The sequence below is a fragment of the Lates calcarifer genome, linkage group LG24 (genome assembly GCF_001640805.2).
Source record: "Lates calcarifer isolate ASB-BC8 linkage group LG24, TLL_Latcal_v3, whole genome shotgun sequence".
NCBI classification, from domain to species: Eukaryota; Metazoa; Chordata; class Actinopteri; family Centropomidae; genus Lates; species Lates calcarifer.
The window spans coordinates 4,741,300-4,885,478 of NC_066856.1; the positions used below are offsets into that span (position 1 = coordinate 4,741,300).

Below are 144,179 nucleotides of genomic sequence, written 5' to 3' on the forward strand. Positions count from 1 at the left end.
TGGCTGCGAGCGCTGCGTCCACCTCCGCAAGAAGATCCTTGGTCTGCTGACGCCGCCGCCGCCGCCGCTCAGGTCGCTCCTGCTCCAGTCCCGGCCTTGGCTGCTCCAGTCCCGGCCTTGGCTGCTCCTGATAACCGCACCTCTGACATCTTCAAACGGCATTTCAGCTGGATCCTTCACTTGCTTACTGACTGACGAGGGTGGGGCGTTGGTCGTTTTAGCCGCATCTTTAGCCTTCACACGTGGCTCCAGTCTGTCTGTACAGTTTACAACACGGGTTTTAAGGACAACTTTAGCCTCTTTTGGAATCATCCATCATTTTATCTGAAGCATGGTGTTCACCTCAGCACACTGGGTGCACATACTTGCACAACATATTTTGTACAGTCTGTCACACTCCTACAGTCTGACTGCCCTCTGCCACAGCTAGCCATGGTTTGATGCCAGTTACTTTGGGTCTTCAACCGCGAGCCGACTTCCTCCTCCTCCTCCTCCTCCAACATCTCACCCTGGCACAGAGTCACCAGCCCCCCCTTGTGCCCAGATGCCCTGAATGCACATAATGCTCAATATTAAGTCCCTCTACAAAAAATCTTTTATTTGCCAGGACTTTATATGGCTAACAAATCTGACTTTTTAAATGATACCTGAAACCTGGCTGAATGTTTGTGACTCAGTGCCCCCCCCCCCCCCCCCCCAACTATTTTCACTTGCCCCAGGATATTTGATAGAGGAGGATAACTTGCAGTTGTGTATAACACCAACATTAACCTCCATCTCCTTGGGTGACTTTACATCTTTTGACTCACTGTGTTTCTCTATCAAATGGGACCTCTTTATACATGTTACCCATGGGGCATATCATCCACAGGCATGAGCTTTCACTCCTATGCAGATGACACCCAATTTTATCTCTTTTAACCCCAATGGCTCCAATCAAATTAATATACTCTGTAACGGAACAGCTTCGGTGATGATACGCTGGCTGTATATATACTGGCCTAATCCTCCGGTCAGAGAAGACGCAGCAACTTCTCTCCTTTAGATGAATTTATTGACATCTATATCCAAATGAACAGGACACTGTAAGTACACCGTAGTATATGTAAGTGTGGTTTGTGATATCTGCAAAGGGCAACAATAATAAACAATATTAATTAACCTACTATACAGTGGCATTAATAATAGAGTAACATGAATTACTATAGACATGAGTAACATGTCATACTGCAAATCACCGCTAGGGGGCCGTGTAGGATCGTTAAACAACACAACGGCTTTGGCCCAACGGGCAGGTCACATGACCAAACTAACTGACAGCCCCGTCGGTTACTGGTCCGGTCAATTTAACACGCTAGCATCAATATGAGAGCAACCTCAATGAATGACAGCTACACAGCTAAATAAACATTTGCGGAAGGAAATAAAATGTATGATAATTAACTGAGTTACATGTTGGGCCGTCCATGTTTCATGAGGTTCAGTTAAGACATACTAAATGGTAAGCTAGCAAAGCAAACGAGCATATTACACTGGTAATATCAACAGCTCTCGTCACATATGAAATATATACAATATCCGCTCATCACGTAACTTACACCATCACCGACGCACACTGTTGTACAAAGGAATAAAGAACAGCACTGACAATCGGTGGAAGATTAACTAGTTACAGAAAGTTTATCAAACACAGTGCGCATGCGCAAACAGTCAAGCATCAGTCTCTGCGTAAAGCAGCTTGACGTGTACTCCATCACAGCAGGGAATTCACAACATGCTCAATGACCACATCCTTGACCTCAATATCCTGAAGTTAAATATTAAGAAGACTGGGATAATTATTGGTCCTGACTGTAAAAATCTTGCTGTCATCTTTGATACCCACCTCAGCTTGCACAAGCATATCAACTCAGTTGTACCATCTTAGGAGATTCTTCACTACTACTACACATTACTCCCATAGCATGTCTTCATTGGCCTCGTATTCATTTTTATTGATGACTTATAAGCCCTGTTGTCTGGACTTGCACCTGTGTACATCACAGATCCTCTGACATCATATGTACCTAGTCATAACCTGAGGTCCTCAGCCAAGACTCTGCTACCATTCCACAATCATGTCCAAGGACCAAGGACCAAGGACCTGTTAGGGCCCCCACTCTTTGGAACAACCTTCCTGAGAAGGTCAGACTGACAAGCTCCTTGTCTTCTTTTAAATCCCTCTTAAACACTCATTTTTACAAGTGTGCTTTCTCAGGTCTTGCAGTCTGAATTTCTCTCTTACTTTCCCATTTTCAAAACCTATAAATACACAAAATCATTCTCCTGGTTCCTATTTTTATTTTTATTGATTGTTCTAACCATTTTAGAATGTCCTCTTTAGCTGACTCAATCCTCATTTGTAGCACATTGGTTTTTGTTTTAATTGTTTTCTAAGGTTTCCCTTCAATTTTCATTTTGTCTTGTAAGGCACATTGTAGCTGTGCTTTGAAAGGTGCTACATAAGTAAAGTATATTATTGTTAATAGTATTATTAATTAAGTCCATCATTTACATCTCAGGAATGTAGTTTAGGCCTAACTTCTCATGGTACAAAATAAGGATAATCTCATAGGAAATGTAATTAACAGGTCAAATGTAGTCTTATTTTATTCTCTTCAAAACACTTTAAAAACAAAATTCAGGGCAAAAGAAATTAATCTAATCTTTTAACAAAAATGTTTTAAATGTCCCTTGACTCAATTGTCTCTAAAGAAAATATCTATTAACTGAAGAGTTTGTAGAGAAGAAAAAAAAGAGAGAGAGAGAGAGAGAATGGGGAATTATTCAGTCTCAAGGTGATGAGACTGGAATGTGTATTGAAGACAGGGGAGAGAGAACACACTGAACTGTCTCATATTAACCGCTGAACGTTTCTTCAGTAAGATGATCCATGATTTCAAAAGGTAAAGAAGAACAGTAAAACCGTGTTTGTCAGAAACACTCATCCTAGTGTCAGATGCAGCTCAGGGATTCTTCACTCTACTAAAAGCCCGCTATGACTTAATATGAATTACAATCAGAATGGATTTAATCTTGCTTACCTTGTAGTTTAGAGTTGGCTCTAACACTCTTCCCCTGAGATGTGTCTGTCTTCTCTTTCACACACACTCCCTCACAGGTGTCAGCAATTAGCACCCTCCCTTCTGCTGTGCCACTCCCACTCTGCTGCTGTGCAGTAAAGGAGCAGTCTGCTGTTTTTTTTTTTTTTTTTTTTTTTGGCTGGCTGTTAAAAAATTTTGTGCTGTTGCCCTCTCCCATCGTTTATGTAAGTCGCTGGATTAAGTAGCACCAGGCAATTTGCAAAGGACGGAAACTGAGTGTTAAATTGTTGGCACAGTAACTGGATATTAAAGATACCGAACACTGATTGTTAATGTCATCTCCTTGATCTAACTTGAGTTCCACAAGAAAAATGTCAAAGGCAACATATTATGTGTAATTATTTGAATAAGCTCTTTTACAGTAGCTGTCAACTTAATCAAAATAATTCAATGATTTCCTAGAATCACAACATTTTGCACTGTTCACAAATGCATTTCCCTGAGGGAGCCATCCCAAGGGATCAATAAAGTCTAGTCTAAGTCTAAGTCTCTCATTTAAAACTTTAAATCATGGTATAGTTTTAGAAAAGTATGATTTCTGGGAGACAGGAAACTGGGAAAACAGAGGGATAAAAACAGAATCACTTTATACCCAGCATCATTTTAGACCCAAACAGCGCTCAGGAAACAGCAGGAATAAGGTTTACTGAGATGGATAGTCCAAGCTTTTACAGCATTTCCTTAAACCCAGTGCAACCCAGGGGGAGCCAGGTTTTCTATCAACACTTCTGACCACATCCGCAAACATGCTGCCTGCTGTGGAGAGGCCACAAAACTCTCTGCTCTGTGCTAAATATAAGTCTACATACATATGCAAGACACCACAGGAAAAAAAAGCAGGGACATTTTTACATTCTGCCGTCTGTTTGCTTTTATTTTGCCAAAACTGTTTATAACCAGTCATTTAAATGGTCTTTCACTAAGATAAAAATCAGGAAATAAATTTAAAGAATAGTTTCATTCAACATTACAATGCTATAAAATGTTGACCACTCACATCTTTTTCTTGTATTTAATGAAAACCCACTCAGCCCTGTGTGTGGTCACACTGCTCGCACAAGTGTTTATGTTGGCGTCGACAACTGTCATAAAAATGAGATTACATGGAGTATATGATCCACTAAATTTCTCTTTTGCTGCTTCACCCTTTCCCAGTTTCAACAGAATAGATTTTTCTGATCTAATTCTGTCTGAATTTTTCTCCACATGGTGCAGATGAAGAAAACCAATAAATGCCCAAAGCCTTTCTTCAAACACAGCGGCAGTAAACGTGTCATGCTCCACTGATGATGCAGCCCCCCTTTGACCTGTAATTGCAGATCCCCCCCTTGGGTGAATCAGTGTAATTTTGAATTTTGCTCACTATTACATCTCAGAGCTTGTCTTTATGCATTTCAGTGCTGCAGCTGCAGAAGACATAAAACGTGTTTGAAAAGCTTGAAAACAGGTTATACATTGCTGCATGTCTTATTGCACTGAAATGAAAACTGACCACTTAATTTGCAGGAGGCTTTTTAGTCACCTGGAGATGATGATGCAGGCTGACATGACTAAACTCTGACATCAAGTCTGCCTTAAGCTTGTCAAATTTTGATGATGCAGAGTCAAGCTTCTGGTGCCACAGGGCATTCTTACACAAATGTCCAGAGGGATCAGTAAAGGCTGTCTGGAAGGTTCATTAAACATCAACTGCTATGATGTTATATGGCTGAGTGCTTCTGCTGTTGGTCTTACTGCCTCATCCTCCTATAGGTTCTTCATTGCATCCCCAAGAGACTCGCATGAGGAATCAAAGAGGATAGAGAGGCTAAATCCTTACACATATTATATTTCTCCTCCTCAAACGGTTGCAGCATCTTTACAAGGCGTTCAGCATATGCAGCTGAGAGTGTGGCTGAGTCCCTATATCTATGCTTGTGCCCAGAGCAGTCGGTGACCGTTTCTGCTCTGATGCACAAGGAGTATTGATGTCCACTTGGTGCTGGCCCCTAGAGATGGCACTGAGGTCAAAGTTTGCTTGGGTCCTGTGAAGTTAGACAGTAGCTGTATCAGATCCATGTACAAAACCTTCCTTGCATGTTAAATGGTCAATTCATCTCAAGCGCAAAAAAGACACCACTTTCCTTCTGTGGCATCAGGTCATCCTCATGCTGGTCTGTAATGTTTAGCAATAGCAATACTAGGGGTCACAAACTCCAAAGGGAATATTTATTATAAAGCTTCAGTCCCAGTCTGATAAATCAAGTGGCTATCTTTCAAAGTTTAAGTCTTTTTAGTACATGCCCTTCTTTTGTATATCCTCTACTGCATCTTAACAAGGAAACACTGTTCAGGAAAACAGAGGGAGTAGATATTATACCAAAAAGTGATGATTACAACAAGCAAAAACTGTTTCAATTTTCATATGAGCACTTGACTTTTTTTAAAGACATACTTGAAATGACAGACTAATGTGAACCTGACCTTTATGTCAACAAGTTTCTTTTATTTAAATTTTTATTCTTATCTATTTTTTTTTTTTTCCTGTCCACTGTAGAGAAGGGCAGGCTCTCTGTCCGTGACTCATACAACAGTCCAGGACCACTTGATAATTTTGTTCATGCTTAAGAGAAAACACATGTACCATTTCAGAGCAGATCGGTTCAAAGGTGTGTTTCTGGCATGGGGCCTGCTGTCATGGTTACTCTGGATAGTCCTCAGGCCTCAGTCAATTGTGTTTTTTACTGGGGGTATCGCTTTTGTTGAAAGTAGTTTGGATGAAACCTTTAAACTTCTTACAGTAGTGTGACAGCTCTGGAGGTAATGGAGAATGGTGGCTGTAGGGTTGTCTCATGGGGAGAGACATGAATCACTTTATGGTGAGAATACGCTTTTACAGTAATCTAACCACCTGTAAATTGTGGTAATGGATGACATCTGACAAACACGGCCTTTCGTTTCAAAACACACCCTCGAACTTTGTTGCAGTGCTAACTGGAGCTAACAACGCATATGTCTTGAGTGTTTATTTTTAACACATTCAGTGTAGTCTCAGTTAATGTGATAACATTAGTATGTGTGACTGCAGTCTGAATTGGGGACTTTTTCTTCTAGCTAGCTAACGTTGACAGCTCCACTGCTACCACATTTGTTTTGTTTGTTTTGATTCACTGAGATACCATGTATGTCTATATAAAACAGACATAACTGCCAGACCAGCTGTGGGATGAGCAGCGTTAATTATGTCCATGCTGAGAAATGCTGCTAGGAGTCTATGATGTACTGCGCTGGGGCTACACTGCCATCAGGTTTTATCCATGTATCTGTAAAATAAAAAGTCCTTCTGTACTGCATACCAAGGCTTTTCCTTTATTTTTTCAATGACCTTTGCTGTCACCTTTTTTAAAGTAGTGGCACATTTTTGCAGGAATTATGTAAATGAGAGGGTACCCTATTGTGAGGAGAAACATAGCTCATGAAAACCTTTGTGTTACACTAGCGAGCGAGGCACCACATCAAGGGAAATGAGATCTCCCACAGTGTGCGTGATTTGCAGTGGGGTGGTTTGGTAGAAATACTGCTGTAGATGTGATAGGTGATATAAAGAAGCACTCGTGCTGGTGTGCTGTCGCTGTGAAATGAAGTTGTGTTTGGGGGGGCTTGGCCACAAGCCACAGTGGGATGCTTGAAACACAAGTGAGTCTGGATCGCAGATGTTGACAGATCCTCATCATTACTGACTAGACTCATAGACATTTGGTGGACGCCCTTGGTTGAAGACACTGAAAATCAAGTGCTCTCAGAAGTTACCGGTATTATGATGTTTGTTTATCAGAGAAGCAGTTAGGCAAGATGGATTCAAATGCATCTGCTTTAAGTGATACTCTATGCAAAATGTTTCATTTGAGTATCAAGCACTCACAAGGACCGAAAGGTAGCTGTAGAAACAAGCAGCTGAGGTTCAACTCCATTTTTGTGACGGACAGTATTGATTTTGACAAGAATTTAAAATTTAGTTTTATCCTTAGTCACCCAGTCACATTTAAGAATGTGATACTGACTTATCATATCATATAAAAATGAATAAAAGTCAAGTTTGTTAGAATAAGTGCAATACAATCCTCATCAAGACAGCCATCAAACATTTATTTTACCACCTGCAAAACCTGTTTGTTTTCCCAATTTACAATAACCCTACTTCAAAAATAGAAAGTACATAAAGTACAGTATAAAAAAGACAAACTAATAATAGTATTGGAAGGATATTGGTGTAATATTTAGGCCCATGTATTAAGCCTATTTGTGTCTTTCCTTCTGTTTACTTACATTCAGTTTACTTATCTTGGTGTAGTTTCAGGAGGGCACTTCTCCAAGATGACCCTTGCACTGTAATACTGAACACCTGCTCGGCAAAAGCCTGTGATGCAGGCACTGAAGGTAAATCTAGGGTCCGCAGCATCAGAATCACATGTCATTGAATTCTGAGTTAAAAATCTTAGCTTCTCTGAGGTTAAAGCTCCTCTTTGTATTTCCACATCTCTTTCTGTGCATTGGCCTTGTGTGGTTTTGACAGTTTGCATGGTGTTGACTCGGTGGACAGAAACCTAAATCACGGTTGCTTTGATGAGTGCACCTCTTCAACATCCTTAATGAAGCACTTCCATCATCTTTATCCAACTCATCCTCCCCCTGTGTTGTTTTTCTGCTTCATTAAAAAGTTCTTGGATTCCCTAAGCTCTCCACCAACTGTTGGGTCAAGAAAACAAGCAGCAGCTGCAAGTAGAGAGAATTTGGCCTCAGTGGGAATTAGGAAGCAGCTGAAGCATTGTTCCAGGTTAACTTTAATTTTGTTTGCCAGAGCTGCAGGTCTCTGTGAGCTGATCCTAGACAGGACTGGGAGAGTTGAGTGATCAAATCCGGTAGGGCTGGCATAATCAAAGATAGAGACATTGTAGAACTTTGAAGTGTCTTCGTATGGTCAACAAAGTGCAGCAAGGGATCTTAGACAGCAGTTATCTTCATCCATTCACTTGGTTGGTGACAATCCCAGACCATCTCTTCTGCAACTACGACCACAGAATCCTTCAAGGTGTGAAACCATCTGAATGTGGTGGACTATTTTGACAGTCTTATGAGAGTGTTAAAGTTTCTCCATTGCAACTGAAGACCTGCAAAACTGTTTGACAACTGCTTTCACCTTTTCCAAGACAGAGATGTCTTTGTGGATGATGTTGACAGCCAGAGTGTTTGCTCCATAATGCATCCATACCTGAGAAACAGAAAGGATTTTATTATTATTTTCATGGAGAACTCATACAGTCTTTACCTTCAAGTACAATACCTAATTATTTACCCAAAGAGAAGGTATACATCCACAGGTTGTGACTGCTGTATCTGTTTATGTAGTCACTTTGGATCATCAAAATCAGAAATGGCCACATTATTTATTTTCAGTACTATATGTATAATTACATGGGTTGTCTTATTTACTTTATGTTTTTATTATCTTGTGTGTTCTGCTGAAAAACAAATTTCTCCTCATAGGACAATACAATAAACTTAACAATACAACAAAAACAAGGGCTTAAAATCAACCATTTGTTTCAAGTATTCAAATATAATCATTGAAATGTAATAACTACATGATGCTCCCACCTTCCTCTGGTCTGAATGCAGCTAACAGGTAATTCCCATTACTAGTGATGACTATGAGAATCTTGATTTCAAGTATTCCCTACAGTTCAGTACGCTGGTTGCAGATTTTAATTTTCTTGGGTATAGCCAGCCCCTGGTTGACCACTTCCATCATTGTAATAAAGTCCTTGTCCTCCACTGTCTGTGCTGGCAGTACCCATATAACCTATCCACAAGGCTAACGCTCTCTCTTTAGTTTGTTGTCCTTTTGCATTTGGATGCCAGTGAGAGCACATTCAGAATGGTTGTCCATTCACTTCTTTCTTCTTTCTGCAGTAGGCTACAGCTATTATCTCTGGAATCTGAAGGATAAAAAAAGTTTTATATTTGTTGTAGAGCATACTTACACAAGTAAGTATGAGAACAATGAGAACAAACAGCATTACTTAGACTAAAACAGACACAACAGAGTATTAACTTAAATACCATTACAAACATTAAGAGAAAGATTTAATCAGTTATGCATTTTTTTTTACATATTTGTGTTGCATTGCACCCCTTAGCTTGCATTGCATCATTATATAATTGACACCTGGAAGAAAATCCTGATGACCCTATTGAAGGCATAAGGCACAATTACACCAGGTGTAACAAAAATAAAGTAAAATCTGTTAAGTTACAACTAATAATTTTTTACTCCAGTTAATACTGTTCAAAAAGAAAGCAGGGGGACATGACAGCTGTAACATTTAACATTTTCCTGTAAATGCCAGGTCCACATCCTAATGCTCAGGCATCAATGTTAGACTAATGTTCCTTTTTGCTGCTGTAGAAATTTAACTGTAACTAATGTTTGTTTTTATACTGTTTTATGTAGTACTAAAAGGGAATTAATGTAAATATATCGGGTTAGTCCTGTGTGTGTACACTTCTACACTGTCATTAAACAGTACACCTGCCGTCCTATGCAAACGAGGAGAACCAGATGACTGGCCAAGGTCAGGAAACTCTGGGGGCATCTCGTGGACAGGTGGAGAACGACAAAGTATGGAAAGTTGGAGAAATATATAAAATCATGTATATAAAAATATAAAATGAGTTTCTATATAACAAAAAATAATTCTGACATTTAGGGATCATGATTTCCAGTGTTTTCATTAGATAATGTCCAGTTCTGTGTATGCAGTAATTATGTATTTTCTTGTTTTTTGTTTTTCATGATTTACGTTAGGCCAAAAGGAAGCATGGAGAAGGACGAGGAGAACAGAGTGTCATGCTGGCATCAAAGTTTTAGGAAAACAGGCTGCCATTAATTCCTTATTTCCCAAACTGGATGTCCACCTTCATGTTCCCATTTTCAGGCTAAACAGAAAAGCCTAGCATGAACCAAATGTTCAGTAGAACTGGCAATTTCTGTCTCTGTAATTTCAGATAAAGCTTCTTTCCACGGGGTGGCTTTCTCTCTTGTAGTGATGACGTGTCCACCTGTGAAAAAGACACTTCAACCCTGGAGAGATGACTTTTTTTTTTAGCCACAGTCATCATGTTTCCACCTGTCACTATGACATTTCAGCCCAGGGAGATAATGTTTACTGCTGCCTTACAGTGGCATTTATTCTGATGGTGATATTAAACCTGCAGTGACAATGCTTCTGTTCCTGAAAGGTCTAACAGCAGTGGTTATATGCGCCAATCAGCCACTAAATTAAATACTGTACACACGCACAAACACACACACATATACTGTATGTAAACATTACACTTCTGCCAACAGCAGTGATGTTTACATATTTACAGCAGATCATTTCTCAGAATTCCTCAAAATAAAACTCTGGATTAGACAGCATTTTTAATATTACAATGACTCTATGTTTAAAGGGATCCTCATAGTGGCAGTAGTAGTAGTGCCCAGAAATAAAGAATTTACACTGAACTCTGCAGACCTACTGATCCTTTTTGCCTTGTTTAGCTTATCACAGGTTTACTCTATGGTTGAATGTGAGTTTCTCTTAAAAGCAGTCATTGTGAATAAAGGTCAAGTTCATGTATTACATTACCTCCTTATCCTTGCCTGCACCTTGAACTTTAATAGAAATATGAACGATGACACATAGGTCCTCAAACATTTCTGTCCATGTCTCATGTAAATGTGCATATGGCAGACTTTAGTAGTCTGTCCTCTCAAGCAATGAGGCAGACATGTCAGGTATCCTCAAACCTGAAACAACTATCTTCCTCTGAATCATAGTGGTTAATAGAGTCCTCAAACACACAACATGAAATGTTTCACATGTGAAACAACATTCAGTCAGCTTAGGTGAGTCAAGTGTAGTTGAATATAAGTACCGTCTCTCTACATTGTGACATTCATCTACGAGTACTTCAGAATTGAACTTATAATTGCCAAGGGGCTACCTGAACAAATGTACATATATCATAGATTTCACTGACTCTGGTAGGATCAGTCCCCTGCCAGGAGTAACTGTTTGCACTTGCACTTTGTATTAGCATGCAAGATAAGCCGTCCAGATACAGGTAGATTTCAACAGCAGGTGTAAGTGGGGTCATGTTGACAGGAACAAGATTGTCTGGGAAATACTGAAGCTGTTTAGCATATACATTGTCACTTTTGATATGTTATGTTATGTTAGTCTATCAATTCTCTGGACTGCAGTAAAAGATTTGCATCAAGAGGAATCCACTAGCATTCTTAAGCAGCTCTGGCAGTCAAAACTGTGTTTGGTCTGTTCTCTTAAACAACAGCTCAAAATAATATTTACCCTGGAAATGTTAAGATGCAGTTTTGGAAGCTTTCTTGTAGCACTTTCCACAGGGACTACTTTACATTATTAGCTTTGTGCTATATGGTAAGAGCCTCAATAGCTATGGTGAAAGTGTGTTAAATAATAACCACAGAGGTTTTAGGGGCTAAAATCTGAACTTTTAAGTAGCTAGCTTGGGGAAAAAAAAATGTTCATTTTGTTTATATCAATTACTAGAACAAGATACATTATGTCTATTATCTAAGGTAGACCCACCTTGTAATATTAATCCTGATTCTGACATAGCTCTGGAAAGCCTGGAAATCCTGGAACTTCACTGGAAATATGCTGCTACTCGCTGTGAAAGTCAATTCCTAGCAAATATGAGCTTACACACACACACACAATACCATCAAGTCCCAGCAAGAAGGAAACTAATTTCTCTCTGGTAAATATGAAATCTTGAATGTGTCACTCTGTGTTGTCAACCATTCAGCACCCAGCATCTGCTGATGTGGTTAACATTACTCACGTCTGTCCTGTATGACACCCCAGTGAGGGAAATAGCGGACAACATTTACATGATATGTCATCTCATTTCAACACTAAGGCATTCACTCTGGCCAATCAGCGTTTTGTGAGATCCACTCTCCTCCAGTAGGCCAACAGGCATCCTCTCTTTCTGCTGAGACAGAGAAACACACTTCACTGTACAATACAACAGTTCTCTAGCAACAACAATAAGCATCACCTGCACTGTTACCATACATTATCGTACCATACATACATTTAATACAGGGTAACTGTAGACTCTGACAAATCCAAAAAGTGTCATCATAATGTCAGTAGATGCTGAATTGCTGTTACTACTGAGTGTGTTTTTTAAAATGTAGGGAAATAGTGAATTATTTCAGGCACAGTTAAAATGTCTCCACCCAAGTGCAAATGATCCAATGGTGAATACACAATTTTCTGTTATTTTTTGAATCACTTGGGTTTGGAGATCACATACTGTATGTCAATTGGGTGACACTAAGCGAGACTAATACACTGAGTTTTTTTCTTTACTAAACCCACATTGCTCATTAAAAAGTGGAGATAATATGATGGAAGATAAAAATGGATGATTCCATATTGGGGTGTAGTTGAAGTAAACTACACTCAGTGGGAAATGTGTATGTCTCTCCTGGCACTGCTGGTGCTTTTTCTCTGTCTGATGCTAATTTATGCACTGCAGTTTAAGCAGAGACCTTGGACCACCTAGGGCAGTGCCCCATAACACAAGTCACATAGCTTTGAGGAGTCACATGGCTGCTGCCAACCAGGCATTCAGAATAACAGAAGACTCAGATGTGTTCAAAAACATAGCTTATGTCATTGTGGGCATATGGCCTCTGAAACATATGCATTACTGTTTCATTACATTTCTTGATGCAGTTGTGATGTGATTAAAGTTTTGTTTACAATACACATATGGTGATACACCATGTGTTAATAATGAACATTTCAAGCTGAGTTTTACTATGAGGATTTCTGCATAAATTATTTATTAAAGCACAAATTTAGATTTTTCCTTGGGCTTTACAATATCTTCCACTTCCACATATTCCACACTGATAATAATAATACTAATACTAATACTAATACTAATACTACTACTACTACTAATAATAATAATAATAAATGTAATATGTGGTCAGAAATGGATGCATGTGTCTTCATTCAGAATTTAAATGTCATTTGTGCACAGAGTTTGTTATTTGACATTGGAGAAGTCATAGACTACAAGGTTATCAAAACAGCATAAAACATAACACTGCTTTAAGAGTTGGAGTGCTTAGAATGAACAAGCTTGTACAACATGTTGTTCAGCCACTGTTAAAAGCAAAGTGTTTGTAACTTTTACACTGGCAACCACCCAAAGGTGAGGAAAAAGCTTGTCATCATCCTTCTGGCCGCATTACACTGCTTCCCTGAACTCTGTCTTTATATTCCTGAGGCAATGAATCATACAAATGAGGATGCAGGGGCAAACTCTCAGACAGTTAGGGATTCATGTGTTTCAAATGAAAATTTGCTGCTATTTAAATTGTGTAAAGAATGGAGAAAAAGCATGAAGAAAACTACACTACATAAAGTAGGTGTGCTTGTCCAATGTCAGAAAAGTGTAGTAAGGGGGTTCAAAGAGTCTTTGACACTCCAACAAGCACTACAAAACATGTCATGAGGTGTAAACATATCATATTTGAAAAAAGAGATAGATAGATAGATAGATAGATAGATAGATAGATAGATAGATAGATAGATAGATAGATAGATAGATACTTTATTAATCCGCACGGGAAATTCACAGTTCCAGCAGCATCAACAGACTTAAAAGATCGAAGGCATGCAATAAATATTGGGAACAATAATAATAATAATAATAATAATAATAATAAACAAACAAAGATGCTTTTATCATAACATTTTCCCTTTTTCTCTTATTCTGGCATAACCACTTCCCCTGCTCTAAAGTCTTTATTGCTGCTAATGCTGTCTTGTTTTAGATACTGTAGACAGGAGCACACTTTCTCCAATACACAATGAGTCACCATCTGCTTCATTTCACCTACCCGCAAGGAGTATCAAGGGGGGGGGGGCATAATGCATGTGGAAAGGTCCATGACCAACCAGCAAAAGTCACTAGAGCAATGCCAAGAACATGATCCCTCACTGGCTTCCCACTTTCAAACACTGCCAGCAATGTTTAATGGGATGACAAGCTGGAAGCAACACCCACTGGGACTGAACCTGGATCTGTGTGGTGGTGGGCAGGAGTTGTGTACCATGTGACTCCCAGATATTAAATTGTAACACACTGTCAGTGTGTGACAAGTATTTAAAGGCTCTGTTGCTTTTACAGATGATAGACTCCAGCAGTGCAACGGTAAGGCCTTTGAACTCCAGAGAAACCCTTTCAAACTTTGTGCATTCAATCTTCCAAACATGCTACAGTGACAATCCCCTTGATTAACTCTCAGGACTCCCCAAAGGAAATTATTGAGTTAATTATTTTCTATTTATCCATGTTGTCAAATGTATTTTCATGAAGCAACACAGAAAATACAGTTGACAGTGAATAGGCAGCCAGTGTAGGCTGTATTGATGCTGCAGCTGCATGCTGACACATATACCACTAATTCAGAGGCTGAACTCTGCAGTTCTGTTCCTCCTGTCCATATTGGAAATGGCCACATGCAAGTATATCCCCCCACAGTTTTTACCTGCACTGCCCAGCAGACAGCTCAGAACATTTCAATTAGCTGACAGATCAGGTCATGCGTCTTATTTTAAAGTATCAGGCCAAGTCAGATCTTGAATTGTTTCAGAGATAGTTACTGGGAGAGAAGTCAGTTCCAACACTTCGTTTACAAATTGGAAATATGCAGGACTCTGGACAAAAGATGAAAAATGTCTTACCCTTTTGCTCATTTGTTCAAACATTTTAAGTAGCATAATCTAATTTCTAATTAAAATTTTTTGCATTGATAAATGTCTAAGTTAAAAAAGTGAAATACAATACACATCATAATATGCATGTCCTAATGAACTGTAGGATTGTCTGATTCTTATTTTTATCTTTTTAATTTTGGCATTTTAAATCTTCTATCCATGCAGGCAAAATGATGAAACGGTGTGTTTTAACATGTGGCTGATGTTGATAGATATTTTATGTGTGAATCTCAAGCTCAAAATTCGTAGACAGACTGCTGAACTCATAACAGCCACCATGGGCCAGACACAGTGCCAACAGTGACCCTTTAAACATTAGCATTGTGAATGAAGAGGGATTTTAACAGTAACCAATCCTCCCTCATCCCTCCAGATGAATCCATTCATGACTCCATCGATGCAGTTTCCACACTACTAGTTACACAAAAACAAATAAAGTGCATCCCCAGTGCCTCAAACAAAGTGATGATTACATTGTGGCTTTGACATTTGAGGCAGCCCTTTGCCAAGTCAGCCCAAAACTCATTGCTCACCCTGTTCATTACCTCCCATAATAACCCTATTCAGAGACAGCGGGGCCCAGCCTCGGCCCAGGGACCCGGCAATAATCCCCTGCATTAATTAGATGACCCCCGGAGACAGCTGCTGCTGCATTGGTGGGCACAATGACAGGCTCTCTGCTTATTGTTTATGGCTGGCTGTAAAGTGTCCAGCAGTGGGAGAGATGGGAGAGATCAGAGAGAGGAGGAGAGGAAGCGGGCAGGGGTGGTCGGCTGGGGGCCAATCAGGCCAGAGTGAACAGCAGTGATGCAGAAACATCTTTCTCTCTAACACAGCTTTGGTTTTTTAAGTTGTGACAGTTAGTTTTTTGTCTTTTAAGACAAGATCTTTCTCATATTTCTTGGAAAAAAGTCAAATATGAGCGTATTACACAATGACTAATGCAGGTTCTGTCTACATGATTTGATTATTGACTCAGTCTTTGCTGATTCAACACACACTGAATGTGGAGCTTCATATTCACGATCTGCATTAAGTAAACTTGCAACCTTTTGACCCATGGTGAATCACTGCCCGTCTACAGATCCCCTCAGCTTTGTGGTGCATTTTAGTATCTTTCAGTTCATACTTTTCATTTTAGAGCCAACAGTTACAATCTCACCGCCTTCATGAAGTGAAAACATGGCAGAAAAAAAAGAAAGAAAAACAGACAAACAAACAACTTCAAATGAATAATAATGTCGATCCATTTTTGCTTGGATGCATGAATGGACAACTGTTTGCTAACACATTTGCCATATCAACTGTATGAGGTTATAGAGTAAAATAAAAATCCATTGTGTTTAATCATGTTTTAGCGCCATGGTCTCTAGGACCCAAAACAGAGGTCCACTAAAGATTTTCTTTGAAACATGAGACATGTTATTAGCTCAAAATTATATTTAGATGTTAAAATAAACTTAAAATAAATCGATCCTGATCCTTTCTTTACTCCATTGTGCTTTGTCCACCACAGCCTGCTAGTGTTGCATCACTGCTCTCTTTTATGGCAGCCTACAGTGTGGCATTTAGCTGCATATGCAATGAAAGTTAGAGTGTGTAAATATAAAAAATTCACTCAGCCACAATGTTGTGAATTTAGACACTGCACAGATTCGCTTAACTCAGATGCTGACATATCTATCATCTCTCTCTTTTCTTATCAGCCAAAGTCTACAACTGTTATTTTATTGTGTCAGTTACATATTTAATGAACATTTAGGCAACTATTAGACTCAACATTAAAGGACTCAGTGGCCAAACAAACTTGATTGGACATCCCTAATCCTAAGTATGTTTCTAAGATGTTAAATGGGGTGCTGGGCCTAAGCAGAACAGTAAGGTTAATATACAAAAGCAAAAAAAAATACAAAAATAAAAATGGCTCAGACAGACTTAGTGTTTCAGCCCACTGTGACTATGAGTAAGCAGGTAAAGATCAAACATGAAAAGAATTGCTCATAGTGTGAGATGGGAAATGTCCAATAAAGACAAAGGATTAGATTGTCAATGTCCACGTTTGCTTATTATCCTTCTTTTACCTGATTTTCTCAACGGAGCTCATCAGTGCAACACTGTTCAACAGCCACATTTTAGATCTCATATATTGTGTGTCAGTTGAGCGTGGAAGGATCAAAGGTCAGTGTTGGATTCTTAAAAACGAGTCCACAGATGTTAGCATATTAACATGCCAGGAAGATAACTGAAGAAAACTGTCCAATTAATTGAATGAAACTGCTGTCTGAATGGTAGGAAACACACAATCCTTAGATTCCACAATCTACAGGACTGCTGTTTGGTTTGTAAAATACCCAGTGCTCATGTAAAAATGATGTAGTGTGAATGGCTAAAACACTCCAGATGCCTGTGTGGTCTTTGAAAGAATGCAAGAAGAAAAGATTTTTAATGGGTTACAGCTTCAGGCCTCACAATACAAATAATAGTGAAGTAATTTGTAAAAACAACACATTGTATAAATCAGATTATTTTTGTTTCTGGCCTTTATATTGGGATTAGGGACCATCGCTAATACCTGACTTATCCTTGACGACAGGAATATGAGAGCATGGAAAATGGTAATTGGCCTCATTGACCAGCTTTAGTTGAAAAAGTGCCTGAGGAGAGAAAGGATGTGGGATTTGTAAAACATTAATAATACCTCTGTTTCTGAGCAAACCCTTAAGAAAGCCAAAATGTTTGTAGAAAAGTTAAATAGATTCTTTAAAATTAAATCTGATCATAAGTACATAGAACTGAATGAGGCTAAATTTAAAGAGTTAAAAATGTGCTGCAAATTTATGCAGTATTGAATTTTTGCTTTGAAACATCTTTCAGATTTTATGATTTATCGCCTAGGGGCCTGTAATGAAAACTCATTAAAAACCATTGTTCACACTTTCATTTATAACACAGGAAAAAATAATATACATAATCTATGTTATAGAGATGGGCATTCATTTTTAAAGATTAAGGATGAAAAACTACATAACTTCCTTGTGTGCACACCTCCCGTAATTGTGTTTTGTTTTGTGTTTATATTTAAATCATACCTGCATTTACAAAGTATTCAATCCTTCATGCAACATTACAAGTGCTTCATTTACTTCTCATTAGGGATCATCAGAGTGAAACACACAGGGATTCACAGAGCTGCACAGGAACAACACGCACTCTCACACACACACACACACACGCGCACCTGCTACTCCAACGTCCTCATAATTCACTACTTGTGCTATCCATCAGTGCATTATCATGATAGGTGGCAAAGACTCATTCAAGTATTAACATGAAGCTCTGGTCTTGCGAAACACTCAATGACATTTGGTGGTGCGTCCCAACATAATTGGATGTACTCAGAAATCCCTCTTCAAAGGCTAATAAAGCACAAAACAGATTTTTGACACATTTTATGATTACATTAAGTGGGAAAAAATGCTTTATGGTTGCACCTCAGCACAGGCTAAAGCCATTAATTGTTCAAGGTTTCACCTTGCAGTAATGAAGTGGTGCAGGGTTTAATGGGCTTGGATCTGCAAATGTTACAGCAGCATAAAACTGGAACGTAATTATTTTGGCCCAATTAAAATATGACAGAATTATTCTGTTGAAATTAGGCAGTGATATTTGAGAGCCCGGAGAAGTGTACAGCTCTATTCAGAAGTGGTTAATTCAGGGCTGAGGATTATGACATATAGCTGAGCTGAAACCAAGGTGTGTGGTTAGACAGCCAGCTCAAAGGAATGCTTCAGTCTCCATCCATCCTCCTTGACCTATTTAATGTAACACAGAATGAGTGTCAATTTAAAATGATCCCTTTTCTCTGTTTTGATGTTTTTTATTTAAGTTCTCACACCTACATACATTTTTTCATAAAGAGCAAATTTAATTAGAAAATACCGTTTGAATGTATTTGTCAGGGATGAAACTTACTCACTACCGAACCTTTCTGCCTTTCCAGTTCAAGGTGCTCAGTGTGTGCTCAATTAAAAAGGGAAACTAGAAAATAAGGATGATAGAATTGAAAATGTGCAAGGATAGGATAAGACAAACAGAAATACTAAATATTACAAAATACAAGGGACTGATTTTGTACCAGGATGACTGTAGGTGGTGAGGGGTGGGGGCAGTTGTTCTGAGTGTTGCAACAGGTGTATTCAAAAGCACTCCAGCAGCTTTGTCATGCAGTCTGAGACTGATCAAGGACAGACAGGGTCAAGGATGTGAAGCACCCTGTACTCCCACAATGTTCCCCAGCAGCAGATTGAAAACACTTCTCGGTTTGATTTCTGCTCAGGAACTATGGGCCGTACACCTTCTCCATCTCTCTCATGCCCGATGTGTCAGATGGTTATTTATTCCTCTGCCTCATTTAACATGAATGGTATCTGTATAAAATGTAACTTATTTGCCACAATGGAGGCAAGGCCAACCAAGTTAGAAACACTGGATCCGCACCATGGAAAAGCCCTTTCAGTGTGTGTGTGTGGGTGCGCACACTCAAACGAAGCCAGACCCCCCCAGAAATGGCTGATGGTTTGCCTCCAGTCTGCATTGCTTAATCTGTGCAGAGAGCAGTGTCGTGTTCCAATGAACTCACAATGTAAACGCAAAGAAAACTGGGTCCCTTTTTTGTTGGTGCACTTTTTGGTCCAGAGGACAGAGTTTGGTGGGAACTGTTGGTTTAATTTTATTATACTGTAAGTTCTTAAAATCATAAGGTATAAAATATTAAGTGCCTTAAAATATTGCAAGTTATGATTTGGTGCTGTAAGGTGCTTATGCAAGGAGGTCCCTCAATACAAGAAACCTGTACCTGAATGTGAGTAAATTATTGTCTGTAGCTTAGGAAAAACTGACTGATTATATACAAAGTGTTGTAACACAGACTGAATCCAAGAGCGTAGGTTTGGTTTTAACTTGGGTAATTGGATTGGATGTCTGGCATTCTTTGCCGTTCATCCAATATGCACAGTTGTGTGTGCACACTAGCTCTAACGGGTTTTCTCCTCCCTTGAGAATTTCTGCTATTTTCCTGCTTGTCCATCTCAGTCTAATCTGTCACTTCCTTTTTCGCATGCTGTCCAATCCCGTTCATTCATTTCTGACATTACCTTATCTGGCCAATGATCTCTCTGCCCGTGTTTCTCGAACTGATCAGTCCACAGAAGCCAATCTTTAAATATCACTGTGTTTCTATCAGAATGTCTTTTAGCCATAGGATTGGACAATACACCACCTCCTCGTTACCTTGTCCCTTAGCATGATCCAGGTGTTTCATGTCACTTGGCTGATGTGAGTTATATCCAGTGAAGAACCAGCCATTCATTCAACACCATTCAGATTCTACAACAACTGTTAGTACTGCAGCTAGCTGACAATGAAGTGTAGCTGGTTGCCAGATCATCAGGTCAGGTCTCTTCATTATAATAGCCCACTTTTTGCAGAAAACACACAGGCAAAGCTTTTCATAGATCTTACAAGCAACGCTGCATGGAGTTAATATGATGAGAGGCAGTTTACAGTGAAAACATACACTGATCAGCCACATCATTAAAAGCACTGACAGGTGAAGTGGATAACATCAATCATTTTGTTACTATACAATGTTCTTCTGGGAAGCCTTGGGTCCTAGCATTCATCTGGATGTCACTTCGACATGTACCACCAGACCAGACATAAGAACAACAAAGACTCCAACTCCCAGTCTCATTGATCTAGGATCTGTGGGACCTGCCTAATATTGTGTAGGTCCCCCTTTTGCCACCAAAACAGCTCTGACCTGTCAGGGCATGGACATATGACCTTAGAGGTGTCCGAGGAATTGCAACAGATCCTTAAGGTCCAGTGGGTGGCTGGGTGGGGCCTCCATGGATCTGGCTTGTTCCAGTGTGTCCCACCTTGGGCTCTCTGTTGTGTTCCTCAAGACATTTCTGAGTTTTTGTGGTGTTGTGGAAGCACTGTCCTGCTGGGGGAGGTGTTATTGCCATGGGCAGGTGTGCTTGGTTTACAATAATATCTAGGTAGGTGGGTACGTGTCAAAGTAACATCCAGATGGAGAGATTTCCCAGTAGAACATTGTATTGAAACAAAATGATCAATGTCATCAATGTCATCACTTCACCTGTCAGTGGTTTTAATGTTGTGGCTGACTGGTGTATGTAAAGTCCATGGAATCAACTCAAAACTAAATACTATTGTGGAGTCTTTATTTCTCATAATGCCAGGATTGCTTCTTCAATAGAAACACTGCCTGCTAACAATGACCTGTATAGATTTTCTAATAATATTGGCAATGTATTGGTAGTCTTAAATCTGGCAACTACAGAAACTTTAGATTGCGTCAGTGATAAAATAAAACTCAACAAACTATGATAAAATTCCACTTAATAATAATATTCCACTCTTTACTAAAGCTAAAAGAACAGCATCTGTCAATTCTGTATGATTTTGTGTGTCAACAACTACTGGCCAGCCAGCCATTAAGGCACAAAAATTGCTGTGGATGTTTTTTTGTTCACAGATGATAAATCCTAATGATTATGTCTGGTGGCCTTACCAAAATAACACCAAAAAATACCAAGCATAAGACTTAAATGCTTGTGCTTAGCACAATAATTGGAACAATAACTGTGTAATTATTTTCAAATCTTTGTGAATGCTCTTCCAATTATTAGCCATTTAAGCCAACAGAGAAATCAATATTTTACAATTAGTAGTAATTATTAGACCATTTCTGTCTTTTTTCTGACTTGCTGCTGAAAATCCCTTTGGTGTTTTTGGTGTAATTGTTGTCTAAATTTGGTCTAATTATCCAGGGTGTAATTTCCAGGGTTACCAGACTCCTTATATATATATATATCATGTATACTGTCCTGATATTAAGCTGTCACACTATTCACAAATTCCCTTGATGCTTTGTGAATGGATTAAGAGGACCATCAGTATGTGTTTAGTATGTGTTAAGTATGTGTTTGGTACCACTGGTCATTAGGAGAACCATTCACAGCTCTGGACATCATTATCACAGCTGGAAGGTCAGACCTGGGATCAGCCTCGTTAGAGGCTGAAAGATAAACAAGCAGGCGATGATTGTAGGAAGATTTAAGACAATTCAGGAAGGATTTACACCATAAACATAAGGACATAATGTCACATACATCTGCCACAGTATGAGGAGCAGACACCTCAGGCCTATCTTACCTGAAATCGACTTCCATTCCATAGATCAGCCTTTTAGCGCCAATGGCACATGGCCATCAGGATAACAATGATCAATTCAGCAGCCTAAGCCGATGCTGCTGGAGATGGCTTATTGATGTCCTCACATTGCGTGTAGCAGAGATGGTGCTGCTGGTGATTTAATGACAGATTGACTCGCTGGTTGAAGCTGGATCCTTCCAGAATGCTAAGTGGTGTAGTTAACCTTTTCACAGCTGAACTGGACTTTTTTTGTCACATACAAAAATGTTAAATAAATCTCAAAGTTCCAGAGGCAAACATTCTATGTTAATGAAACAAAGCACTCTCCAAGGATAGAGAGGCGGCAGATGATTCCGACAAGAAAGTCACTTACAGTAATTGCAGCATGAAGAAATGAACAGATGCCATCTCATGTAATTTGCAGCTGGGTATGTTGTTACTTTTCTTAACTGCAATATTCTGTTATTGTCCTCTGCTGTTTTAAGGTGAATCACCGGCTGGTGTCATGAATCATCTCTACATGCCCACACAGAGTACACACATACATATGCAATCATCAGCATTGGATGTTGAAGTTCCCGGGCCAGTTGTTTTAAAGTCAGCAGCACTGTACTCTGTGTGCTTATTATCGTGCCATCATGCCAGCCTGTCCTCCCTCTAGTTTTGCCAGCATTCAATCAGAGAGCGAGGTCCCAATCTGCAATCTTGCAGGGCGTAATCACCATGGCCACTGTAACAATCAGTTCCAGATACAGAGGCTGGGACTGTGTCAGTGTGTGTAGGTATGTGCTGATCAGTTTCAAGGAGAGAATATTACTCCTTGGTTACACTTTCACATCTAAAACAAAATAAGGGGTTTATTTTAAACATTATGTCTGTGATTATACTGTTTTAGAGGACCACACCAGTTTTGTTGTACTTGGTAGCTTATTTAGTGCACATACTACTTAATATTATCTATCAGTATGTTTCTGTGTTTTAGATTCATCATTGTTTTCCATTCATTTACACACAGTATAAAAAGACATTTCTCAAGACAATTTCTTCAAATTTTGCAAAAACTTTCACCTGGACTCAAATGATAAGAATCTGGAGGTCAAAGGTCAAGGTTACCGTGACCATGCAAAACACATTTTTTGGCTCAAGAATTCACACACTAACTAACTGCCATTAGTCACTAGGTCACTAGGATCCAATATTTCTCCTGCATTTTTATGAGGAACTACTGGATCACACAGAGTAGAATATGAGCACCACAGATTACTGTTTTAGCTCTTTTCCCAGTTGATCAGGTAGAGTTATTGCACTCGTGGTGATGCACATACATATTACTTTGGTTACCATGTTATGTTACCTGAATACACGCCACACCCAAGTCTGACGTCTGACGTCCAAAGGAATCATCCTAATGGGGTGAAACAAACTAGTATCCGGTATTGACAGTTTTCACACCGGCTGAAATGAACCGAACCAAAGGGCAAAATGCACCAGTTGGTTTGAATTGAACTGGTTAGGTGTGTGTGAGAAAATTAAGGCTGAAGAAGCCCTTAGCAAAAAGTGCACAATAAAAGATCAAGTTCATGTATTTTTGAACTGATTTTGATAAGAAAAATACTGGCTTCACTTGACACCCAGTTTTTCAAATGTAATTAGCTCTCCTGAGTGAGTTCTGATCATGCACTTTTGACAGCTAACTGAATTTGCTTTGAACTTATCTTGCATAATATCAATGAAATGACTTCAAAATAATGTCACTGGAGCAATGTCAGTGGCCTTTCATACAATTTTTGACAAATAAGGCTTTAATCAAGTCTGACTACTCTTAGGTTGAAACCAACAATTTGATATTTAATAGTTAAGAAAATGGAAGTCTGTCCACTCAAGTCAGACTTAGTCAGTACACTGTGTTAATCAGCAATGGCTTTAAATTTCATTGAGTATGTAAGGATGAAGAGGTTTTAACAGAAGCAAAATAAAGAGGTTATGTGTGATAAATAAACTGTCTGTACCTCTGGTTCTATTTGTTCCGGTGTGTTGGAGATAAGCACCATACCACTATACTGGAGAGAAACAATATCAACAACAGCTGTAACATTTCAAAAACAATATTTAGCATTTCTAGCACTGTATCATATTGTTAAATATGCTTCAAAGTATTTGGTAAGGTTAGGTTATTCTAGCATTGCCTGTAATTTAACTTCTTCTAAATGATTAAATGATTGAAATAAAGATAATAACTTATACTATAATGCTTTAAAGTAGTGACTGTTCCTCAGTCATTCAGTGTTAATAAATACTTGTAATTATATACAGCTTAAGCTCATAAGCTTATCATACACTTTAGTAACATATGTTAATGCAATGATTTTAACTCATATGGCGTCACTTTAATACAGGGTTTGCCTGATTTGTGTAGCAGGTTCAATTAAAACCTCATGACATTTTTCTGCTGCTGGCCCCAAGCTCTGGAATAGTTTTCCATCTCACATTAAGTCCTGTCCCACTATTAACAATTTTAAATGAAACTCATACACCTGCTGTTTTATCTTGCTTTTAGTCAAGTCTGAGATTGCCTTATGATTTTGTCAGTCCAATCTTAATTAATTTTTTTATCTTATTTTTAAATGTCTTTCTACTGCACTTTAATCTGTTGTTGGTTTTCCCCTTGCATTGATTCTGATTTTATCATGGCCCTATTTACACATTTACTTATGTATACTTGTACTGCTAATCCATTTGCTGCAATTGTAAAGCACTTTGGGCCAACTCCTGTTGTTTTTGAATGTGCTATATAAATAAAACCAACTTCACTTGACTTCTAATTATGCTGCCAACTCAGAGTGTGCATGGTATCTAAAGGTTCTTCACATAAAGATGAAGAGATCACAAAACAAGAAAGTGATTAAGCATTCCACTTAAAGTTAACACATCAATAGACTGATTTGTAAAAAGAATGGTCAAAATCAAGGCAGCAGAGTCTGAGAAATTCTTGACTTTTTGTTCTTTTAGTATGGCTCAAGCTCCAACAACAATGGCTTCCACATTTCCCATGATGAAACTCAATAGCATCTTTCACTTTTACCTCTAACACAGGTGTTCTGTTTAAAACATTTTAAGTCTCAAACACAAGATGACAACAGCATGGGGTTATGTTTTTAAACTCTGGAATGTTCTCTCTGAAGAGGACATTGTACACATGTTTTCACAGGCTGAGCAACATTCATTTCCTGTGTAAAATCTGTGAACTGCCCCTTTAATAAAAAGGTGAATCTTAATTGCAGGCCTGTGTCAGGACTCAAACTGGTCTTCTGCATGAAAGTCTTGAAAGCTGCGTACGCATCCACCACTCCGACCTCTACAACCTTACTTTCCACCTCACTACATAAAGGACAGACTATTTCCTTCATTGGCACTGGACATATAAATAGTGAGGTGGGTAATTGTCCATTAAGGATATATAATTCCTTGGCATACCGGGCTGGACTGCCACACACTCTTATCAGAGGACATTTCTCTGCAAGTGAAATGTTCATAGTTACCAAACATCAGGGACACCACATCCTACCACCACTGCTACATGAAGAGTTTTCAATATTGCCATAATAAATATAGCGATGGGCCGTTAAGCTTGCTGTTCAGTTTTACATGCATCACATTAGAGGCCTCAAAGTGTAGTGTTAAGTTAAAGACATTGATAATGGACTGATTTGGGCTTTTAGGGTTTAAATGTTTGTCTTTTACCATTATTTTTATTTTATTTTTTTATTTGCCGGGTAGGTGTTGGATTAACCCCTAATGTGTGACACAGAGTGTATAATAATGTATATAGGCATGTCATGCTGTGGTAAATACATAGAGATGATTCATGATCAATTACATGGTCCTTTAAGTCCTCAATCACTAGTTCCTGTGGCAAAAGTTCAGTGATACCAGAATTTAATTTGGGAAAATTGGGAAAAAAAGTGTGAATCATGACATCTGGATTAATACTGATGGGGACTGTCCTTTGTAAAGAATGATTAAGGCCTATTTTACATTAAAGAGAATCTTGCCTGGAGTGCTTCTTTTACTTTTTGCCTGATCCACTGAATCCTCGGCTTTAATGGACAGCAGGGGAGGCAGTGTGCTCAGCCTGTACTGCCGACAGTCTTCCATCTGTTTATCTGAAGCTGTGATAGATGGGCTGTGGAAATTTCCTCCCCCTTGTGTAGCTGCAATCAGTCTCCCCATCACTACTGATAACACAGCGTGCCAAAAACACAACCTCACAATGGCAGCAGGTCCTCACAACAAACTGGGTTAATGATGCAGGAGGACTGCCTGTCACCCTCTGGACTCACAGAGGTCCGGCCTCATGTTTGTCTGTCTATCACAAGAATTTGATTCTCTTCCCCATTAGTCTGCTGGCCTGATAGAAGCAAACATTAGAGCTGAGTTACAATAAAGGAGCTGTGTTAACTCTTTACCGGGGCACAGAGACATATTTTTGTTTTATATTCTTTCATACTTAGACTCACAGACTAATTTAAAAGAAATAAAACTGAAGAGATGAGTGGAGAAAACAATTATATGGCCTTCAGTGTCTTCAGATGTCAACCCAGCTGAACACCTAAGGGAGACTTTTGAACAACTTGTCAGACAGTTCTCTTCACCACCAAACATCAAGACACCAAATAAAGGAATGTCTCTCGAAGAATGCTGTTCATGCCTCCAGTAGAGTTTCACATGTCTGGAGAATATATGACAAGGAGCTCTGAAGTTGTTCTACAGGCATCTTGCAAGACACTAATTTGTCGCCAATTTATACCTGCCACCAATAAAACCTTTTTTTTTAAACTTTTTTTTTTTTTTAATTTTCAACTTAGGTTTAGTGGAAATTGTGGCATAAATCAAGTGATTAAGGAGATCTGAACTAAACATTGATGGTTTTAATTCTGAATTCTTACTGGTTTGCAATTCACCAGTTTTTTAAATCATGGTGAATTATTGTGTTCATGTAAATTACAGCCTGTCAAGACATTTAGCCCACAGTGTTTTTTACAAGATAATGGACAGTGCCAGCTTCAGTGCCTTTTGGGACTTCATTAATTAATCTGTTATGATGACTGTATATGAACAAAAAATATTTTTAGTGTTGCTTGCACAGATTCTGTAAGCATTTATAAGAATGTTGTAGCGTTTCAATACATTGATGTTGCACTGAAAATGTTTCTTGTGTTCTTTATTTGTTATAGTAAAAGCAACTCATTCATTATATTAGTTATATTTGTTAATAACTATCACCAGCAAAAGAGATCTGTCAAAATTTGGCAACCCAGAAGCTGTCTGCATTAATGACTTGTAACAGCTCCATAAAGCATTAATATTAATAAAGTCATTAGTGTAACTTATAAACCTTTATAAGAGGTGCCTTATTCTGATTGCTGCATTTATGTGCTTCTAAATCTATAAAAGCTGTGAATAGTGTTGAACAGTGTTGGCCTGATTCTGATGTGAGAAAATTAAACACAGATGACACACGCTGACCAAACGTGGGGTCTTTGCATTAATTGTAAGCTTCAGAATGGCAAGTTTTGCAGGAGAATAATTTATATACTGTATATCAATGTCCCACAAATAATCACATTCAGTTCTTCATATTACTCAACTTTGTCATTCAAACTCTCACTCATCCATTTATCTAAATCCCCTGCCCTCCAGCAGAGTCCAACCAGACAATAGTTAATCTCCCCGTAGGCACAAAAATACATTTAATTTCATTACATATTCTCATTGCCTGCTACATATTGCTCCATATTATTTCATTAAACACACACAGAGCTGAGACTTTGGGTTTATAGCATTAAATTGGCAAAATAAATAAATAAATAAATAAAAATATAGTGAGCTTGCTGAAATCCACCACGGTGAGACAGGTAATTAGCATTAAGTAAAAAATTGTGTCATGATTTTCATGCTGCTATTAATTACTTCATCACATGAATTGGCTGAGAGAAACATAATGCCTGAATGTGTCCTAGTAACTTTGCTGAAGAGATTATTTATCATCATGGGTTGTAATTATACCTGGGGCTCGGCAGATTCAAATGGATTTGCTGCGGAGCTGAAAGCATAAATGTTTGATGAGATGTTTTCACTGATGTATGACTGGCTTTGCATTATAGCCGGAGAAAGGCTTACAGGTTTCGCTCACTGATAGTGTTTGCCTCAATCACTGGTGATAAGATCAAGGACTTGTGGAGAGGGCTTTTCACAATATACTGATTCCACACAAATATACCATTTGTCAAAGGTCAACAGTGTGAAACAAGTTGTGAGCAATTACCATCTATAGCCCTGCATTCAATCAAACAGGCCCCCTGGGTCATTAATGTGCAGCCCTGTGACAGAAAACACAATGTCCTTCTGTGACTTGAGATTTGTCTCAGGTCAAGTCAATTTCATTCATATGGGACAAATCACAGATTTGTCATTTGTGCAGTATACAGCTGTTCGCCCCTTCATTTGGATAATGAAAAACATGAAAACCTCCAACAGAAAAAAGGACAAACCAGAGAACCAATCCAGAACCAATCAGTTTTTTGGCCATTTATGAATCAGATCTTTTAAAAGCAGAACTGGAGCATGGGAGTGACAAAGCTAGCTCAGATGGCATGAGCTCTGAATGACACAGTGGTCAAGATACTGGTCAAGCAGCAATGTTTTGCTCTCTCTCTCTCTCTCTTTCCTTATATCAAAAGTAGAATTTAACTTTTATTTGCCTCAGTATTTTGTCATGTCAGTTCACACAGTTCATGGTTGTTGGAAAACTTTTACACCAGCTGCTAAGTCGCTGTCCAAAAGAACATCTGCCTCAATAATATTCAACAGTGTGACATTACCAATGATGGAACACATTCTGTCATCCATCTCCATGACTGTCTCATTCCCCTGACCATCTAAGTCATGTGCCAGCTGCAGTAACATATTCTCATTTTCTCAGGTCCCTTAAGACCACTACTGAATGCTAAACCTGCTCTGTTGATGTCCATCAGCAGGAGTGAAAGCTCTGCACAGTGAAGTTGTTCTTTTTACTCTCTAGTGACACTGAATCAATGAAACGTCCCCAAATAGAGCAGAACAGCTTTTATAGCAATCCACTGTGATTGTACTAATGATCAGATTCACGAGTGCAAACCTACCTGCACACACAGTTTAAGCAGGGAATTAGTGCAGTTAAGAAGGTTTGCTGAACCTGAATAAGAGATTAAGAATAAGAACACACATTTTTTCTTGCATTGCAATTATTGGATGAATAAACTGCAAACATATATGGAGAGTATAGACCAGAGAGGGATGCAAAGCAGCTTCTAGGTGCTAGCAAACACTGGTAGGAATTGGAGCACAACACCTCTTCCATAGCAATGACGACATGGAAGAAGGAAATAACACACATAACCACAATCACAAAGGTCTGGTACACCTGCCATTGGTACACTCCTATGGGCTGTATCTGAGGGTATGGACAACCAACCTATGTGGTTGTTTAGGCAGAACTCACTGGTGCAACTACAGTAAATATATTTGGTCCAGACTGAGGCAGGAAGTCAGTCTGTATGTTGTGATATTTACAAAGACTTTACTGTTCACCTTCATTTTCTCTTCCAAATAAATTTGACTGACCTGGGGGGTTTGTTTACAACTGGTCTGATCAACTCACTGCTTCTTTTTAGTGACAGATTTAAGCATTTAATATCTTGAACGCAATGTTATTAACCATAGGGACTGTGGTCAATACTACAAAAGACCCAATCTGGAATTATCCTTCAGTTCTTTGAAACTTTGATGAAAGCCAGAGAAAACACAGTCAATAGTAAGTAGTAATTTAAGCAATTCTGTTTTAAAATATTAAACAGAGTGGGACATGATGGTTCACACATACAAAACACGTCTAAGGAGGCCCATGAATTTTTCATGCAACCTTCTGCGGGCCTATACACATTGCTCAGAGCACACATGCTTTGGGTCCCTTGATAATGAAGATGACCCACATGATCATTTATCTGTAACTGCTTTGCAGCTTAGCCACATTCTACACGCAGGACCTCTTGTTGTTAAGGTCACCCCACATTGTTCGCCTAAGTGATCTGAGCTGTTATGTAAAACCATGTTAAAAAAGATGTGTTCATGCATTTCCCGTCTGAAGTTGAACAAAAGGGTTTCTGGCACTACAACATTCATTAAGGAGAGTGCCAAAAACATTTAATCTGACTCTGTGTTAAAACTATGAGTCAGTGGCCTTGATGTATGAAATGAACAGGTGAGGAATGACTGAGTTAAATATGGGTTAGCTAATACAGCATTCTATCTATAAATATAGTAAAGGTGGCCAGGAGGTAGAATTTAAATCAAATTTGTCAGATTTCATAAAGAAGTCATTATTGGAACACCAGCTTTGTGAGAATTATTTGACTCAATTCTACTGTTCAACTCATCTCCACAGAGCATTTTAGCATCTTTTAGCTCATTGTTTTGATTTTACAGCTCATATTTTACTGTTGTGTTTAAATCTCAGCACTTTCTCTCTCTACAGCAGCTGTCGCAATAGATTTCCCCCCCCCCCTCTCAGGACAGAATATTTGACTTACATTCATCAGGTGGACCCAAATTTAACTCCACATGAATGCTAATGCTGCTCTGTGTCTGCTGGATAAGTAAATATGGAACTGTTTGCTGTAACATCTGCCAAAACAACTTTATAAGCTAATAATGCTGTGTTTTCAGCTTGTTCTGCTGCCACCAAGTTAAAACAGGAAATATGTTCAGTACACATCTAGCAGGACTTTTTTAAATTAAAGGCTATTTAGTTACATTTTCCACTACCTCTCCATCTTATCGACATAAAGATACCCACTTAGGGCAGCAGGGGAGTCTAGTGGTCTAGAACAACTGCACTGAAGTAGAATGTTGTCTACAAGCACTGACTATCTATCTAAATCCTACCAGCTTCCTGTTTGCACAAGAGACTGGCATTGATTGGTCAAGTTGGTATAGTGGTTTATGCTTTTGTTCTAGGAATAGTCAATTGAAAATCTGACTTGAGTATCAACACACTCGCCCCCTGTAGGTTTGAAGGGTGGTTCTGAAATGTATAAGGTGCTGTACACAAGCAGAACATTTTTTTTTTTTAACTAGATCAAGGCTTTCCGTAAGTCAGAAAAGGTCAAATCTTTCATGCAGGGGCTTTAAACGGCTGGGGCGTGGCATCCTCACACCCCAGCTGCAGCCCTGAAGCTAACCTTTGTGAATGTAAACCTTAAGACATCAATTTAATTGACAGTTGACAGAGTATTTTGAGTGTGTTACATGTTATGTACAGAAGCTTTAGAACTGCTAGGGCAAGGAATGATTTTTGAACATGATCACAGACAATAGAGGAGACTAAACTCACTCTGGACATGGTTTGTAACAGTTTGGTTTGGGCTGCAGAGATCTGGTAAGCTCACTTCTTTCTACCACCACACACTTTTTTTTTTTCAAATTTGTAGTCTTCAGGCCCAACTGCAATTTATCAGACATCACACAGTTCCCTCTGGAGCCACAAAAGCTTTATACAACTTTTTTTTCACATGTACAAGTATTCCCCAACACCTGGAAACACACTTTGATGTGGAAAATTCAGCATGTGGTGTTCCCCTTTAACTTTCCAGAGAAGCTGCAATTTTATCACATTTTCTTCCTGATATGGCTACCTCTGTTCATAAGGGGTAACAGGTGCCTGAACAAGTGTCAACTAATGTGTGTTAAATGCTCTATGATGAAGCCAGTGAGTGCACTTAAGACTTATCTACATGGTCTGCAATGAATGGAGAAGCATGTAGATTATACTACTCTGTGGTTAATGTGTGTTTGTTTGATTGGCAGGCAGTAGCATGTTACTACCATCTTAGCTGTCACTTGCTGGTCCTAGATCATCTCCACCCTGACTTTCTCTCTCTGCAAATTAGCATTCTCTGGCTCATTAAAATCCAAAATCAGACTTCAAAACCCCACAGAAACTGGTGGGTGACATCCTGTAGAACCATAGTCATGTTTTTTCTACATTTTACGGTTACACATAAATTGACTAAATAAAGCAAACCACAAGCCAAATCCCTTTTATCCGACCTTGACCTCTGACCCGTACCCACAGGGATCGATAAAGTGCAAATTTCCATTAAAAGTTAATTGGCTTTGATTGTCTTTTACACACACAGGCTCAGCTCAACTAGTTCTTTCATAAACGACATTCTGCCTGCATCAAAGGTAAAAAGACACTACAAGCTTGTCTCATGGACCTCTCACACTGCTCAAACACCAAAGCTGCATCATTCTGACATCAAGCTGCTTCAGGAAGGATGTGACACTTTGCTGGGAGGTTGATGATGATAAGAAGAACTCAGAACTAACCAGCTTCGGGGGCAAAAAAAAAAAAAGAAGATTAGAGCAGTGAAGCACAAAATACGCAGTTCTAGGTAAACTCAAATGAGCTATTTTCATTTTTAAAATTTTAATTATATGGAAATATGTTCCTTGTGTATACTAGGTTTTTTTTTTTTTAATTGCTCATTGTACAGCATTACATTGGCTACTGGGGGGTTTGGGGCCTTATTGATATGCTAGTTGTTCTCCACAACCAGATATTATAACTGTGAAACCTTGGGAAGCAAGATAACAAGAGATGAGACAGTTTGGTAGAAAGCATTATTATTGTGGCAGTCACATTAATGAACATTACTGAATGCAAAGGCAATTAATTACTGCTTGCATCATCACCCTGGAAAAAGTGTTTAATTATTTTTTGATGCACTCTGTTGCACTCAGCGAGCCTCGTGGAGTGTGCTCAGGCTGACAAAATGGATGCTGGCAGGGAACCAGCTAAACTGTGGTTTCACTGCCTAATGGCTATTGTACTGACAGGGCAGATGGTATTTTTTGACAGCAGGAGATGCACTGAGGTCTGCTGCAGAAGAGGTGGCGCTGCTTCGTTTTGAGGGTTTTTTTTTTTTTCTTTTTCTAAAGATCAGTGTCTGCAACAGCTGAACATCAAGACACCAGAACACATGACGCTGTTGATATGAATGTTCTTCCTCAAACCCAGTGAAAGCTGAAAAAGCCAGAACTTTGTTGTACAAATGACCTCTTCTTTCCTCAAGGCACACAAATTAAATGCTTTATTTATTCACTTAATGGGTCAGTTGCATTGTCTGTAAAATTATTTTGTCTGTATAATTATTGAATTTCATGAAGGTCAACTAAGCTGATGCCCTCCTACACACAAAAAGAAAAATAATAAAACAGGAAAAATAGATTCTGATGATCATTTTGGTTTGTCTAAAAGAAGATAAAGATAAAGATAAGATAAATGTACTTTACTGATCCCGTGAGGGAAATTCTTGCGTTACAGCAGCAGAGACAGCAACAACAGGAAACAACAGCAGAATGATTTCCTCTAGCGTTCCTTGTGACAGTGGAGCTGAGTGAGTCTGTTGGAGAATGAGCTCTGCTGTTTCTGTAATGTATCATGAAGGGGGTGGGATGGGTTGTTCATGATGGAGAGCAGTTTGTTCAGTGATCTCTTGTCCCTCACTGACTCAAGCGTCTCTATCTTGTGTCCAGTGACAGCCCCAGCTTTGTGGATAAGTCTGTTTATTCTGTTAGTGTCCCTGACACTGGTGCTGCTCCCCCAGCAGACTACAGCGAAGTGGACGGCACTCGTGACCACAGACTGGTAGAAGATCTCCAGCATTTTGTTGCACACATTGAAGGATCAGAGCTTCAGTGTTGTACTGAAAGTCTGAGGTGTATGGAGTGGACAGAAATGGAGACAGGACAGTCTCCTGAGGTGCACCTGTGCACCTCTGTTCAAAGAAGTCAAATTTAATGTACTGAATGTTTATCACAGTTAAATATACTGTTGAATATACCTGGTTAAATACAGGCATTTTGAGTCTAAGAAATACTGTTAGAAATCCAGCATGTTGGGTTTTAACTGTAGAATGTTAAGTCAAACAAAGATGCCAAAAACAGCATATTCCCTACCAAAGGTACAACAGGACATAATCTGTGTGTCTTCAATAGCTACAGTCCTGCCTCCAAAATAAATCACAAAATATGTCATTTAGAGACTGTCCTTCAAGAAGAGCAACAGCACCAGCTGTTCAGCAGCCCTCTAGTGGCCATACTAATTATGCTGGGAGCAGAGGAATAAGTCAGGTGACATTATTGTGCACAGGGAGGACGTGGAGGTGGAGGCATGGGTCAACAAAACATCAAACTTTAATGCAGGAAACTACTGTTTGTTTCCTGCCGTGTCTGGCTATTTTCAACCATGACCACAATCCTTCCATAAATGTTACTATGAGTTTATTATTGCAACCTTTTTCAGTGAAGGTGGGCAACTTTCCTTGGAGTCAAAATGTCTACGTTTGCTGTGTAGCAATTAGTTTGTAGTATGGTAATTAAATGCTTATTTGCTTCAAAGTACTGCATCCACCACTGAAGGGAAAAAAAGTGTTAGAGCCTTTTTTTTTCAGCTTATATCCCACATGTTTTATATCACAGATGGGCCACCATGTCTGAAATACCCACCACCACACTTAAAATCATTAAAAATGTTTTTGTGTTGGCTTTCTGTTTTAGGAGCAGATGTGATATTTCAGATGATCTGGGTGGCTTATGACCTCAAACAGCTGATGCAGCTGTTTTCCTTCTTTAGTTTGAAAAAGAACAAACAGTGTGAAGAGAAACACAAAGACTGAGGCAGTCACACTAACCAGATCATGTGCTTTATCTGAAGCACAGGGACTCTAGTCTGGTGAAATGTTTTGTTCGGTTTTTTTGTTCATAATCCAACAGTATTAATCGTTTTAATCAAACAAGTACAGCATGCTGTATGAGAGTGCAGTGATACAAAAGTCATGTTTACATGTCACATCACTGTCAGGAAGAATCTCTCATTTTTCCAAGGAGATTTACAGCTAATGAAATGTCACACTATGAAATGAGCCACGCAAAGATTAATGAAAAAGATACACATTTTTAAATGTCCTTTACTATTGCAGTTACTTCGAACAACTCCATCACAACTGAGCAAACTTCATTTACTGATGAACACCATGACATAATGATTTTCTCTTTTTTATATAACATCTGGACACTTACAGGCAGTGACTGTTTTTGTTCTAAAATAAAATGAAATCAACTTATTAAAGTCATAGTACGTCAGACCAACTAAGATGTTTAAATTGGTTAAAAAACATGTTTTCTTGAAGACGAAGAAAACACAATGCAGGCCTCACTTTTGACTTCAACAGAATATCTATTTATATGCATTAAAAATAATAATCAAAAATGTATAGTGGTTGAATTTTACATTCAGAAATGAAAATCATAAAATTCCACAAATTCTGTTGAATTTAGAGAGAAGTGTGTGCCACTAAATTATGAATCTTTATTTTTAAGAAAAATTGAGAAACAATTCATCCTCAATCAGAATTATTTAAAAGAAACAAATCAAAGTGCACCTCTTCTATATTCTATGCACAGTGTTGTATGTAACTGGAATTTGTTTCTCCAGGAGAAATAAAATAAAACAATGACTTTGTTAGATCTAAAACCTTATGATAACTTATGTTAACAGGTCACCTGACTCCAAGGTGACTCTTTTAAGTGTCCTCATTTTATTTTGCTGCACCAGACTTCTACACATTAGGAACCACCAGCTCGTCTTTTCAGCTTGGCTGGCCTTGACATGACAAGAAGCAGATATTGTTTCACACTGAGTGCAGCGGTGGTGCCCAGCTGACCACAGCTCACGACTTAACAAAGAAGCACTTTGCTCAAAGTTCAAACTATTTGAACCAGATGCAGTGACGCATGGAGAATTCTTTTGCATGACCTAAAATGTTAATTTCAGACACATGGGAGGTGAGAGGGGTCTATTCACTGTGAAACCGAATCCCTTTATGTTTAACCTTGATCACAATAATTCATCCATGAACGATGATGTACGTGAAGTATTATCTTTACGGTTATCTGCACAGTGTCAGGGTATATATATATATATATATAATATATATATATATACATACATATTATTTATACTTTAAAAGGACATTAGTTTCCCAATTAAAGTGTCCAGAGCCTGTCTGCCCTGCTTCATCTGATAAACACTGCTTTTGGCATCCATGACAGGTGTGGTTGTCTCACACTGCTCCTGTGCAGCAAATGTGAGAAAATAGATGAATATATATATATATCTTTTTAAGTTTAAAAACCATATGCATGTATCATTTGGTGACACCTCCAAACACCCACCAAGCAGGAGCAAACACGTCTCCAAGTCTGCGACAAAACAGATGGGAGGAAACATGTTTCAGCCACAGACACGCTGCAAACCAGTGTTTCCAAACTGAACAGCTGCCAGGTGCAGTTAGTAAACGGCAGCTCACTTATCAGGTTTATTCCTACTCTCAATGCAGTGATGGCATATGTTATAAGGCTAATATGGAGTTTATGCACTTGAAATAGAAAGCTGTATAGAGAGTTGTTCAAAAAGTGCTGTTGGTACAGTCACTCCAGCGACAGCTTAGAAGCTTTACTATAGAATTTTCCTAATAAATTGCTGGAAAAATATATTTCTCACTCTGTTCATGATTTTCGGGTTGAACTTGTTGACAGTGTTTTGACGTCCTGCTACTGTATTTTGTCTTAGCAACAAAATCTAAGCCACATCAATTTCTTGTTTCTAAATCTACTCTCAAAATAGAACACCCCCAACACAAGGCTGAATCTAGAGTGTCTGATTTAGTTGAACAAATCATTCTTTTTCAATTCGACTGTTGACAGTACAAAGAGCATTGTGATTCTGCTGTGAATTGTTGTTTTTCTTGCATCCTCTCTCAAACCAGATAATAGGCTGATCATTAGAGGCCCTGCAAACCCATTTTCTGAATGAGCTATTTACCATGAGTAATGTCCTACATGATCACACTATTTTCTTAAAACATTAAAACAGTTTTGGTTTGGTTTCACAAGAAAAATGACTTTATTTGTGGTTCTGTCTGTCTATTTTCACAGGTTTAAAGTTGTTTCTTGCTGTTTGTTTGTTGCACCAAAGCCACTGTCAATCAAATCCAATGAAAACACACCCACACAGCTCTGATGAAACAGATCAGCTGTGTTTCAACCCTTAATAACAAACTGATGCTGTATTGTGTGGTTGGCATTATTTCAGTCATGAATAACTAATGTTATTTTGAAAAACTTCATGTTTGAAAGCAGGTTTTCAGGGACTTTAAAGCAACCATGCAAACTTCTGGGTGCTCCTTACATGAAATATGATCATTTAGCCAGTTTGGATTTCAATGATTTCAGCACAACAGACAGCTGCTTCATGCCTGAATGTGATTGGTGCATCCCTCCCACTTCATCTGACTCTGATTAACACTTTACACTTTGTCAGGTTTCCTTCATTTATCTGCAAAGTCTAATGATTAAATGAATTAAAGAATAGGTGCACAATTCTTTCAAATGTATTTAAATAATGCTTACATGCTCATATGTGATAGACTTAAAGGGTTACTGGTGTACTGTAACTGTTAAATGTGCAAAGTGATTCTGCTCTAAAGCTTTAAGAGTCCAGCTGGGAAAATATCTTGCATTCCATCACTCATCATTCTCTCCTCATTTCCTGTCACCTCCCTACTATTCACTGTCAAAATAAAGGCAGTAAATGCCTTACTGATTGATAACAACAACTTGCACAAAGCCATAGATACTTAGCTTGAAGATGGAGGCAGTTACTCATTAAAGAATTTAGATAATACTGGACTTTTTTTCAGAAAGTCTTCTCAGTGGAACAGTGTTGCTACAACTCTGTCAACAGCTCGGGGTGCAAAAAAGACCAATGAAATCCTTGTATTTTCCAAGTGTTACTGGGTGTAACTTAGGAACAGATTCACACTTCGCACTCAAAGCACAGTTGTGAATCTGCTGTGAAATAGATGACAACTGGGACCAGTGATTATCCGGCTGACTTTAGACCAGTCTCTTTAATACCTCTGCCCACAGACACTTCTGTTGATGGAAGAGGAAAGTGCTTGTCCCAGAAGGATGATCCCTGATTGGTCTCTGAATCAATTAAGAGCAAATATTAGGAGTGGCACGATCTGTGCCCATCGCAACAAAAGGGCAGAGTGTTCTCAGTCTGCTCAGGAGACTAATAATATTCCAGTAGGGTGTCTTCTATCTTAATGACTCTGGACATGCCGTGCTTGCCCTGCACTTGCGGGGTCGCTAGTCCCACCCGCCCCCCCCCTTCCATTTTCTCCCATCTGATGCTAAGATATTGTTTTATGGCCTCTCAGACTGGCTGTTGGAGTATCTCCTGACTGCATAAGCGTTCAAGAGTTCGACACACCCACACTCAACACGCACATATATTTATGTTTTAGACTTTAATGACTTTAGGGGGAGATTTCTGTTCTGTTTGTTTATGTTCTGTTAAGTAGCCTGGGTGTCAGGCCTTCAAAACACCTGACATTTCAAAAAGTGCAGCAGGTAAAACACACACACACACACACACACACCACATACACACAACGAACAAACTCCACATCCATGTCTACAAAACAATTTCAAAATAAAATCCCCTCATAATGATGCAAGCGTCTGCGTCGCAGAAATGCGCGGCGCATTTTTAAATCAAGCGGTCAAGGTGACAGTGAGGGGCCGGGTGAGGACTAGATTTGCAGAGGTGTGGAGTGTGTGGATGCCACAGTGATCCACTAGACTGACGTCTCTCCGGTAGCGCAGACGAAGACCGCAGCCCGGTTATTTTACAGACTTCAATACAGCCAAGCAGTCGACAGTCTCTCCTGCAGAGAGACATAGAGGAGGAGGGAAAAAAAAAGAACTTCAGCAACGGCAAGCTGTGGTTTTGCAGCATGTTCCACCTTCGGCAATCTCCGTTTAAACACACTCGCTCAGCAACTGTTTGATTTTGCTGGTGTGTAGGCTATTTTTTTTTTTTTTTTGTTTGGGAAAGATTCGTCTTTTTCCCCCCTTCGGCTGATGTAAAAAAATCTCCCCTCTCTTTATTGGAATGATGTGGACCTCTCATGATACTGTTGGATTTGTTTTCTTAGCCGGATTTTGTGTGCAATTCGGATTCTCCTTTGAAGGTAAGAATCACATATTTTCTTCGGTCTATCTCGGTGTCATCGTGTCGGGCTTGCTGCCCTGCATGATGGAAGCTGCTCGGTCGGAGAAAGTGTTAAAAGTGCGCAGCCTTTCTGGAAAAGCAAAGGAGGGTGTTTGGAGGAAAACAGGACATGTTTGAAGTGAGATGGATTGTAATAAGCACAGAAAGAGAAAAGCAAGCTCGCGATTAAAATGAAGAGGGTTGCCTTTTTTTTTTGGTACTGGTGATGACGAATAAATGCAACTGGTGATTCTTTGAAATCAAGTCATTTGGCATCATATAGAGGAACAAGCGGCTGCTTTTTCCGTTCATTTTCTCCCTTGATAGAAAACTGATTCTGGCCATAAAAGAAATAACTTCTTTTTAGAGTCGCTTTGCATGAAAAGTGACCGATCAGGTGGAGATTTCGGCACCACGGAGAGCTGCTGCATGCGGCTGTCCGTGGTCCTGAAAGCGACAGTCCAGAGCCTATCTGCCCTGCTTCATCTGAGATTACTTTCAAACTGTCTCTGCTCTTCTTCGTCCTTAAAGCTGCATTTCCAAAGCACCGAGAAACGCACACAACCCGTTAAACAGTCTTAGAAGGGCTTTGGTTTCTCATACAAAATGTAAATGATGGTTTGGCATGAAAGTTTGCATGCACGGGTATGCCACGCTTTTCCCTATCGTCGCCACCACTCTTCTCTAGGCTGTATTCTCATTTACCCTCCTTCAAACCAAACTCCTTTGTTATTTCTCGTGTTTTTCTTTCCCCTTTAAGCTTCCCTGTCTTTGCCCACATTCTGGTACAGTCAGGTTTTACTCAGTGGTTTAATAGACGTCTCATATAGCTGGACAACGGCCACATAATGATACAAAAGATGGAATGTGAAAGTAGGGAAAAAAAAAAAAAACTCCCATAAAAACATCCCGCTCTAAATTAAGTGGCTGAATAATGTGGCCATGGCGCGACTGTGCGTTATGTAAATTCCCGATGAAGACGCGTCAGTATCTGTGACATGGGAGGGGGGGGGGAGCCCCCGCCATCTCCTTCAATTAAGAAAAGAACGCACCTTTATCAAGCGCTTGGTTCCACTAACACACAGCTGCTGTGGCAGCGTTACCCGCTATGGTCATGACTGCAGCCACAAGCGAGACCATTAAAGTGATCATTCACTGGCATTTATTTGCGCCTATAGAAATCACACAAACTGTCCTCATCATATAACCCCCCCCCACCTCCTTCACTTCTCTCATCTGCAGGTCGCTTCACGGATCTGCCCTCCAACATGACGGTTAAAGAGGGACAAAACATAGAAATGGCGTGTGCTTTCCAGAGCGGAACCGCGTCTGTGTATTTGGAGATCCAGTGGTGGTTCGTGAAAGCACCGGAACCCACTGACAGCGAGGAGGACGTCGATGATGAGGAGGTACACAAGGGACCTTTTTTCTTTCTATCTTTCTATCTTTTTTCTTTTTTTTTTTCTTCCATCAGGAGCTGTGCGAGTTATGTTTAAAGCACACCCACTCATGAAGGGAATAAGGGCATCCAACATGTTTCCGCGCTATTACGCACAAGCACCTTATGTCATCAGCGTCGTGCTTGTGCAGAAGCCCTGAAGACGTTGTCGGGTACTCATGCTAGAACTTTTTACTTGCCTACTTCCTTGCAAGAAAAAGTATGTTATAACCTTCAGATATCTTCAGCTGCTACCTTGAGGAGATTAAAAAAAAAAAAAACCTCATGCGCATTTAGCTGGTATAAACTTCTTTTTCTTAAACTCATCTGAATGTTAAAATACCTCCAAATGATTGGAAACCACTGTTGGAGTTTCATCTACACAGACACAGACATTTTTTAAATTAGAAAAGACTATTTAGGCTTATAATATCCATCATTTTTCTCCTAATCTGGGATGTGCAACTTCATCCTTTTCATACTTGATTTGATGGTTTTGGATTGGATATCCCTTCTTCCCCTCAAACAGTTAAACTAATCCCTCCACACACTGAGCAGGGAGCATGAAGAAGGGAACAAAAAAAAATAGGAACATTAATCAAGGACCACTATGAAAAAAGAAAAAAAGAAAAAATGAGCTCGTTCTGGATATTAATTACACGATAAATGAAGTAAATGAGCCTGACTATTCATGAATGGATAAAAAGTGGCTGAATCAATACAGCCAAAGCATATTCTTGTATATTGCCTCATTAAACAGTGCATTGGAAGCTCTTTGGCATTTTGTTATGTATTGCTGCTGCATTACTGCTGGTTATGACAGCTTCCCTCGCCCCAAATAATGATCGGCTGCTTAGTGGATGAAAGTGACTATATGTGTTTACTGCATTCAAATGGATGGAAATGACTTGCTTACATATTGTATGGCAGGTAGCTGCATGTCAAGATTTGGAAGGGTTGGTTTATTGTCGTGACAGGCATCAAACGGTGCTCTTTCTATTTCTGTGACAAAGAGATATGTATGTGTGTGTGTGTGTGTGTGTGTGTGTGACAGGGGGGTGGTTGGATATCCATGTGGCTTTAATTATTGTTCCATTGTTGCTCAGCTCTCATAGTGGCATCGGCCAGGCTTTGATGTGGGTTTGATCCCACGTGACTCTTGGATGTTGGGCTGAAGTGGTCTATTGATGCAGACATCACATTGTTACCCACATTTCTTATCACGGAGGGTTGTTTGAAATGAAAGCTGCTCTGTGTGCATGTGTGTGTATGTGTGTGTGTTTGTCCTGCAGCGCTGCAGTTTGAATGGGAACAGAGTCAAGACTGTGTGAGCGTGAGATGCTGCTTGGGAACCAGCTGGTCTCCTGGAAATTTAGAGGAAATGATCGTGATGTCTTAGAATGCAAATACATATGCAAATATAAGTTGCACACATGAAAAGTGTAGCTGGAAGTTGTTGGAACTTTGAAAGGATGACATGAAAAGAGAAACGCTGAGACAAAACAGACAGCAGTTTCACACTGAAAGTACAGAGGAAGGAAAGTAAGAGTCGGGTAGACGGGTGGGTGGTTACTTCAACTCTCAATGACCCAGGATCAGTTCTCAACTTTACTAGTATTCTGCTATGAGACTATAATTTTTTTTTCAAATGTATTTTTTGAATATTTTTGAATATTTTTACAACTTTTTAGTCATATCACAGACAAAGAAAAACATCTAAGCATTACAAAACTGTGACATCTACACCCATACCCAGCCATATCCACACGTAGAATAGATGAAGAAACTGATATACAGCACACAAAGAGAGGGGAAAATATATAAAATTATAAGCTATCCCATATATCCCATTGTTATTCTCATTGCATTTTACACATGGATCCATTGACATGTCTATGAGATGTCTTGACAGAGCACCCTGCACAACATAGTTGAAAAGTAACCAGTATCCCTATATTAAAATGCAGTGTCAATCTAAAAAAGTACAGTGCAATACAGTCTATTTTGTTGTTTTCAAGAAATAAACATTAATAAACAACATAAAACAGTCATGACATGGATTCTGTATATCTAAAAGAAAACAACATTTCCAAGCCCCTTCATGTCTGTTATTTTCCCACATGCAGCAGGGTGCTCAATTCAGTCAACCAGGATTTAAACTGCTGTGTAAGGAGTCTTTATTCCAAAGCATTAGAATTCATGTATTAGCTATTATCATTCCACACCGAACTGCTATGATCTTTAAGTCACAATCTGCTATTTTCGGCAACCAACCTCAGACTGTAGTTTCTTGATCTGAGGTTAATTCCAATCCAAATTTAAGTCTGAGTGAATGAAATCAAGGAATTAAGTTACAGTACCTTATCTTTAGGACAGTACTGAATCTGAACAAAGTTAAAACCCTTTAACCCTTGACAACTAATTTTCAACAAATAGTCCTTTGAAAAGATGTTCAGGGAATCAAGATGAATCTAAAAACTACAGTAAAAAGACTACAAGATACAAGATACATTAGTGCTCTTCAGACAGACCCTCTAATCTCTGCTTTTTCTTGTAAATATTGAATTATTTCAGCACAACAGGGAAAATCATCACTCTGACCAGGTATTAACCAATAGAAATATTGTACAGACATCACTTCATCTTAAAGGATAGGAGTGGTATTATTTACTATTTTTTCTTATTCCCAACAACTACAGTGAAAAGACCAAACCCAAGAAAGTCTGTCTCTCAATGCTCTCTGATCTTTCCCTATCTCTGATCTTTCCCTATCTGCCTTAAGACCATTAGTTGATGCGAATCTTTGAAAATGTCTAACAAATATGTTGTTTCATTTTTAAATAAGTCTCAGTAATTTCTTAATCCAGCTGAGCACTGTGTACCAAGCATGATTCAAACAGAAAGAAGTAGTGCAGTTTATAGGGACTATTTTCAGTGGCGGATTGACACACATTTGACACACTGAGGCAAAAATAAATAAACTGCAGTGTGTGTGTTAATGGTCATGAAGGAACATGCCACTCAGTGCAACAGTGTGGCTTATTGATGTGTTTAACAGCTAGACGACAACAGCGCTCTTTGGTGCAGAGGAATAACAAATGAATACTTGTTAGTGATTCTGCACATGGGATTTGCTGACAACAACAAACATATCAGGTCAATCAATCTGTAGTTTATGTGATTTGGAGATAAAACATGCAAAAAAATACTGGCACGGTCCTTTCAGTTGGCTATACCTAACTGTTTCCAACGTACTTTTTCTTTACATGATGACTATAAGACAATGGTTTCTCAAATTTGTGCTGTTTTCCCAAAGTAATATTTGTATTGAGTTAAATAGTGTCTATAAGGTTCATGTGGCAATGCTCGTGTTCATTTCATGAAATTCTATGAGACTGCAGTGGACGTGGATTAGACAAGGAGAAAAAAAACATCAAACATGTCAATAGAGAAAGCTGCTGTTTGGCTACAGATTTCAAAACAAGTGGTAAATGATTCTCCTCTCAGATTATAAATGACATGCTGCCAGTTCATAATTATGCACAAACACAGACAGACAGAAACAAAATATTCACACCTCCATGACAAAGAGGAGTCATGCTGCTGACGGGATTTGCTACACTTGTGATGTTGTTGATTCAAGTCAAAGAGTAAAGAAACACAGAGAGGAGGAGAGTGATGGCGGAGCACAAGTGTGAGCCAAACATTTGCTGTAACAGAACATGAGCAGATTGCTGTGGTAGTGCTGGGTCATTCGTCTGTATGGCACTTTGGATGCAGTTTTTTAGCTGCAAATTGAGCCTGTGAGGGCCACGATTACACATGATCATGTTGTGCTGTTATTCTTTGGATGGTCTGTTTTTGGCATTTTTGATTTCAATATGCATGGGCTTAAAGGTAGCTCTAAAAGAAACAAGGTGTATAATTTATGGATTTGAGGATGAATTTTTAAGTTATGAGCGGGAGAGGCATTTTGTTGGAGGGCTTATGTAGCACTTCTGTCATTTAAAACGGCATGCGTGTCACATTTATGCATGTCACATTTATTTTTAAATGTAGGGTACATTTTTGAAGTCAACTGTCCAAGATGACAGTAATGAGCTGAATGAGGACTAGAGTAAGAGATGTAGTGTGTCATACTGATCCGACGGAGCCCTGTCTCTGCAGGACTAGAAAATAGTCTACTTGTTCTGAATGTTCTAGATCTGTTTTTGGTAAAACCCAGGAAGACAGTGATCCAAGTTCAATAATGCATTTCATAATAAATTAGAAAAAATAGTAAACAGCTCTTCTCCAGCACAGCATTTTTAGTCACCAACTGTCTTGTCTTCATCAGGCTAATGTCTGAGGTTGTTTTTGGTTATTGATCAGTCATGTGATTTATAGATCAGTGGATTCTAGTCTTTTAAGTACAGCTGCATGTGCCTGTGACCCCAACTCCTGTGTCCTAGAAATTACATTTGTATATCACTATGTGTTTTGTTAAATATGCTTTGAAGGAAATGTAATTAAATTGTGTAGGGTGGAGGTTGAGTTGATGGTGGGCATACAGAATTCAGGACTTTGACACTGGAGATAGAGTGTCATGTCAAGAGCTCTGTGTGTGGTTACATTCAGGCAGCAAAAAAACCTTTGTTCAGTTTAGGGAAATGTCATGATTTTGGTTGAATATTGAAAAAGTAAAGACATCCTGTCTTGTGTCCAAAAGCATTGTTGACTTTTTCAGTGTTGAAACAAGACCACCATCTTTCTCTAACATTGACCAAGTGCTGTGCCTGCCTGTGCATAACCTTAAAAAGACGACTTGTGCTGTAATTACTATGAGTGGATTTTGTAAAGAAAACAACTAAATCGATTCCAGTGAAAGTTTTGCTGATATGTTTAACATCAACATTCAACAGACTTCCAGTTATAGTGAGAAAAAAGCTATCCTATCCTATCCTATTAAATGTCTTGTGACCACTCAGATATATCTTTAGACCACTGGCATGGCTTCCGACCCCAAGGTTGGAAGCCAAATACAATATTTTGTTCAAGCTCTGATCTCATCACTCCCCACAAGCACAAGAAAACACCATGTTCAGCATGGCAGAGAGTCCCTCTGGGGGATAGACAGACTCAAAGCCTACAGGTAGTACGGCTTCTAAAAGAACATAAAATTGTTAGTTTATTTTGTTCTTATTTTTGTTTTTCTTTTTTGTAGCTCTATCTAACTCATTGGTTATAATTTCTCTTTTTGTTTTGATATTTTCTGTTAAAGTAGCCTACCATGTTAGTGTAATGCTGATTAGCAGCCGACTTGAAAGTCTGCCATGATAAACAGAGTAGTTATGACCAGAAATTGTAAATCACCTAATGCTGGCCCATCTATTCAGCTGATCTAACCACCACGTATCAGTCAAATCTGTAGTTACTCTTGTTAATATCATACATAAAAGCCAGAGGTGGAAACATAATGTGCTTTCTCTGGTGGAGGTAATAAATACACCAACAGTGAATAAGTATATCCCGAGGCTGTGAATTTCTGCTTTGCTGCTCTGGCCTCCATCATAGAACCAGAAAGCATAGACAGAACAGAACACAGCCTCCTGGGTGATGGTAATAACTGAAAGGTATGTCACACATGGTGGACAAAAGGCCTCATTCCCATGTATTTCAATTTAGAAAGACATTAGTGAATTCCCTTTTTTGTTTTTAAACCGTAAATCCCTCTTATTCTGAAGAGGTGGATTCGATTCTTCTTGGGGTTTGATCTCTCTTTTTTATCCAGCTAATCCGGCCACTGTTGTTTGCCATAAGATCAATTTATTGAGTAAATCTTTACAACCCTGTCCACTGGTAATTCTATTTGGTGTGGGATTATGTCTGGATATAAGGGGAAAAAAGAAAAGCTGAGTTATATCTTTGAAGGTAACTGTTCTGATCCTCTCAGCCAGTGCTCAGTGAGTTTGCATTCATGTATTTATATTCCTGCTTAGGTTCAGAATAAATACATGAAAAATAAAAACAGTTTAGAATCAATTTAATGCTCTCTGTGAGTGGAAACAAAATCTTTGCATATCTGGAGTATCAGAAAGGCTACACCTTGACGGTATGAATTTCGAGGGTGGATCAAGCAAAGGCACAAAGAATCAGAGATGATGCTGGAGACTCGACGCAGATGTGTGCTGTTTAAAAATTCATACTGCATTTCATTCCTCAAATACCGCCTGGAGTGCATGAATGGCTAGGCTACTGCTGGATTCAAGTGTGGATTTACCTGACCTGGGATATGTTAAAAGGTGGTGTGATGTGTCTGTAGAAGTGAGATGAATTAAAAAAGGTAAGCGGACATGATGCAAGGCTTTCCCCGGCTGGGCCTCCGAGTGAAAATAGGGATCAGCTGAGGCCTGCGGTCAGAATACAAACGACCATTACATAAAACATCCACCGGTGCACTTTGACCAAAATGCACTCAAGCCACAGCAAGCTTTACCTCTCTTAACAAGTGAGTTTATAAATCCAGTGGGTGTAACAGCAAGGAAGCATAAAATCCATTGGCTGCCGTGCTCTCTGAGTGACCTTACTGTCTGCCTCTCTGCCCCTCCATCAATGCCTGACTGCAGCTTGTGCATCCTCCTCCAACACTCTCACTGAGATAACTGCACCGGGAGTCAATATGATGCACCAGGCGCAGTCCTGGTAACTGCTCTCATCAGCTTGGTCACCCCGCTATGCACACACGTCTGTAATGATTGTAATGGTTTCCAAATTGTCTGTGGTGAACATGAGTTCTCCACAGGAGGATGCTGTGTGTGTGAGCATGCACTGACACATGAGAAAGCCTGCTGCTTTCATTTTCAAGTAGTGGACTGTGGACTGCTCAGTCAGGCTCCACTACAGTCATCAGTCATGGAAAGAAGGCTTCCATTGAAATCACTGAAAGCTGCTGCATCACTGCATTGGTGCAATGACCTTGCATTGTATTGCACCAGTGTTACATTCTCACAAATTCTCTTGGAGAATCAGCTTTAGTGCTCACACACACACTGGTTCATACTGGTTTCAGCTTCAAGCGCATTGGTTCCTACTGAAGATATCTGACATCCAACTGAAACCACAAGTCTCTCAGTCTTCCCTTTTTCCAGACAATGTAAACAAATCAATGACAGACAGTGTTGTATGCACAGTGGTACTGAAGAATATAGGGCACAACATTTTGCAAAGACTGATCCAGACTAACTGATTGTTGGCATTTGATAAGGTATAAAAGGAACTGTATGTACACCATATGTGTTGCTATATGAGCATTAACAGTTGTTTACCTCCCTGTCTAGAAGAAACAGTGCAAGTTCAGCATTTAAAGTTTATTCATTTACTTGACAAAAGAGGGGAAAAGGAACAACAATGTTAACTCTTGTTTTGTTTTTAGTTCTATCACAATTTCTCCTCCACTGAAGTTAGTATGCTAACCAGCTAGCCCCAGCCCAGCTGACCTGTCTCATCACTTTCTGATAGCGAGTCACTGTAGCACAGTCTGTCCTGGAGAAGTAGCACTGCTGAGAGGGACTTGGCTAACAACAATTATCACCAAGTTTAGTAGATGTTTCTCATGCAGGAAGAAATTGGGGTGTTTGTTCGGGACTATTTTATTGTGGATTAATCCACATTTGGGATGTAGTGATTATTTCTGGCATCAGGATAGCTTATGTGAGACTGAATCAAAAAACAACAGTGTGTGTTCATGCCAACAACTCGCTGATGTGTTTTTAATAGTTTTGGAGAATGGTGGAGCTCTAAGGCACAGATGAATAAGATATATCAGGCTTTAGATGCACACACAATACTTGTATAGGGTACATTCAGTGTTGGTTTTAGTCTACTCATTTGTTACCAATAACAAATTAATATTACCAGGCTTATGCTTTAAGAGGAAAAATAACTAAAGTCACATTTTGTCTTAGTGAATGGCCACTAATGGACAAAAGCAACATTGTAGAGAGGTTATGCCAAGGTTTTTTAGTTAGAGGGCATTTATTCTCTCATAATGGCAGCAGATTGAGCACTATGGAATATGATTGACTGTTCTGGTGTCAGATAGAATGACGGACGAAGCTCTGTCAGCCGATTCAACATTATCTCTGGGGAAAAAAAAAAAAAAAATCCACAGCTATACCTCTCCCCATATTGATAGATCTGATTCAGATGCCTGTTTGCTTTTCTCTTCTTTGAAAATCAAGGCGCTGGAATGACTCATTGGTCTGTCATGCAATACAAACATAATGCGTTTTGAAATGCCAAGGTCAGAAAAGGTTTTTTTTTTTTCTTCCTTTCACAGATTTTAACTGTGCCCAGATTTTTTACAGTTTTAATTTGGTCTGCCTTTTATGTTCTGCCTTTTATGCTGTTATTACAGTATTTCCTGCAATTTCCGTGTTTTTTTTGTCTGCAACATGGCCTGCTCTCGCATGAAGATGAGGCCCTTAGTGTTTTTAAAAAGGTGTCGTAAATTGGGGCACCCCCGTAGCCGAATAGTTGGGGCGTGTACCACATGGGCCTAAGTGCCCTGAGCAGCTGGTCCCCGGATTAACTCCCGGTCTGGCCGGACCTTTACTGCGTGTCATTCCCTCACTCTCTCTCCCTGTTTCCTGTCTCCTCTCCACTGTCCTGTCAAAATAAAGGTGAAAAGCCCAAAAAATAACTTTAAAAAAAAAAAGGTTTTGTAAATAAAACTCATTTAGAAAAGCATATGCACACATTCAAATCAGTAAATAAGGCTAATAAATAATGCTGCCGTATTAATCTCTGAAAGCCGTGTTGCTCTCCTCCTCTGAATTCTCATTTCTGAAGTGCCAGTAAAACCCTGATGTGGATCTTTAGATGGCTCTGTTGTTGGATTCAGGGCAACTTCAGCTGTGTCGAGTCAATTCATGTGCTGTGGAAGAATGAGATAATGGAGGGAGGGATGAAGGGATGGGCAGATGGAAAAAACATATGGGAGGTATGATGCAATAAGGATACTGGATACCTCTGGGGAAATATCTGGAAGAGATTCATACGTGCATGCAGAGCAAATCCTCATTTACTGTCCCGTGTGTATCTACACAGCTCTGTATATTGGCCAGATTATATCACATGAACACAGTTGACTCACAAAGCAGGGACTTGATGTCTAATTGAAGCAAGCTGTTTGTGCTTCTTGCACATGATGACAGAGAGCTAACAAAGGCTAGTTGGTAGAAACTACTATAACTATTAGGCTAGTCTGGACACCTGCTTCATCTGCATAACTGTTAAAGGTCTGAAGCTGAATAGTATTTCTCTTCTTTCCTGGCCCATTAATCACCTCAAAGAAGCACATACACACAACATTACTGTTCATTTTGGGATTTTGTTTCTGGTGACCCACTGAAGTTCAATATTCATTCATGCTGCTAAACGCCCTGTTTAGGGTCCCTAGAACTTTGAAAACAGTAAAGATGTGTGTGTGCAAAAACAACATGTCAAGCTAAGAGAAGCTCTAGAGTGCAGTGATAATTCTCTGTGGGTTAGACACTATGAGTGAGACTTTAATATCACATGTGATCTGAACTGGGAGTAAAATGGAAACAGTAATTATTGCAGCTGTAAATATCAACAAACAAGACTATGAAAATCATCAGTGAATCAGTGAGATCTTCCAGGACCAGTTTAGAACATTGAATGTAGAAGCTTTTATGAGTAAAAGCATAAATGCATCATTGAGAGCCAAATGTGACCAATATAGACATTTTTTGAACTGAAACTGTCAAGAACTCCAAAAAATAAAAATCTTAACCTCACTTAAAAGCCGTGCCTACAAATATAATCGATTTAGAAAAATCACATAAAAGTCAGTGCTCATCAATCACTGCTGCTCTCACATGTCTATACATTCAGTACAGCCAATAGTATTTACCAGCAGCTTCCCCATAATCCACCATATTCCTTTTGGTGCTTTAATCAGTGGCAGATAATGACCAGTGATGGCAGAAAAAGGGCTTGTATACATCACAATGGGACAGGAAATTAAACATGGATTAGGGAGATGGTTTATCTTTGCTGTTTGATAGTAGAGGCAGATTATAATACATGCGTAATGACGAAGGTGTTATGGTTTGCTGTGACTTTAACACCAAGGAAATCAGCTTATACACACTGCCTATTTTCTTCATGTTGATATGAATGCACAAGCTTTATTTTATATCTTTTATTGCTGAAACGGCAGTGAGGATTACGAAATGAAAACAGGACTTGCTGCTGCTGCCGCCTGATGTGATGCATGTATTCATTCAAACTATCAGCGCTTCACTTTTACAGTGGGCAATGTTTTATCACTGGCATTTTCAACCCCCACCCAGGCAATCTGTGGACTTGTTTAAAATGGATTTTCAGTCCCGCCAGTGGGAAATCTGAACACACACCTGAACCACACACACTGCTATTCTTCTTGATTGGACACAGACTCGTTATTTTCGATGAAGCGTGGCATTATATTTGTTCCTCTCGAACACAAGGGTGCAGAATCTGCTCTCACAGATATGTGGTCGTAAACAGAAAAGTCACTTTATTGCTTTTGATGTCAGCCCCTAGTAACCGCCTTGCAGCCGCTCCACGACCAGACAAGAGGGGCGGTTGATCTCATATCGGCCTTTTTCTAACAACAGCTGCAGATAATTCAATCAGCGGATCCTCTGCTGTCACTGTTCTTCTTGACCCCTGTGTTACACTGTCACCGAAAGGAAACTGAACCCATTTGGTGTCACAACAGCAGCTGTCAGACTCAGGGAAGTACTTTTCAAATTGAATCTGAGGCTTCTCCAAATGCCTGCAGATGATGCCTTTGATGTCAGCTCTGTTGGAATACTTTTCCATTGTTGGAGACGTTGCCAAGTTGCACCCCTTCCTTTTCTCTGTCACTCTGTGCTGCAGTACCTGACGCTGGGATGTATTTTTCGTTTATTTGCACAAGTCTTGCTGTGCACGTCCATAGAGTCTGGAAGAAAACAGTGTCTGATTGGCATCATGTAGGGGTAAGTATCTCTCCCTCTTGGATGATTCAATACATACTGGAATACTTGATCCAAGGTCAGAAACACTACAGACAGATTTGTAACAATATGATATACTGCAAGTCAAAGCTAAATAATTAGAAAAGATAAATATTCTTTCACTATCTGTTTTCATTTTCTTTCTTCTTTTTTTTTTACATATAAACCCAGGCAGTTACATGCTTGGTAATGTTTTCACAAATGCTCATAATTTTCACTGAAATCCTGCCAACTGAGTACTGCTTCTCCTGGTTTTAGCCTCATTATCATCAATGTGAATTGTGTTTTTTTTTTTTTTTTTTTTTTTTTTACAACAATTCTATAAGGGATACAGTACTTAATAAATAAAACAGGTTATGTATACAGTTAATGCCATCAACCAGAAAAGGTGTGCTATGGAACTACTATTGGCTTTAACCCTAGTTTGTGCCTACTAGCATTCAGTTCATTCAGGTCACAGAGGTGAGTTCAGTTCCTCAAAAAGATAAAAAAAAACAGTAATGTTTAAAAAACTCAGAGGGTAATTCGAAAACACTTACCACTTTTCTGACAAAAACGTTCCTTTTTATTCAGAAATAAATGCGCAGCTGGGGAAAGTAATTTAAAAATCTATTTTTTTTATCATTCAATGGATGGAATATTATTTCATTCAGATGGTTTGAAGAGTCTGAAAATACCCTCCGAACAACTGTAACTGGTTTTAAATGACCTTCTGGCTTTTTCAAAAGTTGCAGGTTAATTGTCTTTCAGAGACACTGAAAAGTAATTCAGTAGGTAAGGTAAGGAAACTTTACTGTCAACACACACACACACACACACACACACACATATACGATAGTGTTTTATGTTCTACAAGCTGCAAATGCAATGTAGAGCTTTAGGCAGCACAGAAATGTTTGAGTCTAACATTTCTTTCAGTGGCAAAATCAGGAGGCAGAATTCTTGAAGAATGTTGTGATTGTAGCTCCAGGCTCCGAGAGAAGGGACAGGTTGTACATAGTACATACTTTTTTTTTTTTTTTGTAGTCTTATTGATTTTTATCAAATTCCACATAGAATTTAGGTGGGTGTATATATGTAGCTGTATCTTTGACTGCTGCATGTGTGTAATTTTCATATACGTATAAGCTAATCTCTAAATTCTTTGCTTCTTGCCATTTAATCTTGTGTCATGGATATCAAACACAGGACTGACTCTTCTTCTTTGTCAGTGGTAAAAAATAGATTCACATAATCAACACTGTGTTCTCTAAAGGATACATAAACAATGAATCATAGGGGGGGGGGATGCTGCTGCAGTGATCTGGACTATACCATACTGGATTGAAGCAATCTGCATTTGGCCATATTCAACTCTATATTTTAACTAACCATCATAACGATTAAGTTTGTAAACTGTGCTGCTGTATTTTAAGACATGTCTTATTGTGTGTGATGGACATAATAAGGTCTAAATGTGTCTGATATAAACTTTAAAGCATGTTAGATTGTACGAATGCCTGATGAATCATATTGAATCAAATATGCTGTATGGAATATTCCAACAATACCACAGTACAAAAGGGCCAGTTAGACAGTTGGGAGGTTGTTTGGTCTGTCCTTCCAAGGATCCATTAGTTTCCATTCAATTCATCCTGAGCTTGGAAAATCTGCTTTCAGACACACTCCTGCATTTTTGTGTAATAATTTCCCACAGATCTTGAAGCTTGATGCTCCGGTGCCCTTGAGGAATTTCAAAGAACTCATTAAAAACATGATTAATCTTAGCTGTGATGAAATTAATTAATTACTAATTGATGTTTTTTAATAAAATACTTGCTCATTTGATGTATTTATTTCTGCTATGATTATTATCTGTTATTACCTGTTATCTTTTTTCTTGAGCTCTATTTTTCTGATATAAACTCAGCACACTTTTAAAAGAAAGTTTTTGTTTGTCAGTTTGTGTTATTAAGTTGAAGTTGAAATAATATCTTATTAGTATGAAGATAAGTTGGTTGACTCTTGATACTTCTTTGAGTTGTTTAATCTGTCACACTCATCACTGAGTCTACATTATTTTATTTCAAAGTTATTATCACTGCATGATAATCCAGTGCAGTTTTTTAAAATCATTTTATTCTCCAACTGTAATGACAATGTAAGAATGAAAAAAAAGCAAACTTGATGTTCATGTGATACAGAGCTCAAATACATTTCAAGACTCTACTGATAGATTCTTTACATGAGCTTATAAATAAATGGAAATCAGTGGCTGCTAATGCAGTGTAGGAATAATACGTTCAAAACATAAAACTACACTGCCTGTGCTATCCTGTGGAAATACTTGTAGCACTGTGGAGTAACATTTGCATGAGTGAGATCCCCTGATTGTTTGTATCTTGTGCACGTACAAGAGGATGCACATGCATACTCATGAGCATGCAACAGTGTAACACACATTCCTTCTGATGGCCTCACTCCACTGATCAGCAGTTTGTGGTGAAGAAATACAGCAATGTTCCAGGAAATTTGAGGATGGCTCACTATTATAATGAATGTAAACTATGCTTTCAAATTTTTTTAAATCCAGGGGAAATGTTTTTAATCCATTTGTGAGGCCTCAAAATAAAAAAAAAAGCATGCAGTACAAGTTTTATTTTGTTTTCAACAGAACTACATAAAGAACCAAGCTTACTGAGGTATAGTCTTTTAAATTCATATTTTCTAATTCTGCATTCAGAACACCTGATTTACTTTATTCCAGCTCATGAAAACATAATTTGCTTCTCATTGTGTACCCAGCACCACTCAGCTGACACAACTTTTATCTCATGTTATTTAGCAGCTGCATTTCATTTTCCGTGTGGTGCACAAGGTCAGTTCTGGTTTCTGTACATATAATTAGTGAGTAATGTGAATGCATTCAGTTCTGCATTACCTCGCCCTGGAAGACATGATATGATCATAGATCCTGTACATTATATATATTTTATTCCACACTGCTAGGGATTTTGTCCGTGAACCTTTTACATCTGTTTGGTGGTTTAAGATGAATATCAAATAAACTAACAGTATAAATATTACAGTTGAATTACAATAATTGAGAATTATGAGCAAATTAAATGAATAACTATGAATGACATGCATAAAACTACAAAGATTATTTGTTTTTGAGGTTATGAAATTCCAAGCTAAATTGGAGGGCAGGGCGACCCTGTGAAACATGAGGAGGATTGCATTACTCTCGTTTAACTCTAGACCATAATGGTAGTAGACTATTGCCAGAGGAGAAGCTGAGGATGATTTGTTTCCGCTTACAGGACTCATGGCCCATAATGCTTTCCCTGAGGAGCTTAGATCTAATGTAGTGGACTTTTATTGGCTATCATGATTAATTTCTCTAATGGCTCGAGGTCCCTTTACTCACCTATCTTCACTGAGATATAGATAATTACATGCCAGCTGCCAGATTTTAAATATAGACTGTATTGTTCCTTATTTAGTAGAAAGTATTAGTTTTAACCATTTCCACTCCATCTGTATTTTTGAGCAGAGGCCTAAAACGATATATGGATGCTGAGCCACAGTGAATAGAAGCATAGATAAAGGTCTTGGCAGAAAACATGCTATTAAAGCTTTCTAAAGATTTTAAATCTTTGCCCAACCCAAACAAAAGTCATTGTCTACATAATTAGCTTTGTCTGGAAAAGTCAGAGACACAGTGGAGCCACAAAATATCAAACAGTAGCTGACTCAGGAAGCATAAAGTAAGAGAATCATGCTCTATTGTTCATACAAATATATCTAGGTGACTCAGTGGGATGTTCAGAGATTCCAAAAAAAATTGTGCATAACCAAATTGTAGTGACATGATGAAGTCATTAACAGTTAAAGGGCTGGATTAAAACACTAGGGGAGATGGGGCAGAAAAAATGAGCTGTCAGCCCCTATTGAGCATCCAGTTTCTTCCACACTGTGTGCACTGTAAGGACATAACAGAATATAAATATATTAGTCTGCTATGAGGAGATAATATGCTCTGAACAGATATGAACAGCATCCATCTCGTAGTCTTCAGTAATCCAGGTGACTGAATGGACTGGAATGGTGGTGTGACTTGCTTTAAGTTTCATATCCAATCATTCAGCCACCTTCATCCTCAAAACCTTTTAATGAGTTTCCATTACATTTGCTAGTCAGTGCATGATAAAGCCTGAGTGATGGACAATATTTCCATTTTATGATCTAATATTGAAGCCTTCCTCTCGTCAGAACAACTTCCATTTGTCTATAATTATGTATTATGGCCTAATAAGCTTTGATGTCATGTTTTTTTCAAAAGTTTTCAAATATTTTATCATAGAAGTAGTAGTAGTAGTAGGTAGTATATTAGAAAGGCTGTTGGGAATTTCATTAGTTTTGCTGGTATTTGGTTACAAAGCAATTTATTGGATAACATGAAATTTTGAACAGATGAAGGGGAACATGAAAGTCTAAGTCAAAGTTCACAGGAATCCATGTATCATTGTAATAAAAATCATAGTGGCAAGGACTCAACACAACTCACCATGAAATGCAACAACATGACTCCTATTACATTAGCATATCATATTGTCAGTGTGACTATAGCCTATGGAATGTTTCCAGTGTCAAACAGGACATGACAGGAGTACAGCACTGACTTAAACTTACATTTTCAGGATATGTGTGTGTGTATCTACACACACACACATACACACACACACACACATATATATAGCACCATGTTCATTAGAGATGCTTGTATAGTAACTATGCTCACATGTGCGGTGAAGCTGGCAGGCTGCAGGACCTGCTACAATTCATTAAATCAACCCTACTGACAATGAAGTGACAAAAAACATGTAGGAACCCTGCATGGTGTGTGCAGCTTCCTCATCATTCAGCCCTGTCTGTCTGCTGGCATTATGCTTACTAACAATCATGATGCTGATGGACTGTTTAGACAAAACAACGCGGGTCAACAGGACAAGTGTATCTGAGATTCTGTCAAGACTGAAATCTTACAGTTAATACAGTTGTTCATTTTGACTTAAGTGCATAATTGAAAGAGCTATTTTTCGTTGAGAAGCATAAATTTATGTATATCTTTTTTCAAAGGGTGAAGTTAGAGTGGATTTTCTTTTCATTTTAATGAATAAATAGTGGATACTTAAGGAGGGATTTGTAGGGATTTTGTTACATCATTCATGTAAAATAGCTCATAAAATAGATATGACAAAAGATATTTAAGTAACTATAGAAAAAAATCTTACCCTTACTTAGAATGTCAAATTTCTACAAGATTATCAGGTACTGTTGAGCCATTGTTGAGCATCTATGTGGCTGACTACTGCCTTTAGCCTCTGGCAGTGTGTTTATTATATTATTATTAGTATTATTTGCCTGCTACAGTCGGCTTTTCTCAGTGGTTCGTGGTGGTCCTCTGCTGTGGCTGAATCAACAGCAGAGGTACCCTGTGAGAGACAGCCGTGTGACTGGCTGTCTAGACCAGAGAATCTACAGACAGATTGAACATAAAATCAGAATAAATGAGTGAAGAAACATAGCAAATGCAGATGCTTCCATACAGTCCTTAAAGTGCTCACTGTATGGTGAAAAAAACATGAATAATATTGTACTGTCGCTTTCACAGTCACTACATCTCAGCCAAAGTGGACACCTATGAGAGACTGTGGAGGGTTATGTTAAACAGTGCTCTGCTCTACCATTTTGCTGAACACTGGATTCTGGGGATGGCTAAATTATCTCAAAGACTTTTGGATTGATGACCATTTCCAATGTGAAATGGTGATTCAAAATCATCTCCACACGGTGGAAGACAGGAAGAGTAGGACTAGGTATGGGTGTAGAATTAGACTAAAACTGTGTAAGATTGTAATTGTAGAGTATTCCAAAGAACTGACCAAGGACATGACCTCAGTCTCCTAAATGGTATCTACTTATTTGGTTGGTTGGCACGGTATGTCAGGGCCCTGAGTGTTCGCCTTCAAAAAGAGTGGAGGGAAAGTAATTTTGAAAGATTTATTTTAGATAATTTTAAGCTTACAATGGCTACAGTGCTCAATGAAGCGAAGTATTATGTGTCAAAATGAACAAATGTAGGCAAAAATCATTTTCACCTCAGGTACATTGAGAACTGGAAGAGCCTGAGCACATTAAAGAGTGGGATTAGATAAAAGCGCTGTCAGTGATGATGTGCGGCAGACATTGATGGGGTGGATTTCAACAGCAAAAGACTGATTCTGACAGACAGGGAGACAGAACAGAGAGAGGCAGGTAATGAAGGAAAAAGTAAGAAAATACCAGAAGGGATTATTTCAGGCAGAAAGACAGTAAGAATGTTCTTGGAGAAAAAAAAAAAGGAGGAAAATGGCTGAAAATGTGAAAGGTCGGTGTATTATGTGTGTGATAGTGTGGCAGTGTATCTACTCCACTGCAGATAGTTAAAGACAGATGAGAAAGAATGCATGTGTGTGTGTGCACCAGACAACAGGAAGAGAGAGAAGCAGAGAAATGGGACTCCACTAGGCCGCCTATATCCAGGGATAATAGAGCTGTCACAGTGTTTTGACTCAGGGCATTGATTCTGCCTTTAATTGCTTTAGGCCTCCGCTGGCTGGATAGCAGTCCGAGGATATTAAATGTAATGTATTGTTGCACTAGAACAGTTATGACACTGATCACACACTGATATGTACTCATGTGTTGTCAGTGCCAATAATCCTTTCATCGATTGGGGCCGCCTCCAAACAATTACAGCGATTGTTTAGGGGCATAACTCAGACAGAGAAGCGCTCCGTTTCCATCCAGCATGGATATTTTATTGAGCCAAACTAATGATTTCCTTCATCCCTGCCCTCCTCTCTTCTCAATACACTTCTTTGTCTACAAGAATTTTCAAAGGAATAGGACTAAAATTTATCTTCAGTTATAGGTCTGGATCAAATGTCAGTGGTCAGGGTGTCAGGGTCCTTCCCATTTGACCAAAAGACTCTGCTATCCTGTATGCCAGTTCTGTAATAATACTGTTTGCCAAGGATCCATGGGTCCATTTACTAAAACAGTCTAAAAGCCAGAGAATGACTGAAACAAACAAGTTAGTACGAAGAGTCATCCAATCATGTCTAAAAGCAAAAGTGGTTATAGCTGTTCCAAATGGCCACTCTCATAGGCAGTGAGAAACCCTCCATCAGAGAGGGGTGAGATGCGGAAATTGTTCAAATGGGATTAAAATGCACACTTTTGAACAGTCTCTGCTAAGGTATTCATTTTGTTTGACTTGGCTGTACACACAAAAAGTGAGGGGAGCAGTTGTGCAAAGGATGAAAAAAAGAGAGCTTGAAAGAGAAGTGCCAGTCTCAGCTCCACATGGCTGCGTAAACTGAGCGTGCTTTTTGGATCTGTTGGTTTACAATAGTTGCAAACATTGTTGCATGCAGTTTTGCTAATTCCAAAGTCAGATAAGCGTGGGGGAGAGAGGTTTCAGATGCTGCAAGACGATCTCGCAATCACTTTGTTTCAATCATACTGATGCCTTAAAACAGACTGTGTAATAATTGATGAAGAAAAACAGAATAGTGAAGTCGGCAAAGCTGCTAAGTCATTAAATGTTCTCCCCTTATAAAGGTGACATCTGAAAGTTAACTTTTAATTATAACATGTAGAGTCAATCTGCGCATCATGTAGATATGTAAATACAGAATTTTCAACTTATAGTGACTGAATATATCAGTAAATTAAATATGCTAAATTGATTGACATTAAATTCAAGCATGCAACATTGCATTCATGTTTTTCTGTAAAACTCAACCTCTGACCCTGTGCTATCACTGGTATTTGGGACCCTTTGGGACCCTGTGGGACTAGCGATGGCCCAACATGAATGACAAAGTATTTTCTATTGCACTAGTGCACTGGTATGTGCTGCCTCCAGGAAACAGCCTTACCCCCAACACCCACCCTCTCCTGCCTACTCAGAATTAATATGCCACCAAACTAACTGCCATTCATATAGATGAAAACATTACAACCTTAAATTGTTAAAGTTTTGCTTTAAGTAGTGCAGGTAGTGACTGACCCTTTGGCACATCTTAGCTGTGGTGCTCACTAGCTAGCTGCTGCTGATCCCAGCTATTGTACATACTTGCTGCCCCTGATACTTCCCATTCATGCCAAACTGCTGCTGCGGACTTTAGATTTTTCATTTTGGTTATGTTAAACAACGTGTAATGCCTATTAATTTTAATCATTGTTTTACATTTTACATCTGTCATATCTGGGTTGTTTGTTTGTTTGTTTTTTTTTACCACTTGTGGCATTATACTATAAACATACTAGTTAGTAGAATGTTTATTTGCTGTATAAAAGAAAAAAAGGAACGAGAAAATGAAGAAAAACACATGTAGCATCAACCCAATTATCACACTTAGCCAAGTAAAACACTTGATTTCATAAGTTATCAGCTTTTTGTAGCCTGTTGCTTAATAATTTTGGGAAGATGATGAAGCGTATTGTTTAATTTTCCACTGGATACACACATATCACCCCAAAGCTGGGAAATATATATAAATTAGTATTGTTTTGCTTTTACATTCATATTTCAACATGTCTATAATATGTGGTGGAGTGAAAAGGACAGCTCTGGAATAATTTTAAGGGCATATTCTTTTCCCTTTTGATGCAGCCATGCTAACCATTTCCTCTGATTCCAGGCTTAAATCTGTGTAGTAGTTGTACTGAGATGAAAATGATATTGATCTGCTCATCTGACTCTGGGTAAGCTGGCAATCAATGTGTATTTCCCAAAATATCAGACTGTTTATTTTAATGCTGTGCTATAGCGATGTCTCACTTTAGCAGCCATAAATGACAGCAGGAGATAGCAGCTGGTGTTTTAAAAGTTTTGATGGATTTTATTACCCAGAACCCCTGTGAGGTTATTATATGTCCTCCTCCACACATTTTGTCCAGTGCCAGTAAACTGTATGAATCCACTGTGTACTAGTGGGTCAGAACACTTTTCTTTATTGTAGTTCCACATTGTAATTCACACTGTCTTTATGGAAAGCTCAAAACTCACAGAAACACAGTCTCGATATCGAGTGTTATGCCTAACATATTAGCAAGCAGTTCCCTGCTTACATATCCAACAGACACACAGTTATATGAGCATCCTATCCCTGTGTTTTTCTGTCCATCTGATGAATGGAAGTCCAATATTCAATTTTCTTTTAGCACTTTCTCCACAAACTCCTGAAAACAAGGCTCTTTACCTTTATATGTGCTCAGCTTTCTTCAACAGCTACTTTGACTGTTGAATCTAATGCTGGTATAGCTTACACTAGGCTATTTGCTGCAAATAGCTACGCAATGTTTTAAAGTCAGTAGCCCTTTGCTGTCTTTAGTTGTGATGCCCTTCAGGGGTAAAATAAATAGATAAATTCTATTCTTAATAATTATCAATGACTTTGTGCTTGTTGACACTGCTGCTTGTCTTCTCAATTATCATTGTAAAACAGCAATGAGAAATGACACATCAACTTCAGTGTCTGCATTTCTTTCTTTCAGTTGCCGAGTTGCACTGCACTTTGTCTCACAACACCTTTCTTCGTCTCTGCCATTCTTTGAATAAAAAATATGTAAGCAGCTCTTTATGATAATGTTGATTTAATCATCTATTACGGCTGTTTGCCTGAATCCAAGGTTAGGCTGTATGACGGACTCGTTCTTAAGTGGTTCTCATTAATCAGTTAATTAGCGTAGAGCGCTCTGCATAGTGGCTGTATTTGAGTTTGGTCGCGTGGTTAATGTTTTGTAGCTCTTAGCCTTGAGCCCTTATAATGTATATTATGATGCAGGTCTGACAGGCCACCAAATAGCTTTTTGCAGGATAAGGTGCTAGGCCAAAAAATAAAAATATTCTCTGTTAAATACAGAAAAAATTCCCACAGGGTGAGCAAGCAGCAAACCCGAATCAGCTGGAACAACTTACAGTAAAGAGTCAGTAAAAAAGAATAATTTTTTCAATGTGCATTAAATTTAGCAGATATAATATAATGATAAATCTATATTTGCTCATTTCTATACAAAACCATTTAGAACTGTTTTCATCATGCTGCAGTGGATATTCTGGAGCTCAAAATTGCTTTGCACTGTTAAAGGATAATTGTTGGCTGTAGTTAGTTAAGGTTAATGTAGCTTTCTAAATGAAGCTTCATATTGGTTGTTGCACATTGTTTACAGTGACAGTGGCTTTTAAAGAGAGGAGGCAGGGAAGACAAAAAGCTAAATGGGGCAGGGAAGAGATTTTTACAAAACTGAACTGTGTCCCAATTCTGCAATACCACTCTAAGTAATTAAACCTATTTGTGGATAGGGACAAATAGGTTTAATTGGCTGGATCATAATAGATTCACATTCATATAAGCATTTTCTTTGCACATACTAACAGGAACATTTATGTGTATCTTCAAAGACCTATAATTATAGAAAAGTATATCAGTATAAATGTAAAAGATAAATACATTTAAAAAGATTCATCTTTGCAAGTGCATGTGTATGCAGTGGTAAAGCTTTGTCCACATCACAAAGAAATCCGATCAATTAATGGAGCACATCCAGCTTGTTTGCCTGTTCCAACTAGCACAATTGTTCTTGTTTGGAAGCTGATGAGGGTTCTAGTCTTTGCTAAAGCACAAGGGACTTCTACTGGTTGCTTGGCAGAGCTAAGAGCTCTGGTTATTCCAAAACAGGAAAAATAAATAAATAAATAAATAAATAAAGACAAACTAACAAAATGACAGAATGATATGACGATTGTTCAGAAATTTTACTTGGATTTCTTCTCCCAAATTTGTCCCTTTAAATAAAACATTGAATGCATTGAACATATTTTAGTAGATCTCTTTGGGCACGTGAGGGCAACCTGTAAACACAACATGGATGCAACAGTGCCTCAGTTGGTAAAAAATGATTAGGTCATTGTGTCACTGCCACCCATTTACACATCCAGCACACATTATTAGCATTCATTTGGTGTAATATTTCTGGCTACCTCTTGAATGGAAGTCCAATACTCACTCTCATTTTTTTTTTTTTTAATCTCTGTTTTGGTCTAAACCAATGTCCAGAGGGCAATATTTGGCTTTTTTAGTTGCTAAATGATCCACTATGTTTAATTCCTGTCAACATTTTGGTGTTGCGCAAGTACTGTACAGTGGATTAATCAATGTTTTTTTGTTGAAAACTGCTGCCTAATACTGCTTGGGTAGGAGGTGGGGCTTTACTTCTACTTTCCTTGTTTTCTGAAGTATATTTGTAATTTTTGGAACTGCACGACCTGGCACGTATGGCCCGGAAACCCAAAACACTAAGCTTAAATTGGCTAAAAGCTGCGTAAAGCTGCAGGTTTGGCTGATATTTCCCAGTGGGTTAGAAGTACTAGCAGCCCTTTCATATTACACAGTCATTTGATTTAATGTTAATATCAAAATATCCATTAGTGGAGCTTTAATGTAAATTGAATGACCCTTGACTCAATGGGTCAAGGTCACCTCAAACACAGCCTGACACACATCTCAGGTTTTTTTCATTATATTTGGTTTTCTATTCCACCAAGCGGGCATGAGCTCATTTAAAGCCTGCCTCATCCTGTGACACTGCCTCATCACCTGAGACTTCACATTCATTCCACTCTAACTCCTCACACCTAATTTAAATGGCCACTTAAATCTTGACTCATCCTGTGGGTTTTATTTGAATTACTTTCAGCGACTGACATTTCTGACTTACCTTTTTATTTATTTATTTTTACCTCTTTGTCTGGAACAATATTGTTACCATGGCAAATAGTAACTGTCTAGGAAAACAGAGGGAGAGAACAAAAAGAAGAGGATTGCTGTTGGTGTTGTTGGGGTAGAGGAGTTGTCACAAGCTTCTACAACAGTTGGATTAACATTTAGGCAATTTTCCACAGCGTGCTTGAGATGATGAAGCGGCAGCACTTTTGCATTCAGAGCCTGAAATTACACTCCCAGCAATGCTTTATTTGAGTATTATCTGTGGTCTCCACTTACATAACACCAGATGAGATGCCACAACAGTGACATGTATGCTGCCAAGGTGCTATTGCGAAGGGGAATGTGACTGCAAATTACAGAAACTACATGACATTGCTTTCTGTGTCTTTGCAGAGAAGATTGAAGGAATAATTCAACTCAGTCAAATAAGATAACACAATCATGTCCTCCAGACCTTGCTCATACAAAACTGTTGTTGCAGCGAATGAGTTGTGGCTGGCTCACAATAATTAAATACACCCACACTGTAGACATTCTATTGACAGGGCTCTATCAGTCTCAGGTCAATGGCAGTCTGAAGGCTTGCCTACAGTTTAAAGGAAGAAAAGAAAAAAATATTTACATCACAAAGTGTGTGTGTGTGTGTGTGTGTGTGTGTTTGTTTGAGTGTGTGTGTTTGTGTGTGCAGAGGAAGGGTGCAGCAGGAATTACTGATTCAATATCCTCAGGTGGAAGCAGACAGAAAGCACTTTGGGTGAGTAAAGAAAGTCATTTCAAACTGTCAGTCAAAGTGAATCGCTGACATCTGCTTGAAGATGGAGGTATCAATCACCCAGAGTGCAGCGGGGTTTATACTGGTAATGCAGTGACATTAGACCCAAACTAAGGACTGGTTACTGAAGATTACTCTGACCGTGTATGCAGTCAGGAACTGTGACGCGGATCAGCTGCAGCCTGCACGCTAGGGTTTTACTTGAATAAGAATTTTCAAAGCAAATCCTAACAGTCAACTTTGCTGCATGCTTGCAAAAACTGCTGGGTCCCTCTTGCCTACCTCAGTAATAGTTGCACATCAGTTCCACATGGACCAACCAGTAAGCCTATTATATATAATTTGCCCCCAAGCTTTTGACATACACAAATGTGTATCTGAACATTACCTGGTCTCAGGTTTCTGTAAGTCTGTTACTTTGTGATCATTTGATGCAACAAAACTTTAGGACTGAAAATCAATATCTGCTGATTATTTTCTCAATTAATTCATAAATCATTTAGTCTGTAATTTGTGAGAAAATAAGGCCCATTAGACAAGATAATATTTTAACATAAAATGGGGCTACAAGACTACATGACAATGCAGGACCCTTCCGATGTATATATTTGCTAGTAATCAAATCAGTGAAAAGCAACTGGCACACAGTGAATCTGGGCCTTTCGGGACACCCTGGATGTATGGTACCCTGGGTCAGTTGCTGGTTGGCAGTCTAGTCTAGTTCCTGATCATTGTTCAGTGATAAAACCAAAACACTGTGCAGAATCCCTCCTGATCACCAAAGTAGCGACCACGCAGCGGTAGACAAAGAAGTGTATTCAGTATTCAACGAACACACACGTATACAAAAAAAAAAAGATATCTGGTGCACCAGGTGCCAACACAAGATTCGAATTACACATCATTAGTAGTATTCAAGTAAAAACACAAAATGAAGTTATATTCAATTAAAACAACAGATAAAGAGAAAAGCATGTGAAGCACATAAGAATATAAATACTTGACATCATTTTAATAATAAACGCTTTGATATAACAGAAGAGGCATTTGGATATTTGAAGCTTTTCTCCGTAGCATTATTCACCGGCACTGTGGTTCCAAAAGTCCCATATTTCCCTCATTATTTCCCTCATTTTCCACATTTGTACTACACATCAGCAGCAACACAGACACTGCCTTCAAATACTGGTAAAAGTCTTGTAATTGGGTGTGTAATAATGTGTGTGTGTGTGTGTGTGTGTGTGTGTGTGCCTGAGTAGTCCAATGAAAATACAAGCAGGAAAGTTGGATTTCACAATTCTCAAGAAGTCACTGTACAACATTTCAATTAGAATCCTTTGTAAAAAAGGTGTTAATGTTGCAGCAGAAAGAGACATTGCTTTAACTTTTAAAAAAGTCACTATCAAAGGTTCTGCTTTCAGTTCATTGTATTAAAAGACGAAAGACAGATATAGAGAAGTAGAAAGAGGCTAAGGAGTAGAAAGAGCAAAAAGCAAAAACTAATTACAAGAACATAAATATATACACAAGAAACATAAATATACATAATTAAAATGTAAAGTGTAGAGTGCAAATGTTTGAAGGTGGCAGTGATTGTCTGGGGAGACGTGAGAAATTGATAACTTCTATTTATGACTTTGAAATTCAGAAATAGAAGTTTTTAAGGAACAACCACAAGACAGTCTGTGACATAGAAATAAGGGTGTACTGTGCAGAATCAAATAAACAATGTCCAAAAAATCCAACTAGAAAAGTTACCAGAATACATAATGGCATAAACAAACAAGAGAAGCTGGGAGATACAAAACTGCAGCAAAGGTTTTTATTCTGTTGAAGTGAATGTTAGTTAATAAGACGGTTTGCTGTTGATGGACAGCTGGGAGATTAAGGTTTAGTTTTGTTAAAGATAAGGGGAGAGCATCTGATGGCTGCTGACAACATCACTGTGCTGTTTCCAAGGACGGTGTGAAGTAGATAAACAACAACAGCAACAAAACCCACAGTACAATTTCAATAGAGCTTTTCTGTCATTGTCTTCAAACAGTAAATTGAATTTGTATAACACCTCTGTCAGATCATTTTGGCTGCCAGTGGTATCCCTAGTTTATTTTGTAATGGTGAGGGGTATGGGAGGTTATTTAAAACAAAAGGGAAAGCCACATGAAAATATAATTAACCTAGCAGGGTGTTCCACCCCTTCTACAGGTTTACCACGATGCAAGAAGGAAAAACAGCCACCGAGACAGACTGCTGAATTTTAACAACTGATGTGTTCATTTACAATGTGTTTTAAAATATGCAGAACCTTCTGGGTGGGCAGAGGCCAACATAATAAACAAAACAAATGAACTGGAAGGTAATGGATATTGTGAAATATAATGAAATAAAAAATAAAAAAAACAATGCCCAATATCTTACCTCCCTACCTACTGTATACCGAAATGCTCAGTCCATGCACCCTTGACCTACTACTTTGCAATGCTTTTTGGGCTTGGGCCATTAAAATAGGGCCCTTGCCCTCTGTCCACACATATGGACTCAAACTCGCAGGCTCTTGCTTGCCTCTCTCAATCCCAGAAACTCATGAGGTGTGTCTGCATTCAGCATGTAATTGCTATGGTCAGCTCTGTTTTTTTCTCTCTTGTTACCACATGATAAGGTAGTTAACTTTACTCTGCAGTATGACTTACAGAGGCTGTATCACAGATAATTGCGAACCTTGTGACTTCAACAACCAAACAAGAGAGATTTTGACCTTATGGTGGCCTGACTATGGCCTGGCTATGAACATCCACAGCAAATATCATCAAAATCAGATCAGCCGTTAGATTTTGTATTTACCTTGTTATGGACCAAAGTGTTGTCAAGAAGAATATTTCCCAAATTGCTGTGCTAAAAAAAGGTCAAGGGAATCACCAGAGTCATTCAAAATCACCCTCTGGGGACTATAGAAATTTCTCTGGCTCAAAATGTTCGACAGATCAGCAGATTTACTGGTGGAGCTGTCTTATAAACATTCCTTATTTTTTTAATTCAAAGAGAAGAACCCAGTCTCCTCCACTGCAGCACTACAATTAATCAGTACTTTCAACATCACACCATTAAAGTCAAACCTTTCCTGTCATAACTGCAAACATCTGCAATACAGTTCATTTTTTCACAATTTATGTCCCTCCATCTGCCTCCCCCAACGCCCACACCACTGACGTCTCCGCTGGCTGCTGTGATCGTTTACCTCGTAAAATTGATTAAGACACTAATGCCTGCTGGTGAAAGAGTTGAGGAAGTTGTCCAAGGTTGCTCCTCAGATTGAAACACTATCCATTATCCATCCAACATGTAATTAAACTTTACAGAAGAACGGCTATCTGTTAGGATGATGTGCACAGGATTTGTGAGTCTGAACTGGAGAGGTTCATCCCCTGAGATAGTTGAACTGAGTGAGAGCTTTAATACCAGCAATATATGAGTACATGCTCTGATTTATGAAAATGTTTTACAAATAATGTTTTAATGATGTAATATAAGCCTGATATACTTTATCCAGGGAGTTAATTCTTGCATGAAAAATCAAACTCAGTTTTAGCAGTTTCACAATCTTTTTAAAGGAATGTGACATCTAAGTGCAATTTCTCCCCTTCCATGCTTTCGTTTCTTCCTTTTAACTTTGGGAAATTTTGTGATAATTATTTTATTACCTTCTGAAGTCAGGCATCTGAACTTCAAAGCTGATATGGATTCATGGCAAAGTATTCTGAAGAGACACACTCTCTCTCTCTCTCTCTCTCTCCCTCGCTCTCTCTCTGGCAAACTTTTTATCTGCTTAAAGAGGTCCATTGCTTATAGAATCAAAGCACTGCTGAAGCGCAGCCTCTCAATAATGCAGCACACACACCTTCCCTGGCTATGGTTCACAGGAGAAAAAGTGGAAAGGTTAGATTACAAACCCAAGAGCAACTATGAAATAACAGTGATTTGAGGCACCTCTGATATTATTATTAATTTCCAGGACGACTAACAAAAGCTGTGCTGTTTTTCCACACGTCTGACACAACATCTCCTTCCCCATAACTCCAAGCTTGTCAAGATATTTAATATGACTCCTCCTGTCACCTTGTGTTAATCTTGTGATTATTAAAATTCACCCTGTTTTGAATCATAATTAAACATGTGATCCATTAATACTCCCAAAGTGGGAATGACAAAAATGGAACCCCTGAATATTTAACTGATGTGCCAATTAATTTCCATCAAATAAGATAATATCTCACACTGTTATTATACTCTGCATAAGTAATACCTATCAAATAACTATAGCAATTATTCAACATGGATGTGACAAAATGCATTAACAGCCACACGACCCCAAAATAACTGACGATACAAATCTCATAGAATTTTCACAGAACTGAAAACCACAACAAAGGACTGATTCCTTAACTGTGAAATGTGTTAGGCTCTGTCTATAGTGAGGCCTAGATCTAAGGGCGATTTTTGACAGCAGTGCTCCAGGCCACACATATACAACACACAGAGTTGTTTCCTTTAAAGTTTGATAGTTGACCACCAGAAATTTCTACTCTCTGTCTCTTCATATCTTCAGATTGACTGATCAAAACTCAGTTGGTGGCTTTTTGAACTCCGGCAAGAGTTATTGTAGAGTTAAATATATTTTAGAGTGATAAAACTGCTAGACACATCATAAGAACTGAGAGAATTCCCTGTTTGCACATGGAAATGTCTGCTGCCTCACCCCTGATAAAGATTACAATGATGACAACTAAAATCATAAAGCAATTCTGTACTGTGGAGCCTTGTGTTAATAATAAAGTTTTGGTAGTTACTCATTTTACTTCCTCATCTTGGTGTCTCTTTATGTCGTGTCTCTCACCAAAACACATTATACACCTCAAAATCCCCCAGTTATCCATTAAGGTTTGAAGCAGTACAAGTGAATCATCACTGTTCCTATGGTGCCTTTTTTAATTACTGGTAAAAAGAAGTTGTGCCAAATCAGTAATTAAGTCTAATTGTGTTTTGTGTTTTGTATTTGCTTATGCAGTGGTTTGTTACATAATTTATTTACCTACTGGTACATTATTTCTGATTGCCATTTCCAGTCCATTCTGTCTACAATGAAATTACTACTAGTGCCTGCATTAACTTTAAAACAGTCATCTTCTTTGTTCACACATAAACCTGTTCTGCACCTGATGAATGCACATGTAATTGGAAAAACATACCAACTATAGTAAGGACAGAATACAATAAAATTATTTTACTTGTTCACCAGGTTCTGTGTCTGGATAAATTTGCTAGAAATAGGTCATGCATTTGCTGAATCTTGCTTTATTTTACATCCACAACACACGCTTGGTTGCTGATGAGGTTAAGGAGTTGTGAGATGCAACAGCTATAGCTCCCCGTGGTTCACTGATTGGTTCAACATTTAACTAGCTGAGCTGAATCAGTTCTTGACTAGATCATTCCATCATCCATCATTAAACCTTAAGACTAAATGTTAAGCTTGCAAAGTCTAGATTGGCAGTGGCTAAAAAGTGCTTTTACATAACAGCACAAATCTGATCTACTGTACATTTGGCAGCACTGACTATACATAGAAATTCATCAAGATGCTCCCATTATGGGGAAATATTTGAGAACTGCATTTAAAAACAATAAAAAACAAGAGTTAGTTACCAAAGAATATCAGTCTTGTTAAGGCAAGGCCACTTCAATAAGCCCAGCATTGATTATAATGCATAAGGCATTGAAATGACAGTGACAAAACCATTGCCAAATTAAACTACTAGGGCACTGGAGAAAAATTAGCGTAGGTCCTTAGTGACCCCCTGTTTTGCCCATTAAATTAAACACAAATTTATACAGGGATACGCAAATGTTGATGACCAACTGAAACACAATGCATATGGGGCCTTTGAAACCCCAGAGCGTGTAAAGATAAATAAAAATAATAATTTTAAAAATCTGATTGTCATCCAGCTGTCTGTGAATTAAATAAAACCATTTTTCCAAAAAGGACAGGGAGTGATGTATTGAAAAATTATACTAAATTTGATTCAAGTACTGTCCATATTTGACTGGATAAACCATCCATCCTCTGTTACTTTATTTGAATTCCCTGTATGAAAAGATTACTATAGCTAAACATGTCCTGGTCCATGAGAGGCAGCCTAAACGCCACAGATCCCGTAAATTCTTAAATGCCCATCAGTGATGCGTGACACTCCACATGTGAGAAATGGGACACAATAAACCACAAGGCCTGGTTTTGCCCATACAAACTCACGTTGTTGGAAATGACAACTGCCAGGAAGCCTCCTCAGAGAACAGGAAGTATTGAAGGAACGCATTTTATGAGCAGAACAGAAAAATACGACGTATGATGCTACCTCAGAGGCAGATATCTCCAGCTTTTGTGGGAAATGATAGAGGCTCTGCCTCCCTTTTCCCTTTGGTATTCTTTGCTATGAAGCACCACACATTGGGCTGGTTGGTAAACATAAGGAAGCTGTGAGCAGTATACTGCAGTTTTAGGTGATCAATAGTTTAATATTTATCCCTTTTAGGTGTTGAAAATGCATCTTGCAGCTCAAGTTTTCAAGATGTAAGGCAATATACCATGATGCCATGTGGTGAAAGATTTAGTTTGCTTTTAAAAAGAGACAAATATATTTTGATAAAAATACATCAGGCATTCATCCTCTCTTCTCTCCAGTGACTTTGACTATGATATAACAGCATATGTTATATCAGGGATGTTGCTATAGGTAATGCTTCAGGACCCTGGAGGCACACTGCTTTATGAATAGTGGCTTTGAAGGGGTGTTAAGAGGAGCTGCTTGTCTGAAACAACATGACTTGGGTATACTTTTCAAAAGAAACAGAAAATAAGATATTAGATTTGAAGACAGAAGAAAAGCCTCACTAGACATGAAATATCCTATAGTGATGTGTAAATTCACAAGGCAGCTTTTGCTTAACTTAAAGAGACACATTAGTTTGGAAATTGAAATTAATCACTTGTAATCTAAATTTGATGGAGAGTTGTGCTAACTACTTTTCTGAAAAAGTGTGGCTACGGTCACAACCAACACATTAACTCTCTTTCTTCAGTAATGTATTTTTCTTGCATGGACAGTCTCACAGCCACACCAAATTTTAAATTTGCTCAGTGTTTTTGTGCATTAATATACCCTAATTACTGCAACTGCAATATGAACAAATCTAATACTCATAGGAGGCTATTGTAAGAATGTTAATGTTCAGCTCATTTCTAGTTTTGCCATAACAATACAGGCAACAACAAAAGCTGTGCAGCTTTAGGTTGTTAAAGATGACTGTTTGTCTTTTTGTTGATGAAAGAGTTAGTGAGCAGTTAAGCATAATGATAAAATACAGGCACCTTTTCAGGGACAAATGTGTTTCTGACCTTCTATATGATCACAAACATACAGATGCAGAACAATGCTTATCAGTTGTTTCAGACTGTGTGGGTGGAAGACTTCACTGCCTTTTTCTGCACAGAAAATAGATTTTTTTTTCTCATTATGATAACACTTGAACAAAGTTTCATGCACCTTTTTATAAGCTTGGATAGATTATGTTTCTGAAGGTGTTCATCTGTTTCCCTGGTAATTCTTGAGGTCACAGCATGGTGTGTCAGTTTGGTTTTCTACCCTGGCAGTGAGTATCTATTTGCCACCACTGTTCATCTTTGTCAGCAAGGTGGTCATGATGTAGTCTTTCTTCAGCAAACATTAAAACCTGTAGTGACGAAGTGAGGCAAAAACACACTCTGCCTCAGTGTCATAAATCAGTCAAATCAGGATGCACATACATAATATAGTGAGTATTTTGATGGAATCAGCATAGCTTGCTTTTTATAGTGATATCCACTTTTTCTTATACCTAATGTCACACGTCCGTGGGAAAAGCAGCCAAAAGGTTATTAAAGTTTACCATTCATTTGACAAGTTCTCTTGCAATTCAGGACTATTTGTTATCAAAGTAACTACTTTTTCTTCAGATGGGTTTAAAAACATATTCTATACACTATGAAAATAATGACTGCCAAACTTCTTCTACACTTCTTCTCTGCTGACACATATACTGCTAATTGTCATTCAACTTGATTCGACTCGCTTGTGTGGCTGCATTTGTAATTGTGATCTACTTATTTCAATGACCTTTTTTATGTGCTGTTCCCATTACTGTACCACCCCTGTGGCTCTTTTTTAACAGGCTCACACCATTACTGTAAGCAGGCTACAGCCATCTGTAGTGCTTTGAACATGCACTCTCAAACTCTTGTGGGGTACACTTCAAATCTTTTCAAGTTTTTGTGAACTCATTAGGGATCTATCCTGCACACCTCTACATCTTTGGACCATACTGTGCTAAGATCATCAGTAAGTGGGTCTGACATATAAAATGATCTACTTGTTTGTTAGTTGTTTTTTTTTTTGGGCAACTGAGATTGCTGACATATTCTAATATATCTAGAGAAGAGAGGAGTTGATTGGATTCCCCAAAGAAAGAGCAGAGAGTTCACTTGGAAGTTGGGAGGCTTGACTTAAAGCTGTAATAGGCTAAACATTGATGTAAGAGTGACCTGCTTAAATCACAAAGTTGGGCTGGAAAAGAAAAGTGCTTTCCATTAATTGAGCCGCGGTAGTTTCTCCCTTTCGTCCAAATTAAATGCTGTTCTCTGTGTTGTCACTGATGGAGAAGCCTGTCCACAGAAAGAGAGAAATCTAAACATCTCTAAAGGTGTCTTCTAAAGTGAGCGATGCACAGTCCAGATAAAGTTGGACAGACCACTGGCTGATGTCACCTTTGAGGGTTTCAGTTCAGGCTTTTTCAAATAATTGTCAGTCGAAGCTGCCAATGTACAGAATAGCCTAGTTGAGCTTTAAAAACCCGACTAAAGCTGTCACAATTCAGCGTTCTCAAATGTCACCTCTCGGCTCTCATTAGGCATTCCCATTGCGAGTAGTAAGTACTTTGTCATTCTGCTAGCCGTCGACTTGAATTGACATTTCACTCAGTGTCTCTCATTTCATTCAGTATTCTTCTGAGGCTGCCTTTGCCTCTGTCCCCTTATTTCCAGCCATGCCATTTCACCTTTTTGTCTCCCTGGAAATGGATTAGCCAGCCAGGACAAAAATTAAACTGCCAAATCAATTAGGGCTCCTCCAAGGTGCAGATTCATTTTCATGCTTGTTCATCATGCTGTTTTCTACGCTTGTCTGTATCCTTGGATTATTGGTTGCACTTTTGCTATATGCCAACTTACAAAAGTAGACATTAAGAAGAAGGAGGGTGCCGAATATGAAGATGTGATTTTAATGCAGGGTTCAGGAAAGAGCACTAAAGTACCCTATTCAAGTTAGGCACAGTTACTTTGCTTTTCTTTTTTATTCATGTTGAAGTAAAAATCAATTGAAAACTTTCTGGTGTAAGAAAAGAGATGAGCAGCTCATTTACAAGTCACTCACTGTAAAATAAGATAGAGATTGTTTTACATATTTTTCTGTGTAATATAAAAAGACAACTGGAAGTAAAAATGAAAATGCATCTGCTCTCACAACTCAAAAAACAGTTTTAAATCAGAATTTGTTGTACTTTCTATGGTTTTCTTTCTTACATAAGAATAAGATGAGAGTGGATTCATGGTTCAACAAACCGTGTGACTTCGCAAGGGACACTGCTGTGCATTTATTGTTTGCTAAAAACCGCCAACATTGATTTATTTTAGTCCTGACAACAATCTTTCCCTAACTTTGACTAAGTTTTATTGCCCAATCATTATAATGTTCACAGCACAGCTCTTAGGATTATAATGTTGTTCAGTTAGTCCATCACTCTGATCCAGACTGAAATATTCCAACAACTACTGCATGGATTGCCATGGAATTTTTGTTAGATATTAATGGTGGCTTTCACAATCCTGAGTTTTTCTCTGGCATGATCAATGTGTTGATATTTTTTGGCCTCGAGTGAAATATCTTCACAACAGATGAATAGACTACCATTAAATTTGCAACAGTTAAAAGACAGCCCATGTATTGTTTGGCTGTGCTCTAAACAGATGTATCACTTTCTCCTCTTTTGTTGCATTTCTGACAGAAAACATGCAAAAGATGCGTTTGCTCCATCGGCATCCAGAAATGTTGTGATAGGAAGGCCTTGTCATAAGCATGGGAGAGGCAAACACCCAAAATAAATAACCACAAAATGTTTACTGGGCTTCTCCAGAATGTTTGCATAACATAACTGTACCTTTTCATTTGGATGAGAAGCATTTTGCATAGTCTCATCAGTCACTGATTGTGTAGTGTGGAGTAACCTCGATTTGTGCTGACAGGCTGGCACAATGGGAGTTCATTTATAGGACTATCACCTGGACCAGATCCTGCTTCAGATGCTATGACATCAGGGACTCAGGGTATCAGATGAGGCAGGCTCAGAGTGCCTTGAGTAGGGAGACACTTCTTCCGCTGCACAGCCTGGTTTGTCAGTTTGGAGTCTGGGCTAAAACTCGCTGACTGTTCCTCATTTCCTTATGGTGTTTTCTCTTCTACAATTATGGGACAGTTTTGCTGTCTGTATGGGAGAGTTTGTCGACTGTTTTACATTTAACTACACAAGTTAACCAGTTTCATTACTGGCAGTCTTTTCTATGAGTCTGACATAAAGAGACATGCGGTTGTCCATTATACCTTACCAGCCAGTAACCACATGTCTGGTCAAAAGATGGCCTATTGTAATCACTGGATTGCACTAACCAACAGGGGTCTCAAATCTGCAAACGTTCGTTTTTGGAGGATGGGATGTCTTATCATTCAGTTTTGAAAACTGTGTGAGTGTTGTATTGTGCTCTTGTCTGATTTTTTGTTCTGCTCATGACACTTGCTCATGACACACGCTATGATGGTCAACTAATACAGGCTCTCTTTTTGGATCCAAACAATTATGCCCTTGCTATTTATTTATGTTTGATGCTTGCTTTTATCGACTGTTTATAGTAAAGACATACAGGTTATGTGGGGAGATGGAAGGGTGAATAACATGCAAGAAAGGTCCCTGTTTGGTATCAGGTGCTGCAATGACATGGTCATATTGCATGTGCCTTAAACCAATTGGTCACAATGACACAACTTTACTGTGAATTCTATCAAAAGCACAGTTGTGCTTACCTCTGTTTCTTTTCAATGCAGATGTTTTTTTTTTTGTTTTTTTTTTCCTTCTAGCTGAGGTTGATATGTTGTGCAATAGACACATTTATACATAGGTTTATCTAAAAGCAGCACACAGTATTGTTATATCTCACACACATACTCAGAGGGTGTTTTTGGTTTTACTGATTTCACACCAATGTTCAAAGCCGTAATATAAACAAGACCACAAAATCTTAAAATAAGATGATGAGAGGATGCAATTTAAGATGAAGCAAAATGCAACACTTATCACAACATACTGATTAAAATTTCCAACTGATGACAAAAGGAAAGTGCACAAAAATGGCTGCTTAATTACAGTAACAAGTAATTACAGCTGCAGGCAATAATAAGGTGACCAGGCTCTGTAGTGTAGTGTAATCTTGGGGGAAGAAAAAAGAAATATGGTGTTTTAGTGAGTGGATTCTCATAATTACCAAGTTTGTTCACATTATTTTTAAGAACAAAATTGTGGAGTTAAAGGTTATACATCTGTTTTTTGTAGCTTGTAATGCTGTAGCATGTATGGTTATCTTTTGTATTTTCCTAATGCTTAAACTTTTAAACAGTATGATAAATAATTACAATTAAATATAATAATTTGACTTTGACTTTCTCAGATTTCAACTGGATAAAATAATCAAAAAAAAAAAAATCTGTAAGTCTGCATTTCTGAATTTAAGGTTTAAAGAGACATTTATATGGGCATTTTCTTCATTTACAGGCATGTTATAAACTGACATTCCAGTACATGTACGAGACAGAATCATTATTTGTCAAAGTGCAGCAGTTTTGATCAAATGTGAACAGATGATGGAAGAGATAAAAGCACTCCAGCAGCTCTTTGGGCCCAGGCAACTAATTGTAATTCGCTTGAAGCTAACGCTGTGGGATTTCGAGGCTCCAACACAAAGAGAGTCAAGTGTGTGTCTGAGAACATCTGCATGGCTATTTGTGAAAACAGTAGCTGAAAAGAGGACAAACCTTAGATTTCTGACCTCAGCGGTGCACACTGGGACTGATGTGTCCTCATTCCAACACTAATGTGGCTGCCAAAGTGCATATGGGTGTTATGAATAGAGCTGATGTGATAACAGAGATGCAGTTCATGTGGACTTTTATGGCAATTTTAGTGTTGGTCCATGGAGCCATCTTCTACCTCTTGTTTGAGCTGTGCTTTGGGACCATCTCACAGCTCCAATAGGAGCCCTCTTTTTGTCTTTAATTCCTGTAACATTGGCTTGTCAAAGGATCATTTCCCCTTCACTGGATAAAGTAATGGAGTAATTGTACACAATTCAAATACTTTCATGTTTTCTACACGTACAATTGCAGGCTTTACATGTAATTAACATAGCCCTTGTCATAAACCAATGGGCTGTGAAGGAGATTAGTGTTTGCATGTGAATGGGACCCCTGTCAGCTGTGGAATGTAATTAGGGTTAACAACTAAGCTTAGACCCAAAACATCTTCAAGCGGGAGTCAGTGAGCGTTGTAATTAGGAGGCACTTTACAGGGCGCACTACTGTGCTTTATGTACTCTAACTTTACACCCAGTATGACCTCACTTTGTTCTGAAAGAGGGGGTACACTGCCACAGAGGGCCATAACTGGAGGAGAGATTGGATTTGAAATGCATGCAACATTCATAACTCATTATCGGATATGATTAAGTTTTCCTGGCTGTAATGGATCTTGATGGCGCCAAACACCAAAAACATCCATCATAATTGGAGACATGTCATTGACTATCAATACACTGTCACTTTGTAGGTACCTTACACATGCAGCGGTTACTCTTCTATTGCTTTGCCTCTGGAGGTTTGTATGCTGCATGTATTTTACAAGATGAATGATCTTGCATTAAACTAAGTAAACAAACGAGTGACAGTTGTGCTTGGGCTGGACTGCAGGAGTTTAAAGGGAGCTGCTATGGTTCTGAGTTGAGGAAAGAGCACATTAAATCCAACTTTATACAGTTCATAGGATTTTGCATGGAATTTTTCCCAGTTATTTTCAGAGGGTGAGAGAAGTTCACTTTCACAATGGCAGAACAAGTGTAGCAAACTTAAACCTTTATAGATTTAGAAACAGAAATGGTAAGATTTTCTTTGGTATACATGCTTTGAAATGGAAGAAACAGACCTTTACCATAAAGTCCAGCTGAGATGGAAATGTCATTTGGTTTGTCTGTCATACATATTGTATCTGCTCTGTAAATCACTGGTTTCATGATGGCACCCCCTAGTGTTGTATTAACTCAGTTCTCCATGTAACTTTCCATTCAGTCAATCATATCTTGAATAAAGAAGACATGTCAGTGTTGTGTCAGGCTAGCAGCCTGACAGCAGCCTGCTACAGATCACAAGAGCCACAGACACTGAACAATGACCCACGTTAGCTTTCTTGCTAAAGGCTCCTTCTTATCTAACTTACAGGCAGGAACACACATCTTGTCCTGTACCTTAGCTTGTTGAATAACCAACCAAATAAACATTCAGTGGGGGAAAGTGCCCTGCCAATGTCAGTTTGCAGGTTAGATAGCTAATTAGCTGCTAAGCTGCAGCACATTAAACAGCATGTAAATATCACTTGGGTCCAGTTACATGCTGGTGTGGTCTTTACTTTTCTGTACAACTAACAACATGCAGTCTTCCCTGTGACATGTAGCCTACAAAGATGAATGACTGAGCATGACTCCAGTTGGACTTGAGGGGTTTCTCAACCATTTAACTGACCACCATTTGACTTGAGACATTGTGTTGTGTCTAACTCAACCAGATGGTGCCCTCTCTAGCATTTAGCTTAAGAAGGTTTGACACAAAGAAGTCCAAACACTTCAATTTTCAATGGCTTCCTTCAGCTTAGCTGCAGAGAATATTATATGCTGCATGAACTTGGTGGATTTTCCAAAAGCAATCATACATTTTTTTACACTGAGGGCATACTGAACTTCACAGCCAGTCATTACTCCATGCCAGTTAATCATGAAGTTATCAAATGGGTGTAGGATTTGTAGATATCTTTTTCATGATCAATTCTTCTTTCAGACGGGCAGTCTCTTTTAAGATGACAACATTTCTTGTTTTTAAGTTTGAGACTGTATATTTTAAAAGATGATCTCTGTATTAGTGTCTCTTGTTTGCTTAGATAGTCAGCCTGCTTGTCTTCTGTCAGTTGCCATCTCTTTGCAAACCTAATAGAAGAAAATTATTCTGTTTATCCTCACTTAGGGCAGCAGTTTTTTTTTTTTTTTTTTTTAGAATATTTATCAAATCAACCTTTTTCATTCTGACTCTAGCTTCACACCTGTTGCCTTTTGCAGATGTGTTCTTTCAACACCAGCTGAAATAAGAAAAATCCCCACAGATACTCGTTCATTGTTAAACATCATCAATTTGTGATGTTCGATGTGTCAGAGGTTGCCTCATCTACCTTGACTTCACTTCATGATGTGGTACATTCCTCATCAACATCTCTCACAGAAAGGCCATGAACTCATCGCTTTTCATTAAAGTGGGTGTACAGGCATAAAATTAGCTCCAAAGTGTTCCCACCGGATGCTGGTTTATTTCCTGCTGCCCTGGGAGAAGAAACTTTTATCTTGGCCTCTTCCATGATGGATTTCTCCATCTATCATTATGGAGCATCAGTGAAATTGGCAGATCTACAAAGAAAGCCTTGCTCTTTGATTATGAGTGACATCGAGACATTGTGTTTCAGATCTTTAGGACATTTTCTGCTATCAAACCACTGTGATGCTGCACTGGAAATGTCCTGACATTATGTGACATTGTGCAAATTAGACTAGTTAACAACAGAGACACATCAGCTAATGACACAATGGATCCAGATGTGTAGGGAACACAGCCAAGAGATTGTATTTAGGTATTCAGAGTACAGAACAACTTGATTTAGGATTGTGCTTTTCTCCATTTCTATTTATAGGTAAAAAAAATGCAAATGATCTCAAAGCCACACACTACAAAAATCCACCTGCTATAAATTGCTATGCAAGTGCGGTACGCATACAAAATACAGCATAGAACCAAACCAAATGAAAGATTTGGTTATGCTGACAGAGTATCAATAGGACCAAGACTGGCGTATTTGTCATAAACACAGCAGAGATGAGTTATTCACTGCCCAAGGCACTTTGGGATAGCAGGTAACTGACACAGTGACACAAAAAAACGACTTACTGCAAAGTTTTAACTTTATGCAGATGAGGGTTAAATTTTGGCTGGTAAATTTAGCCTTTAGGAAAAATTAGGATTAATGTCATTTTCTTGGATCTGTCTTTTGATCCTTATCTCCAAGAATACAGGTACAAAACAAAAAACAAAAAAACAAAACAAAAATAAGTCAAGTAAATAATTGGAGAAAGTTGTAGGTTATTTAACAAAAAGTTTGCCAATGATGAAGCTGCTCGCTAGCTTGCAAGTGTTGACACAGTCACTGGTAAGAAGTGGTGGTAATGTCATACAACAGGCCTTTTGAACAACAGACATTTTTACTGGACATTGCAAGAGAGCCTGAGTGCTAACCTCGTAGTCACACAAGCTAAATAGCAGAAATTACCTACTTTTGTTGCATTACATATTTGTAGAAGTTAAATTGACTACAGTAGTGTTAATGTTTAATTCTATTTTGATATAACTACCAGGAATTCTGTGAAGAGTTTGTTGGCATCTTTTCACCAAGTGGTGAGTGATTTTAGCAGTGTCACAAATTCTAGATATCTCTGGCACAATAAAAGTCAGAATCTGACATTAATGTTTTTCCCCCACTCGCCTGCTCATAATTACAGTTTAAACAATATAATGTACAAAACATTGCACCAGTGAGCCAGCATGTACAATACCAGAACCCTCAAGCTGATGCAACTTAGTGGTATACATATAAACAAGACATTGCAGCAAACAACAACAAGATGTCAGTTTGTTGTTTGTAAGATTTAAATCTACATGCATTTTCATACTCATACATAAAATATACTTAAAACCAATCTCTTAAGACTCATTTGATACATATAATATTACTATTCTTTCCTGTCATATTCAAAGGGCAATTCTTTCTCTTCTTTCTTATGTGCATTTCAAAACCACTACTGAGCTAATATAATGCAAACTGGTGATGATAAGTTTTTCACTGCAGTGCACACTGACACATTTCCTCCATCATCTTAGCTTGAGATTACAGGGATTAATATGTCATATTAAGTCCATGACCCGAGTTTAACCTCTGTTTAGCGTTTGTGTTTGTAAAACCAATGACTGCTAGAGAAACTCATCTAAATATTTGGTCGTATTTATGTGTTTTCATCGGCCGTATCATCCAGGGTCAGGACTCTTTATCTCATCACAGTGAAAGCTGTAATACAATCACAGCAACACAGGTGGTCTAGTCTATATTTCATTTAAATGATGACCATTTTTCTTCATGTGATGTTAATTTAGTCTAAGCAACTCAATGAAGCTTTTTTGATGCACAATAATTGTGGAGCACATTTTACAAGAAGTCAATTTGAGATTTGCATGAAGAATGGCAGTGTGTCATGGTGGAAGGGTTTTGCTATAAAGAGACAAGCGACTGAAATTGAGATACTTGCAAGCGGCTGCAGCTTTGGCTCAGAAGGCACTCATGCGATAGAAATGAAATATAAATGGGAAAATAATGGAGGTTTACTCCTATAGTGTCATTGAAAACTTTTACATTACTGCCACAGGCTTGAAACTTCCTTCAGGGAACATTTGTCAAGTACATATTTAGATAAGAAAGTCATTCTTGATTAAGTGAAATGGTTAAATGCAACAAGAGTGATTATGCACTATAAAAGGTTTAACACTTATATCTGTTCTTTTTAGCGACACATGAAGCAACATCTTAGTGGCAGATAAATGCTTTTTACATCAGATGATAAATGTCAGGATTATGAATTGATATTGGACATTCATCATGGCACAATTACCTTAATTGCACTTGTACAGTGCTGGGTGACTAATGGATTCACACTCATAAACCACCACCTATTTTTTTTTTTTTTTTTTTTTAGCTTTAGTCAGTTTGGATAAAGTATTCTGAAATGTTTGAAAGATAGGGGTGAACCTAGATGTAGATTTATTCTCAATATGTGGACAAAGCAGGCACAGTCAGCTGACCTGGAGTCAGAGGGGTGATATTGTCACAAAAACAAAAAATGATTCATGTTTTCGGTCCTTTTAACCTACCCCACTGTTCCCACATACAGTACTCTAGGTCATAGCTGTTGGCTCTTTGAAATACAGCTGTGTGCAATTAGTCTGTGTCCTGATGTTGCTGTCTTGGCTGTTGCGTAGTCTGTTTAGCATCAGCCATCCAAGTTCTGTAACGCTACTCAACCCTGAAGGATACTGTAGTACTTGTAGGCAGTCATGTATGTATTTTGACTTAATTCATTGTTGATTTTTAAAATGGCTGCTTATTTAGATCTCAGTCTTTTTGCCCCACAATCTACTTAGTATTCAGTCTTGGCTGAATAACATTTAATCAAAAGTGTCTCAGTCCATCTCTCACCTAAAATAATATATTTTTCACCATAGGCTGAGAAAGGTATAAAGAAATTCCAAACAATATAATGGTAACTCTTACATGAACTGGAGGGCAAATGTTTATTTACCCATCCATCAGCTTTTCTTTGCAACATATGAATGCTACGCTTCAAATGTTGTACTTACATGCAGTAGCTAGATATATCCTAAGTATGTGTTAGGTATTTGCTGGAGTGGTGTATTTGTTTGTATACTAGTAAACCATGGGCTTTCAGGCACACAGTTTTTCTGGTGTGAGTTTGTATGTCACACCCAGAGAAATGTAGCTAATGGACTGTGGACCAAGTGTTTGCAACATCATTGGGTGAATTTCAGGCAGTTTTGTGTTCAAGAATGAAACCTACATAGTTTACACACAATGAAACAAAGAGGAAAAGAGGAGAGCTGTGAGTAGAGAATATGTTCAGTATGTGCACAAACATAGTCAATTCATGTCATGAAGACCACCAAAATGTTTGAACTAGCAGCTATCATGTTATAAGCTTCGCATTCCACCTCAGTTACCATCAAGAGATTTTGCAGTGATTAAGAGAATGATGAAATCAAAGTGACTAAAACACTACAGAGTAAGGAGAGGCTCCCAGACAAGCACGATACTTAAATACCAGTTGTTAAATTTTTTATTTCACTAGGCCTTTGATCAGCTAGAAATACAGCGAATGACTGGTATGATTATTTTCAAGGTCTCCTTGATGATGTTTGAAATCTTAAGCTAGTGTATTTCTCCATCTGATGAATTTTTGCTTGAAAATCCACATTTCATAGCGTATTTTTTTGAGATCTTTTCTGTCGTGTAAAACACATACAAGCTGCCACATTCCATTATTTTTTGGCTTTCCCTTGAAAAATACACTCTCTAAGCACAAGCTGAGAAAACCCTGATGACATCATTAGGGTTACAGTATTTTTTCAGACTTGACAAAGCTCATACACAGACACAGAGGACATGATACACCTGTCTTCACAAGCTATTCGTTATGATGGGTTTACTGACTCTGATGTATAAAATCAGTGTAATTCCACCTCAACTGAACTTGATGCAAAATTCAGAGAAGACTTGTTAGAAAGTATAGCAATTCACCACGCCTGACTAAGAAATCAGTGGAGCAATGGCAATATGTTGCTTGTGTTGCTGCTTTGAGAGAAGTCAGTAAAGGATTTTAATTAAAACAAAGAATTAAACCCATTTATTTTATAATACAAAAAATGCACTGATCAATTAAATACTGGAAGCTGGAAAATAATAGAGTTCAGCTGTGTTGTGATGAAAAGCCATTTTAATAGCCCCATAGGATTTTCCATAATGAAATGTGTGAGAAGCAATTTAACCATTTTGCTCCATCTTCTTTGTCACTGTGATCATGTTTTCCAAATGCAGCAGCCACAAAGTGCAGACCAGAGTAGAGCATCTGCCCTCTATTGGAGCTCTACCTCTGTCCTCGTCAAGTGACATATATAGACTACACACCCAGCCCATTTAACTACTGTGAAGTTTGTAAAAGACAAGGCTGAAATTGATGGCTTGAAACAGTCCAATGCCAAGACTGAGGACAATTAATCCTGCCTGGCCATTTAAGACGTCTCCTTGATACAATAGAGGATGCCAGGTCCATCTGTGGAGTCAAGATGTAAGAGTCATGCATACATGCAGACAGGGAAAGCTACAGCTCCTAATTCTGCTCATTAATCACCTGTCTGCCGAACATCCTCCAGAGAAAAGCGTTTGGTTCCTCCGAGGTAATTACAGTACTTGAAGGAACGCTCTCTCCAGCAAATGCTCATAAGTAGCCATCTTATCCCTCTCCTGCCCTTCCTTTTTTGTCTCAACTGTGGAGCCAATAGCCTCCATGTCCTCTGGAGAAACTTCCTCCTCCTCCTCCCTCTCCTTCTCTCAAGCCTTTTCTGCTGCACCACTCCTGCTCTTCTTCAGCTTTGTAGTCAGCAGACTTTTTTTCCGGGCACACATCCATTTGGCATCCGATGTAGGATAAATAAATTATAGCCTCTAAAATCAATGCCCAGTCCATGATGTAGGCTGTAGGCTTAGTGCTTGCCACCATGCTAGAATTATGCCACTGGGGCTCAAACAGGGACATTTCTTAAGCCCAGGAGCTATGATATTCTGTATTTTTTTCTGCTTTGAAATTTTTTAACGAAAAGCTATTCCCAGGCGTCTGACGTTTTATTATTTGTCATAAGTTTTTATGGATAATATTACTTTTACAGCGGAGAGTGATGGAGGTTTTGAGGCATAATTTGTCTCAGGAAGCTGTTAGTTTGTCACACAGCATCCTGGTTTGAACCAGTTTTTCCCCTCGATCCGCTGTCTGGAAGCTGTCTTTAATTTCTCTACAGAACCACTCAAAGAATCTAAAAATAAATCAAAAACAGTTGCAAGAGTGACATCTTTGGGCATTTATTTTTAAAGACAGAACAGTAGCAATGCAGTCACTCAGTCTGTAAACTGTGTGCTGGTGTTGGAATTAAAGATTTATAGTGTCATTGAATTGATAATGCTCTTTCTCAACGTTGTCATTGTAATCTCATAGTTTCAGGGAATCTGTCACAAAATACATGAATGTGACCTCAAAGTACTGTACTCAGAAGAATACTATCACTTTGCTAACACTCTCTTTCTCTTGCTTTCTGTGTTCCCAGATGGAGATGATACCAGAGCCTGATCCTGATGACGAGGGGACAAAAATAAGTGTAAGTGTACGCACATGTTGTGTATTCCTGGTTGTACGGGCTCAACTAAGGGTCAAAAAGATTTTGAGCTTGCAAAATGATGTTCACAAGTAATTCCAAAGTCTGTAGTTGTAAATCAACCTTTGTTAATCCGTAAAATAAGTCTACATGAGAAATTCAAGCTTCTACATGTGTAGATAAGATTTGAACATGAGCATCACTTTCAAAATCTCTTTGACCCTAGTTTGAGCCCATGTAGTTGGCAACTCTTCATTCCAAGCACAACAGCAGCTGATTTCCACAAATAATACACCTTCAACCAGAGAAAGGAGCTAATCAGTGAAATCAGTGGCAGTGTATTATTACTGTCAGAGTAGTTCCCTTCCTGCGTTCATGGCCCAGCAACTGGTCCACCCCTTTTTTCCTGCCATTCTGTATGCGCATTCTGTGCCCAGAGGAGCTTTGAACACTACTATCCATTGAACTACACAGTCCTCTTTAGGATGACCTGACTGTAATCCACATATAATCAAACAGACATTTGTAAAGTTACTGGTCTGAGATTAAATAATGTATGTATTTTAAAGTAAGATATCACAGTGCATGAAACACAAGCAACAAGATGATCAGAGAGGCCACTATTTTATCATAAGAATGAATGAAATAAAACTTCATCCTATGAATATTTTGTTTAGTCAAAAAAAAGGTTCAAAAAAGGTTCTGTCAAATGTTATCCTTTGCAGCTTGCTAGCAGGTTACCAGGCCTGGACCTTCTGGTCTAGGCTCAAATAAAGTTCTGAGGTCTACTGATGAACATGTAGGTGTTATGCATATATGAGCAAAAATCTGCCCACAGCCACTAAACATGTTCATCCCAGTCAATGAGAAGCATTACGTCTACTGCGTTTTCATGCAGGCTTAAGTTTCCAATTGTTTTAATGTGACAGCATGATATGTTATGAAACCTTGTGGTAGTATATCATAGTGTCCAATGTTATGACACTGTGGTCTCTTTTAATTACTCTAACAGACAGTGAAAGTCCAGGGCAACGACATCTCACACAAGCTGCAGATCTCCAGAGTCAGCAAGAGTGACGAAGGACTGTACGAGTGCCGGGTGACGCGAGCTAACTACGGAGAGATTGTGGAGTACAAAGCCCAAGCCTGGCTGAAGGTCAACGCCACAGCCCGGCCACGACGACCACTGCCACCTCCCAAGAAGAGCTCCCCACTGCACCTGACAGACAAGAAGCCGAGAAAGTCCAGCTCACCTTTGGGCCAGGACAGCATGAGCTCAGACCAGAGGGTGGCTTCCACCTCCACCTCTCACACAACCTCCAATACAGCTAAACACAACCCCGGCTCAGGTAAGGCTCTGGGGGAAGGTTACATAATGAGGGCACAGTGGAACACAAAAAGACTCTTGTAGGCAGAGATTTTATTGCCAGTACAAAGTTGATGTGTTTGATACGTTTTTGAGTCACTTTCTTTGGTTTAAAAAAGGTTGTTTGGTTGACATTCAGAGGAACCAACAGACTTTGACATAATGTTCTAACAGTTAAGTGTGAAATAGCGCTTTGAGAGAACAGACCGCCCTCATAAAAAAAGGTAACCATGTTTCAAGGCAGACTGATGTAGACCAATGCACCTGTGTCACTCAGAATTACCTCCACACTCCTGTGTCCTTCGATAACTAGTGGCTCTGAACAGCTATAAGACTCAGTGGAGTATCTGGTCTCACAGAACAAACAAACAAAATGCAGGTCTTGCACAAGTTCAAGCAGGACGATTTACTTGAGAGCCAGAATTCAAAGAAGATGGCCAAATAATTGTTGAGTCTTTAGTGCTGATTAACAAAACTATTAGACTCCATGATACTTAAGTGTACTACACAACTTGGGATAGATAGCAGGAATGCATCATTGCTTTTTGGCAACACCATCTGACTGTTGACATTCTAACATGCTAAAGTCTTCCTGCCATGATAGTGTTATGGTTTTATGGTGGCAGTATACAGTTCTGGGAACTCTGAGACACATAATAATGTAAGGTAAAGTCTCAGTAAGCTGTCACCTGACTGGTTTCACATTAAAAAAGTCAGGTGCAGCTGAAACAGAATCACAGCAGCAAGCAAATCCAGTGATGAGGTTTGGTGTCATTGCTTTCTGTAGCAAGATATTGATGTGTAGAGAGGGCCTTGAGCTCTCAGCATGGTCCCTGCAGCATTCCTCCATCTCTTCTACAATAGTGTGCACATGGTTCAACAAGTATTGTGTTCATAGCAACATGTGAGGTTTCTTTGGCTGGCACAATTTTTTTGAAGACAAAATGCGCATACTGAGTATGTACAGGGCTAATTATTATGTTTCATTATATATCATTATACAACACTTGAAAAAGGAGTAACAAGGTCAGAAATTTCAGTTCATCTCCATGGAAACACTTGAGGTCTCAAGTCCTGTCTAACAGCCTATTTTGTCCCCCTACAGCCCTACTGCCTGAAGTCAGAAGTATGCACATATGGTTTCAGCATTTGTTCAAACTTTGCTTTGTTAAAACAGTGGCTGCATGTTGCCATCATACAGCACACGTATTGTGTTCTAGCTGTCTCCTCATTCTTTGCATCTTTGTAAAAACACATTGGTTATCTGATTACTGGGGTGTTTCGGTTAGAGACAGAGAAGGAAGTGATTCAGTAGCAGACACCAGCCAATCAGCAACAATAAGATGAGCAGGGTGCGTTTCAGTTTTCAAGAGGCATGTGCACATTTCAAGAGTATGCATGTACCAGCTGCAATTATGTAATTTGCAAAGGCCTATGGGTGTGCACATGTGTTTGCAAAGCGCAGTAGGAGAACCAGGCAGTGGGTGTCACCACGTCTATGTATCAGTGAAACAAAATCTGAAATTCTTTTATTCAGCTTCACTTGTTTCTTTCACAACATGGCTGTTTAGAAAGAACTATTAACCATACTAATACAAATTCTTGTAATTGATTACCAAGTCACCAGGGTGATGCAGTCTTGTTTTCCTTCAGCTGAGGATCACAGCCAAAATGTCTAGTCTTTTTTCAGTTAACAGAGATACCAGAGAAGACTTTGGTTTTATTACACCTAGCTGGACCAGAGTCTTTATTCAGGGATCAGCTACAAGTCAAGAGCCTGCCTCCAGCATACCCAAAATATTGCTTCAAGGCTCTTAACTAATTCCAGGAAATGAGACCATATTTCACTCTTTCTTGCCTCTCTTCACTGGCTGGCCGTGAGTTTTAAAATTGATTTTAAGACTTTACTGTTAATGTTTAAGGCACTACATGGTCAGGCTTCCAGCAACTGTATATTTTATAAATGTTCATCCCCAATGTGCAGCTGCTGAGATCCTTGGGCAGGCCTCCTCTGGTGCATCTAAAACTCACTTCACAGTATCACAGAGGGTGCTCCAATTTTCACCAGAATTCTCTCATTTTTCTAAAGAAAAAAGCTACACAATGAAAATAATTTGAAAGACGCTATAATCACATAAAAATGCTACACGTACTGGCTTTAAGCTATTATTTTTATTTAACTTGAACAAATGTAATTCATGAGATTTACTGCAGTATATCTGACAGTCCATTCTAATACCCTGTGTGCAATTACATTCAGTTGATTGCAAAGAATATTAATAGTACCTTTGTCCTTCATGAAGTACAATAACGCAGAAATCCTTTCAAAGATGTTTGCAGTGTAATGCCTACTGAGTGGTCTTGGTGAGTGCAAACATGGTCAACCTTTGCAGGAAATGGAAAATGTGTTCTGTGGAGCAGCCTGTGGAGGATAAATTAACCCTTTAGGGGTCAACAATTTTTGCAGTAATTCGCTTGGACAAACATGAACAAAATCCACTCACTCGAGGAATCTTAATGAATGCCTTAATAAAGAGGTAACACTCAGCAAATAATCTGTTTTTCACATTCGCTATCTGATATAGTAATTTAAAGGATTTTATGATGTCATAATATAATGTACATGAAAAATACTCTGCTGGACCTTAATACTGAGTTCAGACATACTGATCCAAAACAGTTGGCAGTATTTGGTCTCTTGTGTATCTGGTGGTGTGTTGTGTTGAGAACAGAATTTACGGACTCCGACTGGACAGTTCAAGCTGTCACCAGGCACACCAACAATGTCTTCAATTTAGGCCATTCTAAAAAAAAAAAATGTGTTTACTGGTATGAAAATGAATATGTTTTTAATCTGATATGAATGAAAAGAGAGTGTCTGCAGATTATATGGACTAAATTGTATATTACTTCCCTACCAAACAATCCATACAGTATGTGCATTTTCTGATCAGACACACTATGGTCAAGTTAGTCTAGGAATCAAAATCTACTTGATGATCATGATCATGATCATGATTAAAAGAAAGCAAAGTCTCTGCTATCAAGGTTAGCACTGTAGTACAAACACAAACCATGTACCCATGGTGCTCTGTGATGCTATGACATATACTACAGCCTAGCACTGCCCAAACAGTCATTATTTATGCAAACACAAGAGGTTGATTGTCAGAAAATGCCAACATATACTGTTTAATAAATCATCAATGCTGTATTTTTTTCTGATGAGTTTCAAACCATCAATAAAAAACTAACTCTAAACCAACCATAATTCTTGACCAAGAAAGAAATGACTGGTGTAGCAGCATTCTCATACTAAACAGACAAACATTCATATTTAGCAACAGAAACAGGCTGCTTACATGTTATATGTAAGTGTGTAAGCAATGAGCACTGAGTCAAATAGATGCCTGGGAGTGCTGAATGTTGCACATTCTTCTTTTACAGAATTCATTCTTCTTTTCCTCCTATTTTTTGGACTTGAGCGTAGCGCAGCCGATGATGAAATATAAAATCAGTCTTGTATCATCAGGGTGTTTAACTTGTACCATACCAGGTCCCTGTGTAGCAGCCTACATTTTACCCTCAGGTGTTTCAGTGTAAATTCGTTCTCATTAACTCTTTAAATTCTCTATCAAACTATGTTATAATTGTACTGCTCCTTCTCATCTATAAATGCCAATCATTTTCCCACTGGTCAGACAGTTCAAACACAAAGTCAGCCCTGCTCTGGGCTCAGATAGCCCTCTGCACCCTGAAGCAAAACACAGAAAGATATTACTTGCCACTGAATAGAGGTAAAAAGTTGAATAATCCCCGGGGCTGCAGAGTCGGAGATTATGAGGCAGCCAAATTATGCTGACAACTGTGTTGCAGTGAGTCCTCTGTGCGGTGTGTCTGACACTGATAAATGCCTCTCCGCAGCTGCTCAGGCAGCCTTAGCCACCTTCTCTGAGCGGCAGAGAGGTGTTACGGCTGAGGGCGACAGAGTTCTATTACTCCTGCGCTCAGGTCTGAGGCAGATGAGCAACAATAGGTAAATGGGCTGAGATGAAATTAAACCTGGGAGAGTGCAGATATTTTCCTTTTCCGCATTGCTGCATCTGTAAACAATGAGGCACCTTCCAGATGGGGGGAATGTGGCTGTAGCTGGTGGAGCAGCTGCAGCGGCGGTAGCAGCAGAGTGGTTGTTCACAGCTACTCCCCACCAGTGTGTCAGCTGTTGTTAGATCACAGTTCGGCCTCCATCGTTCCTGGCAGTGTTGTTCTCTCAAAGCTCAGAGGTGACCGGAGCTGAATGCGAAAAAAAAAAAAAAAGGAAAGAAAAATGTCCCCTAAGCCAGACTTGTCCCCCCACCCCTGAGGCCAGCCTGGTTCCCGCATGAAAGAAAAACAAATATGGACTCAGCTTGATTGCATAAGCATTCATCCAAACAAAAAAATCACTGACCTTGTTTTTAAGAACCACCATATTTTTTTAAACTGCCTTGCCTGCGTATGTCTAAGAAAAGAACACCAATGAGTCATCACTCCACTAGGTGGTTAGGAACAGCAGGACTGCTGTTCATGGTTGTATTCATATTGCTCAAGCAGTCACACGCAATGTAAGTATGTCACTTCAGGTTCATGTGGATGCTTCCACTGGTCCTACCTTACTCACACTAATATCTTTCATGCACATGTAAATCCGGCTAACATCCGTGAGTGCACAGTAGGGAAAAAGCCCAGTTCTGAGATACACTCAAGTCTCATGGTGGATGCAGCTGGATGTCCTCATGTGAAATGACATTACAACAGTGGCAGTTTGCGTCGAACAGGCATGAGAAGCATAGGAAAACACAGGGACAGCACCAATATGGAGTCAGTAGAACCAACTATTTGCGCCATGTGTCCAAAACTAACTCTCTACATAACTAGGAAATGACCTGCCTACCTATTACTGGTAATGTAATATGGATGTAATGAAAATCTAATAACCGGTCAGAATCTGATTTACACTTAATGCTGTTTTACACAAATGTACATTTGGGGGGTAATGTGTACTTTCAAATTAGCATCAATCTAGGGCCTCTTCTGATTAATAATGATAACATTCCCACTAAAACAGATTATGTAGTGTGAATAGAAGGTTGTTGTGGCTATTCCAATTTACTTAAGGTGGAACTGCCACAGGGTTAGCAGCAATCTAGTGGCTGTGTTTTCATATGAAGGTGTTAAAGGGGAAAATGCTTCTTTTTTTCATGAAAAAATGATATACTTGTCTCCCTAAGACTCTTTTGTACAGTTGTGTTACATTGGATGTGGAAATGCCTGTCAAACACAACACTGTTATCTTTGACATGCCTGAAATATTTTAGAGGTTAAAATAATGGTTAATATCATCCTGCGCCTCCTTACCAAGCGATGTCATTAGAAACTTAAATTGTGCTTCAGACCCACCGAACATTATTTTAAAGTAGAGATCCATAAATATCTCAGGATGAATTCCGCGGAATCTTGGTTTTGAATATTTAACTTACCATCCTACACAGTCACTGCTGTAAAAACCTACGCCAGATTGCAGTCATATTACAGCTTTATGCGAACATCGAGGTATGAATATATACAAATATATTGAAATGATATGAAGGCTTCAGACAAACTGAGAACAAAAAACAAAGAGGAAAACTCTCCAAGCAAGTTTGTAAGCTAGCAGCTGTACTTAGTGGTAGTTTAATATATAATAGAGCATCATATTTGATAAGCTCTTCATTTGTTTTGAATGCAAAACATTTTGTAATCTTTTACTGAGTAAAGCTGACAAATAGTTGTGGTGGAGTGAAAAGTGCAATATCTCCCTCAGAAGAGGGAGTAAGAAGAGGAAGTAAAAAAGAGGCATCTAAGAAAGTACTCAACTTCAAATTCCTAATATTTGTACTTATGAGTGTAATACTTGAGTAAATGTACTCATTGAGATTCCATCACTGATTTTCCATGGCAACAGGTAGAAATTGGATGTTGGAGAAAAAAAGCTGAAAAATTAATAGAATCTGGATTTTTGTTTGAGGAAACAAACTGAGAGAAGACTGAACAATAAGTAAAACTGCCCCTTGGTGGGTTCCCACATTAAGCCCTAATCAGCTGCATGTTTCACATGTCGGTTATGGCTGTATGGTTTGGAAAATAGCTGCAGTAATGTCGGCTAAAACACACAAAACTGCTGGTGCTGGAGCTTTTGCATTACATACCAGACTGTGTTATCACATTTAGGCTCACTCACAGTTGAACAGTCAAGCTGCAAGGTAATGACATCCACTTGTATTTAACTAGCCAGTCAGCCAAAAATCCAGTCATGGCTCAGGAAGGCAGACAGTCAGTTAGAGAGTGTATCAGTCAACAAGCAAATCAGACGGCGAGTTTTATAACAGAGCCACCAGGCAAGTAAGGGAGCAAGTCAAAGAGACAGTCAGCTAGCCAGTCAGCCAGCCAGGGATCAGCAGGAATAGATGGAACTGGCACTAAGCCAGTTTGAGCTCCCTGTGGAGGTGCTGTGGTGAATCACCTCCCTGCCTCACTGAACCTGACTGCCTTGCTGGCCTGGAATCGATATTCCACATCACCATTTTGCAGAGCCAAAAACATTTTGGCAAAAAGTAGAGTGTTGTGTTAGGTTAAGTAGGACAAAATGAAGAGTATTCAGTGTGGGTCTATTCTATCCCAGCATGTACCAAAAAAGCCTGAAAAGGTCTCCACTAGCTCAGGCAGATACTCTCACTCATTATACCTACAGATAATTCAGTCTGCAGTCCCTCTGTCTGCAAACGGTGGAGGGAAGCCAGGATGGTGAAAATGCAAACTCAAAAAAATGGCATCATGCACAGTTCAAAATCCTGAGACACGGTATGAAAGTCAGACGTCTTCAAATCATATCTGCAATGGGAACCTTTTTCACCAAGCATTCATTTTTCCCTCCGCTTCCCCTATTTCTCCGAATAGTAAAAAGTGAGCTGAAAATTCATCCCAAATGACTTGTAAAGACATAGTGACCTTGTCAAGCAAACTATGACAGGAAATGTGGTGGAGATGCATTTCAGTACAGTGATGGATAAATGAAATAATACAATCAATGCCCATATAGAGGGTAGGTTTTTGAGCATTCAGCTGAATTGCTGGACTCTTTTTGCTTTTTTTTTTTTTTCTTTGCTCAGCAATTAAAATGCATGGTCGTGTGCAAAAACAACAATAATTCACAAATGTTCTTCCTTTGTTGTTTTCTAAAATTAGCATGGGAGCACAGAAGGTACCTTTAGTATGCTTACTGGCAAGGTTAGTTTTGAAATGAAAAACAGCTCACACAAAAAACAGCTAAAAGAATGTGTGTGATTTATATGTGAGAATAATAGCTTTAGACATAGTGTTGCTTTCCAGTTTTATGTGGATGGTTTACACAGCTTATATTTTCAGTGCAAGGGAGAGAACAAACGTTCTCACACAAGATGTATGCTAATAGAACAAGGTAAAATAGTGGTATAATGTAAAATAAGTGTTATATAAGCATCACAGAACTATACAGCAGTACAGTGTGACTGGCATTGCAGGAAAAATTCCAAACAATGGCTTTAGTTGAATTAAAGAATAAGTCTCTATTTTTCTGGGGACATGGTTATTGCTCATTATTCAAACTTATCTGGAGAAGAAAATTAAGATGAACATTTAAATCATCAGGCAAGGCAAGTACGCACCTTTCAAGAAAAATTCAAAGTGCTGAACATAAGGCATAAAAACAGACATTAGGGCAATATATGAAAAAAGACAAGACAGTATAAAAATACACACATAAAATGATGTTAAAATACGATATTAGATAATAAAAAGTAAGCTAAAATAGAAGAAGACAGATTAATCAGGAGGAAATGACAGCACAGCCACAGTGCAAAAGATGATATAAATAAACAGTCCTACATTTAATAAAAGTTAGTGGCAATCAGAAAATTCTTAAGTCCTAATTCAAAAGAACTGAGAGTTGGAACAGACTTCCAGAAGACTGGGAGTTGGTTCAGATACAGTATGTGGCGCCTAAAAACTGAACGCTGCTTCTCCATGTTTAGTTTTAACTCTGGGGACAGTGAGCAGACCTGTCCCAGATCTGAGAAGTCTGGATGGTCTGTAACATAGCAGTAACAGTTTTGGCCCTAACCTATTCAAGGCAAGTGTAAAGACTTGAGAACTGGAGACATATGGTTCACTTTCCTGGTCTAAGTGAGGACTCTAGCAGCATTCAGAATAAGCTGTAGCTGTCTTATTGACCTGTAAAGACAGCATTACAGTTGGCACTCCTACTGAGGATAAACGCATGGACAAGTTCTTAGTGCAACTTTGACCTGTATGTCCCACAGCAGTGTGTGGTTCTCATATCCAATATTCTCAAGGTATCACAACATACATGTGAGGGGTTGCAAGTAGATTGAGAATTTAGAGGAGAAAAAAAAGTATGTTTTCATTGCAAAATTATGTTGTTTTTTTCAAATCTTTGAAAATCTAATCTTTCAAGTCATGTGCTGTGGAATTTAAACTCTTTAGGGCTTGACAGAGATGATATATTTCTTTAATCCTATGAAGCCTACGGGAGTATATACACTCCCAAATATCATGTGTTTAGAGCATCATTACTCCACAATGGTTTGAGCTAGAGAGATGGCACTCTCCATCAAGTCCCAGTTTGTCCATGTCAGTCACTTACTTCTGTAAATAAACTTATATGTAAAGTTAGAAAAGATTGAGACCATCTATCGCCCATTGCTGCACTTGATCGGTGGGTATGTCAATTCATTCTCATCCCCCGCTTTAATTGATGACATCTACAGTCACGTTTCTAAAACATTCACTGGTTTTACATACTGTCTATAATTGCGCCCCTCCCCACCTAAATACTCAATTCTGGTGCCAGGCATGTCAGGTGCCTCTGGGTGTGATTCTGGTTCGGAACTACCATGATGCATATTGTGTATGTGTATGTATTGCATGTGTTTGCTCCAACCTTTGTGGAGCAATGGGATAAATAGTTGACTGCACTGTCATTTTAAATTACCCACTGCAGTTCCATCATATGTGATGAACTGCATGGCCAAAACTACAAAATAAGACCTAAATTGTCCTCTAGATAAACATTGTGCATCATCATGTCATTTGTCTGTCTGTAGGTAGGCCAGACACATTCTTCAGAATGTAGAAATTGAAGATTAGAGGACAAAAACATACCCTGACTCAATTTTGCTGCATCTTGCTATGTGAATTTAATGTTGTGTTGATGGTGGAGGCGATTTTTGACTGGATTTCTCTGTTATGCCGCCTCCACTTATTCTTTACCTGATAAAATCATATCTACATGCACCTTCTTTTACTGTTTGTGTTTTCTCAGACAGCCAAACTGAAAAATTGCTTTGCAAATACCATATGAAACAATAGAAGCCACGACAACAGCAAATCAATAATGTATGAATACAAATCTCCCTGCTGTTCTGTACAAGTGTGTGTGTTGATCACCAGATTCTGGAGGAAGCGTCGCCACATTTAGGGTTGATTCAGAGATTTTTAAGAGTGAATCTGGAAGGTGTCAGACCTGGTGTTAAAGAAATGACCCGACACTGCGTGATGTGCAGTGGCCCATCATTCAGTGTTATACCCAGAGGGGTGGGGGTCATTATGACCCAGCCCCGGTAGCCCTGTGTCAGGGTATTTATGCTACTTGGTTGTGTCTTGGGGGAATTAGATGGTTAGATTTCTTTTTGTTTAATTTCATTCTTAGTCATGTCAATCTAAAACGTTTCAGCACGTGTGTTTATTTGTCCTTATATATAATTTCACATTTCACCATTCACAGTTTTGCTACAGTTAGGCCAGGGGTAGGTCCACCTGGTTCCCCTGCCTGCACGTCTTAGAGCATGTGTATGCAAACCAGTATACGTGTGTACTAACTTTCATCAATACTACTGAAATAGCAGAAGCAAATATAGTTTCTTATAGATGGGTTTTAAGTTCACTAAAAAAGCTGATCACTAGTTTTTAGCGGTCAGGATAAAATAAAGCATTTGTTGGGGACTATTTTCAGTGGCAGATCAATGCACATTTGGTTCTCTAGTGAATACATGGGGAACATGTCACACAGTGCAACAGTGGGGCTCACTGATGTGTTTTTGGACAATAGAGCTCTATGGCACAGAGGAATAAGATAAGCTGTATCAGGCTCTGGATACACACAGAGTACTTGTTAGTGGGGTGCATTCAATGTTTTGGATCCTTTCATGGGATTTGTTGACAATATTAGAATATGTGATATCATGAGCCTCATCTTTAGAGCATGAACTCATAAAATAACCATTACCTTTGATACATTGCAGTCTTTCAATAATATTACAAGGGGATTGCTGAACGTGCCAGCATCAGTTTAACATGTGCCATTCTTCCAGCCCGTCTGTGCAATTATTGCTTTTTTTCCCCCAGTGTAGATGCAAGCTGTGGGATTTCACCCATGGCTAACAGTGTATGTTAAGAGTCAACCTGAACACATTGTGCCAATGAACTGTCTATATCTTGGATTGTGCTCAATCAACTAGTTGAAATAAATGTAACTTTTGCATAAACAACAACACAAAGACAATATTTACTCATCTGCAGTTTAGCAAACAAATTATTTGATGAAATTCACTCTGATTCTTGAGCTATGCAGTGTGGTAGGAGGTTTTTGCCTCGGGTTCATAAGACAGCTTCCCTGATGCAATCTACCACAACAGAGGCCCATGCAGTAAGTGAATTAACATAGCTGAGGCAGTCAAGATGATTTCCTAAAACTTCCAGTGTATATCCAAATACAGATGTTATTTGAAAAACAGACACAGATGGTGGCTTTGCATTACACCCCTATTACATGGTGATACACTAGGCCTATGTGACTTCACGACAAAATGGAACAGGGTGTTCCAAATAGCATAAGATTGCTTGGCAACTGCTTAGAGTCTCACACACTCCTGGTGGGGGCCCACAAAAACCTGGCTGGTGTTTTGTTTCTGAGGCTGTATCAAAAAGGAAGAGACAGAAGGAATGGGACAAGGACACATCCTCCCTCACGTAGATAATTAAGTGGTTTTCAGTTATTTAAATAAAATGGTACATCTTTGACTATGGTGTTACTGTAACTGAGTAGATTTTTGCAAAAAGCTTGATATTATTGGATTAGCGCATGATTGTGGTGTACATTTTTATGTACTGTTTCCCCATCTATGTTTCACTCTGACTCTTAGCTGGAGGCTGATTAATTATTCTCTGTGTGAAGGATGTTTTGGCCCAGAGTGATTGCTGCTCCTCTGTGGCACTCCTGTTCTGTAGATCACCTCAAGCTAAATGAGATGTGGTGGGGAGGAATAAAGGGTCAAAGCCCTCCATGTCTGTCTTCCATCCTCCCTCCCCCCTTTTTACCATTCCTCCCTTCATCCCACAATCCCCAGCAGCACAGACAATCCAGAGCTGGGCCACGAGGAACAAAGTGTTCCCCTGGACGATTTTCTGTCTTAGAACCGTCTCCTGGTCTGACACAGGAATCTAGTAAATGTCAATATGATTTTGTGAATATTTCACTTTTTGTTTCTGAAGTACTTCCTTGTTTCAAAGGACTACAACTTTGTACTTCTCTGTTTCTCACTTCTCTCTCCTTTCACTTTGTCTTTCTCAAATCCTTTTTTTTCCCTATCTAAGCATTTTCTGCTGATTGAGAGTAAACGACTTTTTTTTTTTTTGTCCACAGAACTCTGCTGTATAGGATTGTACAGCTGTCATCCGTTACTTTGCTCTCATCATTTCAGGTTTGATGTCCCCAAGATGCAGGCGAATCAAACAGTGGGCTTAGGAGGCCGTGTTCTAGTTTGCAGTCGTTAGTCATGTCAGATGCTCAGTAAACAGTCAGAGCTGCCTGCAGTGATGATAGCAGCTTGTCAGGGCCAAGTCGACGATAGCTGCCCATGTAAATCCTTTTCATAACAGTTCAAAGGCTGTTTACTTTAAGGCTTGGGTTACACTTGTAGTTTTCTGTGGTTGTCTTGTAAAGATAGTGGCATCTTTACAAGACATAGTCATGTAAGAATATCTAAGTTTAAATTAAGGTCCAATCATCACAAGTACAGGGTCAATTTTAGACAATGGCAGTTTTGTTTGAATGCCATGTCACTTTCTACCAATCCCAGCTCTGCAATTACTGTTCACTGAGCAGCCTCAGTGTGTGTGAGGAGATGAATATGTAAATCAGGGCACGACCACCTTTACATTAAGATTCACACTCTGCACGTGTATGTTTCATTTTTCTCACAAAGCAGAACCTCGCACATACCACTTTTCTGTTTTATTAACGTGTTAGTAAATGTCTACCTGTTGAGTCACACAGATGTGTCTTTGTGAATGTGAAATGTTTCATGGTTTCTTTAAGTTTGGAAATGCATTTAAAGCAATTAGATAGTTTTACCTCAAGAAAGAATACAGATGTCTGATGTTATGTATGTATTCAAATCCATGTTATTAAACACTGTTCTGCTGCCAAGAAATGCTGACAGGTTTTAAAGGTGACTGCTGCCTTATGGTCTGCATCTAATGAAACCATATGTTTTAAAATGTGAGATGCAGAAGAGGGTGAAACACAAGCAGGCAACCACATGTTAGATAAATAGTTACCAAACAAAATGGATAATTCTGTGGGTTGGACTTTTATGTCAGATATTATATCTTGTCACAGACAAGAGTGACATTATTGTTTTTTTTTTTTTCAAAACTTAACTATAAATAATTTACACAATACTGTAGTCACTATAAGTGGATATTGTACAGCAAGATTTGTTATATTGGCAGAAAACAAAAATGTTGTCTATGAACATGACTTATGTAATATGTAATTTCTAGGTTTGCACCAAATTGTCAGAGCAATTTTAAATAATGCAGTTTATAATAATTTACTTTCATGATTAACATATTTGTCACTTTCCAAATATGTAAACTAAAAATGTATCACCATTATGTTAAAAGTAAATGTAATGCGGCCAAAATTACTTTTTGTACAAAATGTTCTTCTTGTCTCAGTTTAGTTGTATATAAGGATGATTTTTAAGAGACATGGTCGGCCATAGAGCCAGGTGCATTTCTCAGCAGTCTGTGGAGTTTAAAAGAGAGTGCATATGAGACTTAAACTCATTCAGTATATACTGTAAATTGTATATTATCTATTGAATTAAATGGTTTCAGTCTGGTTGGAATAAACCACATTTGACATCTCAAGCCACTGTTTGTCATTGACGGCTGCTGGTCAACAACAGACACAAACACTGATATGGAAATAAAGATGTCTTCTTTTTTACTCATGAAATATTCTTTCCAGGAACTATATTTCATTTATATTCAGTTGTGTTGAGGACTGTCTAATTTTTCTTACTTTCTTGCATTGTTACATTTTCACTGGTCTACCTGTTTAACCGGGGAATGCTTTTAAGAAAAAAGTAAAGTTCATTATGTGTTTTTAATCCTTTTCTCCTTCTCTTTACAGGTACAAGAATATCATCCAGCTATGGACTGGCTGTCCTCCTTCTGGCATGTGGTTTGGTGAGGGATGCCTTGTTATAATTTGAAGAACTGACATGGTTCGCTCCCAGATTTCTCTCTCTCTCTCTCTCCTCTCTCTCTATTTCTCTCCTCTCTCTCTCTCTCTGTTTGCTCCCAAAGTGAACGAGAAAATTGCCTGTTTTATTTCCTCTCCCCCACCATGCGGACAGCACAGTTGGCCCTCATTTCCCAGCCACTACTGCTCTTGCACCCAGCACATTGTTATTAGCCACTGTAAACACCAGTCACCTTTAAAACCAGTTGGATTACCTTTCGTACAGACGTCGACTCAACACCATCTGAGGTGCAACGCTCTGGTGTGAAAACGGACTCTGTATCTTATTGGATAATTCTCATGGAAGAATGACTTTCTTATGGTTTTGATGTTCCAGTTCATGTGTTCATTGCTCAAAAGTGAACAAGAAAAAAGGAGAATCTATATTTGTGTAATATATATGATTCTAAATATATATCTGTTTTATTTGAAACACCTAGAATTACTGTATGTGCTGTATGCATAGCTGACACTCACCATATTGGCCATGTAACTTCATTGTGAATAGGCACTCTGGCCCTCTCAAAGAAACAAAAGAAATTCAAGTACACCTTAATATAGACTGTTAACATTAACCATCAGGTTAAAAAGGTTATATTAGTATTTTTTTTTCTTTCAGCTGCATTGGCCATTCAAATTATCCAATGTGCATAATTTTACATCTTGTTAGTGATACATATACAGGTGTGCATGCTTATTGGTCTGATGGCTTAAAAGAAAGGAACATATGTTATTTGAACTACATAAGTCAACACTTGGAGTTCAGTGTTACAGTATGTTGAATTTAGTTTTATTTTAATGTGCTACCTTGGTGTGAAAAAAAAACAACAAAAAAACAAAAAAAAACAAAAAACTAATTGTCCCTTGTCATTTTAATTTGTACTGCATCCTCAGTAGGAATAAAAAGGATGTCACAATTTATGACTCATTCAAAATCCTGATATGTGACCATTGGATGATTAATTTTAATTGACCTGCACCATTTTTAAATGGCATGCTTCAGTTGCTGTGCACCTCCCTGGTATGTCTCATTATTACAGCAGAGGATGAATGTGTATTTACCCACTTTGGATCATGAGCAATGCTAGTTTGCATTATGTTTTAGCCAGCACACAAACACACATACTCGCACATTTAGAGGCAGATGTTTTTAGTGGCTGGAGGGTGACATGAGATGCCGTGCAACATAGAGAGTAGACTTGCTTATCATCAAAACTGTATATGACCCATGTTTGGGAGAAATATGTTAGTTTTGTTGATTTTTTTTTCTCTTAGATCTCACAGTAATATATTTTTAGCTTTATTTTCAGATGATATATCATTGAGATTTTTATCCACGCAGAGCATATATAAGCAAGACGCTTTGACAATCTGACACAAAGACAGGCAGAGGTGTTGTTTGGTTTCATAGTGTAACATAGTGTAACACTGCATTCAGATCATTGCTATGATACAGTATGACCTCCAGAATAAAAGGGATTCTTTTGTTGTTGTTAACTTTTGAGCTGAAAAGGAAATTGTACACCATCCATCAGAAATGCAGATGTTCCAATTCAAACTGAAATATTTATAAATAATAGAATAGTTGATTTATGTCTCAAGAATCATGCTGTAAGTGAATGTTATTCACCATGAGTGTAAGCTGCCAGAGTGCAGCAGTTGCCCTGCAATGAGATCAATATTTTATTTTAGAAGACAATGTCCCCTAAGCACATAGTATTTTTTGCTCAGTTTATGCCCAAAACTTACACCGACTTTGAGGTGTTCAAACAAGAAGCATGATTATCTAGTTCCTCATGTGTTGTATGGTATAATCTAACATTCATACATAACATACAGATGTAATTGCCAGTAATTACTGTGCTGTGTGTTTTCAAAAAAGCAAAGTACTCACCTCACTTTGTGCTTTTATTCCGCTTTGCAGACAAAGCAAAAATCCCCCTCCTGTATAGTTATACTGCATTCCCAAAGAACTGTGGTGGGAAACTTGTTGATTCAGCATTGAGGTTCAAAGGCTGACAGAGCATGTAATGCTTTGGGATCAGACCAGAGACATCTCATGATCAGCAGCTTCCAGCCTGGGTACAAGATGTGTGGGCAATAGCGGGCAACCCTGTCTGACCCCTCACGTTCCAAATAGCTTCAGGGTGTATTTGGACAGTTAATCTAGCATCACTTTCATATATATGCCACTCTGCTGTGACTGGAAATAGATTGCTGCGTTTTGAAATGAGATATGTTATGTAATATGATTCAGAATGTTTAGTTTGAAGAAGAAAAAAAAAACACTTATTTTAAGGTATTTAGAATGGGATTTTGGATGTCGATTCTATTGGAAATGTGCTCGAGCACTTTGGAGAGTGTGCACAGTTTGAGTGGACATGATGACTTTGTCCAACCCTCATGTAAAAAGTTACAGATCTGTACAACTTGTAAATGAAATAATCAGCATGTTAACATTTTTAAAAAAAAAAAATCAATTTAAAAAGGCAGAGGCCAGTGATGTTCTGTACTTGTAACAATGGTGTCATGTACTCATATTCAAGTGTTAACAAGTCCAAAGTGGGTCTTCATCTCTTCAAAATGAACTTGGGTAAAATGTATTTGACAAAAAAAATATATATCTCTATATATATATATTAGAAACATCTCCTTTATAAAGCTTTCATCCTAATCTCGGGGACTCACTGTACTGTGGGTCTGCAACATATTGAATAACAAATAATGAAAGGAAGGGGTGATGATTGATTTGATATTGTGATCAGAGTGATGAAAAATGATGCTTGGTATAAAAAAACTGAGTCATGAGTTTGGGTTTTGATGGAGGCTTAAGTGCTTACGGGCAACAAGGTCTCTGTTACCAAAGAGGAGAACAGTTCATGATGACGGCGAGAGCAGCAGTTCCTTCATCCAGGGATGTTATTTCAGAAACATCACACAACCATTTTTCTGTTCTGTTTTATATGCCGCACTACCCATCCACTCTAGATGTATTTGTTTCTTCTAATGTATTTCATTTCAATGCGGTCCTGTCTGTTTGTTGAGCTGTCAAAAATTCTTATGAATTATAATTCTCTTTTCTTTGGTATTGTGTGAGGCTTCTGTACTGGAACATTGCAACAGTTTGTATTATAATGACAATATCAGAATAATATTTAAATAAATCATTTTCACAGATGAAATTCAAACACTGAGGGATTCCATCTGTTTGGTTGGTAACATACTGAGCTTTATAGTGAGTGAACTGGAGAGAATGCTGACAGTGCCAAAAACTGGCCCAGTTTCCAACTCAGAAGAAAGTTACTTTTGTGTAAGCTGAATCACTTTTCATTTGGTAGTATTGCTAATGTTTCTCAGAATTAGTCTGCCCCTCATTTATATAGCCACACAGAGACTGAAGAGTGGAGAAAACTGAATGGGATTGCAGTCATACAAAACTAAAGAAGCAATTCCTGAGGAGAATGTGTGTGATCACTGTGTTGACTGGTATGACTTTTGGATGACTTTATATATGACAATGACTTAATTATGATATAGATCAATGGAAGAAAAAACAGGTCTAGTATAAATACATTATGCTATATAACTTAAACTGTACAGATTATCATAATGACATTATGCATTTTAAAATTGAAATATAAGCTGTATACACAAGCTGACCTATTAATGTAATGGAGCTGAATTGGCCTTCGTACACTGATGCATTACATAATTCATGAACTGCAAATGTCATCATAATGACAGTATGTACAGTTAATCAGTGTGCAATACTATGTATTTTCAAATATAGCACCTCTATACTTCTATACTGAAGTTTGTACAGAATAGAGGTGCTGTTATTAATACCATAAGGCTGAATGGGCCTCCATAGATTTTAATGCATAATTCAAACTCTTAAGCTTTGGATGTCATCATAATGAGATTATTTACAGTTATTTACAGATCAGTGTGCAATACAAAGCATGAATGTGAATGAAGACTGTATCAAAAATATTAATAATTCATGAATTATGACAGTTATAAGAAAAGTCATAGCACCCATGTACAAAGAATTACACAGAAGATGACATAAGAAAAGTCTTGATAGTATTTAAGCTGTAGGAGGAGGTAAGGGACAAATGTGTTTTTTGAATTAGAAATGCATGTATTTCAGGAATTGCTCATTAAATGTGCAAATGTATGCACATTTTATGAAAAAGCTTTGTACTGAATAGAGTTACACATTTACTGATCCATAATATGTAGTATTTTTAAGCTATGAATGAACATGAAAACAAGCACCAAGGTACTAAAGGCAAAATAAGTACAGTGTATTTCGACTGTGATAGTTTCCCAAACACAATGCAATCCGAACCCCTCACAAACAATTCTTGTGATGTTTAACTTGAGGGGAAAAAACAGAGTAGCAGTTTGCAGGTGATGCTGCAAATTGGTCTTACTGCGGGTCTCTTGGTTTTGGCAGTCAGCCTTCATCAGCGTAAACCTCAGAAACAGGAAACTACCTCTCTGTTGGTAAAAATGGGCCTGTCAAATCTCATCATCCATTCATCTGTTTGAAAGACAAGATAGAGGAATGGAAAATGAGGAGAGAGGGGGAAAAAAATCCTCTTTGCAACTGAGGAGTGAATTTGGCAGTGGCAGCTCAACTAATCAGGTTTACTTAATCAGTGAATTCAGAATGCAAAGCAGGCACAGCAGCAAAAGAGAGCGAAGGCAAGGGAGATAGACGAGCAACAATACAAAATTAACCCTTGGCCCCTATTTGTTAATTCAGCAAGTAATGACATAGTTATTTATGTGGAGGCAAAGACAGAGCAAACCACCGGCCTGCCTCTGGCACTCTAATCAAGGCCTTGGTCCTTCTGCTGCACAAATAGGGGAGGTGGACATTATCATATGACTAAGCTTGTCTAAATCTTGCATATTCAAATATGTTGTGTGGTGGCAGTGTAGATGAATCACAGATGGCTAAGATCTGCTCGCCTTTTTGTGTGCTTCCATCAAGAAAAGAAGAATACAGTGAGAAAACTGAAGTTTACATTTTCATATGCTCATGAAATATACATACATACATTGTAGAGACAGGATCCATGCTGAGCCAGGGAGACGCTGTGATTCTAGTCTCAATGCAAAGCACCCCACTGGTAACACTGCATGTGTACAGCAATGTGTTCTCAACTGCTTCCTCACACCATGAGGATGACATTGTATGTCAGATAAAATGGGGAAGATCTAACCATAACCACACTGCTGGAATGCAGTGGCCTAAAGGTTAGAAAAATGGATTTGACTGGAAGTATCTGGGCAAGAGAAAGAGGGAAACAAGACATGCTGTTCCTTCCCTGAACAACTTTGCAAAGAGCAATGACTTGATCTGCCTAAAAGTCTAAAGCCTCACAGGTGGCTCCTTGAGGCAGCAATGTTGATTTTGCTTTCTGTACTCTCTGACAAGCTTATTCAGGTTTGTTTTAGTGTAAAGTCTGACTTCAGAGTGACATTTTACAGCAGTTAATGGAATTCGTGATCAGCAAATGCCATGGCAATCAGCCTGCTACTATTTCAAATATACTGCCTTTTAACAGAAGCCAGCTGAATGTCTTCTGATCACCAAGGTGACATTGTTAGTCAGCGCCATTGACATATTTGATGGGGGTCCTGTGTCAAAAATGTGCTCCTGGACCCCTGATAACAGCCTTGTTGCTCCCACTCTGAATTATATTCTTATATGATATACTGTATGTCCCTATTCCTGTATGGTAACACAGTTACCAATGAATGAGGGCCTTAAAACTAGAATTTTCTTTCAGGATCAAGATCAGGTAGCGCAGCAGCATCGATCTTTTTGTAGTTCTGTGTTCTAAAATAACATTACAATTAATCAAATTTCCACAAACTAATTACCAAACAATTAACCTGGGATTTTTGGGCTCCCAGGGAGTCATTTGCCTGCTTTGCCCAAGTGATAATCAGAGCCTTCCAAAGCTGTTATAAATGACCATTACAAAAATGAGTCTTGTGTTCCTCCTCCCTACAAGGTTTTGTGGTAGTACAACAGTGTCAGACTGCATCTGTCTTTGCTTCTGGGAGACAGCAGTCATTATTCACATGGTTCAAGAGATACCTTCTAAACATAGGTGGTTTTAAATATCTGAACAAAATAGTAACGTCATTTTTCTCTAGGGAAGAGAGTCCTCGATCAGTGAGGTTCATCTTCTAGTTGAAGCATAAATATCCATAAGTAATTTTCCGGCGGATATATGTCGGGAAATTGACCATTTATAGCAAATTGTTATACAGATGGATTTGACAAGAAAAAGGCTCTGCTCATTAAGGGAGCTCTCAAAACACCAGAAGCTTAGCACACAAGGATATTCGGGAGGTGGGGGAAGCTGCAGCATCAAAGATTATAGAATCCACTGTACCCACTGTACATGAACATGACTGGGTAATACTAGTCAGTTGGTAGCCAACAGCCGATTAATGAGGCAGCGATGGTGAAACATAAATGAAGCAGTTGATGACAATCAGCTAATTCAAGCAGGACTTCACGGCTCTGCCTAAACAAATGAATGTCCATTGGTCCATTCATACTATAAATATTCAGCCATCAATTTTTTTTAGATACCTTGACAGGAAACAAAATGCCAGTCAAGGGAAAATGTTAAATTCATTGTAACACAAATGCCAAATTTCATAGAAATCTAGTCAGTGGTTGTTGAAATAAATTACTCTGGGCCCAAAATGCAGTACAGAGGAATGGGCCCTAGTTGTTCTGCTCAACCACTTGGTGTGAATGTATCCATCTTTATGTGTTGCTTTTTCTCAAGATGACACAGGGACAAGAACAAACCTAATTTGCAAACTTTAGTTCGAACAAATGGGTTAAACAAAATCTATGATCTGCCCCCAGCCAAGGCTGAAAAAGTTCTACTATTTGTGCTAATTTGCATATACCCCAGAAATGAATACAAATCTTCCACATGCTTTCACAAATGCTGACTGGTACCTCTGACTTAACAGGATGAAGGGTCCTCTGACACCTTCTTATTGGTGCTATTGGGATCTGGTGGCTGGCAAAGTGCTAACAAGCAATTCTGCTCAAAGACATTTTAACAAAGGCAAAGGAATTGAAGGGCATTAAACTTTACTAAAGTTTCTGTTGCTTTCCAGTGTGGGTGTGTGTCTGTGTGTGCGCGCTTGAACGGTCCTGCATTATTTATTTGCACTCATTAAAAGTAATCAATTGAAACTGGCATTGATGTAAGGGTCTTTATTGGGCTTTCAGGAATCCGTCACTGTAATGTACCGTGTGACTTTCTAACCCTGCTTGATTGTTTTGTTCCGCAAAATGCCCAAAGGAATGGAAATGTGTTTGTGAGGACCCATCAATGCTAAGCATCCCTCAATGCCGTGGGATTTAAGAACCCTGAAGGATTTGGAAGAAAATCATATTGGCATATCAGCCAAAAATATACTGCGGTGGGCTCAGAATGGCTGTCAATGACTGAATACGACAACAACGGCCATGTCACCTCAAAGTGTGTGAATACAAAACTGTGAGTTTAACCCAGCAGGAGAGACAGATGAGGCAGTATGAAATGGAAATGTGTTGCATTGCTATAAGTGAGTGGGTGTGTTGATTAAAACAGAGAGCCCATGAGAATTGAGTGTTGAATGTGTGTTGACAGAATGTGAAGCCTGCCTCATTAAACTATAGAACCGGGAACAGGCATGTGTTGTGTGAGTGTGTGTGTGTTTGTGCTGGGGTCGTCTACAGAACATTATTACTTCTGTTTATCCAGCACGCAGAAGTGTCGCCATGCCACAGCTCCAAATCGAAGTGCCATGCAATATGGAGGACCCTTCCAGCAAAATCCTCCATTCTCCTTTAAAACCTCTCAGGTTGCCATGGGGGCCTGGGTGAAGGAAACAAACTGCATACACAGGAGGATGTGAGAGTGACACCCTCCTGTCAAATCAATTCAAGGTTGTTTTGGCGCATCTCAGGTACCGAAAACAAATCAGTGACATGAATGTGAAAGTAGAAGACAGTTCCTTTACTTCAGCAGTGTTTAGTTATCTAGTGCCGCTAAATCCACTGTATACACAACACTGACACGACCGCAATGACTTTCTGAGATTTTAAATGTTACCAATATTAACAAAGAACTTTGTAACTATGTCCCAATTAAATGCACACTCGTCATTCATTGGTTTGCAAAATACATTATTTACTGCTGTTATCAGAACTACAGTTTGATCTAGAATCTGTTTAACTTAGTTTAGCACAAAGATTGGTGGCAGGGGTAACTATCAGCCCTCTGTAAAAGCAGAAGAAATATGCATCCAATATATTATTATTATTATTATTATTATTATTAATATATTATATATAATACGAAGAAGAAGAATACTTAAATTATATAGTAATGCCAGTTCTTATTATGAAAAGTTTCTTTAATATGGAGGAAAACAACAACAGGATTTCATACTTGTAACAACAACTGAACTCTCCAGTGAACGCCTCACTCTTTTTTTAATCATGAAATAATGTTGTCACTAACTGATTTCATCAAAATTATTATTAAGCTAGTTTGCTTGTGTCAGCAAGTACCTCTGTGGTTGATGGTGCACATTGCTCATTGAAACAAACCACACAATGTATGTATTTCCATGAAAAGAGCCAGCACTGATAGAACGCCCCACTGACTTAGGATTGAGTCACAATGGACAGATCCAAAAGATCAGTGTATCCGAACTAGAGGTATCGTCTTCTTTTTTCCATGCATTCCTCTCCCTTGTCAAGACCTGGTGCCTACATAACCCACAATGCAGCGTGACTGCCAACAGAGATTTGGAGGAGATGAGGAGTGGGCTGCAGAGGTCTGGTAAGCTTCACACCCCCAGATTTTTTAAATTCGTAAACTGTTAGTCTTTAGCCCCAGCTGATGTGACCCAACTGACATCACTTGAGGACATTTATTAAACTTCACAAAGCTCCTTCTGGAGATAAAGGCTTTATAAACCTTTTTTTCATGTATGCAGTAGTAGTTCCTAACACCTGGAAACACACTTTGATGTGTAAAATGAGTGAAGCTCCCCTTTAATATAGATAAATCAGATTCTGAATAAATCTGCTTTAAAATCCATTTTAGTCCAGGACTATAGCCATAATCATTTCCCATGCAACAAGCCCAAATGTTACACCTCCATTGACTCAATGTAAAGCATTAACAACTATTGTTTAAATGTCTCCCCATTATATGAAAGGGTTGTCCGTAGTGTTGAACCCACTGACACGCAACAGCCAGTCTGGAGCTTTTAGCAGCTCTCAGCCCACACACTGACAGCATGTCTGATGGAGAGTGGAATATCTAGCAAGTGACAGAAAACGACATTTATTTCCCAAGTGTTAACCAAATCAGAACAAGAAAATAAACAAATAAAAACAAGAGAGACACATAACCCCTGCCTTAGATAATTCAGACAAACCAATCAATAAGGTGATTAGCACACATTATTGTCATTAATATGTCAGTAACACCTTTTATGGCCTTGCACCAGCCAGTAAACCACATCTCTCAGTACTTAAATCCCTCTCAAGCATCTTCCAAAGCAACATCCATTACTGATGATGGCTGCACAGCTGGATCACCTGCCAATGGGCCTGAACTACTCTGAGGCAGCTTACTACCACTGACTTGTCTGTACAGATAATGTGATACATTTCCAAAACAAATATTAATCTGTGCATGTTTGCAGTTTGACGAGCAGTTTCCCAGAGATTCACACTTAAACAAACTCTCTCTTTTAAATTCATTTTCACTCACCATAATGTCTCACTCTACACGCCAGCCATTCATCAACATGTATCTAATTTGAGCACATTAAATTGTTATTGACTTTTGTAGATACACCTTATTGCTGCAGGTTAAGATAATAATAAGATCCATCCATCTATTATCTATACTGCTGAAATAGAATTATATGGGACAATACATGTTGACTATATTTTTGATTAATTATATTTTTATACTGTAGCTATTGCCTCACAAATGTTGCAATACCTACCAGACATGACTGAGCCGTGACAGCAGATAAAACATTCTAAATATAGTCTGCAGGCTAATTAGTTTGTTATACAGGTGAGTTTATAGTATGATAAACACAAAATAGGCCAAAATGAAAATTAACCTCAAAATGCCAGTCTAAAGCTAAAAGTAATTTATAACAGATTCTTCTTCCTGCACATGACTGACTGGGAGCCAAGATGTATGTTTAAAAAGAAAACAAGAAAAAAAAGAAATGAGTATGAATTATGCTTTTTTCATTGAGATACATTTGAGGAATGCAACAAATGTGGTTTTATGGTTCCTTAATTCAGTCCTGCATTTAGCACAGATCCAGTAATTTAATTAGATGGTGCTGTTGTTTGTCTACCCTTTTAGTTTGACCCAACTGCAGTGTTGTTTTGCTGCAGTTCCAATGCACCCTGACGTGTCAAATCAGCTCCACTATCCAATCAACAGATTTCCAATGAGAGGGTGGAAGTGTTCAATGAAAGAAATCCCTGTAGGATGTTCTTCTTTATCCAAAGCTCAGTCAAAGCTGTGCCCAGATTTCCTGCAACGCTAATCTGAAGTCTTGTGTAGATTAAATATTTGGATTTCTTTTTTTTTCTTTATTTCTTTCTTCCTCCATTCCCTCTGTCAGCCAAACCTAGAATGGATACTTTGCTCATCGATAATAAAAGGTGAGAACAGCTTGAAGAAAATAGGTCAGAGTTATGACTGAAAGGGCCAGAGAAAATAAATAAATAAATAGCTGGGGGCTGGTGGTCAGATTATTCTCTTATGGAAGGGCCAGCTTGAACACTCAAAGAGAAAAAAAATAACTTTTAATTATTATATTTTATATTTTACTTTCCCTCTCCCTCTCCCTCATACCTTAAATAGAGGTATATTTAGTGCCATCTAAATAATGACACAATTTAAGGCCACACTGATTATTACTGGTTGGTGAAAGCACATTTTTCCACTCAGTCCTGCTGAATATTATAAAATGCCTCCTGATGCCATTATGACACACAAATATAACACATCTGAAACTAATTCCACATTTACTTACAATACTTACAATACCAGTATGCAGTAGATGCAAGCTCCTCAACTAACCATTGTGCTTAGGGACTGTCTGAAAGTGTGCGCTGTCTTCTCCATTTACACTATTCATTGCATAAAGACAACAAAGACATCAAAAGCGTGCAGAGAGGGTCAGACTAAAAGGCCGTAGTGCCTGTTCTTCCAGGCACAGATTTAACCAGATTTATCGGAATCTGTATTAAGGCATTTACATATATTTAGCACTCACAGTTGTTTTGTCATTTCAGTGAGTATTTGCAAGGTACCTCTCTCCTCTTTGCATATTAATATAGGGGAAGAAAGTACATCTAATAGTTGGGAGACATTTTAACAGTGTGAGTGTAATATTATGGATGTGCCCAAATCTGAATCTGTTTGGAAAAGCACAAATAGACAAATAGACACAGATATTTATTCTACCCTAATTTGCTTGTTGTTTAAATAAAAAAAAAAAAAAAAACACATCCCCATGATTGACATTTCTGCTGTGCGTCACCCACTATATTTCTTCTCGAACTGATCATTTCATTTACCACTGAGTTAGGGCACAGCAGGCGGCAGCTGACATCTGACCATTCCCGGCTACTTGAACTCTATGCGGAACATTCCCAGAGATTCATTTCGCCACTTTGATCAGATCCTTTAATTGCAGCTGATCACATCGGAAAGAAGTGACTGCGCCAGAAAAGTCTGCCATTTTAAATCTTGGTGTGTCCACACTTTATCTCCCTTCCCCATCTTTCTCTCTCCACTGGATGTATTTACTTAGAATGTTTTGTGCATCTTATTCCATCTTTTTAAAAAATGATTTCTTTGTTTGTCCCTGATGCGTGAGCTGTAACTCGTCCTAAACACTGTAATAATATAATTCTGTAAGTAATAAACTTCTCTAATGTGGGAGTCAAGATCAGTACATTCTCTTTTAGATAAGATCACTAGATTGTCTTTGATTTTCTAAACTTGGCAAATTCACAGAAATCTCACACCTATGAGCTCTGCCTTACTCTGCCTTACAGAATCCATCTGAAGGTCAGCTCCATGCTGCTGTCTTCATAAATAAGTAGCTAAATACACACTGCAGCAGCAAATTCATTGATAACTGCTGTGCACATTTGCACTCTGCCATTTTCCTAGCTAATCTTGCCCCTACATTCTTGGCGAGAAATGGGAATAGCTTGATTGCAGGCTTTTTATTCCCACTTTAAGTGTGGCCATTCAGAACACATAGAAATTATTTTGCCTTAAGAAACAAATGGTTGAACAAAATGTTATACAGCCTGTTACATTTGAAGCAAACTGAAGCCATCTTTCTCCCATTGTTAAACAACAAGCCTGCATTTTTAAGAATTTACAAGATAGCGATTCCATTGTGAATAGAGAGGATTTGAAAAGACAAAAACTTTTTCAAGTGGACATGAAGACTGTGTCATTATTATAAAGTGAACTCAGATGAGAAGCCGCTTTAGTAGATGAATTTAGTAATGCATGCGAGAGCTATTCAAGATTTCTTAATTTGTTTGTAATACTTAATTAGAACAGAGTGAGTAGGGTTCATTTTTCTCCTGCTTTGCTCAGCTGCCTCTGCACACACTGGCCGTTAAGATATAATTGAGCCCGTCATTTTGTGGCCGCGCAGCAAATGGCTTCTTGAAGAACTCCCTCTCACTTTCTGGCCGCCTGTCTGTCACCTCGAGCGCGGCCTTTTACTCGCCGCCTTTATTCCTTTTAATCATTGACTTCATTTCAAAGATAGGAGAGCTGACATTGGAAGAACCTTTCATAGCCGTTCTGTGATTCTCATTGACTAGTATTGTAATGGACGTCATATGGCAGGATGGAGGACAGGCTGAATAGCTCCAGCTGAAAAGGACAGTAATATGTTTCTGTCCTTCCTGTCTGAGTTGTAGTGTGTATTATGAAGCCATTAAGCCTGAAACCTCCCACAGTTATCTCAAAGTTTGAGTCCAGTTTTGAAACACACACACACATGAAAATGAAAATGTATGGAATGGTTTCAATGGTGAAAGTCGAAGCTACATCACATCCAATAAATTAATGAGTATTTGTATTTAGATCTGTGTGAGTGTGAGTTGATGTGTGTCTGACAGTGACTGACCTGTGTTTATATAGCATGTTGATATTGCCAGATACATGAGGCAAGTTGGCAGTTTAGTAAAAGGAGATTGATTGCTCATTATTCACTTTTTACAGAAGCAGTTATTTAAGCTGGCAGAACATGGGAATTGCTGGAATGCCACTGCCTCCATTGCCTAGTTTGTTTGTGGTCACCTTGACCTGCAGGCTAGTCATACAATAGCTGTGGATACAGGGGTTTTACAATACAATACAATGAACAACTATCAAAACATGTATATTTCTTTCTATGAAAACACTTTGCCCCACCTCGTTTTCAAATTATGGTGAAGAAGTATAGTAAAATGCACAAATGCTTTTACTCTGTACGGAATTCACTTTAATTATAGTGAGCCACACATCTCCATGTTTCTGTTTAACTGCTGTGTCTCAAATCTGAGATATGAGAGGACTTCAAAGCTTCTTCCCTGCTGTTTCATGACATTTATGGTGTCCAAGGGAGGTTAGATGGAGTGACCTGAAAAAAAAGAGCACTGCAAGCCTGGGTCTGACTAAAGGGACAGTCTAATTAACATTTTAATTAACACAAAATATTGTTAACTCGAGGCCATCCTCAGAGCCATGTCTGGGACAGACTCATTACATTTGGTGTTAGCCTCTCTACTGCTGCCCTCCGACGTGCTACCTGCGAAAATGCCATCCTCCAGAGGAATGAGCAGATTTTGATGGATTAAATTCCCTGGTGTATTACTGCTTTAAACTGAGATACAGTATGTTGGATAGCGACAGCAGTTTCGAGTTTATCTATAATGAAACAAGTTAGATTTGCATTTTTTTTAAAAAAACGTTCATGACGGTTATAAACTCTGTCAAGCGCAGTCATCTAGAATATGAGCATTCAAGCCATTCTATATGAAAAGAACATGTTGTGTAACAGTCTGGCATGTAGATTGACGTAAGTTGACAGCAGGCCAGGAGGGGGACAGGGTTCAGAAATGGATTGTGAAGGACTGTGATTACATTACTTCCTGTGAGATTCCTGCAGAAAAATATACTGGAGCAATGCAGCATGGAGCAGAGATGATGGTGCCTGTATTCATTTGAAATATTCACTGTCTGATATATGATGCTTAATCCTTAAATCCTTAACATTTGCTGTAATTATCATTAAAGGCACAGTTCACCCATAAACACAATAAAACTCATTTTCTCTCTATCCATCCTTCCAAATGGTGATACTGTGGATTACTGAAGCTTTGAGACATGAGCTCAATGAAATCAGTACATAAACATTAGCTTTGTCTAAAAAATACATTTTACAAACAGGGCTGTTTTACAAAAAGGCAGACTAATTATCAGGTTACAAGTTGTCACTAATGACTTTATTATTAATGGTTAGCAAATCCGTAATTTCAGCCTTATAGATCAGTTATCCATTTACACCTGCTTATCCTTCGCCTGACCCTGTCACTGGGTTAACACATTCAGACAAGACAACCATTTACACTCACATTTCCACCTCCTGGCAGTTTCCAAAACACCTGACCTGCATGTCTTTGGTCTGAGTGAGGAAGCTCACAGAGAAACAAGGGGAACATGCCACACACCACGCAGAAAGAATCCACATTCAAACCCAGGATCTTTTTTCCCTGTAATATAACAGCAACCCTTTGGAATCCAGGCTTTTTTTTTTTTATTTATTTTTTTTTTTTAGCACAAACGATGTAAGTCTGACTTCTCATTTTGTTGCAAAAGAAAATCAAAATATAAAGCTTCCACAAGCTCAAAACACACAGAAAATGACACAAACACCAATAAAACTGTACAAATCATAGTGATGGTCTGTCAAAATATGATTACAGAGCAGGCAAAGATTGTAACAAATATTGTTTCACTATTAATAAACACAAGTAAAGCAGAGAAATGTAGGAAAAAATATGATACAGTTTATTTAAATGAAAAGTCTTGTTTTCTGCCTTCTTCTTCTGTATTCTTTTCAGCATTTTTCTCTGGTTTTCTCCACTTGTCTCCATGCAATATATAATGTCATATTAGATGTGCAAATGAATAAATGTTTTTTTTCCATGAACAAACTATTTTTTTCCCCACTTGTCCTACTTGCTAGTCTCTTCCATTTTGCAATAACAGGCCAAATGACATTTAATATTTCTCAATGTGATTCCACATATAGCATTTTTTTGCATCAACCCACACATGCCGTTGGTATAAAAATATCTTTCTCTAGAGTCCTCAAATATGTTTGTATGTATGAACAAGTGGTTTAATTTAATATTGCATGTTTCTCCTCTGAGCCTGATCACTTCCTCTGGAGATAAGCCTCAAATATGATTAACTCACAGAACAGTGGGTAATATTAAGGCATAACTATTAGAACCTTATTGGTCAACAAGTCATATCTCATGAGATGTTCCTATGGGTCTTGTTTGAGGGTAGGGACAAAAGATGATCACGTTGGAGGACTTGTTGAGAGCTTGGCGAGTCCATTAGACACTGTGCTCATCTAAAGCCTGAGCTTAAATACTGCTTGGAATGTACCATTAACCTCAGCTACAGGGAGGATTCAATCAACAAAGGGAGGTAGAAATGGCAATTTTAACGTCATTATTTCTGTCTCTCTTCTTCCAGAACTTAATGGTCCATTAACAAACAAACTGAGACACTAATGACAGGAGAGACCACAATGAAAAGAAAACAAACTGAAACCAGGACTATAGGCCGATGGCACTGCCACACACCTGGCACTGAACTCCAGGAAAAACCATGTCTAAAACTGCACACAACAGGTATACAAGTACATTAGGCTACTTAACAGAAATGTCGCTTGAAAATAGGACTATCAAATCAAACACCAACTGAAAATAGAGAACATAGCAGCAGCAGTGAAAATGTAGCAGCTATTCAACTTACAGAGTTTGGAACTGATTGTTCTTCCTCAGAGACAGTCATAGCTTGTGAAAATGTACCTGATACATCAGAAACTCTGTATATAATCCTTCAGATACAGAGCGTATGCAGTCAAGTATATGAACACTGCTGCTTATATCACAGTTGCTTGTCTATACATACAGTCAGTGCAAGTATGTCAAAAGCCTAATATGCTAAATGGAAAGAAACACATGTCTAATCATTTATATACTATAAGCTGTAGAGTAGTTTAATTTCTGCAAGAGTCAACACCTTGGCCTCTTTGTTGTGTTCCTCAAACAATTTCTGAGCAGTTTTTGTGATCTGGTGGGAACACTATCCTGCTGGGGGAGGCCCCTGCCACTAGAGCGTGTCATTGTCATGGGGGTGTGTGCTTGGTCTGCAACAATGTTTGGGTGGGTGGTACATGTCAAAGTAACATCCAGATGAATGTCAGGACCGAAGGTTCCCCAGCAGAACATTGTATTGAAATGATCAATGTGATGCACTTAACCTGTCCAAGTTGATTTGGGAAGCTTTTAAAAAAAAAAAAAAAAAATAAAATTAATTTCATATATGGACTTATATTATAAAACTTTTCTCTACATTATTATGTTAATTATTAAGTTAATTATATGCACCTGACACTACTATATCTGGTTAAAGAGGTTAGACTGTGACAGTCACTGAGGAGGCTGCCTGCTGTTGCTCTTCTACATTCCAGAAGAATAAAGATGTGAACTCCACTTAAGGTAAAGTGACTCCACCTAAAGAGACAACTTCTGCCAGAAGAAACTTGCACGCAAAGTAACAATTTCCAGTTCCTGACTAATAATTGCTCAACATTTGTCCTTTGAAATTTGTGGACCAAAACATCTTATTTCATGACATAAAAGATAATGGACTAAATTAAGAAAAAAAATAGCCCATTTCAGAGGGCAGTCTGTTCTACAACTATATATTAAACTGATATTAAATTAAATGAACAAAAACTAGTAGCTGCCACCATCGTCACACAGGAGACGTACAATCAAAAAAAAAAAAAAAAGATGGGTAGAAATGTAATTAGTATAGGTCGCTGCTGGGGTTAGAAACGTCATCTGTGGGTAAATACAGCACTGTAGTGTATGGAAACATCATCACCAGTGGTGGAAATGTCATTTCTATGGATATAGAATCAGGTAGAAATGTCACTGCCATGGTTAAAACTGTCATCACCCCCATCAATGGCACTATTTATTCAGGTCAGTCCAGACACTTGAGTTGAAAAGACGACCCCTCGCGTCCCAACAGTGCCGGGCCTACAGCAGCAGCAGTCAGGCAGCACAATGATGGTCTGAGCAAGCAGGGAGGGTGGATGGAAAATGAATAATTCCTGATCTTGGCTTTGGTTCAAGCAGGCGGTCAGTCATACTTGCTCAGATTGCACAGCTGAGAGAAGGTTCATGGCAGCCAGAGCACTGGCAGATAATGTAACAAACAATAAAACTATAGCCAGAGACTTGGATAAGAATTCAAGGGAGTGGGTTAGCTCAGTATAGCACCCTGGTACATCAGTAATTAACCCTCTGAAGTCCCTCACCCTGTACATCAGTAAAATGAAGTGAAATGAAATCTCAGTTCTTTTCACGTTTTGTGTGATTGAATAAACTCATATTTTTCAATTTTTTAAAAGACAATAAAACAACTTTTTGACATATGAATTACATTTCAAGACTCTGGGATGGTGTTTCCAATGGCAACATTTAACTGACAACTACCAACAGAGGAGATATGCTGTCAATGTCTATGCCATGTCTGGCTGGAAAACAGCATTCTGTATATTCTATGAACATGAATACAAGGCATTGTTTCTTGTATTTCAACAAGCCCATATAGCATCATCATATTTGTTTATATTTGTGTTGTCAGTCCCCTGCACACTGAGAGCTGTGTTCATCACTATCAAATTATAATTGTTAGGTATAACAATTTAGAATTTTAGAATGACATAACATTACAAGAGCATGCTTTCCATTATCTTTAAAGCTAAGCAATTCTTAGTTAGCTAGGTAACTTGAGCCACTGGTGAGCCTACACTCATGAGTCACAAATTGGTTTTGTTCAGAGTTAGGTGTGTGAAACCTCCAGTGTCACTGTGAGGCAGAGACTTAATTCTTTGTGCTGTCACAGGGGCTAAGCTACAGCTGTTGTGGGTAACAGCCTCCTAACTATAGGCTTTCTGCTTCTTAAACCACACTGTATACATGTCTTGCATACAGTGGATGTGGAGGACATCTGTGACAGAGCATGGGCTGCATAGGGAAAATAATGTAACTAGTAATGTACAGTAACTAGTGAAAAATATGTATCTCCAAAATGACTTTCTATGAGCTACGAAAACCAGCCTTACTTTCATTTTACAGATAAACACGTTGTTTTTTATGGTTTACTTAACTCAAGAAGGAGAATTTATTCAAACCAAAAAGGAACACTTAGAGTTCATGGACTGTGTGGGAGTCTCCAGATACACCTGCTATTTTGGTTCATGTAGGTGCCGCAGTACAAAAGAGCTGTGTGAAGTGGAATATACAGAAGATTGGAGGGTGTGGTGATAAATAAATACACTCTCATAATGATGCATGACAACAACAGCTCAACTAATGAAGAGACATTTGAGGAAATCATATTGGATGGTGCAGAGCAGCACAACATGTACATACAGGACCAAGGCTGTTTTTTTTTTTTTTGTTTTTTGTTTTTTTACACACACAACAGATAGAAATAAATATATACATTTAAAAAAGTATCAAAGTTTGTTGAAGTCACTCTGACGCCTTTCCACTCTTAATTGTACTTGACGCATCACATCAGAAAAATGTGATACAACAGCATTTGTGCTGTACCAAACTGTCAGAGTGCTGACTGCACAAGATGATTGCACCACCATGAAAATGGGGCCCATTTTCCCATTTTATTTGAAAAATTCCAAACACTGGGGACACTGAGGTTCATGCTTTCCAGACCACACATCAGCCAGAACCAAAAATTCACTCCCTGTGGAGAAAACTAATGTGGGGAGTTAGACTGCATGAAAAATTAATGCTAATTTAAATGTCTTCTTTTTAGTTGTTACAATTTTGTCCAAGTTAGTGCAGGGATCAAAACAAGCACCATATTGACTTGAAATAAAATAAATTTTAAATACATTGTAATATCAGATCAACTTGAAAAAAAGTAGACGGAACTATAAAATGTTATATTCTCTTAGGTTTAATTCTTTAAACACCAGCCATGAGTTTTGTTTCGTGCAGTGATTTCCAGATTTTATTCGAAAACACTGTCACTGCACTTGAAAAAAATGAAATTAATTGCATGCCCACCCTGTGGTCTCTTGAAAGAAAGCTTTAAATAAGATGAAAAGCACAGCACAGCAAATGACTGCACAGTTTGAAGTCACAGTTTTCCTTTTGTGGTGTGAAAAAAAAAATAGCTTCCTAAAATCACCACAGCCTTCTGGTGGGGTAATTATTTCAAAAACAGGCTTTGGTGTGCAAGACTTAGTTATTTGTTTCCTTCCACTCTCGTGCTATTTGAGATGTCACTTCTAGATACTTAGATACATGGGCCACAGTGAAATGTGATGATGATATGGCTCCAAAACAAACTCCTCCAACTCCAGCCTCCTCTTCTGACACACACAATGAACGGATCACCTCCCCGCGCATAGAAAAGGAATGTAATCCGCCCAATAAAGATGTGTTCACAACAGCACAGTGAGACAACATGCTATTTTCTCTTCTTCATACGCCTCTTATTCATTCTGCCCTACATTCTTAAACTGTGACGAGAAGTGCTGAAAACAAGCTGGTGTCATTTTCCCATACCGATCGCCTAAGGCAGTGACTTCAGGGATGCTTTGCAACTACTATTATGTGCAAAATTTGGTACACATTCAACACACATTGTAACTCCTCATTAGTATGCTCTTTGGTTGTTGGAGAATACAGCATTTGACTGTTCATTTCCTGTGGTTAATAGACAGAAAGGGTTTGGGCTGATATCTAATCCACAAAAACAACTTCTACATTTTACATATTTTTTATTTTTTACATTTTTCGTCATGTCTGCAGCACAGTTCAGCTGACTTTCCTTCTGTACACCAAATAGATTTAGTTATATAAAAGAAGAAGACTGAGGGTCTCAGAGGAAATAAAGAAGAGGGTCATGAACAAACTCAGGACCACATTAAAAAGCCTCAGTAAGGCCTCCATCCATATGCGCAAGGATCCCAGGGGACGGTGGCAGCGACACCACTGGGGAAGTGTCCTGTACTCTGCTCCGGTTATGAAATAGAAAGCAAGAAAGCACTCAGAGCCATGGAGACTCTGTGGATTTTTTTTTATTTCCTCTTAGAGTATGTAATAGGTATTCAAACAGCAAAAACCACAAAATATCCTCTGGGCAGAAAAGCCAGTGTTAGCTAAAAGCTGCTGAAGCACTTTGCTGTTCATTTGCAATCATTGTGTTTGTTCCCATTTCAGATGTATTGAAGCTTGTAAAGAATCAACATGACAATGAACTGCCAAGCCACCATGTGCATTAAACTTCTACTGTATAAACACACAGACACAGACACACACACACACACACGCACGCAGAGTACATAGCCCAGTCTAAAAGGTCATTTGCAGACAGAAATAAGGAAGCAAATACATAAGGATGATTACTCTTTAAAATGTTATGTTAAAACCAGTTAGTTTTTTTAATTATTGACTGTTGCAGCTTGCATTCCACTCCCGGCCTCTCACTGCTACTCATCTACTTCTCATTCTCTTGCCCATGCTCAGGTAACAATTCATGGACTTGTGGGTTCAAGCTAATCTTGCATGTGCATTCTATTTTGATAGCTTGCACTTGCAAGTGAAGCAGCTATTTGCTTTAGGCCATAAGCTCCCAAGCCATGACTCAGACCTGCATCGGCTTATTTTATTCTAAAGGACACTATTTTTATTCAGTTGCAGTGAGTGTGTGTGTGTGTGTGTGTGCGTGTGCAGGAGTGGGCTATATAGTTAGGCTTTGGAATTAAGCAAATAAGCTAAAGAGAGTTTGTATTGTATGTTTATAATTTAAGTAAATTTGATACAGTTTCTAGCAGAGAAATGTAATTCATACAGGAATTAGTAGATAAGAGCTAATTAATTGATCTATTATTACAGTATAAAGTGCCAAGCTACAATTAAAAGTACCCATGGGTCATGCTAGTACTATAACTCTTTTAGACAGGCTCCAGCAATTAGGTATTTCACTTTTATAAAGCTGAGTGACTTACAACAGACAGATTTAAACAAGATTAAGAGTCTATAGCCATGCCAGAGGCTCTGTGACACAGCTAACTGCATTAGCATGCTAACCTGCTAACACCGACAGTGCCAGAATTATGATGTTTAGCTTGTAACATTTGCCATTGTAGTTTGGCGTGTTAGCATGCTAACATTTGTTAACTGGCACAAAACACCAAGTATAGCTGAAGCTGATGGGGGGTGTCATGTGTACCAAATTGTGTTATTTGTTAAGACAGATTGTGTTTGTTCATAACTGTAAATCGGATGAAGATCTGACCATACTTTAAGACAAATGTCCAAACAAATGGAGATATCACACCTTTCCTTGCCACTGTTCACTGCCTGCTATGCATGATGTTCTATTTTCCCTTGCTCTCACTGTTTTCCTCAGCAAATAATCTGGTCCATCACTCAGCACAACCCATATTTACTGCTACATATTTAAACTGGGACTGCTCCACACTCAATTGATTGCTACAATGCACAATAATCCTTGCAGATTTGATAGGTGAGTCTGGCAGGCTCAGACTTGAATTTTGAAGCTCTCTGGAGAGCTGCTTTCAAAATTGCTTTCTGTTTTACACATCCTTCATGTAGACCTTTTATCATTACCTGAGAATATGAATCACAGAGACGAATAAGCTAAATTACAGGGAAAACTTTTGGTGATAGTCACTGATCTCTTGTATGTGTGCTGTCTAAAAGCACTGTAAGAGATTCATTTACCCTTTGGCTGTTTAACTGTTGTCTCTCCGAATGCATGATTCCTAATATTCTGATGCTATGTGCGGATGACTGAGAGGACGCAGCAGCTCCTCTGCAGATATTTGATCATCATTCATGCAGTGCTGTTTACCACTTTTCACAGAATGATGAAATAATGAAATGTGGCAAGGCTCCACTGGAAAAGCCAGAAAATCAAATGTTCTCATGAACAAGATGAGAAGAGATTCACATCTGCAAGTAGATGGAGGCAAAGCAAAGACAAGCCCTGAGTTCTGCTGCTGCTGTCAAAAACAACGAGGATAATTACTGTTGCAGAGAATATCTAATTATCCTTCTATTCAGGACCCAACCTTTTCCCTCTCATTTTATAGTTCCTTTGAAAACAAGGTCTCTTATGTCTTAAAATAACCTGAACCTGAGAACTAAGCTGTATCTCTCCTTCTAACTTGGACTCCAGCTGTGTTGCTGAAAGGATTAGCATAGTGTGTTAATATAATGCTCAGTCACTGGTTGTGTGTGTCAGTGCTCCACCTCCTGCCTTCACTTTGTTTCAAATCAAAGCTTTGCTTAGCATTTATGCTGAGGCATTGGAATCGCATACACTTCAGTGCTGCATTGAAACCAATGTTATCTGTCCAGTGAATATCAGGTTATTGATCTTGAGAAGCACTAAATTGAAGAGTAGTAAGGGAGTTTTCTGCTTGAGACTTCAGGACCCTCATTACCAGAGGGGATTATGTGGGTAGAAACTGAAAAGACAGCAAAACCATCTTCAAGTTTAAGCTGCATTGATATAAAACTTTGGACAGTAATCATCAGTCTGAACTAATTTTACACACACATTTACATATATGTTAATGTGAGTTAAGATGCTAAAGGTAAGGAAGTGAAAAAAAGGCATACAGCACATCCTTGTCTCCTTTTTCACCTCCGCACAGCTGGCCAATCACAGCATGACATGGGTGTGAATGGTGTCAGAAAGTTGGCAAATGGACTGCACTTACATAGTGCAGCTGACATTCAGCTATTCAAACACACATTCATACACCGATGATACATCTAGGGCAATTTTGGGGGTTCAGTATCTTGCCTAAGGATAATTTGGCTCATGGATTGTAGGAGCCAGTGATCAAACCACTGATTTACCGATTAGTGAGTGACCTGCACTACCTCCTGAGCCACAGCTGCCCCAAAACAGGGTTCAATCAAAATAATCTAAAAATAAAATAAAATTACATACATACATAAAAATTCCACATCCTGTGGCTTAAATTAATTTCAAATGGATGGATGCTTAGAATGCTTCTAATTTACCCACTTAGGAGCAATTGGGGTTCTTGCTCCAGGACAATTCAACATGTGGATGGAAGGAGCTGGGGATCACAGCTTCGGCTATTATCCCAGCTGTTGTGAGGCACCCTGTCTTCCAGCAAATATGTTCATATGTTGCTCATTTGTTCTGCCAAATTAATTTGGAAGGAAATGTAACTGTAACTACATACAGAGCCCAGAACTTAAACTCTGGAGATCAGGGTTTCTTGAGTTTTACATATGGATATGGACATGGATGTATGAATCGGAGACAGGTTAGGAAAAGACTGCAGTTAAACGTTAATAAAATAAATGAACGAAGCCACTGTTTTCAATATAAAACCAGTGGACTTTGCCTAAGATTAAATACCTGCTGTGAGTACCTAAACATGACAATTTTACAGTCAGAACTTTTTTCTAAAATTTCAAGTGTGAACTTTGCTGTGAAAACTAAATGGAAAAAAAATGCCAGTGAAAACATCTGTGACTCTGCAGATACATCAAATATATTTCTTTTCTTACTATGATGATGAAAAAAACATAATTCAGATGTTATCACTCTCTAAAAATGTGTGTACTTTTGAACATAAATCCAACTACCAGCATACAGGGCTTGGTGAGGATGGTCAATAATGTAACAAGCTATGAAGATGAATTTTTAACCACAGTTTTGAACTCAAGAGATGAGTTGCCATTGGGTGTTTTTTTCAGTTCCAATTAGCCAGTAGTCAGAATATTTACAGGGTTTTAAACATGTTAAAAGAAATGAAATTGACATACCACGCATTATGACAACCTTGGGGCAGTGTCACGTTGCCCAACTCGGCTAGCAGAGTTTGGGGATTTTCTAGTGAAAAGATGGTGAGGGCATAAGACTGAAACACTACAATGTTATAAAAGTAGCTGGAATTATATTACTTTAATGCTGTTAAATAAATGCGTTTATACAATGTATATGTGAAATCATTTTCATATCTGGCACATACTGCTGAGTTTAAACCTATAATCTTAGAATTTCCCAAAGATGTGCTCACTCACATTCATCATACCATTGCACAGCAGTGGATTTCTGACTTTTGTCATTGCACAGCTTTTGAAAACACAGCAGTGTTGCTCATTCACATTTTGATGCTCACAGCTGTAACAGAGACACAAACCAGCCTGCCCCTTCTCACCTCTAACCTCCAACTATCATAACTTCACCACTGAGCTGGTGGAGGAAACAAGGTGAGGCATGAGAAAGAGCAAAAAGCAGTGTAATTGCATCTCAGCAGATATAATGAATCTATTCACATTGAGACCCATATTCACAAGGTCTGACCATCAGGTTGTTCATTTCTTTTTGTATATCTCTGTCAAACAGGCAGAGAAGGAAAGGGATGGCAGAGTTTATGGGAAGAAAATGTTGTAATATCTATGACCCTGTTAACAATGTGGACTGTGTTGTGTCTGCCATTTCACAAACAACAAAAGTGGGTAATTGCAAATGATGACTTGAAAAGTCAAACACATATTCACAAGAAAGGAATGGAATTTGATAGATCTGGGCACACAGCGTGAGGACAGGAGGCATACTCATCCTCTCACTCATGCTTACACGCACACACATTCTACTCATGGGGTGCCCCGATATTGCAGAGGCCTGTCAACCTCGGGGACTGTGGAATATCCATCGTGCGCTTTGTTTTGGTGAGATCCGTCTGAGGTAATAGTAGCATGTGTTCCGTCTTTTCCTCCGCACACATCTGTCTGAGTAGGGGCGTCGATATGATGTATGAAGCTGTTTGCCAAGGCTGAGCTAAGAAGAATGGAGCCCTGCATCACTTAGCATCCCATTGCCAGACACAGCCCCGCCATTACACCTCCCAGAAGTATCAGGCATACCCTCGCTTGAGTAATTTTGCCATCTGTTGACAATGTTTACACGGCGGGTGATTTGTCATCACAAACAGCAGGGCAAAAATTAACAAGCTTATTTATGATCCGAGTTGCATTTGCACAATGAAAATGCCATTGGTCATGTAAAACAGTCTGAACACCATTACAGGTCCGAGAGAGGCAGCAGTGGAGATGCATTATATCGCTCAGAAACTAATGTTGCATAGGCGAGTATCTAATACTTGTAAATAATAGCTATATTTTCCAAGGCATCAAAAAATATGACACTATTGATGGGATATATTAGTTTGAAGAATTGAGATGGACTTTTTCCTTCAGTGAAGCTCAGCGTCTAGAATTAAAGTCCTGGGAGCACAATGCTATTTGCACTCTACCAAAGAATGTAGCTGAGAAAAGGTCAAACAACAAATTGAAATCTTGGCCCAATATTAAATGTAGAGTGAGAGCTGGAGTGTGGAATGACTATGAAAAAACAGCGAGGCAGAAGAATGAGGGAGGGAAAAAAAAAAGACGAAAGAAATCATGCACAGTATGTCTCAATGGGCATTTGAAAATCCTTGCAGCGCTGGAAAGTGTCTTCTAAGTTATGGGATTGCTCTCAAATGGTACATTCCTGAAGGGAAAGAATCTCATTTTGTATGTATAACTTTGAAAAGGTCACACCAAGATCAGACAGGCATGAGAGAACTTGTGAACCATCAAGAGACAAGAGGTCTGAAGAGAAGATCAGAAAGAGAGGAGGCAGAGCGCGCTGTTCCGATGCATCTGATATTCTCTTAACACCTTACATGCCTGGAGACACTGTTTATTGTGTGTGTCAGTGTGTGTATGCATTTGCATGTGTACTCGCACGTACATGTGCCCTATTTATCTGTCAAGCGCGAGGAGGAAAACCTCAATGAACAGAGCAAAAAACATTGTAGTTTTCTCACTTTTTAGGTGACATTTTATAACATATGGGATAAATACACTGTGTGAAATACAGGTGTTTAGGTGTCATGATTAACCGTAGACCCTAAAAAACACTTTTCAAAACCATGATATAAATCATTTACAGGATTTAATGCAAAGCTGGACTAATTAATGTCATGTCAAAAGTGTCACTATTAGTGAAAATTTGCATCATATCTGGTGTGTGTGTGTGTGTGTGTGTGTGTTTTCCAGCTCACTATTTTGGTTTTACAGCCAAAAATGTAACTATTATGCACAACTCTCACTGCTCCACCAGCAGCAGGCAGATGTTTTCAGTGAAAAATCTATGATAAATCCACTGTAAACTACCCACTCAGCACCAAATAGCAGACAGACAAAGTTAGCAGCTGGAGTACATAGTGGAGCATTTAGCAACTAAAGAGCCAAATATTTCCCTCAAGCCTTGGTGGAGACCAAAACAGAGTGACAGTGAATACTGGATGTAGATTTGCAAGTGCACACAATCCAAATTAATGCTGCTCTCTCTCTCTGGTGGATATGTAAATAGGCAAAATAACAACTTTATGAGGTGATGATATGTCAGCATTGTGTTTATACAACTGACCCCAGAGTCAGAACAAATCATAAAATGGTAAATGGCTGCATTTACACAGTGTTGTTACCCAAAGGGCTTTAAAATGTGTCTCCCATTCACATACACACGCAGGGTGCTGTTCTGACCATTGGGAGCAATTGTGGGCTCAGTGTCTTGCCCACGGACGTTTTGACAGGAGAACCTACAGATCACACCACTGATCCTGTGATCGATGGGCCACCCACTCCATCTCCTGAGCAGCAGCTGCCCAAAAACATGAATTAATGCTGCTTTAAGAAGAGAGCGTAGTTTATAGATTTCTGTCACAAGTTAAAGTAATTTCCGCCAGTTTACATTCCACGCACCCGTTAGCCATTCCTGCTTATTCTTTGTATGGTCACGGGCAGGGACATAGGGACGACCTTCCATGTGCACAACCTACGAGGCAATTAAGAGTTGTCAGTTAACCTGACCTGCTAGTTTTTAGACTGTGGGAGGAAACTTGAGCACCCAGGGGAGACCCAAGCCTGCACAGGGAGAACATAACTCCACACAGACAGGCCCCAGCTGGGTTGGCAGATTCAAGCCCACAACCGACTAGTTGTGAGGTGGCAGTGCTAACAATGGCACCTACTCACCTCCCCTACATATATCTATGTGTTAGCACCGATATTACACCAGTGTCACTCCTGCAGCTCGGCCAGGCAGGCAAGGCCGCTGCAGGTGTGACTAAGAGATTGGAATTGGAAACAAGTTATGTCAAGACAGGTGGGCTCTGGATCACCAAAGAATAAATGGTGACAATGTTCCACATAGAAAAATAAGATATATGTATATTTCAGTACAAGATAACTTGTGAAGACCCCTGCAGCTGTGGTTACTTTGTTATATGTTATAATAAACATAAAAGAAGTCACACGTATTTTCACAGCATATAGAATGTTCATTTGTATGGTATTTCATGAATACTCGGATTAATTGGCTGATTATGATGTTGACCCTGACTGACGAAGAGTCTTTCACACACTGGGTATATATATTCCCTATTAACATGAGGTAGTTAAACATGCTTTAGAATACTATACAGTGCAGCTGTATCCATGGTTTTCTGATTGCACAGACATTGATTTTGTATGGCTCAGCAGGCACAATCAGTTTCTAGCACAGTAAGCTTAGAGGCATTAGTTACAGTTTGGGTGTCATCTAGTCTGCGATGCAAGACAAACCACATTCTTGTCTTGAATACTCATCAAAAGAAAGGTATAAAAAAGATCAACTGAAAACTTGATGGGTCAGCCGCCTGAGGAGAGCATGGGTTCCAAATTTCCAATGCCTTCTGTAAGCATTAACAGTGGCCTGGTGTTTGTTTTCAGTTTATAATAAAGTGGGGCTCAGTGTTATCTCACTTTGACTAATATGCAACTTTGCAGTCTGCACACCATCTACAAAGGCCTGCTGAATGTTACTCCATCGCAGGATTTGGTCTGCTTGTCATTACAGTTGTAAAATGTATTTCTGTCACATCGTGGATATCTGCTGGCAGATAAACCCAAGCAAATAGGAGTCAGCTTGATGAAAGCAAAGCACATCTGCCAGTGAGGTTCTGCCTTTCATAAATTGGAATCTTACTGAAAAGATAAGTCGTCTTTTTTGTAGCTGGGATAAGCTGTGAAGTGGGCTTTTCATCATTCTTTTTTTTTTTTTTTTTTTTTAAGAAATCTCCCCACCCCTCGCTCGGGTACCAGGCCTCGGCATTCCAAAATCCAAAGTTTGTCATGAGGACTGCTGCATGTGTAACAGATGCTTCTGTGTGGTGCTTCTCAGGAGAGATACTTGTTCTAAATGGGTGCTATTACAGGAAGTGAAAGCCTTCTTCACACAGAACAAACATTACCTTCAGACAGCTGGTGAGTTGTAGTAACCGCAAACGACAAATGTGATTTTAATTCTGAATAAATCTGCCACATCTGTTATCTGTAAATTAAAAACAATTAATTTTGTTTTTGACAGAGGTCCCTGATAATACTAATCCCATACTAATTAAACTCTTTCTTCTCATTACATCCTCCTCTAGCATGGATGCAGCATGGATACAACAAACAGTTGTATCTGGGGCACTGGTGATTTCACTGAATGTCACTGTCCTGTCTGAAGGCACAGAGCATAAAGGCTGTATGGAGTGATTCATCACTTACTTGGCATCCTGTTGCAGCAGTTGTAGGATTTTTTCTGATTCATCGATTCAGCGGCACAGCTACACTTGTAACAGCTTGCGTCAGAAAACGTTGAGAGCCAACTGTGGGCAAGAAGATGCAGACTTTAGTCTAGTATCAGTCATGAACCACAATATGACACAGTGTGATCTACCATAAACATGATCAGCTGTTGATCTGCATAGAAATTCTGAATGACCTACTAGTTGAATATTAAATGAATACTGTTTCTCCTTTCCTTATGAATGCATTGTTTTTAATGGTGGTCTTTCCCAATCAGGGCTGTACACCACACCAGTAAAGTCTATTTCTAAATGTTAGAATTAGGCTACAGTGATGCATTTGTCATATTTTGTTTTTTTAGTTAAATGTTCATGTTGGAAGACTAAGTACTGTTTCAGATGTGTTACTGAATCAATCCTTTTTATTGGCCTGAAAGTAGTAAAATTTAAATATATTGAGACTAAAGGCACAAGAATCTGCCTAGAAGATGACTGTCAAATGTATTATTAATTCTCTAGAAAGGTTACTAGAAAGCTAGAAAAAAATACTGTGGATATGAGCTTAGTGTCCTCGTGGCTACTACCTTGGTTTTAAAAAGAATGTGTACGGAGGCTAGTTATGCTAGCAGTGTGGCTAATCCTGAAGGCTCTGATGATCCTCTGACTTTTCATCTACCGCCACTAAGACACTTGTGGTTTATGACCAAATACCTGCAAAACTAATGACACATTTGCTACTTTGAATTTGCTATTTGACTCCAAATAGTCACTTTGGGAACTGGAAAAGTCTTGTTATGATTTTACAACAAATAAAAGGAGCCTATCATGCTGCTGAGCCTGGGAGCTCCCTGCACTTTTTGTTAGAATTTTAAAACAAAGATGTCTATTGTCTAAGATAAAAAAACCTTTAACATGTTGCAAATCTGAAAAGCTGTTTAATAAACATATGCCTAAAGCCATTTAAACAAAGTTAAGTGTTGGAGTTTGTATTATTCAAAATTTTGACGCCAATATTTTCACTTTTACTGCAAATGAATATCGGCCTCCTTGACTACTAATAATAGGCATCGGCCCTGAAAAAACCATATTGGTCTACCTCTAATTAGCACCGTTAACTGTTTATCTCAATGAACCAAGTCCTAATATTCATGTAATGGTGAGGATGGAAACATTCATTTTCTTCTGCTAATTTTCTGGAAATTTGATTTAAAAATGTCAAGATTCCTTTATGTAAGCAAAGAAATTGAAATACATGTCCAAATATATTATGAAATCACAGCCAAAAAAACGGGGGGAAAAAAAAGACATAGCCATACTGATAAATTCCATCTAGCTAATTAGTGTTTTGAGGTACATATTGAATATCTGCATAAACATCAAACTGCTTCTCTCTGACATCTCATGAAACACATGCAATGAGATATATGGTAATGATCAAAAGTGTTGATGACAGAATAATTTGATTTCCCAAGTTATTTATTTTTATTCTATCTTTATCTACCCAGGCAGAACACTTAAGAACTTATTTTTAATGATGACCAGGAGAATGTCTCATGAGGATAACAAGATGGAGAACACACAAAAAAAATAAACAAATTAATCAATTTTAAAATAATTAATGGACAGACATAAAAGACAGTGGGATAAAACAGAAGATGAAAAGAAAGGCGAAAACATAAACAGGACGGAGCTGACAAAAAGTCAGTATGCTAATCACATTCTGACAACCCTGCTACCTCTTATATCACACACACACACACACACACACATATATATATATTCAGTATATATAGGTAGCTTCATACAAACTCTGCACCTGATGTCGGCTTATGTATTATTTTTGAACAAGATAAGACCATAAACAAACATGTCCTCAGTAAAATGCAGAGGTTGTCAGGCTTCTGATGATGGATTTAAGGTCCCGGAGGGTTATCTTTCCTCAACATATCAGCAGTTTATTTCACTCTCTTTTTCTGTATAAACATTTCACTGAGATCAGTAGATAAACATAAACACCAAAGGATATATACATGAATGTGATGTCAATTTTAATTTTAATTTTAATTTTTCCTCTTAAAAATCTGATGTAAATTGTGACCTGTATCTGTGCTGGTGTCGCTTTAAAACCAAAGTTTAACCTATTCAAGTCTAAAGAACCAATATGTTTTATATTGGGGTATAACAAGCCACATACTGTACAGTAACATTTGTTTGTTTTTTTCAAATGCAGGTTGACATCTAGGCAAATTTAGATTCCAATAAAAGAGAGACAATACATATATTAGAAAAATGAAGATTTAAAACATTAATGTAATGTTTGAATCTGTGTCAGTTTACTTGCTATGAAGAGTAATATTCAGCCTCTTGAAATGGTTGTATAATGTCGTCTCTGGCTGTGGAGGAGTTTTCAAGTCTAAGAAATGAATTAATCTCAGCTTGGGCTTGAGGACAACAAATTCTTAACAGAAAGCCTGTGGAGTTTGAAAAACATGAGCATTTACTGGGGAGGAGACATGAACCAACTGCATAAAGGGAAGCGTAGGATCCAGTGTTTCAGAGAAAAACACACATGCTTTCTTCATTTATATGAATCTACCTCCATAAATGTACTTTCTCCTTTAAGTTGAGAAAATTATCTGGAAAATGGGGTAGGGATGTGTTACAGTGTGCACATAACAGAGCAAATAATGAAATCTTTTTATCACAATGGCAGCAATAACTTGTATGAAATAAGCTTCCTTTGGTTTCTGAGGGTTAAGGTTACTGATCAGTAGTTTTTTAAAACTTCCAAGAACAGCTGCTCCAACACTGTTAACAGTTTGAAATCGGGAAAACTAAATGATCAAGGTCAGACGTTTTATTAAGATGTTCCATTAATTAAAAAAAAAAAATGTCTGCATACTATTTTATTCATCAAAGATGCTCAGCAGTAGTGGTGAGCTGGTTTGATCGTGCAACTTCCACTGATGTCGAAGCAGTGCCTGCAATCATTGCACATACATGGTATCACTCCGGAGAAAGTGGCACTTCCCTCTCATGTGGAAAATGAGCATCTTCTCCTTCATGAAAATTTCAACAACATTTGATAGAGCGAGTCAGAGAGTGAGAGCTCTGTGCTTCATCGATTCTGTCAGAAGTGTCTGTATGCAAATGATTCTGTCAGATAATCTCCAAAGTCAACTCCTGATATTTAAGCCTCCTGACAGAATGTCACCCTTTATCTCAGACATTTTTAATACCCTCTGTTTAACAACGTACACGATGCTGCACTGAACAACAGAAAAAAGGACTGAGTTTCTTCTTTCTTTTGCTAATATTTATGTGTTTTACATGGGGGTAATTTAAGTTAGGTTTGTGTAATAAGAAGACTTTGCTAAAAGTTTAGAGTAAGTAGTTTTGATCCATCTGTTACAACAGCATCACCTTAATTCCATTCATTTAGCTTAGAAATATGATGAACAGATGAAACAGTGGATGATTTTAAAGTATTTCTAGGGTATTATCCATCCACCACCTATTAGCTATGAGGGTCGCGGGGGCAGGGTGACTGGAGCCAATCCTGCTGACTTCAGGCGAGAGGCAGTGTACACCCCTGACAGGGTGCCAGTCTATCACGGGGCTGACACTTAGAGAGAAACAACTACTCACCCTCACATTCACACCTACAGGCAATTTGAAGTTGCCAATTAACCTAACCTGCATGTCTCTGGACTGTGGGAGGAAGTACCCACACAGACACGTGGAGAACATGCAAACTCCACGTACAGCGGCTACAGCAGGCAGGCAGGTTCTTACTTATATTTTAACTTTCAGAAAGTCTCTCCACAACTTTAACTCTTTCCATTTTTAGAAAAATTTCTGGTTGGTAGAAGTTGTTATGCGACTTGCTTTGGCGTGCACATGGCTTGGCTTGGCTCCATTTTTCTTCTATCTACAGCCAAGCCAAGTGAATTTAAGAATGTATCTCCTGTTTCATTTCTGGCTGGCTGCAGCGCACATGCAGGTTAAATTTTACCTTTGTTCAGCTTTGGCAAATAAAACAGTAATAATGAGTGGGAAAGTTCACAGCTGATCTTGGTAAAATAGTAATTTAAAAGTTTAGAAAAAGTTTTAAAAAAGCTTACAAGATTTTTTTGTCAAAGAAACAATGCTTTCTTGATTTATCTTATTTTGGAAACAGAGGAGTTATAAGTTGAGCAGTATGTCTCCTCGAGTTGTACAAAATTACTATTAAATTTATGTCCTTGTTCTTTTCATTTTATTTTATTCTCCTCAATAATCATCAATACAAAAACATTTGAGTGCCCTACCCCTAAATACTGCAACACCCATAAGCATCAGCTGATGTTGCTATGAAAAAGAAGCCAGTAGGAGGATGTAGATTTTCCATTACATTTTAGAACAAAACACAGCACCATAGCTGGTGAATTCATCCAAAACTGACCCAGAATCTTAAAGTTAATCGGTTTAAGGACAGCAGCTGGGCAGCACTCCAATATATTTTGTGATTTAAATGTGCTACCCGATGACTTTCTGCTTGTTCTAGTCTCCTATCTATAACTAGATACTCCCACAGTGTGCTTCAACTGAAAAGTCTCCCCTTCAGTGTCATCTCATAGCCAGTTAAATGTGCAGATGGGTGTCTGTGCATCTCTACTAGAGGGATCGAACACCATTCTTCTAACAGATATTCCCTCATTTGGTGTTTTGATGATGGTGGTGGAGAGTGTTCAGTTGGGTTGACTGAAAAGGCCATAGCCAAAGATTCATGTCCTGTTTCTCCACTCATTTTTTCAGGTTTTTCCTTTTATTTGTCACCCGTCTATACAGGAGAAAAATAACAAAATCCTTATCCACAATAGAAAGTCTGACTCATAGAAGAAATATCCAACACTCTAATGCTGTTTTTTTTCCCATCGGGACTGAGGGCTAACTGAAACAAGCCAACAATGAGCACTTTCACCAACTAGATATATTTTTATTTGATGCTTTCAGACTTTTTATACCAACACATCTTTCAGCCCTGCAGCCTTCACTAACCTCAAACAATGGGGACAATATACATATGAAACCACTGAAAACAAAAGAAGAAAATGCAGTGAAAGTCAGAATAAAAGAGTCACCACAAGAGTCTGGCTGTCCACCTAACCATAAATCAAAGTTGCGATCAATACTGAGGAAACCCATATGGGCCTATGCCCCAAGCATAAACAAAACAGAGACAACGATGATACAGATTTACTGAATCAAACTGTAACTTGTAACATCATCCCACAACTAAAGCTAATGAAATTAGTGCAGAGACTCTACACAGATCAGTCGTGACAGTAAACACAGCACTGTAATTCTGCACCTCAAACTGAAGAGCCACTCTGAAACAAAATGACAATGACATTCCCAGTTCAGCAGCTCAAAACATCAACAGTTGGCCACTTGGCAGGTTTTGAGGTCAAATCCTCAGGGTTCTGTTTTCATGAATCGGTGGTGAACCGTGGGAAGCATAGTCAAAGACACACAGCAGGAGCATCCCTGGATGTGGTAGAGTTTGGGTGATTTCTGTAGCAGAGGGTGCACTGTGGATGGAAACAGGGTGATAGGAAGACTATAGTATCACATAGTCACAGAGGGCTTCATACAGTAAAACTTTTTTTTCCCCACATGTGCAGTCGAACTGCCAAATACCTAATGCAAGCTTCTCTCTGCATGTCATCTCTGCAACCATTAATACTGCATGTACATACTACTAAACCCTTGTCTTTCTTTTCCATTGTACATTGTGACATCCAGTCAGCTAACTCATAGGAATGGATTATTATGTGAAAGAAGAATATGTACAGCATTGATATTTGGTGTTCCCGCTTTGATCTCATCACTCCCAAAATGAAAGCACCATGCTCAACACAGCAGGGAGAATAATAAATTCACCCCCAGATGGCGTAGACTCAGGGCCTACAGGTGGAGCTGAGGTTTTGAAATGCTATATGAACAGCAGCAGTAGCAGCGAGTGTTGGATATACTGTACATACAGTATATTGCGGCAGGAGGAATATTCCACGTGAGGCTTTGCTTTCTGTTGCACTGTGGCCAATACTACTGTGAATACAGCTGAAAGCCACCACCCACAAGGTAAAATCAGGTTAACCTGCAGTTTCCTTTGTACAATGCTGATCATTATCTACTTTTTAAATGATCATAACCAGAGCTGAGTGAAAGAACATCAAATACAGTATCTTTATGGTATGGCATTAGATGGAACGAGGAGGCTCCACTGTTTAACTAGAATTCATCTTTATGCATGTGTTTAATGTTTAATATAGTGTTCCTCCAGACTCCCACCTGCTGAGATAGCCTAAAGCAATATCAAGACTGTGTTCTCATGTGAGCTGGACAAAGAATATTGTTTTCTCTATCCTGCTGATTAAAACTGTCGGTCACACAAACCAAGGAAAATAAAAAGAGTAATGTCTGCACAGTTCAAACAACATCAAAGATCTGCGAACAACCCGGGAACAAAACATTGTGTATTTAAATTAATGTGTGGTTTGGAATCATAGGGGCCAAACATCACATGTGCATATAGTTATAAATAGTTATCCACACAAACTGTGGATGATGTTTTAAAGTTCAAAAGGCATTGCATCTGCAGGCAAGGTGCAATTATATAATTATGAAGGTTTGCAGTTATGCTCATGGGAGCATGTAGATCACACACATGACATGTCGTGTCTTTTTTTTTATTTTTTAATTAACATCATGCAAAGTGCACAAAACAACTTGTCATAGTAGTTCTGATGATTTAGTCTATCTTGGTTGTGACTGTATCTCTTCATGTAATCCTAGACTGACTCAGTGACGCTGGGATCAGGGCTCTGTGTGGGCCATAGCATCTGTGGCAGAACTCACTGAGGGTAGTTCTTTATGACTCTAAACGTCTAAAGTGCCTACAACATTTGTCATGTAATCCAGGTAATTAGGTGACACCCGCACTCATGAACTTTTATCTCCCCCTTCTGACAGTGACAATCACTGTTGATCGCTTTCTATTTTAGACAGTAATTTTTCACCTTCACTGCTGGTTGATGTAAAACGCGTCTACAACTGGTGCGTCAGCAAAGGAATATTGCCACAGACACCAGATTTCAAACTCTGGTATACTGCACTGATAGACCTAATCGTGCAACGGTCACTGCCTAATGGTGTTTACTTTACTAAGGTAAAAGAGAGCTGTGGTTGGTGTAGCCAGTCTGCTTTGGAGCACCTGAGCTAGGTGGCCCCAGTAGATAAAAGCCCAGCCCTGCATGACTTGCATTAGATATGCTGCAGCAATCAAAATTAATATACCCACTTGTAAACAGTAATGGAAATGGAAAATGCCAAAGAAAATTGTATTGCAGGTAAAGGGAGAAAGGAGCCATTGTTCTGTTGAGGTCCATTTCCCTATCAACATGTGTTCCCCATCCCTTAACCTGAACCCCTACTTTAGCGCTAATCCCAAACTCTGCCGTGCTTCAATACAACCAAAAATGAACCTACATTAAGTCCTGCAACCATGCAGGCATTGCTACAGGAAACAATATTTGAAGGAGAAAAGGACTTGGACACAAAACCATACTTTGGCATCCCCTCAATCTGCTAATTAAACCACCAAACAGTTTTTTCCCCGTTTTTCCTCATGCCCTTTTCTTTTGACTATCTCTCCTTGTCTCTCAGAGTCTCAGCCAGGGACCTCGGAAGGACTGGATCGAGCTGTGAACAGAGACATTGCTCCCACTTGGAGCCTGATTGCTCTGGTTTCCCCAAGTCATCCAACCATTCTGACTGCTGACCTTTATCTGTCCTACTGTCGCTGTGATGCACCTTTAATTTCACTCGTCAGTTAATCACTGCATATTTCTATCTCAGGAGTGGTCTTTGGTAGTTAAATACCACTTTGCCAGCACAAAACCCTGGCACGTGCTACATGCTTTCACTGAGATAAAGCTCTCAGAATCAAAGAGATTCTGACTCCAGAGTTACAGTTTTGTGCCGAGATACCAATTTGTCCACACAATAAAGCTTCAATAGAGCAGTTTGGAATGCAGCCAAAGGACATAAATTGATTTTTTTTTTTTTTTTTTTTTTTTTTTGTCATTTGAACAACTGGCCATGGCACAATATGAGATTGTTTTTTCTCCACTCTCTTTTTTCTGGACTGTTTTCATTGCAGTTGCTCTCTCCACCACATGGACGAACAGTATATTCCCACATGACCACCGTTGACCCACAGTAACAGGTCCTCATGGTGGTCTTGAAAAGGCATTCTCAGTAACACAAAGAGTCTCTGACTGAAGTAAAGACAACAGAAAGCTCATTGCTTGCAGGACATTTGAATATTTACTATAGCTTCTAAAGAACTCACATAAAAGAGATAACAGAGAGCAGAAAGAAGAATATAAAAAGACAGGAGGCAATGTGTTTTGAGCTGAGTACCTTTCTTGAGCTGGTGTCTGAGGATGAACTCATATTGCTGTATATGCTGTGCCATATATGTGATTCACTTACAGGCAAAATGGCAGTTATAGGATAACGTTGTGTTGAATTCCTCAGGATTTTCTTGAGTCATTTGCTTTGAAGAAGTCATCAGTATGATAAAAATGGAGTAAAAATAAGATTCTCAAAAGACCACTATGACCTGCAAGAGGTGGGTCACGTGATGGACAGAGACAGCCAATTGGCAGTTGTGTGGATCTTTTTCCCACCAAGTCTTCCACCAACTTCTGGACAAATATTAGATAATGAAGAGTGCTCAGCTCAGTTTGCAGTCAAAAGACATCAAATGTCATTTTCATTAATAAATCCTTATGAAATGTTTTTTGTTTTTTTTTTTGAAAAAAGAAATTGTTAACAGCATAATCACATCTTAAGCCAGCGCTCTGTATAAGCTAAGAATGTATAGCAGCTATTCCACAGCCAATGGCGTGCCAGCTGGCAGTGGACATGTTAGCAGATTAGCATGCTACAAAACCCAAAAGTACAGACGAATGAAGAAGCGGAAACATTGTGGCTTTTTCAGTGTATGCACTGTGAGCAACTGTCACAAGAATGAATGGGGTGCTATTTTTTACACATTACAACATCCAGATCTCCTTCAAACATCTATGCCTTCTACCAGTAGTGCTCACTCACATACCCCTCTCAGTCAGGTACCCTTGTCTTGCAAGTTGTAGTGTTCCCTCAAGAAACTCTCAAGAATGGAATGGTACCGCAAGCAAGAAATAACAAAACACGTTGCCTTGTGGGATATGATTTGTTAGCCGTGTCTAAACACTCATTCAGAGTCCAGCAGAAGTCAGAGACACCAATAAAAAGTTAGAACAGTTTACCCTTATTAAAAGGTAATGCAGGCAAGGGCATGTAAGAGCTTGGCAAGGGGTAAAGTCAGTAAGTAGGCAGTGGTTGGTAACAGCCAGGAAAACAAGGCAAAAGGGAGTCCAAAAACAAGCAGGAGGTCAAAAATGACTGGGCAAAAATTTGTAGGCAGAACAGGCAGTTACAAAGAGGCTGGAACATTACAGCTAGGATGGCACAATAGTCAATCTGGCAGGGTGCATGTGGAAATTGACCAGTATACTAGAGCGCTTATGAGGAAATGGGGAAAAGTCAAGTGGGGTGAATCAGGTGACTGGAGAGGTGGGAAGTGTTGGGGTTAGTACAGGGCAGGTGGGAGAGGCAGGATCTGCGATGACAAGACAGTTTGTGAAAATGGCAAAGGCAGGGAATGAATGAATAACTGAATGGAGTGGGACAGTTTCTGGCTTGAAAAAAGAAAAAAAAAAAAAAAAGAAATCAGCCTAGGAAAACATATGAGTCATAAACATTCCAAACTGTGAATTTATAGCACAAAGGATTTAAAAGACAACTTCAAAGGCTGAGTAAACTGAGCTCAGAACCCCCTACCCACACCACCCCCAAATGGCAATGTCTTCTGACTCCTCATCACTACTGTACTGTAATGGTCTGTAATGGCAGACCATTTACTGACTAAGACTTTGAAAGGGAAAGCAGAACTCTAGGTTCTTAGTGTGTGTGTATATATATATATATATATGTATAGGCATTTTTTCCACTGGTTTCATGATGAGAGAGAACAGCTGGAAAAGCACCTCTCTAAGGACAGATAGGAGAATAATATCCAACAGTCAGACAGAGGATTTCATTTGTGAGAAATCTGTCAGCATCACATCGGCTCTTTTGTTTCTACTGTAGTGGAGCATCTTGTCATGCTGCAGAGAGCCTCCCCATCCTGCCTGTGATTTTTATCTCCACACCGGACTGACATCCTGCTGAGAATAAATGGACATCAAGGAGACGTGTGATAACCTCAGCGATACATCCATGCTATTTGTATTCCCAGGGACAGTCAGACAGTCGTTCCTTGTTTTAAATTTTTCAACACGAATACACATGCCTGTTTCTGTTAACTCTTTAGCTACAAGAATGGATGCCCTTAAATGATGGAACAACTATCACATTATTATCACATTATATCCTTTCTGTCTTTTTGGGCAAGTCCTCAATGACCATTTAAAAAGACATGACATTATAGTCGATCATGTTTCTTTCTTGTATGTTTCTGTGTATTTTACATTCCTGGGGGAAAAAAGCACTTTAAATGCACAGGCCTAATGATTAAATATGCAAGGAGTATGTTTGCTCAACTTATTTCTTCTTTTAAAAAGATATGTCAAGTTTTGTTTTAAAGCCCCAAAACTACAGTCCAGCCACACAGGGTGAATGTTAAATGTTGTCTGATTAGACCTCTTCTCAAGATTGTGTGGGTGACAGCACAGGGTTTTATTGCATCTGTAAGGGTGGAGCACTTCACACCATTCTCATTATAGCTCATAGTTTGGTGAAATCACATAATTCCCTGCATAGTTACACTCAGCTGTAACCTGGGAAGGGGTTTAATCAGTCAGAGTAATTGTAAACACCTGTGTTTGTCTTTGTGCAAGGTTTTTAGTTGATTTTATTTTTTCTCTTAATGGTGTTAAATATTGTTCTAGTGCATTTCTTTGGCTTATGCAAAGCACTCTGAATTGCCTCTGGGTGACATAAAAATAAACGTTGTCACAGTTTTTATTTTGGTTTTTGATCATTTCTTGCCATTCATTTTTTACCTCAAATTAATAAGCTGTACATATAATCATATCTCCATTTATGTGCCATTTATACCAGTTTTACTGCTAAACACTAGCTTTCATCAGTATTTCTTGGTTATCCTAAGTCTATCTATCTATCTATCTATCTATCTATCTATCTATCTATCTATAACTTTGCATTTTTTGGGTGGTATGTGAATGAGTCTTAATCAGTTCTTAGCCCTAAGTCTGATTTAGCAAAGACAACACATACAATAGTTATTTTGTCAGTAAATGGCACTCTGTGGCAATGACTTAATGACTTCTGTTGGTGCTAATGACACGATGTTACAGGTTGGACCAGTGGGTGAAAGTCATAATAGCACCAAAAGAGAAAATCATCTTTAATTCATAAATAATTAGTGTAATGGATACTTGGAACCTAAAACTGTGGAAAAGGATATAATCCCTGTACCCCACTCCCCACTTCAGAGTCAGTTGTAGGAGTGCAGGGAACAGTAATAACATAATTTCCTCTAACTCCATGTGGCTGACTGCTGCACCACTGTGAGTTTAGCTCAGTTGTTAAAGCACAAGTTGCCAGAGCAGCAGGAGACTGGACTACATGGAGGGGTGTTATTCTGGGGGTCAGACGACTGTCAGTCCAGCTACACTGCTGCAAAAAAAGTTTTTTTGTTGGTTTGTTTTTTTTTTTCCTATAATTCATACTGAGCTGACAGTGGCAGACTGACTTTGTTGTGCATAAAATTGCAACCTCTCAACCCATCAATGAAACCTTCAGGTGCCTGTCAAACATCAGAATTTCAAGTTTAGTATCGAATTTAAACATTTTAAGAAAAAAAAAATATATATGTTTGATTTTTATATTCAGACACCATCAAACAGCTGAGAGGCTTTGCTAAGTGTCGAGGAATAATCACACACAAAAGAACTTTTTCACATAGAAGCTGCACACCTTACTTTCATAACAGCTTTCAGTCATAGACCTCCCTCAGTCAAGGCAAAGAGAATGAAAGAATTTGTATGTGTGTGAAGACACTGCAGTAATTAGCCCCAACTGCAAAACATCCGACACAAGTCATACTCAAGTTTATAAATGTAAAAAGGTTTAATATTCTATGCATGCAGTACATGCACAAGCCTAATAATATGACTTTAACAGACTGTCAACAATGTGAGCATCCTCAGCTGAGAATTTGACAAGAGTATATTATCAGCTTTTGTAATGTTGTGTCAGGGTTTATGTAAAGGTTAGATTTTACAACACATATCAACCATCGATCAGTCTGTCTAATACCATTAAAAGGGAACCCCACTGAGGGTAATGTAGGCACAAATGCAAAGATTATATTCCTAGTTCTGCTGCATCAATTTTTGAGAACTGTACTGTTCAGAAAAGAAAAAAAAAATGTTTTGCAGGGTCAAGGAGTTGCCTTCATACCCATGTAAATTAGTGAGGGCTTAAGTCCTGTCTCCCTGTATCATAGCACATCCTATGTGCTCTGTAGATATGTTGTCCTTGAGAAATATAATAACATCCAGCAGCTTTCAGGGGTGAAAAGAGGGTTTCTCCTTTGAGAGATGGAGAATGTTTATCACAATCTAAACACAAACCTTGCATAAACAAACCTCACTAAAAAGCTTTTTCACATGAAGGTTATAACAGAGTCCTATGGCTTTTGATGGTAAGCTGGTGACACACTATTAGCCTGAAGCAATTTCACTGCATTGTCACATAACTGTACACGAGTGGCCCTAAAGGCCACATTTCATTAGCAGCATTCCCCCTTAGAACACTTTATCTGTGTCGTAATTGTTGTGGGATTTGGTATGGCAGGGGCAAAGGAGCACTGAAAATGAAATTGATGTTCAAACAAGGGAGCAGCTGTCAGGAGCAGCTACCTGGGGGGCATTTCACAGAGGAGGCACGGGGAGAGCAAGACTTCTATTGATGAAAGTCTCACTTCATTAGGCGCGACTTGGTTCTCTGCTTTAGTTCAGTTTCACTAAACTAACTAGTGACTCCTCCAGTTAGGATTAAAGAAATTATGACAGGGTTGTTGGATGCTGTGTATACATGTGGATGTTAAAGCAGGCTAAGCAGAGGAATGCGCCAGTCACGCTTCAAAAGAACACATTGTGTCCTTCACCACATATTGTGTGAAGATTACAAGCATCTAATGACCACAAAAACCCGGCAGTGCAACCTTTAAGAAGTCAGGGAATGCAGTCTGGCAGCGAAATGCTGATCACATCAATTGTGTAATCAGACTAAATTTACTGTAATGAAAGACACTCCGCACTTCACGGCTTTATTTACGCTGCATTTCTCAAACTTAGTTCCTAAAATAAATCAGCTCAGTGAAGTGAAGTGAAGTGGACAGGCATAAATTGGAATTCCAAGAAGATTCAAATAAATCCACATTTTTGTCATGTACTACTAAACTAATAAACTAATTAAACAAACTGGACACAGTCAATTCAATTAAAAAAATCTTCACTAGTCCCTTCAGGGGCAATTTGTGGTAAGCTGATTTGAAGACATAAAAATGTGCCAAAATTTTATTCACACACATACAGGCAATTTGAAAATCTAATATAAAAATGTCAAGTTATGGGGGGTTGATAGACACAAGACTTAATGGCAGTGATCCATATCTGGCAACATTGTGAAGGGACTACATGTGCAAGTGTATTTATGAATTTGGGTAAAATGGCCCTCAAAACTACCAAAGCCTTTCAGAATAAAACCAAACTTGACATAAAACAAACTTGTTTCGAGCAGATCATAAATACAATATTTTTATTTCTGCATATTTTAAGTATTTTAAATTGTCCCTTACAGTTTAAGACTAAATAAGACACGTGCAATATATAACCCCCGTGTACTTCAACAACCAGTTCCAACAACTCTGATAAAGGCCAAGAGATATGGCTGAAAGGTCTGGAAAATGTCTGGTCAGAGGAGCTTGTGCTATAAATCTTTGTCAACTACTATTTCCATGGTCAATAATGAGCCTTCAAATCCCTCTGTTTATTTTACCTACAGGCAATCCAAAACACAGACCTAATGGCATCCGCTTAAAGAAGTCAGAAAGGACGTGTTTGGGGTCATTAATCATCTCATATGCCTTGTAGGGACCTGTTAAGTATTAACCTCTTTTTCCAACTAAATAAATACATTTAAAACTGAGTTTGAAAACACCATCCAATCAATTCTTCATTTTTGACAAAGGGATGTAAACCTACAAACAAATCAAAACATTACCATACTTTATTTAAAAGAGATAAAAGTGTATATCTTATTATCTATGTAGACTGTGCAGAAGCTGCTGAGCAGAGCCTTCTTCATGACTGAATTGTATTTTTAGTCATTCTCAGTCTGTCATCAAACAGTTTGCCAAGAATTTCTTAACAACCTCTGCAACATGCCATGGGTAAGTGCTGAATGTAGTTTGGTAAATCCTCATTTCTTTAGACATATTATTGATCTGACTGAGTGAGACATAGTGAAATATTTCTCATAAATTAAACATACAGTTGGTTTTCTTAGTGTTATTTGGCAAAACAAATTGGCTGTATATAAATAGCTTTTCTAGGAGAGAGAGCTGGCTAGTGAGACATGTGACAGAGGCAGAAATTACCAAAACAGAATTTACTGAAATATGTCTGACCATCAAATCTCACTGGGTGAAACACCCTCTGGTTTCAACACAGTCCTCATCATTTCATTTCCCACCCTGCCACTTCCCTCTTCCTCCCCCT

At 38.7% G+C, this 144,179-nt stretch overlaps 1 protein-coding gene across 1 annotated transcript; it reads left to right on the plus strand.

Moving 5' to 3' along the window:
- Positions 1 to 38,920: 38,920 nt before the first annotated feature.
- On the plus strand, positions 38,921 to 103,316 carry vstm2a (V-set and transmembrane domain containing 2A). Its single transcript, XM_018673618.2, has 5 exons — positions 38,921 to 39,459; positions 40,722 to 40,888; positions 85,052 to 85,102; positions 86,112 to 86,448; positions 100,021 to 103,316. Exons 1-5 carry the CDS (start codon positions 39,381 to 39,383, stop codon positions 100,095 to 100,097), a joined length of 711 nt encoding a protein of 236 aa, XP_018529134.1. The 5' UTR covers positions 38,921 to 39,380; the 3' UTR covers positions 100,098 to 103,316.
- The last annotated feature ends 40,863 nt before the right edge of the window (positions 103,317 to 144,179 follow it).

Excerpts from the sequence above, each read along its gene's own strand:
- vstm2a (XM_018673618.2), top strand. The coding sequence starts at position 39,381 with ATGATGTGGACCTCTCATGATACTGTTGGATTTGTTTTCTTAGCCGGA. Across the intron at positions 39,460-40,721 it reads ATTCGGATTCTCCTTTGAAG|GTCGCTTCACGGATCTGCCC; the intron begins GTAAGAATCACA and ends TCTCATCTGCAG. Across the intron at positions 85,103-86,111 it reads ACGAGGGGACAAAAATAAGT|ACAGTGAAAGTCCAGGGCAA; the intron begins GTAAGTGTACGC and ends TTACTCTAACAG.